This window comes from Phoenix dactylifera, chromosome 4, assembly GCF_009389715.1.
Source record: "Phoenix dactylifera cultivar Barhee BC4 chromosome 4, palm_55x_up_171113_PBpolish2nd_filt_p, whole genome shotgun sequence".
Classification (NCBI taxonomy): domain Eukaryota; kingdom Viridiplantae; phylum Streptophyta; class Magnoliopsida; order Arecales; family Arecaceae; genus Phoenix; species Phoenix dactylifera.
In genome coordinates this window covers 11,381,011-11,502,906 of record NC_052395.1, presented here as the reverse complement: position 1 = coordinate 11,502,906, position 121,896 = coordinate 11,381,011, and the positions used below count along the sequence as shown (strand labels likewise).

The following is a 121,896-nucleotide window of genomic DNA, read 5'->3' as shown; positions in this document are numbered from 1 at the left end:
ATATCCGAAGGCATGCTCTAGATGCGATCTGTATTTACTTCGAAGAAGACTCGATCACGGTGATCGAGTAGGTTCGAGGCCGGCACGAAGCAGATGGACAATCATGCGTGCATTTGTTGTTGGGTAGGACGGGTGGTGTTGGAGATGTGGTACGGAGATATATGGGATGGTGTTTGTTAGTTAATGATGATGATGCCTACTATGTCCTATGTTCTTAAGTGTCGCATCTTTTCTCTGATGATGCTTTTTCGTTACAAGGCGGGAGCATCGCAACGGGAAAAAAAAAGTGGGACGTGCAAGGTGATTCAATGACGTTATCTTAGCAATAAAAAAAGGTCGATGTGGTCTCCAGGCACTGTAGTTTTTCACGTTTGCGTTTGTTTTGCGCATCCATTCTCCTTTTTATTCGGGACAGCGGGAGCATCCAATCAGTTCACATGTGGAATCACTGCCAGGTGGTCAGTAAATAAAGCATGAATAATGTTTAGGCAAGAAACAAGTATTTCAGCCAAATCTTCTACGGTGATGCATTACTATTTCAAAGAAAAGCTATTATACTTCATCTTAGAATAAGATCATCAATTCATCATTTATGTTTGTCTCCCTTCAAGTTTTAACGGTCGAATTACTTTAAATCTAGAGTCATTTCAGAAAAACTTGCGATCATTTTCTTTTCTATTTCACTTTTTATTATTTCCAAACCAAATGCAGTCCAAGATATACTACGGTATAGCAAAATATTCAGCGTTGTCAGAGCTGCAACCATTGATGGATCTTTATATTCTTGAGTTATTTTATTCTGAATAAACTCCGGCTGGCATAATAGGTATCTCTTAGCTAGGACCATCAAGCCTCCAAATAAGCCATAAAAAGCCTTCCCATCCTATTTTTTATGGTGTCAAACCTAATTAGGAAAACCTGCGGTTCCCAAACCATACATGGGTAAAAAGAGCGTACTCAGTCTGCAGCATGAATAGAAACTCTAGAACCCATAGAAAGAATTGGTGTACTACAGTCGGACCTAACAACCGTTTGTTTACATTAAAACACATGATCTAACTACTGCAGTTGTTGCTGTCTCTACGCCAAAAGACACGATGACACTCCTCGCCTACCAAAGCCATTATGAGAATTTTGTATTGGAAGCATAAGTAGTTGTAACTTGAGGAAAGAAAGCAGGTGCTAAGAAAGACATTATTTTACCAGGAGTGCAGAATGAAATTTTTGAGCCATGATAAACTTATGCAATTTATGGTCACCTGGCTTATGCTAATAGCTAGGTTTGCCCTTTATTTCCTTACAGTTACAACATTGCTGAAAAAAATGTTGAATGTGCTAAGATTGATTATTTTTACAAATGTCGCAATTTATATCAATAATCTGAGAATCAAGAATGATAAACCTGACATGGAATTATGGTGCACACTTTAGGTCCTAAGGAAAGTTTTTCTTTAAAAAAAACGCAGACATTGACTTAGTTTTTTTTATTTTTTTAATAACTTACAAGATATGAGAATGGAAGACTAAGGACACGTAATGATTAATCAAAGAGCTCAAATTTGTGCCAGGGCACAGAATAATGGTGCTGATAACCTAAAAAAGGCCTGATGGTACTTCTAACTGGTATTAACAATCAATTCTCATTGAGCTAAAGGCAAGCAGAACCCAGAAGCCACGCCATCATCCCCAAGAGGGCCACAATTGGTTCAGCCACAGCAATCAAATGAAAGATGGGAATATAAGCAGGCACAATAATCATTTTTTTTACCATTCATGAAGCAGATTTGGCAGGGATGAATTGACCTCACAAGTATTAAAACAGATACCTCAAATGATCTGAAATATGCCAGGTTTCACCATATTAGCTCAGATCCGCACCCTCATTATCATGCAAACCAATTTATATGAGAGCACCATCTGTCATTGCCCATCTGAAGTCTGCATGATGCCCAATAGTTCCTAGCCGTTATCAAGCCAAGCGTCCAAGTTATCAAACCTGTTACCACCAAATACTACAGGGTTTGTCAACCGCCTCAATCACAACTAGTGTGGAGCAAACCAGTGACCTAAATACCAGTCCACTCGACCGATGATCTCCCATTCCACTACACAAGCAAGTTACATGAACAACCCAAGATGAGCATAAATTGTTATCCCCCGCTGAAACATAATTACAGTTTACAGACCCTCACTAAAAGTTGGCCAGCGGACCAATTTAACCAGATAATAACAGCATGCATTTTAATCTCTGAAAGAGCATCTGACACGTATCCAAGAGCACATAATGACACAACCCACCAATTTAAGCTTATTAATCAATTATATTTAGACATCACTGTCTCCAACTACCCATTCTGCACTACTTTAGTTTCTCTATGCTTTCAATAAATAATAGAATAAAAATGCCCGGATGGAAAAGTATAGCTATTGAAACTTAATGGAGCACAGTTATAAATTAAATTTGTTGAGATTGACCAACAAATATAGTTCAAATGACTTCAAAAGCAAATTGTTGAGGTCACAAGCATCCTTCTCTGGCAAAGGCATGATCACTTTCGAGCTTCGGTCCTCTTCTGTTCTTTGGCTGGCAGCATAAGATATTGATCAGTTTCAGTACACAATTGATGTAATTGGGGTGCTTTTTCTTTTAAACCGTGAGTGTGCATGCATACTTGCATATGCTGTTAAGCAAGACTAAAATCTAGCAATGATGATCGTGCACATAGGATGCATTGCGGAGATAAAATATCAATGTGAGGGAAAGAGCAGAAGTTAGAATTATAGTGGTGTACGGTAGGGAAAACCAAGTCTTGCACTAGGGCATGTGACAAAGGAACAGTTAGTTTTGGTCAAGGTCATAGGCAGTGTTTAGAAGGCCTGCAGGATATGGGTGGCCCCGCAGCGCGCACCGGGGGGGGGGGGGGGGGGGGTGGTGTCAAGATAGTCCAAAACTAACAAAGTACAAATGAAAATAAATAAAAGGAGAGACCTAAAAATATAGTAAACGAATATATAGTAAGTCAATGGAAAGTATTGACTTGGAACCATTCAATACTAATTTATCAATCCTTTTCATCCTGCATACTTTGATAGGACAGGTGGCTAGACAAGACACCCAGATGGACCATTTGGGGGGGCAAGGCAGCCATCTTTTAAAACATGGCCATGAAAGAACTTAGAACTGCAAGGATGTCTGAAAGAAAAGCAATAGATCTGAAACACAGGACTGCATGAAGGATATAGAAAAAGCCTTACTTTTTTTTTTGGGGGGTACAAAAAAAAGCCTTAGTTCATGGACGATGGTTTTTGAAGAATTAAAGGCCTTTGAAGCCAGTCGTGAATAGATGAGAAGCAGCTTATTGTTAATGATCATAAATCATGATTATGATTTTAGTAATGAATTTAAAGTTGCAATGTAACAGCCTTTATTTTATCTTTTCAAGGTCAGACTGTATTTATGCTGTAACCCAAGGATCACGTTCCAATGGTTACAGCGCGCCCCTCTAGTACAGTACCATTGGGACAACAGCACAATGCTCTGGACACCAACTCTGTTGCCCAGATAGACAACCCAAGAGGGGGGGGTGAATTGGGTTTTAAAATAATCTTACAATTTAAAACGATGTGGATGACTAATTAAAGCTATTGCAAGTTGTTTGATTAATTGCTATGTGCTGTGAATGATATGGGAGTAAGAGAAAGAGAGACAATCAATCACAAACACCAAGTTTTATAGTGGTTCGGAGCTAACCCTTGCTCCTACGTCCACTCCCCAAGTCTCACTTGGGAATTCACTATAACCCCTTGGATTACAGCCGGTTGTTTTCCAAGCTCACAACCAAACTTGTTGTTTTACGAGCTCACAACGAACTCGGTCGGTTTTCCCAGGCTCACCGACTAGAACCAACCCCGATTGTTTTCCCGGGATCACAATCGAACCCTTACACGTTGGTTTTACACTCGGCTCACCAACCAACCTCTATACCCTTGATTCAATCCCCCGATTGAACCAAGCAAAGACAATGTGTAGATGAAAAGAACAAACAGAAAAATACAGCTTCTCAAAAGCAGATAAATGGCAATATGAACAATAACGAAGTTAAGAGCCCTCAAACGCTTTTAAGTTGGAGAAGAGGAAGGGCTTCTTGAACTTCGGGTCTCCTCTTGAATGTGTAGTCGACTTGAATGCAGGAGGAGGCTCTTTCAATGTTGGGAAGAAGTAGGTGGATGCAGTTAATGCTGCTCTTCCCTCTTTTTCGTTGAAGAACAAGTTGCAGAGATTGAAAGCTTGATTACTTGGAGTGGAATGGTTGTTCTCTGCTTTGCTACAGTCCTCTGTGGCTATTTAAACCAACCCCCACGGAAACTAGCCGTTAGAGAGCTTTTTCTGCCCGTTCTGCACACTCTGTACACCCTGACAATGTGTCCGTTGGTGGGATGGAGTCGACTCGCGCGATCAGGAGTCGACTCGGCTGTAGCGGAAGTCGACTCATGCTTTTCTGGAGTCGACTCGGCAACTGTTTCGGATTTGAATTAAAGTAGCCTCTTAGGCTGGGAGTCGACTCGTCTTGACCTGGAGTCGACTCGCCAACTTCTGGAGCTGACTTGGCTTTCTCGGAGTCGGCTCATCCCATGGAGTCCGTGGATCTATTTTTGAATTTGGTCCACTCGAGTCGACTCGACAATCCTGGGAGTCGACTCGGCGCTCAGAGCCCGAACTCCCTATCTTCTGTCTTTTGCCTCGTCCAGTCTTGGAGTCGACTCGAACTTCCCCGGAGTCGACTCGGCTCTCAGTTTCCGAAACACTGTCTTCTGTCTTTTTGATGTAGAGCTGCCTTGGAGTCGACTCTAGCTGTCTGGGAGTCGACTCGAATCTCAGAGACAGTAAATTGATCTTCTGTCTTCTTTGTGGTTGCGGAGTCTCGCGTATTGCGGGAGTCGACTCGAATCTCAGAGTTCGAAAAACGTTCTCTGACTTTTTCCTTGTGTTCCTCTGAGAGTCGACTCTCACTTTCTTTGAAGTCGACTTGCCAACCATCGGAGTCGACTCGCGTTCCACGGGAGTCGACTCGAATCTCAGACCCGAAAACTGCTCTCTGACTTTTCTGCCTGTGGCTCCTTGGAGTCGACTCTTGCTACCCTGGAGTCGACTCGGTGAACATCGGAGTCGACTCGCGCACTTCAGGAGTCGACTCGCTGACAGGTTTTGAGTTGATGCTTTCTGTTCGTCTGTCTATTCTAAGTCGGAGTCGACTCGTACTTATCCGGAGTCGACTCGAGCCCGTGCCAGTGAACTTGATACGCTTGGAGTCGACTCGTGATACTCTGGAGTCGACTCGAGTCTCAGACTTTGGTTCAGGCTGACTTCTTAACTTATCCAAAATATTATGAACCAAGTCTAGAGACACTTAGACAAGATTTTCACTGAAACACTTAATTGAATTCATTAGTAAGCAAGAGATATACTCAAATGCTTTGAGCTCATCAAAATCAAATAGGGTTTTAATCAATCACTCCACAATCTCCCCCTTTTTGATGATGACAAAACATTGAGTATATGTAAAGTGAATTACTCAATAAACAATGAAATAAAATCCATAATTGAATTCAAATGTCTGGTAATTCAATTTATCCAAGCTTGAAAGGAGTGAAACAATAAATTTCGGAGTTAAAGCTCCCCCTTTCATTTGGAATTATATAAGCCTTCATATTATACAATCAATTGTTTGGCTTATATATCTTTAATGATTTAGCTCGATTAATATTCAGATTCTCCCCCTCAACATATGCATTCTACTATGTTTTGATTCTCTGAATTTTCTTTTAATGCTTTGAAGTTTTTGAACTGAATTTTTTGTTTTTAGAGGGAAAATCTGTCAATTTGTTCTTGAGTAGGATTCAGCTAATCTCCGAATATCCCTTGAATAGATTCTGGAGATTACTCCATTAGAAGCCCCAAAAGAGAGATAATGAGCCTCGAGGTACCAAATCCACTTAGAACAAATTTTGTGTGTTTTAACAATTTTTTTGATTTTCATTGATTCCTTTTACATATTTTATACATATTTCTTCCCCTTTTTGGCATCGTATCAAAAAGAAGGTAAGCACACACAATCAATGGCACAACCAATCAATCATCAAATGGCACAGAATTGAAGAAAATATGGCTACTCATTGTATTGATTTGCATGTAAATACATTTGAGAGTACAAAAAAAAAAAAAAAATAAGGCAAAACAATACAGTCAAAACAAAACACAAAAAGTAGCTATGGTCTCCTCGAGGATGTAGCTCCTCCTCTCGAAGATGTATCTCCTCCTCTCGAGGACGTGGCTCCTCCTCTCGAGGATGTAGCTCCTCCTCTCAATCTGCTCTGCTCCATGAGGAGGGTGACTGCATCTGTAACATGCCCGAGCTGAGTGATAATGGACGAAGTGGCTCTGCTATGTGTAGTAGAGAGCTCAGTCACCGACGTCTGAAGTGCGTCCAGCTTGTCGATGAGCACATTCGACAAGCGCTCGGCCCCCTCGGTAGTGGTGTGCATGTCACGACCGATGTCCTCCCTCATCTGTCGAGTGGTGCTCGTGACCTCACTCATGCTATGAAACTGGGCCTGGAGCAAAGTCCTCATGTTGTAGATCTCTTCCCGCACATGAGCCGTCATGTCAGTCACGGCCGTCAGGGAAGGGACCAACGCTGAAGATGGAGCGGGAGAGGGAGCAGGCACCGAACCTCGGAGCTCCCGAAGCAACTCATCCCTCAGATCTCGGACTATCTCCTGCCGCAGCTCCCGGAGCTGCTCAGGAGCGATGCGGACCTCCATGGATGGTGGAGCCGAGGAGGAGGGTCCGGCGGAGGTGGTAGGAGCAGAAGTGGATGGAAAGTCTGGTAAGTCGGGAAGGTCAGAGTCTGGCTCAGGACTGGGGGAAGGTCTGGTGGTCTGTGTGGTGATGGAAGACTTCCTAACCCATGTCCCCTCTCTCTTCCGAAACCCCATCCTGTGTAGGGTCCCTGCACGCGTGCGATCAGTCCATCGCAATGCGCGAAAGGGTTCCCCCTCAGGGATAGGAATCTCGTACTCCCTAAATAACAAGGTGAAGACCATACCGTAGGGCAAAGTGAGCCTAGGTCTGTCTAGTGGCTCACACATGTATCGATATATGAGTTTGGGGAAGTTGATTGTGGTGTCATGAAGCATGTAGAACATGAGAGCTAGGTCTCTCTCAGATACAAAGTCAAATCTCCCGGTCTTAGGGAAGATGGACCTAGACAATATACTTAGGAGGATCCGCATCTCAATCGGAAGTGAGCTAGCGGATACCTCGTCTAAGGGAGACTGGGGTGGATGCCCTAGAACGGCCGTAAGGGCCTCAACCCTGTCCTCGGGATGTGTGGGAGCCACCCCTACTAGTGGAAGGTGGAGGATGTGGGCAATAAGATCCTCCGTAATGAACAGAGGGACACCGGCTACCGTGCCCTCGATACCCCCATCTCCCCGATGGACGGTACCGTAAAACTCTCTAATGAGCCCTGGATATGTGGGGAGATCTAAGGTGAGGAAGTACTCTAAGCCCTGGGCCCTAAGTCTATCACTTATAGTGAACCCTTCCCGGGAGAGATAGTCGAAGTCGACATATCTCCCGGTGGTGACGGCCTTCCCGGCTAATGGCCTCGCGGGAACCGCCCTTGGCGGGGAACGAGCCGGAGGTTGTGGCCTCGCGGGATCGTGCCGAGCCTTGGAGCGCCTCTCGGGACCGGCCTCGGGTCGGGACCTCTTCCGGACTACGGTTTTACGCGGCATAATGACCTAGAACGGGATGAAAACCTAAAGGATGGTGAAAGGTCGACGGAGAAGGCTTGGGAACGACCGGGGACGACCTAGGAGTCGGCTCTAGGGCTTGTGAACAGTGGCGGCTGAGAAAGAAGTGTTTTCGAAACGACAAAGTTAGGGTTAAAAAGTCGGATCCCGACTGCGAGTCGACTCCACTGAGTCGCGAGTCGACTCGACCTCGAGTCGACTCCAGAATATGCTCGAGTCGACTCTCCTTATGCGCCTGTAGACCTCGAGTCGACTCCCGACTATATGAGAGTCGACTCCCCCTCTGCTGCCATCTTTGCGAGTCGACTCCCGCAAATGCGCGAGTCGACTCCCCCTTAGGAGCCGACTCTGAAACTTACTCGAGTCGTCTCTAACTTTGGCACGCACCTAAAAATCACGTTATGTTCGTGCCGAATGAGGGAAAATCACTAAATTATGATCTGATTTGATGATCATTGAAAAGAAACTCTATTTTAACCACAATCTAATCATCAAAATCAACGAATCTAGTGGAAACTACCACTAGGATGGATCAATCACTCCTAATCCCCTCCTAAGCACACTAAACCTCTCTTCACTTAGGGGTTTTGTAAAAATGTCTGCTAATTGATCATCAGTACAAACAAATTGTAGTGTCACATCACCATTCAGTACATGATCTCTTATGAAGTGATGTCTTATCTCAATGTGTTTAGTTCTTGAATGCTGAATTGGATTTTTAGTTAGATTAATGGCACTTGTATTATCACAGTTAATAGGTATTTTATCTTGTTTAATGCCATAATCTTCTAATTGTTGTTTGATCCACAAGATTTGAGCACAACAACTCCCGGCTGCAACATATTCAGCTTCAGCAGTAGATAATGCAACCGAGTTTTGTTTCTTGCTAAACCATGAGATTAGGTTTTCTCCTAGAAATTGACAAGACCCGCTGGTACTTTTTCTATCAAGCTTACATCCAGCGAAGTCTGAATCTGTGTATCCTATTAAGTTTAGGCTAGATTCTTTAGAGTACCATAACCCTATATTCTTAGTTCCTATTAAGTATTTAAAAATTCTCTTAACTGCAACTAGATGTGATTCCTTAGGATTAGCCTGATATCTAGCACACATGCAGACACTAAACATAATATCAGGTCTACTTGCAGTAAGATACAATAAAGATCCTATCATACCTCTATACAGTTTCTGATCTACAGATTTACCTGATTCATCTTGGTCTAATTTGCATGATGAGCTCATGGGGGTGCTGATTGACTTGTTTCCCTCCATATCAAACTTCTTGAGCATCTCCTTGATATATTTGGCTTGATTGATGAAGATGCCTCCTTCAGACTGTTTGATTTGAAGCCCGAGGAAGTAGTTCAGCTCTCCCATCATGCTCATCTCAAATTCACTCTGCATCAAATCAGCAAATTCTTCGTAGAGGCGATTGTTAGTAGCACCGAAAATGATATCATCAACATAAATCTGTACTAGTAGCATATCTTGGTTTTTCTTTTTCAGAAATAGTGTTGTATCTACATTACCCCTAGAGAACTCATGTTCTAGTAGGAATTTGCTAAGCCTCTCATACCATGCTCTAGGTGCTTGTTTTAAACCATAAAGTGCTTTGTTCAGTTTATATACATGATTAGGGTATTGATGATTTTCAAAACCAGGAGGTTGTTCTACATATACCTCCTCATTTATATACCCATTTAAAAATGCACTTTTTACATCCATTTGAAATAGTTTGAAGTCCTTAGAGCATGCATATGCTAATAATAATCTAATAGCCTCAAGTCTAGCTACAGGAGCAAAGGTTTCATCAAAATCTATACCTTCTTCTTGATTATAACCCTTTGCTACTAGTCTAGCCTTATTCCTTATAACAATTCCATTTTCATCAAGTTTATTTTTATAAATCCATTTAGTACCTATAATCGGATATTCAGAAGGTCTCTCTACTAGATTCCATACCTTGTTTCTAGTAAATTGGTTTAATTCTTCTTGCATTGCATTTATCCAATTTACATCATTTTCGGCTTCTTCTATATGTTTGGGCTCAAAGTGTGAGACGAAAGCTAGATGGTTATTTAAATTCCTAAGAGATGCTCTAGTCCTAACCGGTTGAGATGGATCATCTAGAATTAGTTCCTTAGGATGCCCGTGAGCATACCTCCAAGCTTTAGTTAGCCCATGATTCACAATATCCTCTTGGCTTGATGATGCTCCTTCAATCAATTTTTGATTATCATCTTGTAATGTCATCTCATCTATCTTTTCTTCAAGAATTTCAGCATCATCATCAAAGTTGACTTTCTTACTAGAGGAGATGTCACTAGAATCATCAAATACAACATGTATAGATTCTTCTATAACTAAGGTTCTTTTATTAAAGACTCTATAGGCTTTACTAGTTGTAGAGTAACCTAAGAATATTTCCTCATCAGATTTAGAGTCAAATTTACCTAGATTATCTTTCCCATTATTATGAACAAAACACCTACATCCAAAAACATGAAAGTAATTAACTTTTGGTTTTCTGTTTTTCCAAAGTTCATAAGGTGTTTTCTTTATGATGGGTCTCAATAGAACTCTATTTAATATATGACAAGAAGTATTAATGGCTTCTCCCCAAAAGTACTTAGGGAGGTTACTTTCACATAACATAGTTCTAGCCATTTCCTCTAGAGTTCTATTTTTCCTCTCCACAACTCCATTTTGTTGTGGTGTCCTAGGTGCAGAAAAATTATGGGTTATCCCCTTTTTACTATAAAACTCATCAAATGACTGATTTTCGAATTCGGTACCATGGTCACTTCTAATGGCTATTACTGAAGTATCTCTAGCATTGGTTACTTCCTTATGAAACTTTTTAAATACTGAAAAAGCTTGATCTTTATGTGCTAAGAACATAACCCAAGTGTATCTAGAATAGTCATCTACAATAACTAGACCATATTTATTTCCACCTAGGCTAGTGGTTCTAGTTGGTCCGAATAGGTCCATGTGTAATAATTCTAGAGGTCTAGATGTAGAGACACATTTTATGGATTTAAATGAGTTCCTAGATTGTTTGCCAAATTGACATGCTTCACATATTTTGTTCTTCTCAAATTTTAATTTTGGCAAACCTATCACGGAATCTCTTTTAACTAGTTTAGTTATTGTGTCCATGCTTGCATGACCTAACTTACGGTGCCATAACCAGCTAGCATCATTATCCTTAGTTTCATTAACAACTAGACATTGGTTATGTTTGGCAAGATCTTCAAGGTCTACAACATACACATTCCCACGTCTAATTCCTTTAAAAACTAAACTATTGTCATTAGGGTTTGTTATAATGCATAGTGATGGTTTAAACATAACATCATACCCTTTATCACATAATTGACTAATGCTTAATAAGTTATGCTTAAGACCATCAACATATCTAACATTATCAATAAAAGTAGAAGGGGTAATTTGAACTTTACCAATACCAATGATGTGACCTTGGTTGTTGTCTCCAAAAGTCACAGCACCTCCCTTCTTAGCTTCAAGGGTGAAAAATTGATCCTTGTCACCCGTCATGTGTCTTGAGCAGCCACTATCCAAATACCAGCAGTTTTTGTTGACATTGGCTGCAAGACACTCCTACACAAGCAAATCATATCATCTTAGGTACCCAAGTTTTCTTGGGTCCTTCATGGTTAGTCAAGTTGGTTCCTTTTGGAACCCATACCCTTTTAATTTTCCTTTTTATTTTACCTTTCCTAAAATTACACACATTTGCTTTATGACCTATAGTTCCACAACAAAAGCAGGTTATTTTCTTAGTTTTACTTTCTCCAGCTTTAACAAAGAAGTTACTAAGAAGTTTTTGTTTATTTCTTGGTTTATATCCTAAACCCGCTTTATTAAATACTGCTCGTTGACTATTTAGTATCATATTTAACTTTTCAGAACTATATGTAAATTTTTCAACCAAAGGTTTGTATTTGTTAAGTTCTTTAGTTAGTGTTTGATTTTCTGCTTTTAGATCATTTAGTTCTTTTGTGAGATCCTTGTTTAAGATTTGTTTATGGTTTTTAAGTTCTGAAAATTCCTTAGTTAGTTCTTCGTTATCTTTACTTAAGGTGTTAGTTTTCTTAATTAAGAGTTGGTTGCTTGTCTTAAGTTCTAGATTTTCTTTGGTGATACAGTCCTTATCCTTAATTAGTTTATCGCATTTAAGTATGTATGATTGATTAGCTATTTTTAGTTCTTTATTCTTAAGATTTATGGCCTTATATTCTATCATTAATTCATTAAATGCATCATAAAGTTCATCAAAAGAAAAATCGAGATGTGATTCAGATGTTACCTCATTTTCATTGGCCATGAAGCACAAATTGGCCTTTTCTTCTTGTTCTTCATCCGATGATGAAGATGATGCGTCGGAGTCCGATAAGGTGGTGACGAGGGCTTTCTTCTTCTTGTACTTGTTGCCCTTCTTTAGTAAGGGACACTCAGCTCTGATGTGTCCCGGTTTTTTACACTCATAGCAGCCAATCCCCTCATTTTCCCTTTCCTTACCTTTGTCCTTGCGGTAGGAATTTGAGGGGCCTCTCCTTTGATGATAGGACTTCTTGTGGTTGATGAATTTTCTGAATTTGCGCACAAGAAGAGCCTCACCATCATCTTCCTCATGTTCTTCTTCTTCACTGCTGCTACTGCAAGACAAGTCCTTGTTAGATGAAGTAGATTTAAGAGCTATTACATTTTTCTTATGGGAGGACTCTTCCTCGTTGTGTTGCTTCATGGTTAGCTCGTGCGTCATTAGGGATCCAAGAAGCTCCTCAAGTGGTAACTTGTTCAAGTCCTTGGCTTCTTGGATTGCCGTCACTTTAGCTTCCCATGACCTTGGTAGACAACGAAGGATTTTCCTGACAAGCTCACTGTTAGTATAGTTCTTGCCAAGGCTTTTTAGGCCATTGACAATGTCAGTAAACCTAGTGAACATGCATGTGATTGTTTTATTAGAATCCATTTTAAATAGTTCATACTTATGAACCAAAATATTTATTTTGGATTCTTTGACTTGATTCGTGCCCTCATGGGTCACTTCAAGTCTGTCCCAAATCTCTTTTGCAGAATTGCAAGTTGAGACCCTATTGAATTCATTTCTATCTAAGGCACAATAAAGCACATTCATAGCTTTAGAGTTTAGTTGTGCCTTTCTCATGTCATGTTCATCCCAATCCTTTTCTAGTTTGGGTACCGTGACACCCTCTACATATATGGATGGGATGTATGGCCCATTTACTACAATGGTCCACATCTCATAGTCTTGGGCTTGGATGAATATTCTCATCCTAGCCTTCCAATATGAGTAGTCGGATCCATTAAAGAATGGGGGTCTTTGGGTGGACTGACCCTCAATGTGGGAAGATCCAAATGGGGTTGTCATTTCGATCTTTTACTCTTGGGTGGAAGAGTTTAGGCTCTGATACCACTTGTTGTCCAGATAGACAACCCAAGAGGGGGGGTGAATTGGGTTTTAAAATAATCTTACAATTTAAAACAATGTGGATGACTAATTAAAGCTATTGCAAGTTGTTCGATTAATTGCTATGTGCTGTGAGTGATATGAGAGTAAGAGAAAGAGAGACAATCAATCACAAACACCAAGTTTTATAGTGGTTCGGAGCTAACCCTTGCTCCTACGTCCACTCCCCAAGTCTCACTTGGGAATTCACTATAACCCCTTGGATTACAGCCGGTTGTTTTCCAAGCTCACAACCAAACTTGTTGTTTTACGAGCTCACAACGAACTCGGTCGGTTTTCCCAGGCTCACCGACTAGAACCAACCCCGATTGTTTTTCCGGGATCACAATCGAACCCTTACACGTTGGTTTTACACTCGGCTCACCAACCAACCTCTATACCCTTGATTCAATCCCCCGATTGAACCAAGCAAAGACAATGTGTAGATGAAAAGAACAAACAGAAAAATACAGCTTCTCAAAAGCAGATAAATAGCAATATGAACAATAACGAAGTTAAGAGCCCTCAAACGCTTTTAAGTTGGAGAAGAGGAAGGGCTTCTTGAACTTCGGGTCTCCTCTTGAATGTGTAGTCGACTTGAATGCAGGAGGAGGCTCTTTCAATGTTGGGAAGAAGTAGGTGGATGCAGTTAATGCTGCTCTTCCCTCTTTTTCGTTGAAGAACAAGTTGCAGAGATTGAAAGCTTGATTACTTGGAGTGGAATGGTTGTTCTCTGCTTTGCTACAGTCCTCTGTGGCTATTTAAACCAACCCCCACGGAAACTAGCTGTTAGAGAGCTTTTTCTGCCCGTTCTGCACACTCTGTACACCCTGACAATGTGTCCGTTGGTGGGATGGAGTCGACTCGCGCGATCAGGAGTCGACTCGGCTGTAGCGGGAGTCGACTCATGCTTTTCTGGAGTCGACTCGGCAACTGTTTCGGATTTGAATTAAAGTAGCCTCTTAGGCTGGGAGTCGACTCGTCTTGACCTGGAGTCGACTCGCCAACTTCTGGAGCTGACTTGGCTTTCTCGGAGTCGGCTCATCCCATAGAGTCCGTGGATCTATTTTTGAATTTGGTCCACTCGAGTCGACTCGACAATCCTGGGAGTCGACTCGGCGCTCAGAGCCCGAACTCCCTATCTTCTGTCTTTTGCCTCGTCCAGTCTTGGAGTCGACTCGAACTTCCCCGGAGTCGACTCGGCTCTCAGTTTCCGAAACACTGTCTTCTGTCTTTTTGATGTAGAGCTGCCTTGGAGTCGACTCTAGCTGTCTGGGAGTCGACTCGAATCTCAGAGACAGTAAATTGGTCTTCTGTCTTCTTTGTGGTTGCGGAGTCTCGGAGTCGACTCGCGTATTGCGGGAGTCGACTCGAATCTCAGAGTTCGAAAAACGTTCTCTGACTTTTTTCTTGTGTTCCTCTGAGAGTCGACTCTCACTTTCTTTGAAGTCGACTTGCCAACCATCGGAGTCGACTCGCGTTCCACGGGAGTCGACTCGAATCTCAGACCCGAAAACTGCTCTCTGACTTTTCTGCCTGTGGCTCCTTGGAGTCGACTCTTGCTACCCTGAAGTCGACTCGCGCACTTCAGGAGTCGACTCGCTGACAGGTTTTGAGTTGATGCTTTCTGTTCGTCTGTCTGTTCTAAGTCGGAGTCGACTCGTACTTATCCGGAGTCGACTCGAGCCCGTGCCAGTGAACTTGATACGCTTGGAGTCGACTCGTGATACTCTGGAGTCGACTCGAGTCTCAGACTTTGGTTCAGGCTGACTTCTTAACTTATCCAAAATATTATGAACCAAGTCTAGAGACACTTAGACAAGATTTTTACTGAAACACTTAATTGAATTCATTAGTAAGCAAGAGATATACTCAAATGCTTTGAGCTCATCAAAATCAAATAGGGTTTTAATCAATCACTCCACAAACTCTCTCATGGTCTGGGATGTCCTGACCATCCAGTAGGTACCAGTTTGGGACAGACCAGGATGATTTCATCTGAGAACTTGGGATGCTCTGGCATCCAGGAACACATTTTTTTAGAAATAAACTTGCTCCTCTTCATTCTTGTTCTTAGTCGTCATTTATGTCCATCCCAGTCCATCCCAACCCATCCCAATACTGTACCAACTAGCACTAGACCAAGATGGTTACCGGTATTGGGGTTTTAAGTCTTGGATGCAACCAAAGCAAAAACCACATTCCTGTATTACGTTGCAATAAGGCTATTGATGGAACAAAGAACATCATACCAGCTTTTTCCTCTTCTCGCTTCTTTGCAGCTTCTGCTCTTTGTTTTCGTACTAAGGCCAGACGCTCTGCAAAAGATCAAACTTGATCAGAGCCTTATGATGTAATGTATCATATGTCAAGTAATCTAGTTACTTAAGAGGAGAAACTAGCGTTGTTTGCATAGAAATATGACACTCTAAACTGCAAGATTGTGCTAAGGGTGCTCTGGATGGAATGAATGCTTTACAGTTTACACCAAGCACATGCGTGCAGGTCCATAAAAGCAAGCTGCATGAAAGCAAATATGCATGGTGCACTTTTAATACTATTTGTTGCATAACTAGCATAATAGTTTAACGGTGCCAGAATGCAGGCCATGACATCTGTAACATGATTCATGCAACTGATCATAATCTACAAAATCCGTGATACGTGAAAACCAAGATGTATTTAAGGCTCAGCATAAAGTGGTCACAAATAATGCTAGGCTATAGGACAGAATAACAAATGGTAATGATTTGTTTCATTAGTTCAAAATAACAAAACCATCTGAAGTACTCTGAAATCCCTTGCCTTTTTCTCCACAAGGAAAATGCAGAAAACTAACAATAGATCAACACCAAAGTTTGCACATCAAGATACTGTTATGACGATGCAAAGACATCAAAACAATTGTCATGAAGAATAATGTAGTAAATCCAAATCTCAACTAGTTTACTGCAGTAAATCCACCACAATATTGATTTTATCCAATAAGCAGATATCTAGCAGAAGTTGTTGGCAGATTTCCATAACTAAAGTTACAATGATGCTTCCTCATAAACTGTAATTGGACCATATTCTAATTCCTCCCAATACTTGTCAATTATGTTCTTTCTTCATATCTAAAACACACAGATTTTAGAGACAAGCCAAGAGACCAATCCTCATTTCCTCCATTGATCCTTCTTTCTTTTCTATTTTGCTATTTGCTGTAAACTCCAATGGCTAAAGAGAGTATTTGGTGGAATAAAGCTTTCAACTCTGCATACATTCTCTCATCAGCTGCCAAGAGAACCCAACATTTGCCAACTAACCTGCTTCCAATTCACTTTCTCAAAGTAAGCAAAAAAACCTAAAATTTAACAAGATTTTGCATTAACTAGCACTTCCTAGAAGGTCTGATCATACCCTTTTGCCTAGGAACCGGAGGTTTTGGGTTCAAAGCTTGGGTAGTGTATCACCAAGTGTTGGGACTTAGGTAAATGTGGTGCAGCTGGGCCTCCTCCCTTTCAAAAACTCATATATCCAGATCCCTGCCACCAATTTCCATAGCCTTTTAGAGCCTTTACCATGATACTCAATAACACAACAACAAAACCTCCATTCTCAAAATATTCACATTTTTTACAGATTGTCACACTACTGTCCGCCTCAAGTCCAATACGTCTTAACAAAAGCCAACAAAACCTTATCATACTAAAAGATATGTCTAGTCTTCCTCAGGGCTAAACATAACAACAAACTCTATCTTGAGTGCCCGACAGTTGAGCCTGAGATAGAAAATTAACTCGATTTTAAGTCAAGTAATTTTAAGTCAAGTAAGCATATAGTTGATGACCCAAGCAACCCAATCAAAACCAATCCAGATATTTGTAACTGGGGTGCCAACCTAACCCACCTAAACCTAACCCCACATTCTAGAGTAAGACTGCCAAACTAGAGTGGGCTCAAATTAAATTCCTATCACATCTAATACACACACACACACATATACACACTAAATGGAGGCTCTGCTTGTGCAGAGCTCTCTATTCCCCACGTAGATGCCCATTTAATAACGTTATTAATAAAATTCTTTATTTTGGATAATAAATAGGGCTCTTTTTTAATACGGAGCTTTATCAAAATATAGCAATATAATATCATTAATAAGAAGTTTATTAGCTTATTGAACTAATATTAAATAAAGAACTTTTCATTAGTACTACTAAACTAATACAAAATTAATCATATTATTAATAACCATATTTGCTTGATGTATGTTGATATTAATGAAAAACACTTTTCATTAGTATTGCACCCTGGCCATATCCCATGCGGCTCTTTAGATTAAACTAATGTTTTATAATTTTCATTTCACTATTATGATCGTGATCTTACTTAAAAGTGAAAATACAACCACTAATGGCCCAGCTATATTGTATTTAAATATCCTTACTTTTCTATTTCTCATTATATGTAGGTTGGAGTTGGATCACGATCCTATTATTTAGAATAATGTACTATTTTACTATATCAATAAATATACATTTATTGTTAGAAATTTTGTATAGTGATAGTATATCATAATGTTAAATTTTAATTTATTTCAAAAAATAATTAGGCTCTTATATATATTCTATTATGTTCTATTCTATTATCTATTATCTATTCTATTATATCTATTCTACATTCATTTCAGGAAAAGTTGGAAAAAGAAAAAAAAATGGCACTCCTCGCACAAAATGCTAGTTATAACCTAAACCCAATAAAAACCAAACTACCCTAACCCAAGTTGTACTTGAGTTGACAATTATGGAACTAGCTTGAGTTTAAGTTTGGGCTGTTCAAGTGGATTGTCCTGGTCGGTTAGCGTAGTGTGTTGGTAAAGCTGGGTTTGGCCCTTGATCAAACCCAGACAGCACAAGCCACACCCCTAGTTATTCCCCAACTTCAGCATATAATTTGTGCCTGAAAAATGAATGCAAACCCTTACAAACTTATAGCTTCTACTCTCCATGCTCAAACTTGTTTAAAGTCTATGAAACTAGAAAGTTGCTCCTTAATGCATGGGCATAATTTCTGTAATCAACGTCAGATGTTTGCTAGGGCAAGATTCCTTCCCATGAAATACCACCAAATAGGAATATAAAATTGTGAGCATGCACAGAAATGTCACTTCAAGCACATGAGTAACTATTAGCTCTCTAGCAATTATATGATGCATACATCTTTTATAAGCACCAATGCTCGTATATAGAGGAGGAATAACGTAAGGAGGAGTTTCTACTTAAAAGCACTCTAGATGCACATTTATAATATCTTGAAAAAGTGAATCTACATGTATGTTCTGTTCATCACAGGATGTGAATGTTTCTTCTTGAAAACCCTCAAGATGCACATTTATAAGATCTTGAAAAGGTAAATTTGCATGTTCGTGCTGTTCATCACATGAATTTATTTTGAAACATAATATAACTAAATACCTATTTGAGATCCAATTATGCATCCTATGAACTCATGGCATGCCAGAATCATAACACAACCTTATGAAAGGCAGCTTGTTTATAACCTTTTCAAACTAGTGACTCTTCTTTCTTCATGGAAACTAAAAATCAGGGTGACAGGTGAGATCAAACCTAGGTCTCTTGCATCTACACCAACAGGCTTTGCCAAAATGAACCAGTTGGCACCCTCAGTCACTTTGATATATATGACAACAAAAAGCTTTACAATTCCATTTAGAGCTCCTAGTCAAATTTGTAGACAAACAAAATAGGAAAACAAAATTTGCCAGGTTTTTCTTAATTTTACCTAAATCTTTTCTAGCTTGTTCTGTTTTTCCTTGCTCCTGCAGCCTCATGTATCGCTCATGGGCTTTTTGTTTCTCTATCTCCTCCCTATAAGCATCAAACATAATTCAATAAACCAATATGAAAGAAACAAAACAAAACTCCAGAGCAAAACAAATGCTAGAACCCCACTAATAAACTAGGCAGATTTATGTAAAAGAATTCATGCGAGGAACGGTCCTAAAGAGGATACACAAGTAGCACGCATAACACACCTTTCACGCCTTGAGAGTTCAGTTGTTCTCTCCAGCTGCATTTAAGTTTGAAAATATGAATATATATCAGATTTATATAGAACTGATAATCGGTACCAAAATTTGCATATCTTTACATATAGGCAACAATAAAAACAAAGTGCCATATTTGAATAGCACTGTAGACATAGAACCGTAGATAATATGATGGGAATTTAATTCTGTTCACATAAGCAACCATTGTTTTACAAAAATAAAATAAAATAATGTCCTAGAATTGAGATGAGGGATCTGATTCAGACATACCAACCTACCTGAAATAAATGGCTTCAGATAAGGGCTTTCTGCTTTTTTCTATTATCTACGAATCAATATAAAATTATGTTCGTATGTGGAATTCAGGAGAGGGATCTGATACAAACATACCAAGCTTCCAGAATATAAATGGGTTTGGGTAAGGATTTTCTCCTTTTTTTCTATTATGATAAAAGAATTGGGTTGGAATAACATAACGTTCCAATTATAAACGGTTCAGATTCAATTTCAGCCCCAAGACTCCATGGTCACCATGGGATGGACAGACCCTTGAAACCCGACCCTAGGCCCTAGGTTAGTAGTAACAGTTCAGCAGGCAACAGGCTAGTCAATATTAATATTTGGCCCAGATTATTAGGAAGATCACATAGTTAATGGATAAGAAAAGGAACAAATACTGAACAGAAAGTTAAGAGGCAACATTTTCAGCATTCATAATGATTCCATTTCTAAAATAATCTCATTTTATTTTGACACAAAACTAATATCCCTCTTCCTGACCCTTTTCCCTTTTCATTTTTTACGTATATAACTGACAAATAAAGTCCTCACGGTGTTGGCATCTCAGGTCCATATAAGATCAATGGGTTTGGTATGGCTTTGGTCTTTTCAACTTGATTATAAATGGGCTGGCCATGGGTTAAAGGTTGTCTAACAAACCCAAACCCAAATAGATCCAACAAAGGTTTCAGCTGAGATAAACCAAAAGTGAACCACAATCTCAGGTTTCAGCCAATTTCAGCCGAAACAAGCTACAAGTTTTTTAAAGTAATATTTTGGTATTTACAATCATATTGGATTAGTTCTTCATTTATTTAAGCAATTTCTTTATTTATTTTTACATATGCTATATAATGTTAAATAAAAATTATGATTTTTTTTCTTTTTAAAAGAAGAGATGGATAATGAACAAAACCTTTGACGGACCAAGGCCTCTAAAAAGGCCTTTATTCCAGCACATTACAAAGAGCACTATGAACTAAATAAATGGCATTTCAAAAAAATAACATCTTTCTATATAAAATAAATATAATATTTTATAACTTCATGTGACTGATTGAATAACCATTGAACCTCCAAAAAAAGATAATTAAACATATTTGTGAGTTTTACTGGAAAATAAAGAAAATATTTTTAATTCATTCGGCAGATTTCTAATATTTGTATATAAGAAAAATTGATTACTGCTGGCATTTGTTAATATGAGTATATATTGTCACACCTCATCTCAACTCAATGAGGGCAAAGAGTGCCTATGTAGATTGCTAAGATAAAATGTCTTCAAAATATGGGATTTACATTAACTTGCACTTGGTCATTGATTGTTGCTACAAAATTACAACTCTATAAAATAAAACTTGTTTTGTAGTGCATATAGACCAAGCCTCGAGAACTTCAGCCAGTGCACAGAGAGCACAAAAAAGTAGCCAATGACATCCAAAAAAAATTTGCAAAATATCACATGCCATAGAGAAGCATTGCATAAGAAATTAAAACATGGAAAAAAAACTGTGCAACTTACATCAGCTTGTCCAGCTTTCATAGTCTTTGGTTTTACCAAGTTTGGATTCTCTATCTGAATAATGCCCTGGATGCCTTTCCTTCTCTGTCAACATTATAAAGCAATTGAAAACAAGTATTATAATTCAAATAGGTTAAATATTTCAAATGTAATCATATGATGGATATTCAGCATGGCAGATGAAGCACCACAGTAGCAACAAACATGAGGATCAAGAGAGGTTACTACCTCAGTCTCTTCTTCAGAATCCTCTTCAGATTCCTCTTCGATTTCCTCCCCTTCTTTGTGCTCAACCTCCACCTGTTGGACTTACAAGGATAAGTTCCTTTTGATGAAAACTAGCTCAAGTGAAACATCAAATGAGTATTGAACAAATTATTTGCACTTGAATGTACAGAATCCAACACCCAGATGATAGAAACAATTTAGCATTTATAACCACTAAATGCAATTTATATAAAAAAAATCATAAAAATTGACATTGGCACACAAGTGTAGCAACTAAAAATGAAACCAAGAAAATCATATTTACCAAGAGATTATCAAGCATATGATTGCTTATCTTATAAGCTCACCCTTCTAAAGATTACTCCTAGGCTTAACACTCTTAACTTGGATGACAGAGCCTTTCACATACACTGCCAAACACCTCATAAATCATAACATCTTGCAACTACCTAGCACAAAAATCTGCACCATCCCCTTCATCAGTCATATACTCTCATTACTCTTTACTACAATCAGACTAACTACATACTTTCAAAGGTTATCAACCTTTAGAATTTAGAAGCATCAAAATCTCACACCAAATCAAATTTTGTTGTATAATCAACCAAACATGTATTGCATCACCATTGGCAAAGAACTACACAGACCATTAATGTTGGCAATGCACACAAAAGTGACTCATGGAAGATGGGAGTACGTGACAAAAATTGATAAGGGCCACAAACCATACAGCTGCATTTGCTTAGATAGGAATACATTTGGGATGGATGGCATCTCCTTTGTGTAAAGGTGCAATTGCATGTTGGCTTTAGTTTAAGGTGGGAAGAAGAGAGAGCAAAATTTTCATAGAATATATGAAAAAGCAATGTTCTTCAGATTTTCTTGTCATTGACATTTATTTTCTTTGGTGCATACAAGCAGTTGACTCAAATTTGCTACAGGATGAGAGGGGATGTGACGGTGTAATAATTCAGCAGGGGCAAAGATTCAGCACTCTAAAAAATAATAAAGTGCGATTTTTCAGATTTTTAAACAATTCAGATAATTATAAATCGGTAAAAAAAAACATGAAAACAAAGAATTCAAGATCGTTGACATATTCATACATTTACCGACAGTTATAGAAAAGATGTGTACAATGAACCATGGTAAAAAAATCACCACTAGCAGATATTTTCTAATCTGCATGTTTCTTGGATAAATCATGAATAATGCAAGAAAAGTCACAAATTCAAGAATAATTGAATGTTCCTGCTTAATTGGATAACCCTGGAACAATTTGGAGAATCATTTATCCAACAATAACTTCAAGGGCAATTCAACAAATCTTTGATAATTTGGAGAATATCGTTACAATGTTTTAAAGAAGACGTAAAGTAGGGGGGGAAAGCAATTTAGGGCATTATTTAACCATATCTCGCCTTGACATTGTCTGCAGTTTTGCAGCTGAAAAGAACTTCAAAGTCTTTCCAGGTTATTTATGCAAGGAAAACCTTCACGTAAAATGGATATTAAAAAGGCGATGGATGGATTATGTGATTGTGAAATTGAGAGTCAATTCCCAGTTATATCTTTCATTCTTGATAATGGGTTCCTTTCTCCACAGTTTGCAAGACATGCAAAGATGCCTTTCACCTGTTGGTCTTCTTCCTCTTCAATGTGAATTTTGGCAAAGGAAAGAAAAGGAGGATATATTGGGCGAGAACAATAGGTGGTCTGACTTCTTGGCTTCAATTTCAGATGAGGATTTTTCATTCCTACATGCTGGATTTCTCCGTACCAACTAGAATGACACCATAATAGCAACTTTCAACCATAAGATAGTATCAAAACAAAATTATAGGGAAAATATCCTACAAGCATGTTTAGATCGATATGTCAAAATTGTATTGATACATCACTGTTAATTTTATAATGTGATTATCAGAAAGATAAAAGAGCAAAATATGTAGAACATCAAACAAAATAATAAAATGTGTTTAAGAGGGCGACAGAATCTATTGTGCCCATGCAATACAAGATCCGGACGCTAAAAAAGCTAGTCTGCAATTCTTTTAGGAAGGAAAAATGCAGGAGTTAAGAGTTCACAAATAAGGAGTGTATCGAACTAGAGGAAATAGCTTCAAGACAAATAACTGAGGTGATTTGCTAAAATGATGGCAATATAAATACTAGATAAAGAGGAAAATGAGTTATAAAATGTGATTCAAGCAAAATGAAGCAAAATGCAGGACAACTCGGAAGAATTTTTTACTAGCCACACTAATTGACTTATAACTTTCTAATCAAGACTAGTAAAGCAGGAAATTAAATGCAATCAGCAACCAAAGAGAGAAAGTAGTTCATCTATACAGATTAAAATGATATTGATGGTGACAAAGTTCTTTGATAGGTTTTTAACATAAGCTTGCAGTTCTAATGCCAAATAGGGAGAAGATTTGCTTAAAAGAAAAGGAAAAATTAAGTCTGTACAGCAAAGCACCGCATTTGTTGCCGATGCCAAAACAAAACAGCCACCAAAACTATTGGTATATGCCTTTTCACACAGAAGTATTTACAAGATAATGCAATTCTTTTTTTCTATGAAAACATTAAAGTGCTAACCTGCTTAAATCTGCGAGGGCGAGATGAGGTACCAGCAACTGCAATAGATTCGAAACCAAATTAGAAGAGAGTACAATGTCTTACCACAATCATGACAAACACGCAAAATTTTAAAGTGTGGACATAAGGACTTGTTGTTTCAACTTTATCTACAATATATTAATTGAATATCTTCATGGACTTATATAACATTACTTTAGTTCTTATAGAGCACCTATATGATTGACGTCCAATGCGCAAGTATATTGATCATCTCTTATACAGCAGTGGTGTTTGTCTTGCATTATAAGGCCGAAGCATGGGAGATCTCAGAAAAACCACACCCAGTAAGGTTGGTTCAACTCTACATAGATGTATCATATCGACTCCTCCAACCAACGTCAATCTCTCAGGAATAGGGAGTTGTCACAGGTTTCGGGACTTTTAGCCCCTATCACATAAAGCCCAGCTCCTGGACTAGACCGCAAATGGAAGGGCTTTGAATGCCAATTCCCACATACATGCATCTCGATTTTTATACAGCCGGTCGGTCGTTACTATTATACATCTGAGGCATGAGGAAATATCGGAAAAGTAGCCAGTCGTCTAACTTCACCAGTAGTATCCTGATCCCCATCCACTATTTGATCGAGCATGCATTTAAGCCTATTCCCCGCAGCCTTATTGTAGAAAAGGCTCGATGACTAATTGCTTCATTCTTTAGCCAAGTCCCAATAATTCTGGGTAAACCTAATGTTGATACGTGAATGAGAGCAGGATGACCAACTATATTGTTTTAGAAGTAATGCTTGACTAGCCTGACTAGGGCTCAGACCCTAACCTATTCTTCAACTTCAAGGTGGCGCTCCATCCTATCCATGCAAAGCTCAAAAACAACCCTATTTCTCTTTCATTGCCTAGCTAACCAATTCTGCTTTTCTGTCCCATTGACAATCATCCATAAGTCCAGTTGCTCAAACAAGAATTCCATCCTTCCACTGTACATGGCACCCAGACTTAACACAAGAACTAGTATAAAACAAATGCACTAGCAAGATCCACGATCCATGGCCAATAAGTTACAATCATTACTCTTAGAAGCCAAAAAAGGTCACAAAGTGATTTGACATCGTGATCATCTCACACACCATATCCTATTAATAAGAAAATACTTGCTATAGGCGCATCATTGGAAATTAACAAAAAAGAAAAAAAAAACACCTATTCACAGAAAATGGGCGACAGGGAGAGGAAGAGAAAGGGTGGGAGAGAGACAAGGTACCATGACAAGAAGCAAAAACAAAGAAATACCATAAACACATGCCCATTCTGCAGGGATGTGCAAAATTAAAAATCTAAAACATGAAAATAGGCAAGTTATGATGAAAGCACTTTAAGAACCTTACAAGTGTCCTTTTAAAGCAATTTCAAGTCCAAAAAAGCTGTTAGATGTTAAAGAACAGCATATTCAGAGACATACCATTTGCGGGATTGCTATCTTCACAAACCAAATAAGTACATAGCCACAACAGACATCTTTAAGCTGTAAAGAATGCATCCACAACTTAATTGCAACAGCCATCAGAATCACAAAGAGGACAACTGTTCAAGACTGTCAGAGAACTCATATAGCACCTACTTTGGAAAACTAAATATTTTTATATTGAAACCAATGTCATACAGGTCAGCACAATTAAACCTTTCAACAATATCATTATTAAGAGAAAAAAACTGTTTACAGGTCAGTCACACTAACCAGAATTTCTGTGAATCTATTACATTTTTTATGGATTCGTGGTATTAGTTTCCGTGCTAGATGTATTTAAGCACTTAAGAAGTTCAACTAACATCATCCCACACTTTGTTAGAAGGTCAAACTAGAGTAGATATTAATTATCATAACAGCCACATTATGATGGAAAACAAGGCTGATAAAATCTGATTTCTTTACTAACTCCTATGGAAAGCAGATTGGAACATTTCAGAGTAGAAATTTGCACAGGTTTACTAAGATGTTTATGTTGAAGGGGTTGGGTCAGATTGGTTTCAGGTCTGGTTAGGTTCCAGCATTAAAATTATTTAGAAAAATCAACCCACGCCCAACCCATTTGAAATCAAGTTGGACAATGTAAATTCATACCAAACCAATCTATTCTAAATAAAACCACCAACCATTCAAGTTTTCGCTCATCAAGCATATATATAACTAAAAAAATAAAACAAAACAAGGAATGCAAAGATCACAAACACCAAGATCCAATTTAACTTCAAATGTATCATCTTAATCATAATACAGTGAATTAATTTATGACAATCATAAACTAATGAAAAGATATAACTAGATAAATTTTAATCCCAAATCCCAAAATCTCATGTTCCACTCTGTCCTTTTTCTAAGTGAACTAAACCACATAGAAACAATTAAAGAATTATCAACTATATTACATCTAGGAGCCAGCTGGCTCCCCGTCGAACCATTCTGAGTGACCCAAGTCAAGGGGTTAAACCCAAACCCATTCATTTAAAATCCAGTTGATTTCAAGTTGGCCAAAAACTGATCCAACATTAAAGAAATCCCACCCAAACCCATTTATTCCGAGAAGGTCCTTGCAGGTTCGCAATTAAAGGTCAGAATTTGCCACCTCTAATTGAAGATGAACAAGCCCATAGGAGTTTACCCAAAGAAAAAAGTCCAGTAAGAAATTCTACTTTTTTTCTTCCATTTATGAGACTGTTTTCCCAACTGCACGTTCCTTTATATCCACAAGTTCATGTTGTTCAGAGTACGTTTATCTCCACGAGTCTCTTGTTTGCAGTACCAGTTAAGCCATTTACACTCCACTTAAATCATTTTCAGAAAAAACAAAACATATGCGTCTTAAGTGTTACATCAAAAGATCTAAATGCTCATCACCATAAGGTACTTGATGATGGAATACAAGCATAAGGAATGACGCAAGTGAAGGAAAAAAAGCGATGTGGCACCTAAAACTATGCCGATCATCATAATAGCAATGACAACTCTAGAAAAGCATCCTTAAGAAGTTTATTGATTAGCAGATCTATTTTCACAAAGAAAGAAGAATGAAAGAGAAATAGTGGAAGGAAAAGAAACCACAGAATCATGTTAGGAGAGTATACCACAATGGCATTCTTGCAACGACAATGCTAATCAAATTTTAAAAGAACCACATTTTCTGCTCCATCTTATTTCTTATTTGGGCCATAAAATATTTGCAGTTGGATCGCAATTACACCTCTTATAAGAATCGATAATGAAGAACAAAGTTCTAAGCCAGAAAATCAAGAAATTAGTTGGACACAGATGTGACAGTCTCTCTTGTTTATTAAATTCAGAAAACATAGCAGAAATTACACGCAGAATATTGAAAAGCCCCGGGATAGGATTGTCCCATGAGAAATAACTAATTATAACTCATCAGCAAGCACGGCCCTATTCCACAATCACATGATGAAACTATTTATAGTTCGACAACAAGATCCTTTGCTCCTAGTCCCCAACCAGCTCATAAGAATACGATGCTTACGGCACGGTTCCCTCCTAAAATCTTTTTAAAAAACCAATTCAGCAGCCAAAACCCAAAATTTCAGCGGAGTGCCGACCTCGATCAACAATTAGCTATAACAGGGCATCATACGGCTATATCCCGCCCTGCATCCTAAAATACGGGGTAAGTGCTCAATTTAGGTTTGCAAAAACACTGTTCTACAATCGGACCAAGCTGCGAATACTTCGAGCAAATTCAAACAATACCTAGCACGCAAGATTGCCAGCTGGGATATGGATGCAAGAAAAGAACAAATCAACAAAACCCTGGCAAGAAAAGATCTACGAAACCGATTTATGTGCAAAGAACAGGAAAGAGGAAAGGGCTTACTCATCTCTTCCAGGGTGGAGAAGTTCCTGCGCCCCGTGGGCTTGCCCTTAAACTTCCCCTTTCCCATGATCAAGACGCACGGATTGAGGACGAGGAGGACGATGAAGTAATAGTTCGCTCGCTCCGGCTCGGCCTCCCAAACCCCACACCCCTCCCGCCGCCTCGCCTTTTATTCTTTTTATCTTTCCTCGCGCGGATTGCCGAATCTAATCGAACTGCGATTCCTTCACCTGGTTGGAATATTCATTTGCAAATAAAAAAGTGATGGTGACGCGAATCTCGAAGCGCAATGGGCGGGCTTCGTTGGCTGAAGCGGACGATGGGCCGGCCCGAGAATCGGGAATCCACTGAGGACATCATGGGTGCATCTGATTCGTCGGGAATATATGAATGCTAGTGGATGGAGAACGAATTCTATTCCCCCCACGCGGCCACGACGGAAAGAAGAGGTCGGAGAGTTTTTCCTTCGTTTTTTTTTGTTACAATCGGAGGTTATATATATATATATATATATATATATATATATGACCCCAAGAATAAAGAAAAAGATACTACTGCCTAATACAATGAGTACCGCATCATCTAGAGGAACAAGAATCCTCATATGTTAGGCTAAGAGAGAGCTGAAGAAAGTAAAGTCCAAATTAGCAAGTAGGCTCGCAAAATGATCTGCTGGTTGTTATGATTATAACAAACGAATAAAAATTAAGATTTAGATTTCTTTTGAAGGTAGATGCTAGAATACTGAACGTGTATTAGTATTTTCGACATAACTTTTTATTGAAATATAATATTAATGCAATTCTTATTGATCTAGAAAGAAGATTTATTTATCTAAAACTTTTATATTCAATATATTTTCAAATTTAAATGTTAGCTATTAGTAATAGGGTCTGCAATATATCTATCTATAGCTATAATTCAGACTGACATATGTTTACTTTTTTAGCTGTAACTTTTCAACCAAATATCCTTTTGAGATGATTCTTATCAGGTTGGAAAGATAACTTAAAGCGTTACAACTTTGTCTCTAGCCATTAAGTCAAATTCAGCCTTTTGATTTGTCAAAAATGTGTTGCAATGCAGGAAATCAAATTTGATCCTAATCTGCCTACATTAAATGCGTTGAAAAAGGGTTTCCAAAGCTTCAAATTGTTTCAAACGAAAAAATGGCTTTTCAAGCCTATAAAACGAGGTTCATACCTCATATTGTAGCAAGGGAGAGAGTTCCATAAAGCATTGAAGAGAAATCAAGAGAGTATTATGCTTACAAGTAAAAAGCCTTTCTTGTTGAGAAATTGAGTGTAGTGCTTTCATCCTTATTATTTTGATTAAGTATTGTAAAAGAGTTGTTGAGCTCTTGTTAGCTTAAGTGATAGAGAGGATTGCTTGAGAGGATCGTACTCTAGATAAACAAGAGAGTGTTTGAGGGAGTAGATCAACCAAGAGTTAGCTCGGATATCACCAAGTGTAAAGATTGTTTGTACCCGGAAGTCAAGCGGTTTGTAAAACTTTGGATAAGCATATTAGATTAAATTTCGGAAAGGAGTCACAGAGAGTGGATGTAGGCTCACAAGAAGACCGAAACACTATAAATCGTCGCGTATTATTTTTCTTCCCTTCACTCTTTATTTTTTCATACTTAATTGGTATATTTGTGATTATTACTTGCTATACTTGTTGCATCTAATTATTTCATTAGATTTAAAAAATTAAGAAGATTTGATTTTATTTCCGTAAAATTTTATAAACCCTCCTCTTTTGGGTTGCCTAGTTGGGCTAACAATACAAAATCGGGGGTGATATAGGCGAAGATGATGAGATTACTATGTTTGGTTGCTCTATGGTGATTTTACATGATAGTAATCCTAAAGCACTCCCACTTCTTAAAATTACCATCCAACTTAGTGATGGAATATTCATTCTTGAGTTCGGAAATCCAAAATATCACCTTTATGCCGTGATATTGGGCTGAAATTTAACACCAACAATATTCCTCATTTCAACGAAAAAATTTAATATATCAATATACTGTTAATATATTATATTAATATAATATATATGATATTATATATTTTATATTTATAATATGTATTATATTATACTATATTATTAATTACATTACTATCATACTATTATTCAATAATAATTTTAAATTATAGTAGAAATATTTTATTAGACTTTATATTTATATAATAAAATTATTTAGCATATTACTTTTATTTTTTTATTTTTCTAATCAAAATATATAATCTTTACGAAATATATTAATAATTAATATATTAATAAATATATTAATATTTTATATGATTAATAAATATATTTATATGATTAATAAATATATTTTTATGGAATATATTATAGATAGTTTTGGCATTATATCTTCAATGATCTTAGATTTTCATACGCTATAGAATAAGTTATTCATGGACATATGAAAATTATTAATTATAAAAATAGTATACTAAATGAGATGATCTTAGATCATCGGGATCAAATTATTCAAAAATAAAATCACTTAGTGATGCTATTTAGGTAACCAAACGCTGCCTTAGGTTGAACAATTGTGAGTTGAATAGAATAGAGGTTTTAGTGAACAAAAGGTCCTCACCAGCTTTTCTATTTTTTTAAAATTCTTTTTTAACATTTTTTTGAAAAAGAATAAATTTAATCCAAATATATTTCAGCTCGTTCATAAACCAAACAGGTTCTATGTGTACCCAAGTCTTCCAATCAATACAGGCATTACATTAAAACGGCCGTGAATCGTACTGCACGGCCATTCCCGTAGGTCGGAGAGGAGCCGCCGCGAATAGCAACTGGAAGTCCAGAAGGACCAAATGGGCGGCGGAGCAGCAGCGGCGACGCCAAAACCTAACCCTAATCCTAAGCTCTTATCCCTAAACCCTAATTGGGCACAGCTCCAACAAAGGCTCCAAGCCGGCCGCCCCAATAAACCCTCCCCTGCGATCGACGCCGATGCCAAAACCCTAACGGAATCCGTGCTAGGAAAGCGCAAGGAGCGCCCGGTCTCGGAGCCTGAGGCCTCTCCGCCGTACGCCCTGACGCCGACTTCCTCCGATATGAGGTGCCCCCTCCTCCTCCTCATCGAGATAATCGTTACGAGGTTATCGTGAAGCTTCTCTTGCGGTTCTTCTGTGATTTCTTCTCATATTTTCTCTTTTCTGGGCGCAGCTTGACAAATGTGCTGGCCATGGACTGCGAGATGGTAGGGGTGAGCTCTCAGGGGAGCAAGAACGCTCTTGGAAGGGTCACACTGGTGCTTAAGCCTCGACACTCTTCACTTCTCCTTTTATTTCTATCTCACTTCTTGTAGAAGCTTTGTTTTTTTTAAAAAAAAAACTTGTTTGGACTAGAAATGTCGTGATAAAAGCTCGAGCCACTGGTAGTTAGAATGAGGTAAAAAGGAGCTACGAAATTCGATGCATGATAAGGGAGTGACCCATATAAAAGAAAGATTTGATTTTGAACCTTCAACTTAAGAAGAAGGAGCCACTGACTTCTAAGAGTGATAAGGGAATGAATGTTATAAACAACATAAACAAGATTTGACTTTGAACCGTCAACTTGGGGAAAAAAAGAGGAGATGCAAACCCTAAAGCACGATATGAAAAATATTGATATAAGAAAGAAAATTTCATTTTGCAACATCAACATGTGAGCAAGATTTCATTCAAGAAAGATGATGTCCAGAATGTATATATTGTTAACATAAGTTATAGGTCAGCTTGATGGATGCTACGTTGCGGCATCTTTATATTGTTTCCTTTCAAATAATGAATGACAGACCCTAATTGTCCTGTAAGACTTAATTTGGAGAGGAATGTTGTGTCTTGCATTGTTACAAGTTGTGATAACCTGCAAAATCTGTAATGGAAAAGGAATATGATTGTTGACTTTTGATTTAGAAGGTTGTGTGTGGATGTGGCATTTTGGGTAGATTCTAGATCCTGTTTTCTCTTATGCTGGACGATACCATAAAGATCCCATCAAGGTGTACTGTATCGATTGGTACCGTACTAGGCATACCGTACCATACCAGTGCCAAACATGTATACAGTCTCATACCTTACCGACACTCAATTTGCCTCACCGTCTTTAAAAATTGATAGCTCCGCATGGTTTTCTTACTCTAGGCATAAAATTTCTAATACCAAATACAATAAATTATTACATGAAAGCGCCACAATGGCCATGTTGAGGATTATCTATCAGTACTTGAATATATCTTATTGCGTCTAAAACAAGAAGACACCATAGAAAATCTTGGGGAAGTTGCGAGAAGGGATTTGAAGACAACGGTCAAATATTCTAAACTTGAAAAACAGTCCTCTCAATGCCATCTTATGAAAATGGGGTAAGGCTCATTGGTAATTGAGGTAAAAGGAAAATTTAAAAACTAGAAGTTATGCAGCTTGAGTTCTATGAGATTGCACCTTATTTGTGGCATAGCAAATTTGAGCTCTGGTGAAATTAAGATTTTTAATCCTGATTTTTTTTTTATTAAAATGGAATAGCAGTCTCATCTAAAGCCCAACTAGAAGTCCAAACCGGGAAACATTGAACGTCATCTTATGATAGAAGTGTACCTTGTATCTCCTTATCTTTGCAATCTCATGGTGCTCATATCATGCTTATGGGTTAGGATGGTCACCTTCAGATGAGATTACCTTTATATAATAAAGTTCACGGTCTTGAATCATATCCAACTCAATCGACTGTTGGGTCACTGTTACCTGACCAGTATGTGCATTTTGTTTCTGACTGTGGCAAATCGGGTCACCTTGCGGCATGTGGTGTCAGAGGAGTCCAAAAGCGATGAGTCTAGATCAAGGATGGTTATGTCTCTAATCTAGACTTCGAAGTTTTATCTGGATTTTGCTATTTTATAGACCACAGAAAGTGGCGTGCCAGACATTAGTGCTGTTCTTAGCCTCTTCTCAATAAACATTGTTATTATCTACCATTTTGTTCGTATTCAGATGGTGACTCTATTATATTGTAGGTGAACTCATGGGGGAATGTTGTATATGATGAGTATGTTCGCCCAGTAGAGCATATTGTTGACTTCCGTACAAAAATCAGTGGGATCCGGCCAAAAAACATGAAGAAAGGTTTCACTAGAACTGAATTTTTTCCTCTTTTCTTTAACTAAAGAAATATATTCAATATTCAGTTTGTATAAAGCTATTACCTTTCTTGATTTTGTTGAAACAACTGCAGCAAAGGAGTTTTGGGCTGTTCAGAAGGAAGTGGCTGAGTTGATCAAAGGAAGGATCCTTGTAGGTCATGCTTTGCACAATGATCTCAAGGTTGTAAATATTATTTGTGTATCGTTGTCCCAACAGGTATCATGTTTTTGTGGTTAATCACTCATAGATCTATTTAAATTTTTAGGTATTATTATTAGGTCATCCAAAGAGGGACATGAGGGACACCTCAGATTATGAGCCCTTCCTAAGGTTAGCTTTTCTTACCTTTGATATTATGATCAACATATTGGGTGTTTAGAATTTTCTATGGCTGGCAATCTCTTCTATTGACATGTACAGTTAATGCATTAGGGAAGGGCGGAGGAGAGCTTTAAAGGATCTTGCAGCTCAAATTCTTGGTGTCAAGATCCAACAAAACGAACACTGTCCAGTATGTCAAATCCTATATCTAATATTATACAGAGCTTAATATCTGAATGTTTAGTTGCTAGCATATGGGTGCAAATTCATTATAGTAGTTATACATGCATGGATTTCACAAATATCATAGTCCACAATGTTGTCTGCCCATCATATTGCTTTAATTTATTCACGATTGCTACTTCTGATGTCTAGTTCATCGCCATCATCACTTCTCCCATCAACCATATTGCTTGCTATTTTCTGCTAAGTTGCGTTGCTTGGTTGAGTGTTCATTTGCTTTCTTAACATAATGACTGTGGCTTGTTGGAATCATTTTATTCCTACTCTGTCAGAATGCCAATTTTTTTCAATAATTTGCATTACAACTTGAAATCAAATTCAGTGGAACTTAAACACTACCAACCAGCAGTTCATGTATAATGCAAGTAACTTTTTGTGCTATTATTGGGTCATCATATGTACCAAGTTATTACATCCTTACTGCTGTCTTAACTCATCAGATGTTGTTTTGGTTCTCATAAGATAATATGCAAGAGGTACAGGTCATATCATTGCATTACCAATTTATCTTTAACTTAAAATGTTGAAATTAGGAAAAAGTAATCAGGAAGATTACCTTTTCATGTTTTTTTCCTGGTACAGAAGGGTTAATCCATGAGCGTGGGGTTTATATTTTAGCTTACATAAGCTGTGGCATGTGCATACTTGAAACCAAGAAATCCAAAATGCTCTCTCTCTCTCTCTCTCTCTCTTTCTTAATGGGTGTCTGTTCATGCCTGTGGTTTCGTTTAGGTTGAGGATGCCCGAGCTGCAATGTTTATATACAACAGATACAAAAAGGAATGGGAAAAGTGCATAAAGAAAAGGTTCAAGTTGAAAGAGAAGCTCAAGAACAGGCGCAAGAAGAAATCTGAAGCAGCCTCAAAACCAGATGCTCCAAACGATCTTTCATAGCGATGGAAAATGATTTTCCGGTAGTTGGAGGACTAAAGGACATGGTAGAGCTGGCATGGGTGCTGAGATGTATGTTCAGAGTACCAGCATTTCACTTTTCTCTTAGATTTTTGCGCTGGTATAATCCTAAACCCATGTTTTTGTATCTTGATTGTGTCCGGCTCCACCCGTTGAAAAGAAGAATGAGATGTTTTAGCTCCTGCTGCATGACTGCTGGAACTTAATGTGTACGTTAATGCTTTCCTACTGTTCTATACTAATTTTGTATTTTTTTTAATTAAAAAAAACAGCAGCGGTGTATCTTTTCTTTTGATATGATCAACAACATTACACCGTAATCCTTATTATTTGATGCTTTATTATAACGTTTTCATCTGGTTATTGTGGTTGGTGCTTTATGCTAGATATGAATGCTTTATTACAACGTTTTCATCCGGTTATCGTGGTTGATGCTTTATGCTAGATATGAATCTCATAGGCTATTCTAACTTGGGGTCGATGCATTGTGGAATCACATTTTGCGTCAATTTATCAAGCATTGGAGTAGGATTGAGTTGGGTCGAAGACCCTCAACCAAGAGCCCATCCATTCATAACTGGATCTAGACACAACCTGCACAAGCTATGTCTTGAAATAAAGTAGTGGATGGAAGAGAGGAAATTGTAGTGGAGAACATGATAAATCCTGTTCATGCTTTTTTTTTTTCTCTATTATATTACTCTACATTTTTTTACCTCTTTTAATTATGAATTACACACATTCGTAATCATGTGAACCTCAATCCTGGACTAAGAGGTCCCAGCTGGATTCCAAGGGCTGCAAATCTCATGCGGGCCTCGGAGCCAAATCAAAACCTCAACTAATTATAAGCCAAATTCAATCCGATTATTAGAAAACGTGCATCCAAGTTGGTTCATTTTTGCGGCAGTTAAAAACCGGTGGGTAAATTATCACTCCTTTTAAGCGGATGTGCAAAAACGGAAGCGGATCACACGTTGACTCTGCTGTTCGTTTGAAACCGATGCAAGGAAAAGGTCCTGCACCTCAATGCTGACACCGCATCCAGCCAGCCTGAATAGGGGTAAACCTTCCCGAAAACAGTAGATCTGGAATGTGAGTGAGTGCTACAAGCCAACTCGATTATATTAAAGGGTGACTCAGCCACCGTGATTAGTTGAATTCAGGATGGCCCGAGCGATGGTGGAGGGGGACACCTCCTATTTCGGGATGATAATGACGAGAGATGGAATGGCCTTTTCAGGCTTAGCATGTATTTAGAGAGGCTAACAGGACTACAGACTGGATTGCTTTTTATGTGGTCTGCTACTCTAAAGATCTTCTGTAGACTAGGGAGAAGGAGTTGTGTAGGGCACTCCGAGATTTGTTGCTTTCTAATTTTGTTGGATCTATCCGTACTCATAATTTATGAAACGTTCATTTTAGCGCAAAAAAAAAAAAAAAAATCAGAAAGTACTTTACACTTGAGGCTAACATGGGCCTTACGTGCACAGCTACATCTGCTTAATTCAAATAACAAAGAAATAAGCATCTCTACGGTAGCAATACGTTTTGGGCTTATGTATTCACTACCATCATCATCTCTAGACGAAATGCTATCTGGACCAGTACAAAATATCTTAGAACACGAGACTTGAAAGACAATGCCTGCCCATGCTCTCCATAATGACGCGTTCGAGCATGAATTTTTTTTAAACAAATGTCTAACCAGATTCAGTCCCATCCATTGATGAGCTAGTTTGCGGACACCTACTCTAAGATCAATTCACGGTTTCGATATAAAATAGCATGTAGCATGTGAAATTGCAATAATAAAATGGCGAAACCAAGGACTTAAAATTTGTTAACCTTTAGTATCCAATGCAACCAAATACCTCAACTAATGAAATACGGATATACCGAAGTAGCTTATCATCTAATTTATCTGGCATAAATTTCTCATAGCAGCAAACTGCATATGGAACAATAGCCAAGAATCACATAAAAGCAACAAACCACTAAAAAGCATTAGCAGGTGGAAATAGCAAGGAAAATTTTTTGTTGAAAAGAAGCTGCTTGTAATGCTCATCAGACCAAGTTACCCAAAAAAGAAAGCTCGGACTAAAACTCTCCAACACTTTTCAGCGATGTCTTTCTGATTAGCTTTTGTTCTACTCTTGGCAGTTTCCTTGTTATCCACAGAATTCTCTGCATTGAGCCTTCCCATCTGCTGCTGCAGATCAATGAGTGAATTACTCGTCAACTTTACTCTGGCATCAACAAGCTTGAATTCTAGCCTATATAAAGCGAGATCATCACAGTTGCTGATCTCATACTCATATAGATGCCACTCAAAGTGGTTAGCGGTTGTGGATCCATGTAGTAGGACCTTGTAAAACCTCCAAAATCCTTCATAACCTGCTTCCTAGATTCATGCCAACCACAGCCACTGTAATCTGGCAATGACCTCTGCTTTCGATTCCCGCTCTCGAAAGCCCTTCTTGGCCTGTCAAAAAAAGAGCAATTCTCTAATTGATTCGCCCTCAAGAACAGACAGATCAAAAAGCTCTGCAACATCATGTGAAATCCAAGCAATCAGATACAACTAATTTTATTGAAAAAAATCCTAATCCTTAAACATAGCATTATAGTAGCAGTAATAGCTTTTTGCAACAGTCTGGAATATAATAGCCTAATGAAAAACATTCTATGCACATTTAAAAGTATAGTGTAGACATACTTGGAGCATTCCACAGAGATTTTCCAGTTGCAGCTCCTTCACATACAGGGATACCAACATTTTTCCCTTGTGTCTTTGCACAGAGAACTGCAAAAAGTGGACCATCTTCTAGATCGATACTGCGAGGACGTAGCACAGGTGCCATGCCAGGACCTTCATTCAGTGTCAATGTAGCATGGAAGCTGCTGCAATAGTCTTGATACTACTCTGATCCATGAGCAGGTCGAGGACAGTCCTAGAGTGCACATTTTGGCCCTAAAAACGCAGATGGTGGAGGGCATATTGTTGGCAGAAGTCTGACGTATGGGGTAACACATCCCCACCATTTTGCTCGCTAGTATTGATATTAAGATACAGATTATGGTGCAGTTCTTGATGCAGACTGAACTGTTGGTAATCCAAATGAGCAGTCCTGTCCAAGCAATTTATGATGGCATGGTCTGTTCCAGCATGAAGGTTGCTTTTGTACTGTTCGCCATAAAGAAATTCATGTTCTGTTAGTTCCTGATTCACATAATAATCCTTCAAGTAAAACAAATTTAACAATTTACGACACTTGTAATCCCACTAAGATTGTGAATGAATCAATATGTAAACTAAACTTAACCCACCACATAATAGCAAAGGATAACAACAATCATTTCTAGATTGATTTCAGAAAAAGTTTTCATTGAAAGGATATCTATTGAGCTCGAAACTTATGAAAATCCACAATACTTCTATTAGAAGAGCTCGAACCTCTTTTCTGGAGGGTGAAACATATAAATGTGCGATCGCCCCCCAAAAGCCAAGATATGCCCCATAACCAAGACTTGTCCCACCTGTTTTGGGATAGCGAGAAAGAAACGCCTCGTACAACTCTATAATTAACCACCTCGCGCCATAAAATTTCTTCGTTCATGAAGTTTTATGCTTGCAAGTTTGTCTTAAAAGCAAGCTAAAACAAATGCCTCTCTCCAGCAAAACTAGAATGCTTGTAAGTTCTACGCACTGTTATTGCAGCCCATCATAACACTAAAGAACTCCCACTTCCTCGGTCAAGATCAGCCAGCCCTAGGGAAATTTCATAGATCACACCTAACTATATTTATGATCTCCCCACTTTAGCAACAGATTGAATGAAAATTTCCAACCATTTTTTTTTTGGTGAAACCGGCTTCTCAGTACACACAATAATGAAAGAGCCCAGAGCAATCACAAGACAAAACACGATCTAATGCCTGCGGCACACGATTAGAAGTATCCCAAAATACAAACTTTGAATGGTGGGCTGCATAGAAGGCGATTTAGTCCGCAGCACTGTTTGCTTCTCGAAACACATGCGAGATCCGAAATAAATCTACCTCCTCCCCCATGCTCCAAATGTCTTGGAGTAGCGGGTGCAGGTTTGGCCTAACCTGCCGGCACCGGATCCAGCCGACCACCATGGATGAGTCTTCCTTTAGAAGTATCCGCCGAGTACCCAGGTTTACTCCAGTAAATGCAAGACCCTCCCATGCCGCGTGCTGCCCCGCCACAGGAATGGATCCGTCAAAAGTGCGCCGACCACCGGCCATAATCAATCTGGAGTTATGGTCTCTGATCACAAAAACCATGCCACATCAGTCTCGAGGTCGGCTTGACGGGTGCTAAGGCTAGCCTAGCATTCCGAGTTCCGAGGTGTGCTCGGCAAAGCGCCTTGAGCTCAAGGGTCGGGGCGTATTATTGAGAGGGCGCTTCAAGCTCGGTCGGAGCGCATCGGCGAATAAGACGCTCCGAACTTGGTTGGGGCGGATCGGCGATCGTTGAAGGCATCTCGAGACTGGTCGGGGCAAGTCGGCGAATATCCCTATGGTCGAAGGAGCTTTTAGTGGAATCCGAGGTCGGGCTGGTTCTAGGCCGGACCGAGATTCCATCTGATTGGCATTGGTGTCTATTGGGCCGAAATTGAGTGGTCCCATACCCACCCCCCGCGGCTACTAGTCCAAGGTTCAAATTTAGCTGGTTAGCAAAGAAAATATAGGCACGAAAATATAAGATGTAGTGATTACACCTGAAGTCCCTCGATTTAAACGGCGCAGATTGCTGTACCGTTCCACGGGAAAATAGTTCGCGTGGCTCGGGCCGCGACCAGTCTTCAAGCTTCCCTCCTTTCCCGCGTGCGCTGCGCCCTTCCTCCCTCGATCCCTTCTCCACCAGGTTCTAGGCGTCGCACCTCTCAGGGCTTAAGGCGTCGCCGACTTCCAGGAGATCGCCGGCGATGTGGAGGCTCACGGGACGGTGGCGGCGGAGATTGCGGCCCGCGCTCGGTTTCAGGGACGCGTCCACGGCGGCGATGGCCTGCCGAGCCGTGGTGCTGCCACGGTTCGGCGGGCCGGAGGTCCTCGAGATGCGCCCGGCCGTCGGAGTCCCCGATCTCAAGCCGCGGGATGTTCTCGTCCGCGCCCGCGCCGTCTCCATCAATCCTTTAGACTTGAGAGTGAGCTCTCGGTTGCATTGGCTCCTTAAAATCTTTCCATTTTTTCCTGAATCATTTTTTTGCTCCATTTTGGAGTCTGTTTTGAAGAGAATTTGATATGTCTCGAGGCATTTAGACTTAGAAATCATGTCTTACTTTATGCGAGAAGGTACTGAAGAATGTTTTATTGGTTCAGTGATGGAGATGGTAGAGTTGAAAGTATTGAGATACTATAGGAAATATAAAAGGGGATCTAGTAGAGGTCAACGTGTCAATTTGCAGCGAGGAGTTGAGATGGCCATTTTTAGAAATGTATTTAGAGGTGGATTGAAAAAAATAGAAAGGGTTTTCGGAAGAGCATGAGTGAACTGGAAGGATGTGGAAGAATTAGTGCAAACAACTCGAGGTCAATCACCATGATAGGATATGCGATGAAGTGATTGTTTCCTTGGAAATTTAATGCCAGCACTGGCGATATAGCTGATAAATGGTGATCAGGGTAGATGGACCAACTTGGGCAAGGAAGGTGGTATACTGGTATATGGCTAGTGAAAAGTGATTTACATCTAGCATGGACAATTAGAACATAAGGTACTATACCAGTATACAGTATAGATTGATCATCAAGAAAGGTTTGATATCGCTATATCAAGTAGCTTGAGCATCATTATCTCAGCATGAATAGATGAAATTGGCAGGGCCTGAGCTAAACTACTATGCTTTCAGTAACTTGAGCCTTGTGGTGAATTGGATGAAGTAATAAGAGAATGCAAATGATATTTAATATTCTAGTGCTTCTCAAAGTAACTTTATCTCAATTTATAGGCTGAGACAAAGGCTTGTTTGACACATTCAAATAGATGAGACCATGTATATTTGAAGGTTTAATGTTCATGGAGAATGTGACAATATCATCTGAATTGTTTATAATACCTTAATGAGATTGTTTAAGTGTCCGAGATACTGTAGCACATGAATTGATAGCTGCTGCTCCGGAGAACAGAAAAGACCGAGATCAATCATTTGGAAATACTTTTCTTTAAAAAACTCCCAAAACTAATTTTTATAATCATGACAGTTCCAAGCTTTCAACAAAAGAGGGGCGGGGGGGATGAGAAATGTCAAAGGATAACTGACCATAATATTAAAGGCATGTGTTTTCATAAACAAGTGGAAAGGTCATGATCAAATTATATTCAACCCCTGCAACAACCGCGGTCTGAAGCAAATAATGGGATATAAAGATATGCGATCAGTCTAAACAAAATAAAGTGACCTATGACATGAAACTCAAAAACCATAACCATGACCATCAAGCCTTTTCTTAATTTTTGAGCGACAGCTTTATGGACCTCAATTGCCAAGCATTCCTATTTTGGGCCATCATAGTTTGATATGCTATATTAAGACTGCTTGCTGACCTAATGTGAATCCTCCACCTTTCACTAGGCTTCGAATCTTTCAAACATGCCACTTAAATTTTATATTAAATACTACAGACTACTCTTAAATGTCTACTCATAGCCTAGGTCATCATCAGTCATCACCATTCAATAAATAATACTGACCATTTGTGACTGTATTTTGTGGCATATGCAAGAGAAAATGTAATTGTATCCATGCAATTCATTCACATTTTTAATCTTCAGATGCGATCTGGTTATGGACGATCCATTTTTGAACCACTTCTGCCACTAATTTTGGGTCGTGATATTAGTGGTGAAGTCGCAGCGGTTGGTTCTTCAGTTTCATCCCTTACCGTTGGGCAGGAAGTTTTCGGTGCACTGCATCCAACAGCCGTGAGAGGCACTTATGCTGATTATGCTATTCTCTCTGAAGATGAACTAACAATGAAACCACCTTCAGTGACACATGTGGTAAGTAAGCCTTGCTGGTGATTGTCTTTTTTTCCCCTGCCTCTTTTAAAGTTCTTGCTATGCTCTGTTGATCTTGAAATGGGTAATCCATGTCATTATATATGTTTTACGAACTTTGACATTTTTAAAAGCTTTAAAAATCATAAACTAGTGCAAGCAGTAATTATTTTATGTAATATTTGTCATAATATTAAACATCTTCTTGTGCATGCAATAGTCTATCTATATCAATTGCAATACCTTTCATACAGGGGTGCTAACATTTTTGTTCAATGTATAGGAATAGGAGCTATTGCTTGTGCAGTTTTTCTTCATCATCCTTGTACATTATCCAGTAAATTGTAGATATATTATATTTTAAATGATGTTCTAATTAGTCTTATGCACTCAAAATATTGTTTGTTTATGAGATCTTAACAATGCGATGACTTCTGCTTTATCACTTTTTCTCTACTCTGGCATGATTTATGCTGATGCTACCGCTAAAAGTTTTATATAAATTTAAGAACCTATGCTTTCTGACAGAATCCACAAGTAACTGCATGGTAGAAAAAATTTGTGACCTCGAATTTGACTTTAAGGAAATCAGATTAGTAATATTGTATAAATACCATAGTTATTTATTCTTAAATCTCAAACATAAAGGACTCAAGTTTTCAATTCTCAAGGTATGGCAGTACGAGTCCCTGGTTGGCATGGCACTGGTACATATTGAATTGTGTACTATATTATTCTAACACTGTGTATTAGATGGGATGGCTTGGGCCAGTTAACACTTTGTTTGGCCTGTTTAATCTTTTATTGTTTGAATGTTAGGTTTATACAAAATTTGGTAAACCTATCAATTTAATGCTTGAATTCTTCTATTCTATGTGTTTTGAAGCTTTTTTTCCCCTATTTGACATGTATTTTATTGTACACTGCATAATTTGACAACTTTTCATAAAAAAATACACTGAACAATGCTATTCATGCGTCAACAATTCAAATATAATTATTTTCATACTTAAGATATTTTTGGTGAAAGGCTGTGGCGTTCGACCCAAAATCCCATATTTCTTTGATTTTGGTCCTGGATTTATGCCCCATGCCCTAGGGCATGAATCCAGTGTTCATACATCAAGGAATGAACATATAACGTGATCCTTACTCAACAATCACAAATCCCCTTGATTTGGGATTAGTTTATTGCAAAAACTAAAAAATTGACGAGGTGAAGCATTATCTAGCTAGAAACAATGCTTTAAACTTTCCTTGTTAATTTTCTGACAAGCTGAGCTCCAAGGCTGCAAATCTTCAAGTGCAGAAGCCTCGTGCTGCCTCTCACTTCCTCTCCCACCTTGAGATGGTAGAGAAATCAAAATAAAAGCCTTTTTGAAGTGTCCTACTCAGTATTGATCAGCACCATGCAGGTCACACTTGTGACATGTATGGTTGCGGTCCAGTTCCCCAAAATGCACTGCACTAAGGTCCCCCCCACACTGGTTCCTAGCTGGTATAATACATACTGGTCATCATGTGGTTGGTACACCCCTAAGTCCTTTCTCCTAATACAACTAAGATTAGATAGTGTGCCACCAAATAACTCAAATTCCTTCTTGCTGCAGCAAATTCGTACTTAAATATGATGTCTGATTTTTATGTCTGTGGAAACATGCATCAAACACAAAGCAGATTTAAGAGTTCTTTCTAGATCAACTTTGTCTTGGTGCACCATTTACATTGTGGGCAGTGAAATAAATAGTGCCTCCTTGTCACATTCTATCAGTTAGCAATACGTAGTGGAGCTAGAACTCGAATTTGATCAGCCACAAATAGGTTTAAGATAGGCATGACTGGAGGAACAACTGCTTGAATCTGCAATTTTTTTAATATGCCTAATGTTTTTTAGGTACTATCTATAATTCTATATTATCCTAGATAAAATCTTATTGACTATTAACAAGGTTCTCTCAAAATTTCAGGTTGGTTCTAAGATAGGTATATGATTTCACACTTCTAGCTATTGTTATTCCGTTAAACCTTTTTTTTTTTGCTGACAGTTTGTTATTAGTCAGTCAGTTTTCTTGGTTTTAGAAATTCTTTACCTACAATTTGTTTTCTTGAGGAGCTTATTTTGTGGTTGCAGGAGGCAAGTGCCATTCCTTTTGCTGCTTTGACTGCATGGCGTGCTTTAAAAAGTACCGCTAGAATCACTAAAGGGTATGCCCAATGACATGAATATGACCTTATAGAGGAAACTTTATGGAATTGGTGGGGTCATGCCCAACGTTTACTTGGATATTGCTGTTCTTAATTTCTGTTGTAGATATTATTTTCACCAGCATGTTCATGAATATAATGGTTAGTTTTGTGAGACTACTTTAAAAGCATGCATTAAGGCTCTATTTGGAGGAGCTATTAGTAGTAGAGCTTTTGGAAGTAGAGCTATTGGAAGTAGAGCTGTCTGAAGCAGAGCGTTTATAAAAAGCTGTTTGCTGTTTGGTAAATACATTTCTAAAGTGCTGTGGCACTTTAACATGTGTTTGGTAAACAAACTGAGAAAGTACTTTTGTATGACAAAATGACCATAAAGGATATTACCAGTATTATACAACAGAGCATAATAAAATATAATATATATTAATACATAAATATATGATATAGTATAATATTAATATAATGTAATATAATATTATTATAATATAGTACTATAACATTATGTATTATAGAATAATAATTTAATATAATATTAAATTATTTAACATAACATATCAATGTATTATGATATAATGTAATATAATATTATATTTATAGTATAATACAATAATAAATATATAAATATTATAATTATTAGTGTAAATTAATTTTTCATCCTTCTAATGACCATTTATCTCTCTAACAAATTTTCTGGCTAGGTGATAAAATTGGTTAAATAATTACAAATATTTTTATTTATTTATTTATTTATTTTATTTGGTTATTTATTTATTTATTATTTTATTTCATTGAAATATAGAGGGGTCGCCGGCCATGGATGGTGGCCGGCATGGTGGCTGCCACCGTGGGCAACCATGAGCTCCCAAAACAAAAAAAAAGAAAAAAAAAAAGAAGAGGAAGAAGGAACAGAGGCGGCGGCGTTGAGAGGAAGAAGAGATAGAGAGGGAGAGGGAGAGGGAGGGGATGGGTGAGAGAGGGAGAGGGAGGGGAGAGGCGAGATGAGGGTTTTGGAAAAAAAAAGTGAGATTTAAATGGGGATATTTTGGTCCAAAAAACAGCTTCCCGATAAAGCTAAAAACAGCGTTTTCGAAAAGCTCCAAATTGGAGCTTTTCTCCAAAAGCTGTTTTCAGCTTCCCGCAAAAGCTGAAACAACTTTTCGAAAATTTTACCAAACACCATTTTTTATCTAAAAGTACTTTTGGAGGGCCAGAAAGTGCTTTTTGGCCCTCCCAAAGCTCCCCCAAACAGGGCTTAAGTACTCGTCGTGGAGGGAGAAAAGTGAGTAGCAGCAGCACATTGCCATAAACTCGAGAATGGGCTTTGCTTATTGGAAGTGACTTATGTAGCTTGAATGTCAAGGATGATAGGTTATTTCTTGACTTGGAGGGACTCAAGCTGTATATGATTATAACCAGTGATAATAACGAGTATCAAGTACGCATTTTGCCTTTGATAGCACAAACGGTGAAGGTTCGTGGAACTTACCCTTATAAATGGGACTAACATGAGAAGTTTTTTTATTATTAGTTTTTATATGAACCTAATATTTCTTGTTGCTTTCTTTTTATGGGGAAAAAAACCAAAAGATTTGGAGCTCATGAAATAGGTTGGCTTATGAAAAACCTTACGAATTAGTATTATGAAACAGCCTATTTAATTGATTTGTCCCCAGAAATCACATGTGAGTTTTGCGGTAAGAGGCATAAGTGCAATTAATGTCCAAACCAAATTGGGAATGACAGACAGATCCGGTCCCAAGTAGAAAAAGAAGCATATAAGAACAGATTGGTTGTGAGGTAGTCAATTACCTATTTAGCTTATTGAAGTTAACCTAGTTGAATAATGCGCAAAAAACTTATTAGATCTAATGTTAATGTTGAACAAACTTTTGCAGTCAAGGGCCCATGATGCCTTTCCAACTGCAGGTTTCTTGGGAAGCTTGGATCAAACAACCACCATAGAGAAGATTATTTTGTTTTCGAGCAATTAAAGGAAAAGTCCAGCTGAATCCAGATTGATCATTGTTGCATTCTCCTGTTAATGTGGATACGTGCTTGTTACCGTAACTAAATCTATAAAAAAAAGCCTAATTGACTTCGTCAACATTTCATTAAAATTACCGAAAGAAAACATTGCAAATTTATTTTACTACACATTGCAAGAAATCAGTACAAGAAACTCGACCAGATCTTCAATTCCGTTACCGTTAGGAGCTAGAAGGAACTGTAAATACATTTACATTGTGTGTGAAGTTTCTTTTGATAGCTTTTCCTTGTTTTCATTCTCTCTCATTTTAGAGCATTCATGAATGTTGCAAGCCGAAAACTGATGATAGTTAAAGAAAGTAACTTTATGAATATATCTAATTTGTACTTGCTCCTTGTAGTTTCTTTTCAACTAGCTGGTGGTGGAGTCATTTATATGATATTTAATGTTGCTTTCTTCTTGAGAACATGATTTTGAATTAAATATTCTGGCAGAACTTTTCCTGCCCGTCTAGCTACTATCTCTGCTTTAACATCTCAAATTGCTCAATTTTCCAAAAACCTTCAGGTGCTCTACTAGGTCCTGTACATAAAAATGGCTTGTCATATACAAGCGTCTGGCAGGTTTTCTTTATGATGTTATGTATGCTGATTCAGGACATTTTTTACTTGATTTTTTTGGCAGACAGAGACTGTTAGTTCTTGGTGGAGGAGGAGCAGTTGGATTAGCTGCAATTCAGCTTTCAGTAGCTGCAGGGTGCAGCGTGTCAACCACATGTGGAAGTAAGAGCATTGACCGAGTGCTGGAAGTCGGTGCCGAGCAAGCTGTTGATTATACTGCTGAGGTAGCAAGAACCATTGCTGCCCCTCTAATTAGCTAACAAATAAGATGAACATCTAATACTAAAGCAATTCCTCCTTGGAACTCAAAAATTTCTGTGGCCATGTATCTCAATGTGAGTTGGATGTGACCACTAGGACTTCACATGTATCTGCCCCTAAATGATTAAATGTGACTAACCAACTTCTTGGAGAACAATTTGACCTTACTAATATAACAGCATCATATTTAGCTAATTAAAACTGGAAAGCAATGGACAAGGGAACAGTAGTTCAACTGAATGGTTTGAGATGCATTCGATTCCATTACACAATGTTTCTTGTAACTTGTTCATTTAATTCTAAGGTTTTAGTATATAAAATGGTCTGTACCTATAAGGAGCATCTGCTTTCCCACTCATGCACATCTCATTCAGCATAGATTTACATGGACGTGCAGAACTATGGTTTCACCTACATAACTGAAGTGTCTAATTTTTGATCCTATGCAACTTATGATAAATTAGATGTTTCAGTCTCTTACAGATAAATTAGCTGTTATCGTGTACTTGGGTGAAAAACAAAGCTACTGCTTGACTCTGCCTAGCAGTTTTGTTTTACTATTTCATTATTAATTTCCCCCATAACCTTCCATTTTGTTATGTCCTGTTTTGCTGCACTACCCTTACAACTCAAATCTTTAGCTCTGAACTAGGTTCCTGTAAGGGCCATCTCTTTTTGGAGATTGAAGGTTGTAAACAATAATAAAACAACGATTTTAAATGAAGTTCGCTTCCCAAGGATATGCTCAATGATCATTGTAACAATCTAAAACTTTGTTATACACAACAATGGACCAATAGATTGATGTATGTGTTTCCATTAAATTAAAGTGAATTGATGAAATAGAGAATTAGTGGCGTGTCTCCGGAGTGATACGTGTGGTAATTTTTTTTTAAAACCTTGTTTCTTTAAATCTACACATAAAAATATGACCTACATTATCTTTCTCATTTGATCTTTCTTAAGTACTAGGCAGAACAGATGCCAGAGATAGGAGTTCATGGGTTTATAACTCTATTATGCATGTCTGCTCCAATGCTATCTCTTTTAGTTTGTCCAAATTAATATTTTTGTATATGCCTCCTCCTACTTATTTTAGACCTATCATCTTGCATGCCTTCCCCTGCAAGGGTGTTAATATGGTTGGACTGCTCTTGCTTTACATCACGAATCAAAGTTAAGTGGTAACTAGCTTTTTTTTCTCCAATAATTATTTGCGTGAATATGAGAGGAAGAAAAGGAGCTCGTGGTCCATGTAAATGTATGCCACACCTCTGACAATTTCAGTTCATGGCGAGCCTTTTGATAATTCTAATTGGAAAAGCACAGGTTTTTCTATCATATTCATTATGCATCTAATTTATGCATGTTATAGTAATACCAAAGTCAAGCAAAGCAAACCAACCCCTCCCTCAAACCCAAAAAAAGAGGAACCCTGTACGCCGTCCATTAATTTCCAATGAGTTTCTTATTTTTAAACTTTAAGGTGTATGATCCTACATCTGATTGTTTAAGGAAAAAATTAACAGATTTCTAATTCTTATAAATTTGTCTATTGTATTACCTTGGGTCCCCTCTATGAAAATTTGCTTATTCAACTATGCCAGATATCTTATTCAAGAAGGTACTATAAGCTCCTCTAGCCTGCCAAATCTTAGCATTCTAGAAGTGCTTACAATTTCTTGCTGGAAACAGGGCATATTGAGAATGAAGCTATCTTATTTAAGTTTGAACATTTAGGTGAGCAAATATTTCTTTCTTAAGTAAATACGCTATGCTGTACTGCATCTTACAGGATACTGAATCAGCAATCAAAGAGCAATTTGATGTTGTTCTAGACACAATAGGAATCCCTGAAACTGAAAGAATTGGGATTAATCTTCTGAAGAAAGGCGGACACTATATGACACTGCAGGTAGCTGAACAGGCCCTCTATTTCTTGAATCAGTAGCCTTTTGAAATATTTTTCATGTGACCTTTATTTCGACCATTGAATATTTGAGCTTATTTCCATATTGTAGGGAGAAGCAGCATCCTTAGCTGATAGGTATGGGTTGGCTATTGGTCTTCCTGCTGCTACTGCTATTTTACTAAAGAAGCAAATGCAATATCGCTATTCTCATGGAATAGGTATGAAAACCTTCTTTCTCTTTCTGAATGTGATGTTTTCGTGATAACCTAAGAATGAGCCTTGTAAATACCAAAGATCTCTTTGGAGCTACAGCTGCAGTGGTATGGGAATAACTTTCTGATACCTTCCCCCACCCCCCAGAAAAAAACTGTGATGTGTGAGGCTTGGTAAATGAGACTGCTCATTACCATTTTAGGCAGAATTGATGATGTACTGTTCCTTCAGTCTATTTCACTAGTGTCCATGCTCTCACAGAAGATGCTGTTGTTATCTAATCACTGAATTGTGAGCACTCTACTTATTCCACATCTTTGACTTTGCTAAGAAAATCTTAAGTTAAGGAAAATATGGTAACTTTTGTGGTCACCTGCCAGCATTTATAAAATATAAAATCGATACAGTCAAAATAAGGTACAATAAGTAATTGCTTTGTCAGTTAGAGGTTAGCATGCCCAAAGACTGAAAATAGTGCTAGAATCTCCTAGAAAATCTGACCATCCCTTCTGTGGGCACTGGGCAGAATACATGTCTCTGCATGAATTTTCATCAGTACTTGAGCTTCACAGTAAATGAGACTAAGAGGATTGTAGAAACATGCATGTTGTGCTAAATTCTATCTACAACTTGATTTCCTTTCAAGACTAACATGATTCTTCTTTTTTTCTGAAATTTATATGAATACAACATATACATTTTACATAATACTGATCCAGCAAAATAGAATGAGCTGAAAAAAAAATCGTACCTCCCAAGCCTTGGAGTAATGCATTACAACAATGTTTTTTTTAGCTCTTGTGATAATGCATTTGCACCCTTCATGATGCAGCAACATGATGAACATTTCACTTGATTGACATGTGGAGCCATGATGCACACTGTCATCATTTATATGTACTTGACTTAGTGTTTGATTGATTTTGTGGGACTTGTTCATTTTTTTGACCTCAATATGCTTGAGATACTTCCTAAAATGGGTATTAATATATGTCATTTGTACATGTTGTTTGACTATTTCGAAAATGTTTCTATTGACATTATAATTTTTCAATCCATGCTGAGTCCAAAATCACATCTTTTAATTTTCTCACTCTAGTTACACCATTTTCATGAGAATGCATCTCCATCCAAGGGAGGAAAGTATAGTATAATTCAACTCAATAGCCATACGTTACCATGAGGTTTGCGATACATAAGCCACTAAGTTCTTTGGTACTGACCTGTACCAGCTAGTATGGGTTGTACCATACCAACCTGGTACCTTGCCTGTGATATGGATGCTTAATACAGCACTATACCTACACATGATACTGTTGTTCTGCCAACTTTGTTAGTGTACCATGTGTTGGTAAGGGGGTGTACTATAACAACTAGGTCCATACTGTAAGATGTCGGTAATGGGGTCGATACTGAGACTGAAAATCTCGTAAGCCGCTTTCATGCACATGTGGATCTTTGGCTTTGTTCCATCGCTGACACGGTAGGATTGGTTATTTTGTGGTTCAGTTTTGGCTTTGTTTGGCTTACGTAGTTGGCCTTTTATCACTTTTTGCATTGTGTTCTGACTGTAGTCTGATCCACACTTGCGACTTAGGTTTTACAAGCACTGTATACCATATAATTGTCTGAACTGAAGTTTCTAGCCCGTATTAGTTGCATATGTCTAGCAATTTCACCATCTCCGGTTGTGTTTTCAGACTCAAGACCCCAAAAATTCGCGTATCTTTATTTCTTCTATGCATTATGATTTGCTCATCACACCCATAGTACTTCTGCTGTCCATAATTTTGTCATATTTCCATTTACCAATGGTTCAGAAGAGTCTCTTGTTCCTCCAACAGCATAATTGCCACCTCAGAGAGACCTGAATATCATTTAGTCAGGTGTACAGAAAAACAGAAACATCTTATGCAGATGTTAGATAACTGCTAGTATTGTCTAATGGTTGTGGCTTCGAAAATTAATATGATTTTCAAAAATGAACAAACCTTTTTTTTAAAAAAAAGGAGGATACTTCTTTTGCAGATCCAGAGATTGGTTCTGATGTTCTACATTTTAGTGAGTGCCGTCTTGGTTCTCATTGTAATCTATCATTTTGCTAAAACTGCTTGGTCGGACGACGAAAAGTAGCAACCAATTATCCATATGCCTGCTTCTCTTTATCAGTGAATTTGAGTTCATTGTTCATAAGCTGTAAAATAACTTCATCATGGAATTCTGATTCTGTAATTAAAAGGGATGAAGGATGTGCTAACCTTACCTTTTTCTTTCCCTGGAATGGCAGTGATTTAAAACTTACTGCAGTGATGGCAAACATCAGCCTATTCTTGTATTTCTTATCATTCAGGAGGGTTTGCTCTATGAGCATTATAGTTCTGTGACAACTTGCTATATATATGTCGAATATAGTGCTTTCTTTCTTGCTAATCTTGCTCATCGTACTGGTTGCGAGTGGAACTTTCCTATAGGATATCTACTAGGAGCTGATGTATCAAGCTTGGCAAGCAGGCATTTGTGTGTTTAGTTTGATCTCATTCTTAGTTTATTATGTTTTTTGAAGAATGTATCTTGTCTTCTTTCCTGAGGAGACTTAACGACAGAATTGTTCATCTAGTTGAGTTTGTCTTCTCATTTATTATTCCTGGTCTATACATGCGGAGATTGTTATTTTTATACCCAGAGATTTTTCATAATTGCATCTCATTAATAAAGCCTCCGACCTCAATTGCTTATGCTGCATCTTTTTTTTTTCTGTTTTTGAGTCTGCCATCTCCGCTTTCATTAAAGCATTCGAGATCCATTTTATCTTCCCATATATGCCTTATGTAGTCTTTTTTTTCCCCTCTGGTACATGCTTTGATTTCCAATTTAAGAAATAATCTTCTTGATGCTTGGTTGTTTGAAGGTGATTCACCATCATCATTAATATAATAACTCCAGTCTATTATTTGGTGCTAGAGTATTGGTGGACATACATGAGGGCTGATGCTGAAGGTCTAGATGAGATCGGCAGACTATCAGAAGCTGGAAAGCTGAAGATACCAGTGGAGAAAACATTTCCAATCACCCAAGTTAGAGAAGCTCATGAGGTAAAAGATAAAAGGCTTGTTCCTGGTAAGGTGGTTCTGGAAGTTGACTGAAATCCAGGAACACTTATATTTGGAGTAAATGCAGAAAAATGGATTTGTAGATATAAATAATTTCCCAGCTTTCTCCCCTTACCACGACAGCAACCTTCCTATGGAATCTGAGAATCCAAGGTGTTCAAAAAATAGAACAATCCCAACAGGTCAGCTATCAATAAAGAATATCAATTCATTTGAAGCACAGTCAATTGTTAATTCAGAACTTACGTCCTTGTTCTCTGCATTACTTTGATTGTACATAGAGTTTATAATTTTTTATTGATTTGCATTTGAGTTGTGTTGGTGCTACAGTGGTTGAGAAGTGGAGTTAACTCTGATGTTGTTGTCTGCTAATGCAACAAAGATTTCACAGTTCAATGATCATAAAAAATGATGAAGAATCGTGAGAGTAACATGAACAGAAGTTTAATAACTTTTGCAAGCAAGTCATGACAGAGGATGTAGCTGATGAAAAATTCATTAAGCAGACTCAAGCTCATGTAAGGATAGTCGACCAAAACTTTAATTTTTAGCACATCTACACCACCATGGTCTGATGCTTTAGATGAAACATATTCCAGAGGCCTGTCGCAGCATATACGATGGCCTAACCTCAATAACCCTGACATGCAGATCTGCAAGAACTGATGACTCCCAGTAGTTCCTGAATTGCAGCAGTAATTATTACCCTACTCCTTCCAGATTATAACTGGTTAAAAGGCAATGCCTTGCACATGTTTTCTGATCCAAAGAAGAGACCTATATTTGTTCCTACCATCAAAAAGAAAACTTTGGGTCCTTAAACTTTTGGATTAGATAGCAAATATCAATATTTTTGCCAAAGGAAAGAAAAAGAATCACTTTTAAGATACAATGTGTAATCCAAGACAATCATGACACTCAATAGATCCTGGCAGTCAGAAACCAAAGATCTTTATACAAAACCTGCCTCTGGCCTTTCTTTTTTTTTTGATGGTCTATACTATGAAGACCAGCTTCCCTTTACACGTACAAGGACGATGAAACTACATGCCAAGAAATTTAACCACATTCCTTCACTAGCTCGAATCACCGGCATTATCACATGGAAATGCTGTAAAAGCAAAGAACGATGGCAAGATAGGAAGATTGTAATGTGAATAAAGCACTAGCACCTACTTAGCAGACAACTAATTGAAATTTTAAGTCGCCCAAATCTACTAAGCAGCAGCCATTGGCTTAGTGCTTTCAGGTGCGTGGCGAGATCTGAAGTTGGGAATAGTAAAAGGACCTCGTCCTTGTGCAAGATGCTCTAGCTCATTGAACTTCTGCTTCAGTAGCTCTATCTCTCTTGCTAAATTCCCCTCCTTTTGCTTCAAAGCCTAACCACCAAATAAACAAATAAATTCGAACAAAAACTAATCAAACGAACAAATAAATCAGGAATTAACATAAAATAGTAGATAAGCATTAACTTATTTGCAACCTGGGAACTAAACATGCGACTTATCAAATAGAATTACAAGGCGGGGGATCAAGCATATTGTTGAAAGTGGGCATCCATCTATTCCATGCTGAAAATTGTGAGCCAACCTAAAATATTCAGCACCTGGTGCCTGCTGCTTTCAGCTCACGATGAAGACCCCTATTAGATTGGTTCTCTATCAAAAGGCAGAAACTGGAATTTCCCATTTATTTTCAAGCAAAACTTGCTCAGGCTTTCAACAAGCTGATATTATCTAGATTCTAGAGGTTAAAAAGTCTTAGACAAAAAGCAAAAAAAAAGAGGATAAAGGTCAAAAATTCAACTAATGCTTTAGTTGAACAACCCAACCAAGTACTTGAATCACTATTACTTGACATTCTATAACATCATCCAGATCACTGGCACAATGATACTGATATAAGAAAATGACAGCCATCAAATGTTTGTAGAATGGTATAATTTATGCCACCACCCTGTGGATCATCACTTGCAAAAATGTAATAAGAGGACTTAGAATTGAAGTATTTTTTCCCTGTATCTCAAACAAGTTAGATTGCTTCATTGTGGCAAAGATGCAGGAAAACTGATGGAGGAACATGGGAAGAACTCATCCTTGTTCCACATTAGTGAACTTCTCAATAATGACCAGAGACCAATTTGGAAACCAAAAGCATTGAGCTTTCTATATTGTTATGCAAGCTCAATATTAAAGAACCAAACATCTGTACTAGCATGGGCCCAAAATACTCTTGAGTTTACAGATATTGCAGGACAATCTAATGCGTATTTTTCTTATTTCATATCCCAACAACATGTTATACAACTAGCCCAATGCAGTCCACCATAATCTCATAGTTTCCCCAATTATTAGCAATTCTGCATGAAAATATTAATCCACAATTTGTATGTTTTCTTTATTAAATTTTCTAAAACCTGATTCTGATCGGATTAACGGGAGGCCTCTTAAATATGACATATTTTTGGGATTTATAAAAAAAGCCTAAGATTTTGCTGTGAAACCATTTTTGAGAATTATAATCCAATTAACCCCTTCAAAATTCTGGATGGCAGATCAATGAAAGTTAGCAGCACTGGAATGTCATTATGGTGAGGGAAAAGAGGAGATAAAAGTCGAATAAACAATTCATAACAGAGAGAACCTTCATCCTCACACAGTACCTCAAGTTCCTGTTTACGCGATTCCTCTTTTCTAGCTTCTGATCTAGCACTTCTTTGGACCTCAAAGATTATAGCAGCTCCAGCAACCTGGCACATCAAAGAGGCAAGTAAGTACCGAGAGCTGTATATAAAGACCCATACAAAACTGAAAAGACACAGCTAATGACAAGAAGCCATGAAATCCAACACTAAGCAGTAAGCACTATCTTCTGCTTATAATTCACAGGCATGCAGGCAGATGAAGTGCATGTCTGCATAGTAAATGACGATTGGTCGACAGCTGCTGATCTGAACCACACATACGACATAAACTACAGCTAAACATAGCAAATCTTAATTCTCATGTTCGCTAGCTTTTTTATGAACAAATAACAGTGCATAGATGATATCAATGACATGTAGAAAAATTGAAATTAACACCAGATGATAGGGAGAAAAGATGGAATAGAGAAAACCGAAAAGATCAAGAGTTCCCCAAAAAGATCAGCAGCAGCTTGAACAGCTTTCTCTTCATTCAAAGGATGAATCGCGGTGTCAGTTGAATGGTTATACAGGCGCCTCTGCATGGTTGTGGTGAAGCGATGATTCACCTAATTGCAAAAACATTAAAAAACAAACATCAGGAAAAAGAGAACCCGATAAGAATCAGACGGGAGCACATTCTCAGCAAGTACAGTTTTTTTATCTCAACATGCCAGGCAGAACTCCAAATGCATAATTCTATATTCATAGCATGCTTGCAGAAGACATGCTACCAAACAAAGGAAAAATAATAGGAGCAAACTGTTCAAGTCTACTCATTCTGTGTATAACAAAGAACTTCCTAAAGAGAATTTCATCTTCAATTTTTCCTGGCAACAAAGCATCCCTAAAGCAGTTCTGTTTTAGAGCTGTGTACTAGAAAGGTAAGAGAACATTGGTTCTGTGTAGTCCCATTGGACTGTATGCTGAAATAAAATCCAAACAAAAACTTAAAGTCTAAAGACGCATAAATCATTGTTAACCACCTTTCTTCATCAAATAGGGATAGGAAATGACCCGGTGCTTTAGCATATCCCTCAACTACAAGATTCATTTCAAGCAAATTTCTTTCTTGAGATAGCCACAACGAGCTCCTGGTTTCTACTTAGGATAAGGACTCTGAACTCTATGGACATAATATCATTCTGGATGCCTTATTGTTTTTTTTATATAATTGTGTTTAGTACTTTCAAAAAAGATATTTGTGTTTGGCTAATCAAGTATTGACTATACTGGATTCCTTCATATAAGCTTTCTTTTGTATTTACCATTTAGTTTCTTTCAAGTTTTTTAATGTAACAAGTTTTCTCTTCCTTTTTTTTTATGATGTAGGAAAATAAGAATATGTGGGGGGGAAAAAATATTGTGGAGAACTTTTTCTAGCTACCTCGTGAGGTAGTCATTATGTATATTTATAGTTAAAAATATATAAGAAATTACAACTAGGATGCTACAAAGATAGAAAAATTAATAAATAGATAGGATCAATCCTAAATTTATGCTATCTGAAATTCAGAATTCAAAATTCAATTTATCCTAGGATCCTTGAAGATACTACCAATATATGATAAAGGAGGGAGGTCAAAAGATCACCCAAGTTTTATCAGCTTTCTCACATAATTCACGAGAAAAATCTACCTTTTTTAATCGAATTCTCTGAATATAATGTCAAATAATCATGTTAACTTCATAGATATCTTATAATTTAACTGGCATAACGCTAAGAGCATCAATATCCATACACAAAACGAAAACCGATGCCATGGAACCGTAACCACCAACACTTATGTTTCAAGATTTAATTGACAGGTTATAAAAAGAATAACCTTCCAGGAATTCTACTCAACTGCATTTGGAGGAAACGAAACCATGGCCTCTAAAAACAAGAAGAGAAGTCAAAAGAAGAGCATCCTGGGATCTTAAATATCCGACCTTTCGGCCAGAAGCCCCCACCAAGAAAGCCCAAACCTTAAGGCACAGGTATAAAGGAAGAGGAGAACGAGAGAGAGAGAGAGAGAGAGAGAGAGAGATGAAGGAAGAGGAGAACGAGAGCGAGATGTGGGACCTGGGCGAGGTTTATGATGAACTGGCGGAACCTTGGGTGGAAGCCGGCTTGTTGCTTGAGCCTGGAGGCAATTGGCTTGCTGAGGGTTCTCAGAGCGAGAGATCCCAACTTCACCACGGGCAGTACCATCCTCACTCTCTCTCACCGCCTACCCAAAGATCGTTTGCTGTTTCCTCGCACGGCCAAGGGCGGTCTTAAACTCAGAGTTCCTTGGAGAAGACGAAAGGCGGGGAAGCCGGAATGGGGCGAGGCATTTGACCAAGAAAAGACAGCGCGATGCGACGCGGCGGCCGAACCGCGGTCTTCTCTTATATAACGGTTCCTTAGGGTCCGTTACGTTGGTATGTAACGGGCTCTTCACAGCGATCCCGTTATTTCGCCGTTATTCCGTTGTAAGGGCCGGCCGTTATATTGTCTTCCACGTTGACAGAATAGTAATTTGCACGAATGTTCGTGTTGCTGCTGCTGCTGCTGTTTTTTTTTTTTTTTTCCTTTTTGATAAAACGGCTACTTATTTCATATAACTCTAACGTGAGTACAACCTGCTAAATCGCGGAAAAGTAAAAGATATAAATAAAGGTGAACGTCAGAGACAGACGTCCAAGTAAAATCCTCAGAATGCCGAGCAACATAAGAGGCGACCCATTCTGCAGCCCTGTTCGCCTCCCTGAACACGTGTCCTATCTAAACATCGCCCAACAACTGCACCACCCTACGGGTCTTCCGGATGAGGGGGTGACCATCCCCAAACTGATCTGCCCCTCGAAGCCTGTCGATAACCACAGATGAATCTCCCTCAAGGCAGACCCGCTCCACACCAAGTACCTGCCACGCATAGGATATACCCTCCCAGGCAGCCTGCAGCTCTGCCCCAACCATTGTGAGTCCTGGCGTGCGCCGCCCTTCTGCTGCTATCAACCTGCCAAGGTGGTCCCTAATCACAAATCCAACCCCTCCAGCCACACCATTCACTGACCGACTGCCGTCGAAATTTACTTTGAGATAGCCAAGGGGTGGGGGTACCCAAGAAACAAGGGCAAACTGGGGTGCTGAAGCAGCGTGGAGAGTACCCCAAGTGTCCCTAACTATCCCAGAAGAAAATCGAACAGTAACCGCTAGGACCTCCCTCGCATATAGCGTCGCTCTATCCACCACCCTCCTTGGGGACAACCTCCTCCCCTCAAATAGGCCGGTATTCCTGTCCAACCAAATGTGGTAGGACAAGTATGCCATCAAAATTCCTACCTCTGTGGATCGGGGACTCTGCGTGGAAGCTCTCAGCATCTGAATCATATCCTGCGCAGAGACTATCGAGTCGGGTAGAAGGACCGGTGACCTCCTCCATATCTCTCTGGCTCTGGGGTACTGCAGAAGGACATGCGCAGTCGTCTCCTCAATATCTGCACACTCCTCACAGTATTGAGAGATCGCTATGCCACGCCGGGCTAACAAGCTCCTCGTAGGAAGGCAGCCCCAGGCCACCTTTCAGATGAATAACGCCACTCGCGGGTGAATCTGCAACCTCGATATCCAACCACCCTCAATAACCCCCACTTGCTTTTAGCTATATCATCTTTGCGCCGAAACGTAGTTTTGGGAGGAGTTTTATAATAAAATTTTTACATAAATATTTTTTTAAATATTAAATTTTATATAAATATTTTTTCAAAATTAATATTTACATATATATCCTCATCAAATATTTATTTTACTATTCTACCTTTTTTTTTTCTTATTTTTGCATATATATCCATACCATCTAATGCAGTTAAAAAATTAACGATTTTGAATTAAATTGACCAAAATATCCATAATGGGTAGATATGCAAAAAAAAAAAATTATAAGATGATCGCGATGGAGGACAAAAGAATAACTTCAAAATTCTATTTTATTTTTAATTAAAATAAATATGGTTTTTATTAATGGTGCTAGAAAAATCGTTATGTTAGAGATATTTGTGTAAAATAGTATTTTATAAGGTACAGAAATAAATATAAATTTTTAAAAAATATTTAGATAAATTTAATTTTGTTTTTCAAAAGAGTATTAAAAAAAAAAAAACCTTATTTTACAATCTGGATTCTGGAGGGGTGGAGAGATTTGGAAGACCCCGATCCGAGGCACGGAACATGTACAAATCGTGGCCGTAGATCCGTCTTAAATCGACGGCTAAAGTTTGCTCATAGGCCTTCGCGCGGATCAGAATAGGATGGTTGACGCGAAGCCGCGAACCCAGCCCTCTCGCTAATTGAAGCTGGTTGGGTTCGTGCCAGCCGAGATGAGGCCCGACTCGAGGTGTTCAACCTCCGCCCAAAAGTCCTCGCGAGAGGCGATGCAAATACTACTGCAGCACACATAAGAGCCACAAACTGATCCATCCCAGTGAGTAGATGTGAAGGTCCCACCATGGACACTTGCATTTTCAGGAAATAACAAAATATTTTATCTTTTTCTTTTTCTTCATATTTTTAATCATCTAGGACCGTAATCTTTTTAATTCCAATATTCTCTTGCTAATTTCAAATTCAGATGATATAGGAATTGTATATCTTCCTTCCATGAAATTATGTTCTCCAACTATACTATTTAATATTATTTTATTTTTTATTCTAAGCAAACTTTGCATATTTCTAGGTTCTTATTTTCCAACATATTCAGTTGGCATGTAGGAAATATATCTCAACTATAAAAATATTAGTTTGTTTAGTTTGATAGGTTGTTAGTTGTTGCCTTCTGTTACTTCCACTAATATTTTACTTTGTGAGAAAATCTCTATTTTCAATGATGGTGCAAGTTTCATTATGTGGGACTACAATCCGCATGTCATTGCAGCAAGGGAGAATGTATCTATTATTCTAATAATGAAGTTTTGAGCGCTGGATTATGGAGAATCTAATAACATGGGGCTTAAAAAGTCCTAGCGTGCAAGATTCTCTACATAAGAGGGAAGTAAAATTTTTGGGTTGTTTAGAAACGTGGAAGGGAGGATTTGGTTGGAGAATGTGAGAAAAAAAGAGAGTTATAGGATCTCCAAAATCAAAGTTATTTACAAATTAAATGATATAAAGACTGTATAAAAGTTGGATAGTTATTAAACTTTAATACCAATTATCTATGTTAATTTTCTTTTGTCAATGATCAAACTAAATTTTTCTCCTTTGTAATTTATAAATTCTAATTCAAGAAAATATTTTTAATTTTTAAAATATATTTTCTAATCCTACTCTTACCAAACAAGCAAAATATCCCATGATGCAAAAATATAAAAATAAGATATACAATATTAAAAATAAATAATTTAAATTTTGTATAAAAGATATATATTATTATCAAAATATGTGATGTGTAGAATAGGTTTTAGTATTTGTGAGAAGAAGACTTAATTAACTTTAATAAGCTAGAAATTGATTGCATGCAAGTAACACAAAATTTGAAGTTTATGAATAAAGCTAATCGAATTCACATGCATCAAGATGGCTTCCAATGGTATATTTCACTCCAAAATAAAATCTCTATGCTATATACTCTATATTCTAATCCTCACTTGAAGAAGAAATGCCACGGTTTCTAAGACCTAAATTCATGGTTATCTAGATTTTTAATTTTTTTAAAAAGAGTATTTGTTAATATCTTTAAAACTAAAAACCATAATACACCCTTCCAAGTTTGGGCCATTTACACTTAGACCTCAATAGTTAAAAAATATCAATTAACCACTAAAACTTCAAATTCTTTGTAATGTGGCCCATCAGTCTATTTTCGTTATAAAATACTATCACGTGACGATCACCTCATAACTAAACTTTGTAAAATTTCAAAACTATCCTTCCCACTAATTTACCAAGGAATTTTTGTTTTGGTGTGAATGTAAAGGGTGTGCTTTGAGATTTGTGCAGATAAATATATAAATGATGAAGCACTTTGAGATTGTGCAAGCAGACAAATGATTGAGGATGGAGTGCTTTGAGATTTGTGCAGATGGATGACTAAAAGAGGATGGAGCGCTTTGAGATGTATGCAAATGTGACAAATGATAAAGGATAAAACACTTTGAGATCCATGCAAACAAAAAGATGATAGAAGACATAGTGTTTTGAGATTTGTACAGATGAATGGATGAGAGAGAACGAAACACTCTGAGATCTACGCAAGCAGATGGGTGATATAGGATAACTTGGAGATCTGTGCAAGTAGATGGGTGATATAGGATAACTTTGAGATCTGTGCAAGCAGATGGGTGATATAGGATAAAGTGCTTTGAAATTTATATAGGTAGATGGATGATAGATGATCGAGAGCTTTGAGATCTGTGTTGGTGGGTAGATGACAAAGGATAGAGCACTTTGAGATCTATGTGGCCAGATGGATGATAGCATACATAGTGCTTTGAGATCTCTACAAATAGATAGATGACAAAGTATAGAACGCTTTAAGATTTATGCAGGCGGATGAATGACATAGGATGGAGTACTTTAGAATATATGCAAGTGACTGGATGGTAAAGAATGAATTGCTTTGAGATTTATGCAGATGAATAGATCACAAGTGGAGCGCTTTGAGATTTATGTAAGTGGCTGAGTTATAGAGAACAAAGTACTTTAAGATCTGTACAGATGGATGGATAATAGAAGATTGAGTGCTTTGAGATCTATGCAGGTGGATGCATAATAGAGGATGGAATGCTTTAAGATCTGTATAAATAGATAAATTATAAAGGATGAAGGGCTTGAGACCACGTAAAAGCCACGATCCAGCCTCTTTGGATCAAGAATATTTTGGTCCTTTTCATCAGTCCGTTAACGATGTTATGATCCATGTTGATTGTCGAGCCAGATTGTAATGAAAATGAAGTTTTGGAAGCTAATTGAAATGTTTAAACTTTAGGATAATTTTTCTTTAAAACTATTAAAATGGTTGTTGAAAAAATATTATATTGAAGTATAAGCCTTGAAATTGCTAATTTGATCAATGGGCCCGTGCAAATATGATACTTATAAAATTCTTAGTTTGAGCCTCGAGCAAAGAATATATACAGAAATCCTAAATTGTACAATATAAAGCTACCAGGTATCTTTAGCTCAGTGAGAATATAAAACCTAATATCCATGTCACATTTTTCTCTTTCTCCAAAGAAAAGAAGCCTAAAGTATATCATGTTTAGGACTCGATTAATGAAAAAAATAATAATATCAAAACAAAAATGCTAGAAACAATATCAAAACACAAAAAAAGCTAAATCATAATGATGATGAGTTCATTTAATGACAAAGTAGAAGTTTTTTTCCTGATAAAGATTAAAAAGTAAATGTTGGTAGAGAACACGAAACCTAACATCCATGCCAGGATTTTCTCCAAAAGATTTCTATCCTGGAATTTTCTCTAAAAAGTTCAACTTGCAATTTTCTCTGAAAAAATTCATGTGGGACGATGGAGATGGGTTAGGTATGTGGGTGCAAGGAGAGATGGGAGAGTCAAGGGGGGTTAGATGGTAGGTGGCATGGAAGTGAGTAAAGTTTGATAAATTTCTAGAGTGGGTAGAATCTTCTCTCTCCAATCTATTCCATGGCTAGTACAAAGATTACAGAGAAGAACTTGGGTTCTTTAATAGATAGCAAGTCTCCAGTTAAGTATGTTAATCTATATCAAATGGACAACCGATCAGTACTCTCCTCTCCATTACCGTTGGAAGTCATCTTCCTCCCCCCGCCTGATACGGTGGTCCGACGTTGATTCAACGGTCGGCCAGCTAATCGAGAAAGCAACGCTTCGACTAGCGCTGTATTAGAAAACGTCAGGACACCGAGAACCTCCCGAGGCTGTACTGAGTTAAGCCCATCCGTTTTGGAGTTCCAATTAGGCTCTCCGAACCATCAAATCCGAGCAAAACCCATGAGTGGATTGAGCAGCGACATGAACCCCTCCTCCCCTGAAAGATCGATTGGAAGTAGAGAAAGAGAGCCCATGGTTGACCTCAAAGCAAAATTTACACGGATTTGTAATTAAAGATTTTAATTTGGTTTACATTGCTGGCAAACAATACAATAGCATTAGATGTTCCATTGTCTGGTCTTCACTTAGTAAAGTCAGATGAATACATGAAATGCAAAGGTAATGGTACTGATGCTGAAGTCTTAAGTTGAAAATACAGCCGCTGTTATATATAGATGCATATGTATGCATGCATTAATAGTCGTTGTTATATATTTCATCCGGTTGGGATTAATGTCTTATCCTAGTCCTATCCAGCTTACAGTCTAGGCCTAGCCTATTTGGACACCTAATGATCCTCAGTTCAATGTGTTCTTCAAGTTAACTCGCCACAAGACTCCAAAACTACAGCCCTGCATGCGGTCCAGACCATGCACATGAAGGCATAAATGAGTCAAGAATGACTTTGAGATAAGAATGATGAGTGAAGAAGAACTTAATGGGAAGGGAGTCGAGGAAGAAAAAATTATGAAAATAAAGAGAAAAACCAAAAACTTAAGCTCTATGGAAAAGGATCAACAATGTATATGAAACCTTTAACACTTTCTTACGGCTACTTACTTCTAAAAGTATGTTGGAAATTTGTGTCACTTGAAGAACCAATTAGCGCAATCAAGGCAACAAGCAATCCTTATTCTTTAGGAATAATTAATTTCTTTTCCAATATAATTTATCTTATTTCTAACAGAGGGATTAGCTGTTGCCCAACTGTCTCGATCCTACTTTCATCAAATGTTTAAAACTAAATCACCAAAAAAATCTTATGGGTTTGATAAAAAATTCAGCATCTAAATAGGCTTTAAGATGATCTATATTTTGTTCATGCAGGGGGTATATATGTTTCAAAATTTGCATCTATCAACAATTATTTAAGCTAACCAAAATATCACCCCCAACCTCCTTTTCTCACTACCCCTTCCCCTCTCCCTACATGCCTGCGAATGCAAAGAAATCTCACAGAGGTTTGGCAGACTCTTACTTCCCATTCTTGAGAAATCAATTTTTTCCAGAATTAGAATGTATAGATCATACTTCTATGAGAATACAAAATGACTGAAATAATCGCACAAATCACCAAACCAAATGGGCACCAACTATTTACACTCCCAAAACCCATAGAGCAACCTTTCCTGTTTACGATTTACATTAGACAAAAGATGATCATACGTGTACTTGTATCCCACGAGAAAAGTTATCGGGATAGTTTCTCATCATTTATCTACCACTTTCACATGAGACAAAAGGTATGTTTGGTTTGGGAGAGTTGGACTCTAAAATAAAAATGGGATTAAGTGACTCCTATTCCAGCAGTTTGGTTGGGGGGAGTCCCAATCCCATTCCAATTCTAGGGGGGATGGGAATATCTCAATTCCCCAAAACCCAATCCCTCCTCTTCCATAGTTTTCGATTCTAATTCCAATTCTGTTTATGAACCAAACGTATCAGGAGACATGATCATATTCCGATTCCCATTCCAATCCATTCGGATTCCGATTCTTAGTCACGAATCAAACGCCCCCAAAATGGAATGAATCTCAAAACTGAAAATTTTCAAAGTTTCTCATCATTTGTCTACCACTTTCACATGAGACAAAATGGAATAGAGGTTTGAAACTAAAAACCCCCTTGATTTCTGAAATGTACTTTAATCTCTTGCACATCTTCACTTAACAGCTACACTCACATGTCCTATTCTTGGGCGTATTTCTCCCCAAATCCCTAAAATCACAAAAAATAAAGTTGTGATACCCAGCTCTTAAACTTGCATCAAATCATTCAACTTCAAAATCCACGTATAATTAATTATCAAGCCAGCTAAAAACCTTATATCTGGTATATTCCAATTTTCATATGATGATAGAAGAATTGCTCAACAATCTATTATAATATGCCACTAGAAGAGCACCACAATTTAGTTCTCAAGATCTGTAGTTAAATCAAAGCCACCATGACTAGTAGATATTGTCCAACATGCCCCAAATGCCCAAAACTCTCCTTTTAACCTGATCCACCAATTAAATTATCATCATCCCACACAAACAACTAATTCTTAAAGGATATGCATTATCTATCGATCTCTACCAAACAAACAGTGCCGGCGATTTCTAGTCCTTCAAGCTATCTCTGCTATCAAATAGGTGAACTGTTAAATCCTATATTATTATATGATAGGTATACCACCATCAAGCTAAATCCTTTGACTAAATCTAACCCTACTAGACTGCTTTCAGAGGTATACATAATTCTGCTTCCTTATGAGGGGGAAAAGGAGGACAATTTTAAGACAGTTAAAGCTACATAAGAACAAGGAAAATCTTTAATACCCACTACTTCCCAAATTCTAACTACATAAATTCTATATTCTAACCTTCTTAGAGAAGAGCCAGATGCTTTCCTGCCCTTTGTCAGATGTCTAATAAACGAGGAATGGACGCATGGACTAAAACTAATGGAAGATGATGAGGAAGCACTCCTAGAGATCATTTTTAGCATCTGATATCTAACATCTGACTTCTTTTTCTAACTTCATTTTTCCAACATCATGGAAACATATCTCTCATGCACCAGGTTTAGCCAATAAGAACTTATTTTTTTTCATCTTAGAGATCACAAGAATTTGGGAATATGTCTAGTGCCTCAGAACTTTGAAATAACAAATAAGGATACATTCTCTGGTAAGTTTTCAGACTTGGAAATAGTTACTACAGGACTATTCTCCAAAATCCCTTACTGTCAAGTGGGAACTAGAATACCACTCCACATACCCCCATCATTGCTTATACCCCTAACATTCCTTTCCTACTCTTTTCCTAAGCTGTATAAACTCTAATGATATAATATCATGAGCAATCTCAGTGTGCCTACTGAACATGGGCTTCATTCTCATCATTTGACAGAAGAGCCTGTGTTACTGCGCTATCATCATTTCTTATTATCAGCAAAATCATTACTTTGAAGCTCATTTGATCGAGAGGGAGTTGGGGGGGGGGGGGGGGGGGGGGGGGGGGGTGGGGGGCGCAAAATCATTAAGCTTTTCATAGAATCAAAATCCAATAATAGTTCACAAATATATGGCTAGTTACCAGGCAAAGTCATCAAAATTATTATTCGAAAAGAAAAGAAAAAAAAAACAACAGAAATGTATATTATTTGTGTTTGATAATTCCATCCTTTTCCTCACATCAAAAGAAATCATGGTATAATTAAAGTAAAAAAAAAAAAGAGCAGAGACTTCACCGTGGCATATAATCGAGTACCTGGTGAACTGCGTCAACCCAATCTCACTTCCTCTTCCTGAGGAGATACACATCGGTCTCCTCGTAGGCATAATCCGGGTGAAGATCCTCGCGGGGGACCTTCTCTATAACCGGAAACACCTGCCGACATCGCTCCCAGAACACTTGGTGAGCTTCGGGAGACCGGAGCTGGTATCCCAGAAAAACCACGCCGTCGGGCGCGAGGAGGGCGTCCATGGCAGTGACGAGGTGGGCTGCGGAGTCCTCCATGTAGACGACGTCGGCGGCGACGATGAGATCGAACGGGGGCTTAAGGGATTCGATCTGGGCGGCGTTGTTCCAGTAGAGCTGCGCGACCTTGGGGGTTTTGGGGAGGGCGGGGCGGTTGCGCTTGAGGTTGCGGCGGAGGGCGGGGAGGACGGGGGCGATGTCGGTGAGGACGACATCGAGGCCGAGGGCAACGAGGCCGAGGCCGGCGGGCCCGCACCCGGAGCCGAGCTCAACGGCGCGCTTTCCGGCGAAGTGGAGGAGATGCGCGTAGGGGTTGGGGGCGGAGTCGGTGGTGGAAGAGGGGAGACGGGGGAGCCAGCGGTCGACGAATTTAACGAGGACGAGAGAGCAGGGCCAGACGGAGGTGCCGACGTGGATGGATCCGTTGTCCTGCTGGAAGGAGAGGGCGCCGCCGCCCACGGCGAGCTCGATCACCGGCGAGTCGGTAAACTTCATCGTTTATTCGTCGCCGGCCACACCGGAGGTCCTACCTCGATCCTTAGTTGTTCTTTATCTCAGCTCTCGCCTGCGTTGCACGTGCGCTTATAAATGGGTCTTAGATGCCGCAGAGGGCAGCCCACTAGCCCATCTCTTATATCAACTGGGCTGACCAAACCGGCCATTTGATCTATAATTTTAACTCATGTCATCAAATTGGTTATGGTTTGATGTTCTGGTATATTCATCTTGATAATTAGCAATGCCCAAATTAATATTTATAGAAAGAGAAGAAACAACACTGTGAGGCTGAGAAATGACCCTCCCATGGACTGTGCTAGTGTATAACTTTAATGACAACATAGCAAATTTGAGCATTATTCTACAATGTTGATATCATTTTTACAAAAATGAAGAAAAAGTTTAGGCGCAGCAATCAGCAGGGGGACGGAGATCCACTGCTCAGTGACATTCATGAGATAGTGAGAGATTGTGGTTCCTTTTAGGCCATGCATGTGTACTAGGATGTGAATATGGCTGTGGACTGGGTCACCTTTTTTACTGCTCAATACTTGGAAAAGGCCTTTTGGACATGTTTTAATGCTACCTCTCCACCCCTACGTCACATCCTCACTTTAGACACTTTTGGCTATACTCATGCTAGAGCTGTGTGTATCAAAAAAAAAAATGCTTTGATAATATCTAGTACATGTGGGTAGTAGTTATCAATTGCACAATCATGTTGTATGCTGATCAGTGTGAGTTTAGAACCCTGACAACAACAGATTTAGCTTGCTAATAATGCTTATGAATGCTAACCACATTGCTAGCGCAGAGTTTCAGAAAACTGCACAAATGTCATTTTAGTACATGTTGAAGCAGAAAAGTTTTCCCCAATAGTTGAGGACTTCAAAACTATAATATTCAGATCCTTCTGGGGGTAAATTAGTACGAGTAAAGAAATTTATACTTGTGATGTAGTTGCATGAAGATTAAAAAGAAAGAATCTAAGATGCTGTTCTACACCACCAATGAGGACAGACACATTGGATCCGATGCATAGTGCAAACTTTCCCTTTTTCCTTTTGCTAATTTCATTACGGAGATTAGATTGATCCGCAGTGTGTTTAAAGATAGTCTTAAAGCCCAATGTATGTGCCATACTTGGCTCAAAAATAAAAGCTTTAGACAGTCGACAAAGTTATAAAACATGCGCCCTTCCATGAAAATGCCTGCAATTACCTTTATGATGGACACTCCATATAACACTGAGCTTAAGTAAGCCTAGTAAAGCATAGAACCGAAGGGTATGGTTTTATTGAAACAAAAGCAGCAGCTTTTTAATCACCACTTTAAAATACTAAACTTCAATTTGAACAGATAACAAGATTGCCATGAAACAAAGCTAAAAAGGAGGGTACTTCACTTTGCTTCCCCCTAGCACCACCCTTTCTTCTTTTCTCCAAAAACAAAAGGAGCATCTTAAAAGGAGTGCCTTTCGGGGTTCATAAGAATACGCAAGGATCGATCTCTTGACAGTGCTGATGATCAAACTTAGTGCTGAATAAAACTGGGCTCTCCAAGCACGTCTTCTCAACTCCTTCAAGCACTCATGCCACTTTTTCTTCCCTGCAAAGTTTGCTCACAATATAATCTCTCCACTTCTCCACTTCCAATGGATAAGTACGTGAGTTGTTGTAAACGCTGATAGGCTCAAATCCATCCATGAATCGACGATGGGCAGACGGTTTGGACCCCAACGCCCAAGAAATCCCTAGTAGCTCCTCCTCCTCGACCATCTTTTTGAGCCATCTGATGCCTTGTGGAGTACATATCACTGTATGGATTGGCAGTGTTCTCTAGACTACTTGCCATCTTAGCGGCTATGCTCGGATGGCTTGGATCGAGCAATCCATCGTATTCTCTACCATCTTGGACTTGAGTGCTGCGGCACTTCATCTCTACGCCGCCAAAAAATGATGGAGTAGAGGAAGTCACGCCAATTTGAGCAGCTTCTTGCAGCAATGCAGTTGCGGACATGGCTGATGCAGGCATGGAGTGCTGATGATGCCGAGTGCTATACCAGGAAGGAACGCTCATAAGGTCTGCTTCCTTCAAACTAGTGGGTAGCAAGGTGCTTGTTAGCTCTCCAGAGCTTGAGCAGGCCAGATTGTTACTATATATCCAACTCAATTGGCAGTCGAGTTGCTGGTTACTCGAGCATGAAGCGAAGGGATCACTGTGCAGGTTTTCAATATTCACTGGTCCAATTTGATGCATACTGGAGAGACTACTATCTGTGCTCAAGGTCTCGCCATGGCGCATCCAGAGAGGAAGTCCAGGCATAGCATGATCGCCCGCTTGACCTTCGGCGGCCGTCGCAGGATTAAATACAGCAGGGAAATGCTGCACCATGTTGGATCTCATTAAACGCCCGGTGAATTCATAATTGGCATTGGTGCTCGATGTCAAGCTACTGATGTTTGATGCTGCAGAAACTCGTGCGGTCTCTTCAGCCAAGGCATCACAGAAGGCCCAGTGGGTTATGAAGCTGTCCCTCCTGCATGTTTTTAGTGAATTAATCACGAACACTTCATTAGAATGTAACAAATAGGAAGACAAAGAAAGAGAAGATATATACATAGACGACGGATATCAATTATCGCAATAACATTGCTACAAATGTTACTTACTTTGTGGATCAAATGATTCTGTCCTATCCTTAATTCCCTTGTAAAGCTAAAAGACTGATGAAAGAGAGATATAGAAGGAGATGTTGATGGATTTAATTTATCAGAAGTTAGCCTATAACAAGTTACTGTCAGCATACACTATCACATCCAATGGTTTAAGAGAGAAATTAATTTTATTGATCAGTTAATCCTTACGCTTTTGCCTCTTGGGTCATTATGACAAGTTAGCTACCAAAAGCATGCATCACCACATATATATATATATATATACCTTCCTTCAGTGGTTTCCTAGCTAGTTTGATGGCCATCCTTGCAATTAAAGTAATCTTGAGAGCAAGGTGTTTGATCAGTTGATTAACAAACCTAGAGAAGATGGTGCCACAGTCGCAACGGTACTCCCTCGTGCCACAAGCCTTGGAGTGGGCCTTCCAGTCGGACTGCACCGCATACCGCTTCGAGCACTTCTCGCACTTCCACTTCTTCTCGCCGTGCTTGCGGCAGAAGTGCTTCTTTATGCCAGTGAGGTCGCCGAGTGCCCTTGACGGATGGTGGTGGATGCAGGTCTTCTCTGGGCACACGTACACCCTCTTCCTTGGCTCTTTGCTGCTTCTCTGCCTCAGCTTCCATGGAAGGTTGTGGCCCCGGCGGTGGAGCTGGAGATTTTGATCTCTCTGGAAGCCTTTGCCACATATCTCACACACGAACCGGTTTGTGGCCAAGAGGCTCTTTGGAGACAAGGCAATGACTTCTGCTTCAGGATCTGGTCATGAACACGAAAAGCAACCGATAAGAGCTGCAGATAGAAGAGAGGGGAAGCTGTGAAGGAAACTATGAGAATTAAGGAACAATTTCATTGCCTGGATTTCCTGGTTGGTTTCTCTTCTTCTTGATGATCGGAGGGTTGGATTCCTGAGTTGGGTTTTGTGGAAAGGACCTTGAGATTGCTTCTCCTGCCATTTTTCTCTCTTTCCTCCTTCCTTCACAATAGAAACACACCAACTTTTCTATGTAAGGTTATCAACCCACTAGGAAATCTATGATGATATTCTATCATTTAAAATCACGGGTGAAGTTTACCCCCACATGCATGAAATAATTAGTGAAAAGTACATGGATTGATGTAGATAATTGATTACTGGACCCATAAATTTAATTAATGACTTAAGCTTTTAAGTTGGACGGATTCCAACTTATATGTCAAGATCTTCTTCGGGTTTGCTTCAAACTCCACGTTTCTTTCCCAGCATTTATAATCCAAGAAAAGAAAAGAAACAGGATGAATACAATAGCATTAGTTGTAAGGAGAGGCAGGTGAAAAGTGCAGGCCAACTGAAAATTTCAGTTTTATTAGCTAGAAGGAAATTAAGAAAAAAAATTTAGCTCTCTCTCTCTCTCTCTAACTCTATCTCCATTATCTTTCTTTCTCTACGGGGGTCTCAAGGAAAGGCTTCTGGGATGAATAGAATAATAGTACTAGTTGTAAGGAAAGGTGGTGAAAAGTGAAGGCCAGCTGAAGATCTTAGTTTTATTAGCTAGAGGGAAAGGGGTGGAAACAAAGGTGCATGATGACACATATGATGAGGTCGAGAGCAAAAGCGTGCCTTGGTGCCTTTCCCATTTGGAATGATGATCCCATAATTTGTTTTGTTGGCCTTTTGTGTAACCTTGATTTGTTGATCCAACCCAAGCTTCAAAATTCAGAGAGTTGTTTCATATGCTAAGTTGCCAACAAAAGTCCTCTCAAAGACTGCTGTGGGAAATGGGAGTAAGATGTAGGGAATATTTTGAGCCTAAGGCCATCCAAAAAATTAAAAAAAAAATGGCATTCCGTAAGGAGCAATGCCCCCTGTGAACCAATGACAACCAATTAGAGTGGAAAATGTTGGTTTCCATCGAGAATGGTGTTATAACCAGTGCCTCACTTCATCTTTTCATGACATTTTTTTTCCTCTCTTTTTGAAACTCGTCCAATCTACCATTCCCCATATATTTGCTTTGAAGAAACCTATAGATTTATTGATATCATCATTTCCTGACATCACCGTCACTTCCCCACCAAAAAAAAAGAAAAGAGAACCACGCTTCTGTTTTATCTCCCTTGCATTATCTTTTACTGTCTGACTCTTTGAGCTGTACTTATGCCTATTATGTGTGAATTGCTAATGTACCAAAATATATATATATATATATTTCAAACTCATAGAAATGGTATTCTTCTTCGAGCTAATTAACAAATCATCACTAAGAGAAATGTCTTCCTCTGAAAACATTAAAAACATGTGAGTTGGTATTCATTTATTAGAGTGCTGATTAGCTAGATGAGTTCTCTGCATCTCACCAAGGATAAGGATTCCCAAAAGCATATCGTTTTTCATGGGAGGCTGCTAGTTGTTGATTGTTTGTATAATTCAAAGTGGTACGTACCATAATAAAATTCACATGGGTCTCACTTATGGCTCAACCAAACCTATAAATATAAATAAGACTTTCTTCCTCCTTCAATGCCCTAAGTTGCTCTAGCATTAAAAACTATAAAAATGATTTGCATGCCTCATCGGATTTCATGACTATTAACATTTTGTCTATCAACTTATTACTGCAACGCTATCAGAGAAATTATACTCTACACCTCATGCACCAATGTGGCTGTGCGTCATGCCAATCAGTTTGCTTTTTTTCTGCAGGCCAATCATCGAGATGAGTGTTTGATGAATAGAGCCCACAGAAAGAAGAGATGATTGGTGAGATACATGGCCACGCAGTGCGTGCGGTATAGGGTGTAATTCGCTTGGTTGTTGGATGAATAAATGCATTTCCAGCATCGGACTGCGGCGGCTATCACTTAATCATGGCCCACATGGCTAAAACCTTTACCAACACTTAGAGATTAGGTGCAGTGATATGTTTTAAAATGACATGAGAATCCTTGAAAACCTCTCATTAACTCAAAACCCAATATTGGGAGACCCAAGGCATGGGACTAAGGGACAAATGGCAAAAAAAATTAGTTTAAGACCAGAGAGGAGATCTACGAATCCATCAATCTCCTAACTTCTGTTTTTTTTCCCCTCCTAGTGGCATTATTAGTTTTCAATTAAGCCACACCTATGCTCCTTGCGGCAAATGGAGACTTATTAAGCTATATAGCTTGGCCACCCAAGTCTCTCTGTAAATAAAATATTCCCAAGAGCATACCAACCTTGTAAGAATACGGTGAGAACCTAAGTACGTTGGCTATGGAGGCTATTCCCAAGTCCTATAGAACTTTTCTTAGCTCTAATTTCTTGGTTACGAAATCGTTATGAATGCTGAAGAACATTGATTTGAAACTTCTTTTATACATTTCAATGCATACCAAAAAATTCATGCAGAACAAATTTACCTGGTTGGCATCCCTCTCCATTTTAAAGAGATCTAGAGCTGAGTATTAGTGTATATTGAGACAATGCTAGTTCTCATATAATCATGGGCTATTTATATCCGAACTTGAGTTTTAGAGTTGGATTTTAACATGGTATCCACTCTCTACTTACTACACATTGAGATGTAATCCGTTCCTTTGGCTCAATATAGTAACAGAAGTATCTTATATAATTTTTTTATTTTATTTTCATTAATTATTCATTATGAAAATAGTTGTCAATTTAATTGAAGGTGTGAATTTCTTAATTTATGTGTTTAAAATTTTTAATTTACTAGAATATTCTAAAAAATAAACATAGTGTCACTCGATAAAACTTACACTCCCTCCCCCTCCTGCCCTCTCTCTCTCTCTCTCAAAAAAAAAAGTGAGGATAAACTACTAAATCAAAACTTCAATGGATGCCACAAAGGAGTAAAGCTAGCTTAAGTTTTGAAAAATCTCTATATTTATTGTGAACCCAATATATGTTAGATCTGGTTGCGTGTATTAGCTCTTGCTGCTGATGTTGCGGAGATGAGGAGTTGCAATCCATGTTATCCAAAAGCTTAAGTTGTTGAATTTGAAACCCAGGTAGTATATCAACCATTTTATTTTTCTTTTACCATCTAATGTGAAAAAATATTTTCACATTTGGATTCCCAATTGTTGACATCTAAATATTTTGGATGATTATATGTTGGATTTTGCTACTTTTGCTTTTATATATTTTTCTATAGAAACAATGGGATGATCCTAGCTGTTCCACTTTAAGGCACACCGGAATCTAAAGTGGCAACCGGTTTGGATGTTCCTTTTTATATGTTATTTATTTATTTATTTATTTTTTTTTATGAAGAGAAAGGCAAAGCCATCTAGTTTTTATTAGAAAAATAGAGTTTACAGAAATTATTTATAAAAAATTTGCAAGAAAAATAAATAAATAAAAATAAAGAAGCAATAAATTATTTTTTACAAAAAGTAGTAATAGGTAAGTAGATCTATTAAACTATTCAATTAGCTGAACAATCTCATAAGTAATTTGAAGGATGTCTGTATATTCAATGTGCAACTATATAAGCTCTGCATTCTGATTTGAGTGAGTTTTTTTCTAAAAAGATAGATCAACGTCTCTCAACGTGCGGCACTAATATTGTGAGGTTATTCTCAAGTTTGAGATTTTTTTTATATGTAACTCTTAGACTCTATAATCTCTTATAAAGTTTTAATAAGTAATAAATAAACAAGCAAATAAAAAAAATAAAGGAGTTCGAGACCTGATGGTTACCAAGTATTTTTCCTCTCCAAACTTTTTCTCTCCCTCTGTCTCTCTCTCTCTCTCTCTCTTTTGAGAAATCGGTTTGGATGTTCCTTTTTATATGCAACTCTTGGACTCTGTTATCTCTTATAAAGTTTTAATAAGTAACAAATAAATATAGGAGTTAGAACTTAGAGACCTGATGGTTACCACATACTTTTCCTCTCCAACTTTTTCTCTCTCTCTCTGTCTCTTTTTTTTTTTTCTTTTGCGAAATCCTTTCCTTTCCAACTCTGTTTGTGGATTTACTTTGCTTCGGGAGCCCTTTAATTACACGTGTGTGTTTTTTTGGATCGTAGCTATTCAACATTGTTAGCCCCTAGAATATTCCCTCCTCCCCCAAGGCCACAAGCTCCAATACCCACATCTTTCCCGACACCAGATTCCTTTTCAAACTCCCAGAGTTACTGCTCATCATGCAAGGTCCAATGTTCCCGAATCTTTGTCTCAAGGGAGTCAGAGAGTGGACAAGACTCAAAACATGAGGGCTTGGGAAAAAGAGAACCTTTGTCACCAGTAGTATGCTTCTTTTCACTTTTTTTGGGTTGGGAGGTGGGGCAGATGTTGGCTATTTAAACTGTTTAACTTTGGGCAGAGAACCGAGAGGAGAGGAGCCCCAAAAGATTTCTTTAATCTTTTTAAAAAACAGACGAACATAGCTGTAGATTGGATCGCCTTCTTTGCCACCTATTATTCTGAAGATTTTTTCTAAACCTGCCTTGTATCTATTCTCCTACTTCTGGATTACATCCTTTCTTTTGACTCCAATAACAGTGCTCATGCGAGATTTGTATGAGCAACCAATGTACCAATTTTTTTTTTTTTTTTTTTTGAAAGGGCACTTTTCTAATGAAACCCTTTATTCCCTTTGTTGCTCCTTTAGTGGGGTTGAGCATGTGGCTAAGGGTCCAAGACCCAACTGAAAAAAAAAGGCATGGGTTCCATGCTATCAAGATTGTAGATGTTACTTTGATTTTTTGTATGTAAAAGAGTCAATAATGTTAGTCTTTAATTTAGGGGATATGTCTCACCCATTATTCATTGAAGTCAGCTCAGTTCAAAGTGAGTACCATAAGCATCATGATGGTGCAACAATGCAGATCTAATGTTCATAATTTGTCAAAAAAGCTCGAGAAATGATCAAGCAAAAGAGCTAGTTTAATTGTCTTGCATCGATTCGGTCCACTGGATTTTCTTTAAACGATCACCATTGCAGGTCATTTGTGGATTAAGACTACCCTTAAATCCTTTCATTAAACTGTATAAGTAAAAGCTTACCGAAAAACTACATGAGTAAAAGCAGCTCAATTTTCGAATTTTTAACTCCTGAAAATAACCCTAATCAGATTGCTCCCTTACAGATTTAAAATATTCTATTATAACTCTCATTAGAATTCTTTCTTAAAAAATCTGAAGATACACTAGGTCCCTATAAAAGAATGAATTCTGATGTTGCCAGATATTGAGAATAATAATAATAACTTTAGTTACTTTTTTTTTCAAAAAGATTTAAATTATGCTAGATTTCTTCGATTTCCTGGTATTCCTAACAAAGGGGCTACGCGGTTGTTCGAAATGCGAATCATAGTATTCATTCTTATGGGAATGGGAATGAAAAACAAGAGAGACTTTTTCTAGAAATATGGACTGACAGCCATGTTCGAGACCAACAAGACAAAACAGAACGGAAATCATCGTAAAGGTGGAGTCTTTTAGAGTTTTTTTTTTAATAATACCAAAATGCTCTGTCGTAAGCCATAACTGCATGCATCCGGATCTTACAAACATTCATAAGCTTATAGGATGAGGTAGATTTATTTATATATTTTTATATTTTTTTACACTCTTCCTTACATGTGGGCCGGACTTTTCTTTTAATAGGTGAGCCCAACATGTGAAATTTTTAATAATGGGGTTAAAGAGTGTGGAGACAGGGTTCAAACTCAAGATCTCTGCTCTGATACCATGTTGAAATCACCACTTATCCTAAAATCTTAAGCTTATAGGATAAGGTAGACTTATTTGTCCACTATCCGTAGCGGACAAATTATAATGAGTTACGCCAATAAATTTATACCATGTGGCAAGAGGAATTTTTTGCTTGGCTAAACAGGGACATGGCCGAGATTAGTTCAGGGATTTTGTGGAATAAGCCCACTTTTACCTTTGTACTCTGCCTCCTTCCAAGGAGTCATTTGAGCAGCCAGGTTAACTAAATTCTTCATGTTTTCTCCTTATATCCTACCTTCTCTACTTTCACGTAGGACTATTTTGCTTTGTTGTAAAGGAGGATTTTTTTTAGTTCTTGATATCATCCTGCAATTTGCTCCACTGATCTAACTAGCTTGGCCCTAATATTCTCAAATCAAATGCACCCTAAGATTTCCCATTTGATATATTGTGCCCAAGATATCAGTTTTGGATCCAAATATAGCTGAAATTAATAAGGTGACATGGGGTCATCTCAAGTAGACTTTCATACAATAAGATTTTAGTTTAGTTTCTGCAAGTACCCATGTAAACGTGTGTTTAGTCTCACATCAGTTATTCGCCAGAGAGATTTTAAATGCTTATACAGATTTAAAAAATTCAAAAAAATATCTTTCGATTAGCCATTTTGGATCAGATTATTGATTATAACAAATGTTATTAGAGTGGCCCCTATCCATAGCCTATGTGGATTAGGGGACACTGTAGCATGGGCTCATTGAAGCTAACCACAAGCCAACCGTGGTGTTTTTGATTAGATTTGAATAGATTTAGACCTATGCAAGTATGTTTAGTCCTACATTAGTTATTTACCGGGGAGATCTTGGGTATCTATACAAAACTAAGAAATCCAAAAAAAAATCTTCCGGCTAGCCATTTCGGTGAGGTGCTAGACTGTATCAGTTTCTTTGACCTATATTTAGAGCTTATGTCAGGTGAAAGAATATATGTCGATTAATTAGATTATTGGCCTCGACATCCATTGCCAATAGTTTTCATAACTAAAATATGTTTGTGCTGATTATTTTATGGCCTTATCTCTACGACTCCACCACTAACATATGCATGCATATATATAAATATAATAATATGGTGCACCCTTTTCCTGTCATAAATTTGCTTTTCTACGAAAATCCTGTCACATGAATACAATTTAATACTCAAGTGATTATCCGGCATGAGATATCAAATCTGCGAAACCTTGAGACAAAGATAAGCACAGCATATCCTATGATACCTGCATTCTTTGTTATAGCATGAACCTCCTAAGTGATAACATATGGGAAATTTAAAAATGTTGAGAATTAGGATATTATCCCCTTGTGTATAAAATTGGAATCATTTAGAATATTTCAGTCTTCAATGATTGCTAGGTTGAACACTAGGGCTTATAAAAACAAAACTATAGAAGTAATTAAATAGGACTGCTCTCAAACTCTGGACCAATCTATTACAGACAATTCCTACATTTCTAAAACGGTGGCTAACTAAATAACTATTTCAAGTTCAAAGCATGAAAAAATGGACTGGTGAATATGTCACAATGTTTGCTAAAAGAAGAAGAGAGGGAATGGAAAAGGAAACGCAGGATGAGAAATAAAGAAAGAAGAAGAAAAACTAGGAATCTTCTTTTTTTTTTTTTTTTTTTTTTTGGGGGGGGGGGGGGGGGGGGGCGGGGGGGATTGTCTTGCTCAGGACAAGGGATCATCCTATTTTGACCAGCAAACTTTCGCACCAACCAGGTCAGACCTTGGTCCTGCTAAGAGCCAGTCCGATCTCGGACTTCGCCAAAGGCTCATTCGACTTCGGCCGGATCTCTCCGCTGCTACGATCTGCAACAACCTCTTCTAATGCTTATAATGATGCCCCGACCCTCGAGCTCGGGGCGCCCGGCTACGTCGGCTGCGGACCAAAGAGCTCCTTCGACCGTAGAACCATACGACGACGCGTCTCGACCAAGCTCAGAGCGCCCTTATATTCAGGAAAAGAGGATTTGCGAAGATATGCAGATTAGAAGCTAGTATCTCCAGCTTTATGAGAAAGAAGACGAAGAATCGGCGAGCATCCTAGCCAAATGGGACTTCCGATTGGAGAAACTTCGGAACAAACAACTCTCCCCGAGGGGGACGAGGCCGGAGGCCGAAGGGGGTATAATACCATAACATTGAATCTATAGATTGAGGATATTTTTAAAAAAGGAGGGGGTAAAGCCCGGTCCGAGCAAGATCGTCGAGACGTCTACGCGTGGAAAAAACCTTGCATTCCAAACAATTGCAATTGTGGAAATTTTTGAAATAGAGTGGAGTGGGGCTTAGCCCCAAGTTTGGATTGTGCCCTAGTAGTCGCGCTCTTACCCAGGTGCTGCCATTTGTTTGCCTTGTTCGGAGGAGAGGAAGCGGTCCGCTCGTGCTTCTATTCTAGCAAGCAAGTGAAATCGCTCACACAAGGTAAGGTTCGCTGTTTAGGGTGGCATTCCTGGTGATTAAGCCGAGACCTTAGAGCCGGATCACATGATTTTGGTCGTGAAGCACATTATTTATTAAGTTCCTGCATGCCGACAAGCTTAATTAAAGATCGGAATGGCTAGCCAAGCAAGGACAGCATGGAAGCAGGTTTCTGTTGCCTTTGTCGCGAAGTTTGAAGTTTGTTCCTTATCTAGAGCTGATCTTTCCCGAAGGAATTGAGAATAAGGTATTCTATAATTATAGTAGATTGATACCAAATCTATACAAGAAGCAATTGCTTCTTAATCGTAAAATACTTGCGCAAATATCTATAGAATATAGGGCGGCAGAGAACCCACTCAAATTAAAGAAAAAACTACTCCTCTAACCTCGCTCGGGAAAACCTCGTTCGGGACTACAAACAAACCGGTATCGAATACCATCCCCGCACCCGGAGATGGCCGAGGAGTACGAGGATGATGACGATCGTGAATTCTTCAAAAGATTGTTGGAGCAAAAGAACTGGCAGATCGATCAGCTTGTAGCTAAGAAAGATCCCAAATCAGTGCTTTCTTTGTCATCTTCAGAATCATGGGTTCTTGCCATCTCGAAAAGTCCTTCTGATTCCTGCTATTCCTACGCTCTCAAGTCTGGAAAGCACTACTCGAAAGCCGGGAAAGACAAGCCAACAGTGGATATAGCAACTTTTTTAGAAGCGACAACCTTTACCAAGTCCGAACGATTGTCGACCACCAGATCCGTTGGTCCGCTATATTCACCCCAGCCCACAAGCACAAATCTTCGGCGCGGAATATAATCCAAAAGTACCCCAAAGACTCAAATATAGTCAATCAAGAAGGTGGTAAGACCCTTGTAGTAAAGGTAATGGAAGTCGAGTAAGGAAATCCCTCCAAAAGGAAAAGTCTTATAAGAAAATCCCTCCTAAGGGAATAAGGGAAGTAGGTCATTTTCTTATTGTTCAATGGGTGAGGTATACAATCATAGAGCCCCTCCCAGGACCCGACTTAACACTTACTTAATGTTCTCCGCTCAATCCTCTCAAAGGGCGAGGGCACTTCAGCTCTAGTCTCAGCAATGCATGTGCAACTACCGATTATTAGGGGCCAGTCTCCTCCTCTTTATTAGTTTCATTCACCACTCCGTAGGCTGCAATTTATGGATGCTAAGGAAGCCTATCGAGGGAAAGACCCTATTTGATCGCTCGAACCGAGCTTGATTACGGATGATAAGCCAATTAAGTTATCGGCGAGGGAACAAGTGCAACGTTTCTAATCTTCGGCTTCGGGAAAAGAAACCCTCCGGGTTTCTTATCCCTCGTCCCTTATAACACTCCTACGTGAAAGTGGTAACTCCGTTACCTCTTTACCAGCAGCAATCATTAAATCTTTTGAACCTTCAGTTCTTCTTGCCCCAGTTTCACTATCTCTTTCAGTGCCTTCTTCGATTCCCCGAGGGAACCTTCTCTTTATCTTTCAGTTCTTTCATTGGAAACGAAATCAATCAATGAAGAGAGGGAACTTTCAAGAGGAAGAAGAAAAGAAGTACGAGCCTATCTGTCGACAATAGAACACACCCTGATCCAAACTCGGGGCGCCTTTATATTCGCCGATACGCCCCGACCCAAGCTCAGGGTACCCCAAATTTGGCCGGGGCGCCTTATACTTGCCGACGCTCGGGGCACCCTTGATATTCGACGACATGACCCGACCAAGTTTGGAGCGCCCTATCCAACAACATGCCCCGACCCTCGAGCTTAAAGCACCCTACCGAGCAAACCCCAGAATCGAGGAGGCTAGGCCGACCTCAGCACCTGCCAAACCGACCTCACTAAACATATGCGCGGCCCCTGAGCGAGCCTGACCTCAACGCCCACTGGGCCGACCTCACCGAGTATATGATGCAACCTCTAATTGAGCTCAACCTCGCTCACGACCGCAACCACATACGCGCTCATGCCTGCATACGTGGCTGTACATTACAACTTCATCGTATCGTGCTTTGCTTGTTGGCCAACGACAACTAAGGACGATGCCATGCTGCTCCAGCCATACCCTGCCATACCTACCGTTCACAAGAACGGCCTACACCATGCGCCTCAAGCAAGCTCTAGCTGTGCGCCATCTGGGTAAAAGCTATCTCCTTCCATGATGTGGATGGGCTGTACCTCTACCACCTGGGCACCTTTATGGGGATTATAAATAGCCCCATTAGGTAACACTTGAAGAATTTTTGGACCAACTAAGACCACTCTAACTTGAGCATCAGAGGGTCCTCATCGGAACCACCAGTGAGGCTTTGTACAGATACGCCGTCACATGGGAGGTGGCTCTCCTTTCTCCGCTTCGGCCGGCAGCTCCCTCGACTCCCCCGACGTGGTCGCCCTCGGGCCAAATTCGAACCACAACATTCTTAAAGTTCGTTGTGGAAGGATGGATCATACGGATGCTTCACTCACCAACATTAGGTGTGAAAGGTTCAATCTTGTGACTTGAGCCATCATCACAAGAAATCCAGCCATAAGCTAAAATTGGACGCATCGATCGACGTCTGAATTGGAAGTGGTTCTAATCTCCATCAACCATATACTGGCATCAACTTATTCTGCAACCTAGATGCAAATCAAGCTTGCACCAACCAATACATTATTTCTCATGATAGAGAATGCGACTTTGAGACGTAGAATCAAGTTCCATGCCCAGTCCATGATTTGAAATAATTATATATCATGATGAATCATGGTAGCTACATTAAGAACAACGTTTGCTTTTTTTTTTTTTTTTTACTAAAATGGATGTGTTATACATTATGGATATAGATACAACCAAAAAAATTGAAAAATAATAGGTTCCGGAGCGCACCAGATAACCCCTTCTCCCCCATCCAAAGCGTATTCCCAAAGTGATTGGCCGCATATGAAGCCACTCAATCTGTTGTCCCGTTGGCCTCTCTATATGCATGCTTTGCCTGCAAGGTCATTCGACCAACCGCGTTCGCTTTTGGGTCAGATTTCAACAATGCCCGCTCTATGAAAATATGATATGTTATTATAGTGAAAATGACAATAATTATCTAACATTCCATCAGCAAAAGATAATAATTATTTACCTTGAAATTAAAGAATGGCTGTCACAGTAGTTGGAGTTATCCAGAATAACAAAAATAATTTACAAGAACAACAAAAACAAGTGCATTAGTTGATTATGTCATTATTAGCCAAAATAAAAAAGTACTCTTTTCTAGCCTGGATAGATAGTGAACTGGAAAGAATAAATTTCCAGAACTGCGCTACGAGACATACTATTATTTATGACAGCCGTTGTTTTAAAAACTGCTTGGATTTGCAACTCATTTTCTCTTAGTTCCTGTTTAGGGACACTAGGCCGACTTTATTCTGGCTGGGCTAAAGCGAATACGAGCCAGATTCCCCTTTTCGGCCTATCTACAAGCTAATCTTGGGCTTATAGTTGGGCCAACTCTTGAAGTCTTGACAGTTTATCAGGAAGTTTTCTGTTTTTTAAAAGAAGAGAAGAACCAAAAAATACACAAGTGAAATAAATTAGTTAAAAATAAATTACGAGAACTCTCCCTTAATGTTAGAAGTAATTTATATTTATATTTAATAATTTAAAAAAGAATTTTTTTGTATGAATAATCTCATAAATATCAACTTTTGTATGAATACCCTTTCAAAATTAATATTTGTATGTAAACCCTGGTAAAATACTTATTTTGCTATTCTACCCTTTTTTATTCTTATTTTTAGATGTACACCCATGCCATTTAACGCCGTTAAAAAATTAACAGTTTCAAATTAAAATGATTAAAATACTCTTATTGGGTAGATGTGCAAAAGCAAACATTTATAAGACAATCGTGATGGTAGACAAAAAAGTAATTTCAAAATTATATTTTATTTTTAATTAAAATAAATATAATCTTTATTAACGGTGTTAGAAAAATCGTTATGTTAGAGGCATTTGTGCAAAAACAATATTTATGAGGGTAGAAAAATAAATATAAATTTTAAGAGGGTATTCACGCAAATTTAAATTTTTAGAAAGATATTTATGAAAAAAACTCTTTAAAAAATCTATACTTATTTTAAAATTTATTTTTATGCAATATTTTAATACATAACTTAACAAAATGTTCGTCAAATCGTTAATTTTAAATAGAACCTAAATGCCATATCAGATAAACTTCAAAATAATGAAAATAATTTTAAATGATATAATAGTCAGCCAAGAATATAGAAAAAGATATATATTCTTCTGTTTATCTTAAGATAATTTTGATTTTAATTGATATTATTAACTTAATTGGTTATAAATATAGGTTTTATAAATTATTAGAGGTAAGTATAAGAAGCGTAGAGTTTTTTAAGATTTTTTTGGTTGTACGTGTAGGTTTTTGTAAATTATGCGAGTTGAATCGATCATTCACGGCCATCCCATCCACACTCTCGATCAGGTGAAATGCACCTGAGTCCATGCAAAGCCCACAGGTTTTGCCGACTTCAAGTAAAGTCGGCAGAATTCGCTTCCTGAATAAAGATGCGCCCCTCGACCTTTCCCGGGGAAACCCTAATCGATTTCAATCCCCGTGAAATAAAAATCCAGCATGTTTCTTTTCTTCGCGAAAGTAATGACGGTCTGAAGAAGAAGAAAAGGAGAGGGGAACAAAATTTTTGATCCAAAGAAAGAGAGGAAAGAAAGAAGAAATCAAATCGAAAATGGATCCAAAAACCTTGGCCAAGTCGAAGCGAAAGCACACCCAGCAGGGCCGGAAGAACCACCCGCCGCCTGCCGCCGCGAGCGCCCAGAAGAAGAAGCCCGCCCCGGCCGCGGCCGCCGCCGCTGCCGCCGGAGCAGGAGAAGTGGCGAAGCCCCGACGAGCCCATGCCCGCGCCCGCGATCTCCCCTCCAACTGGGATCGCTACGACGACGGCGACGACAGCGGTGATGGAGCCGAGAGCTCTGCCGGAACTAAACTGGTCGACGGCGAGATTAGACCTAAGAGTAAGGGCGCGGACTTCCAGTACTTGGTCGATCAAGCTCGGTCCCAACAGGATTATCGCGATCTTGGGACGTCCGAGTCCGCCTTTTCGTTGGACGATCTTCCGTCGGGTAACCATCTTTCTCGCTGTTTGGCTGTTTATTTATCTTAATTTCTGATGGAGATTTTATGGCATACCGAAGGAAAAGAATTTGGTATAGAAAATGAAGTCTTGGCAATCTGAGGGTTGTGCCTCGGCAATAAACATATTTTAAAGTCTTCACATTTCTGCTTCTGATTTCCAAACTGTTGATTCATGAACTTGAGATGTGTATGTTAAGATATGTCTCATTTATTTAAATGCTTATAAATCTTGCCAATAACAAGCCTAAAAAATTCTAATTGCAATCAAATTTGAAACCAAGAATTGGGAAGGTATCATTCTCTTCACATCTAAGTTGGAATCTTTTGGTTGTGCGTGTCATTCCTCTTGTAATTAAAACAAAAGTGAATAGGTTTGATGCCAGATTGTAAATATGAAATGAAAGGGAAGCTTGTCCATAATGTTCGATTATAATGTTCTTTCTTTTTGGCGGGCCTGGATAGATAGTTGGGAAGGATTTTGGAAACTTGTCTGCATAGTGAAAGAAATAATCAAGATCTCTTTGCATGCTCCTCTTGATCAAAATGTTTACGCTGGATATCAAATTGAAGAGATGGAAAGGCGGTTAATTCTTTCCATTATGTCTTCTATGAGTTTCCTCACCTTGGTTGGATCGGAATTAGACAGCATAAGGAAATTTATGGTTCTAAGCTGCCACACTATTTGGCCATATGTCTAGAAGATCTTATTAGGAGGGTCCTATTTTTGAAAGGTAGGTTTTGATTGCCAAAAGATTTAACTTTTTTTTCTTCTGCTATTATTTAAGGACGATTTCACTGGGCCTTTTTGGACATTTTGGCATTCATGGCTATTTCACCCGGTCATGACTTCTTTAAGGCTCTTACTCCTTTCAGGCCCTCAATAGGTACTAGCTATCTAAAAGTATAAGAACGTACAGACAGGGACCCATCTATAAGGTCAAAAATGTGGAATGAGTTCAAAATAGAGTGTTTCAGAAGAAGGCCTTATCATAGACCCACGTCGGGTTGGTTATTGCCTTTTTCTTCATTTGCATTGTCAGGATGCTTCTACCTTTTGTTTGGAGAGTGACTGTTGTAAAAAGAGTTTCTTTTGGCCCCTTTACGTTCACATTTTCTTCTCTACCAAATTGTTATCTGGTTGTTGAGTAGTTGGGTTGAGCTTCATGCATCAAACATTCTTCTTTGTGCTCTGTAGATCTTTCACTTCTTTCCTAGATCTCTTTTTTGAGAAGAATTGAAAACCAATTCAGGTAAGATTTGTATGGTGTGGATTGTGTTAGTAACTTCCCACTGGGCGGACATATAAATGAGTTTGACTTTCTTCATTTTTCTGTTGTTGAAATTGAAACTCCTTTTCAAATTCTATTATATGTGGCTAAGAAATCAAATCAATTCTGCTTAGGTTTAATGATTACAAATGCCAAGTAAACCTTGTCAAACTGGATCCCTGCAAGACTCAACTTTCCTGTGCAACTCATGGTGCACTGGAAAATATCGGACTTGGTTAAATCCCAGGTATCTACACATCCTCGCATTACTCTGTTTGAGCCTCTAACTTTCCTATTACAACATCCATGGATAGCTTATTGTTCAATAAGACCCAATTTATTTCAGTTATCACAGCTGTACATCTAACACAACTTTCCACCAAGGTTCATACGGATGGTTATTGTGGATGATCATCTTCCCTGATACTCAAACTAGCTAATTTGGGAAGAGGTGTAGTTTAAGAAAGGAAAGATATCAAAAGAGACACAAGTCACACAACCCAATGTGTATTTTTGGTCTTAACTTGATGTCATAATTCCAGCCTGAGTTGTTATATTTAATGATAATAATAGTTCTAACATAAAGGGAATGCTTTAATTAAAAGATTATATAAATGCATCAGTCATTTGAAATAAGCAGTTTTAAACTGCAGTCTACATAGTTGAATACATGGATGCAATCCCTTAACCACACTCCATTCCCTATATGCTATTGCTATATGTGGCCAGGCTACATATGAGCCAAAAAGATTATCAACAATAGCAATGTGCAGCCCGATATGTGTCTAGTTTCGCATTGTGCAGCCACAGGCCTGCTTTAGCATTGTGCAGCCGCATATGTAGCCCGCTTAGTATTATGTGGCCACATATACAACCAACTCTTATTTAGTTTCTTGCAAATATGTAGGTTCAAATTGACGGTTAGGTTGGATATGGGTTTCGAGCTGGCTGGATACATGTATCATTGGTAATGTTAATATGTTATTATTACTGGTATTCGGTATTAAGTACTATGTAGCAAGGACTAATTGTTGGTTGTGGTTTATCAGTATTGTATTTGTCTATCAAATAATATTACCGTTCTTATTATTGTTTTTATTGTATTTTATTATCTTTTAAATATATAAAAATACTAAATGCGGCATGTATACTGCAAATGACTATGCAATCCCTTGGTCACGCATTTGCTAGAGCATTCTTTAAAAACATTGGCAAAAAGAAAAAAAAAAATTATGAAGTTCTGTGAGTTGTGAGAGTAGTAGATTAGTTTACAGTTTAGGTGGGTTATTTATGGAATTGTGATTGAAAATGTAGAAAAAGGTTTTTGAAGATGTGAATTTGAAGTTATTCATTGTACAATCTGCTAAAGCCGGGTTCGACTAGACAATGAATATTTTAGTCTGAAGGGCGATATAGATTAGCTAAGTTAGAAAAATTCTGAACTAGAAATTGAGTTTGGAGTTCTTGAAAACCTTCTGTCTAGACACTGATGGTTGGTCAGAAACTTAGTATTAAACAATTCTTTTGGTGATTGATGTTGAGGACCAACGATATTATGATGACAAATTTGACAAAAATGCTATATGGAAATGCAGTCCTTCACAAGCCAATCTCTTCCAACAGGATAACTTCCAAAGGATGAGCCATTCTTTCATAATATCCGAAGTTTATTATTCTGAGATTGAGAACACCAAATAGTGATTTAATGTTTCATAAATGAATCAACATGAGGGAATTGTCACAAAGATTATACTTGGAATGATCAATGGCTCCGTCTATTTGATGTTCTCAAGTTTGCTTGTATACTTTATTAGGGGAGAAAGGAAATGTGAAGATTTTAGTAGGAAGTGCTTACCTTCTGATTATCCCATATAATATTAATCCCTTAAATCTCCTTGCCTCTTTGTTGCCCAACCTTTCCAATCACCATCTTTCATTGCCCAGACCAACCTCTTGTCATATCGCTATAGATTTCTTATGGTAATTAGTTTATACCCTTTATCACTTACTATCTAGAACCACTTTTTTTTGGATATTCTTCAAGCTTCTTGTGTTTCGATTTTGATTTTCATACATGATCAAAGTTGCCTGACTAATCTTTTTGAACTTTCTATGAATGAAATGTTGGATAAAAGCCTTCCATTAGCATTTTCTACTTTGCTTTAGACCACTAAAGTCCCATTGTTCCAAAAAATAATCATCATGATTATCAACTATGAATTTCAACTTCGACCTAAAAGTCCTCAACATCTTCTTAACTTAGAATCCCTCCACGATAATAAAGAGAGAAAAGGAAAAGCATTACTAAACCATTACAAAAGGCATGACTCTACAAGTTTTAACTTCTAACCAACAGCAACATCTTGAGTCCTGTTGCTGAAGAAGAAAGCAGAAGGATAGCCAGCACAAATGATTGTAGCAAAAAATATGTCGTGGGAAGAAGAAAACCAGTGAATAATGTGTCTTAGGATAAGATTGTTCTGTGGCTCTTATATGCCAAGGAAATTCCTCAGCTTCAAGACTAGAAGATGGTTGCATTAAGCTCCAAATTGTGGCCTCATTGGAGTTGGAACTGAACACTCGGGAACAAGGTTAGTTGAACTGCTACTGGGATCCGTACCAGTCAACTATCGCTTCAGCACGATACTGCTTCGGTACGGGGTGAATCGGGTAGTTCACCCCGGTTGGGCAGACCATAAATTCAAGCTTTTTGAGATATTGAAGGAGAGGCGGCCGGGTGGGGGGGGGGAACCAAGTGGTTCGAACTGGTGCGGAGCGGTTTGGAGCTTTTTTCAAAAAAAATGGGCCAAATTGTGCTGATGTTGCGTCGGTTTAGTTCGGTACAGGGTGAACTGTGCAGTTCGGCCTAGTTCGGCATACCATGCATGAGAATCTCTTTTTAGTGTAGGCAGAAGTCAAGACATCATATACAAACACCAGATACCTACCCTCCAGAAATGGTGGCAAGAACCTTCCCCAACATCATATCAGCAAAAAGAAGCTATAGAATAAGAGACTTGCTCCAAGCTTTGCTTCTACAAAGCCAATTTAATAGATAAGAAGAGGGTGGTTAGCGCATGCTTGGGCATATTCTTGGCACATTTCCATTAGGATATAAAAGGGATTTGCTAATAGCACTACTTGGTCACTTAAATTAGAGTTTTGGATAAAACCCCAATTAGACTAAGTTAAGCTTCTTATCACATGGAAATATGGGAATCACCAAACTTGATTTTTTCTATAAAGAAAAATGAGAAGAAAAAAGAAATAGAATAAACTTGAACCATATAGGCACCATTAGGTGCAGACATTCGGACATTGTCTCCACTAAGAAGATTCGGTGTATCCCCGTCCCTGCCATTTATTAATTAAATTTGATTTATTAATCAGTGGTGCACAAAAAAGCATAGTTTCTGTATGTAAATAGTCTTTCTAAGAAAGCCATGCTTGCTGCTTGTTTACAGCCATTTGTTTTGGAACTTTGGCATAATCTCAATTTGAGTGCAAGAGAATTTGCACTTATTTTGGTATTGGACTTTCATGGAAACTTGGCAGATCACAGTTTGCTATCTGCCAAATAACCATATACATATAAATTATATCAAGTGGTCAAAAAATTGGACAATATAAATAAAATAAAACTATCTTTGTTTTTTGATCGCTTGATGCGTAGTCTAGGGGTCTCCAAATTATATATTTTTGGTGTGTAAGCAATGTAGAGGTAATAGATCACATCCAGTAGCTCGGATCATTTATTTAGGACCTTCATTTTATAGATCTGACTGGATCTAAGTGGAAATCCATATGAGCGTAACCAAGTCCAGCTATATGTGTGTGTATGTATCCATGTATATACGTATACATAGATATATGTGTGTGTATGTATACACATAATGTGGGCTGAACATTACATTTTAATTCAAATGAGCATAGCTGAATCTATTAATCAATTCATGTCAACCTCCTTAAACAGAGCTCTGACATCCTGAACAAGATTATAATTTATACTTGGGCAGTTGGCTGTCTGGCATTTTGCTGCACATAACTGTATCCATGGTGGGTCTTTTGCAATTGTGTTAGTCATCTGTTTCTTAGCTCCTAATAAAAAATTAATACTATGATATTTTCTAATATCTGCTTATTTCAAGTTTTTTTTTGTCAATCCAATAGTGGATGTTGACTTTTGTTTTCTCTAGATTTTATACAGGGAATAAGCTCTATGCTTTCTGTCAGGGGAGAGAGCCTCTTATCTTGGTGTGCAGATGACAATTTTATTGTCGATGATGACCCCACATCAAGTTGCGAGGTATTAGTATATCGATGGCATGTATTTATAACTAGTTACTCACAAGATGCCTATGAAGTGTTAAGAGTTAAGACTTTTAGCTTTTACATCATATGCTCTTCATTTATTCTATTATCTACAGAAAAACATTAGAAAGGTTGATTATACCATTGCCTGTCTGAAAATAATCTTTTAGTTTTTGATTTAATAAAGCATTTCCCACATGCACTTAACTGATTCTTCCATAACCATAACTGGATCTTTTTTTTTCTCTATACATACACGATCTGCCTAGGGCTCTCTTCTTTGCTATATATTCATACCATGTGTTAATTCATCCATCAAAAAACAGTTGAAAGTTCTACTATCTTCTCCCTCACAACATCCTGAAATCTTTTTTGTAGCTTTTCTGCTATCAAATACCAATGAGCTTTTTACATACCGTTTCTTCCAATTATTGTGGCACATGACTAAAGGATGCCAATGTTACTGTTAATCCTGGATGAAGAAAGTAGGGTGTTCATGTTGCAGAATCATGATTTACCTTTCTGTTGCAAGCGGCGGGAAAAGTGCATCCTTTAGGGGAGGGGGTGAGTGTGGTGCAATGGCAGTAACCTCCATAAGAAAAAAAAAAAAGGAATTGAGAATATCTTATGTAAGTAGCACTATTCCTCCCTCTCCTTACAGCGATGCATGGTCCATGGCATCCCACTTTCAATCTGAGCTATCAAGATCTCAGTATGTGTTTGGCCTCTCTTAGAATTAATGCATGCGAGATAAGAATCTAGATATCTATGGTCCTAATAAAATTAATGAGTCCGAGATTTTTAGAGTTTTTTCTAGGGTTAATTTTCATATGTTGCATACTACTATCAACTCAAATTTTAAATTAATTTTACCTACCAATATACTAAACCTTGTGGCCATCATTTTCTATTCACGCACAACCCCTTCCTTCGCCCATCCATTAGCCATAAGTCCGTAACTTTTTTCCCAATGAAAGGAAGGAGAAAACCATTTATACTATTAGAAACCTTTTGCAATTGGGACTGTACCTCAGCTACCTATTCAGGCCTTTCACATACTTTGAAAACTCATAGGGAGAAAGGTGTTCCAATATCATAGAGAGACAAAAGAAATCAAGGTGCTACCATCATTTATGTCATAACTTCTGACTTGGAAGCCAACCCCGCCTAGGTCTCATTAACAATTGTTATATTATTATTATTATATACGAGATCCCCTAAGAATATACTATTACATATGAGATTGCCTTATTTTGACTAGAGATTAAGGATGGCAATAGGGTGGGTATGGGCCAGGTATGTCATTACCCACACTAGCCATACAATGGGGGAATGACATACCTGTTCTTGACCTATACCTGCCTTCGCGGGGGGGGGGGGGGGGGGGGGGGGGGGGACAGGTTGGGACGAGTAAAACTGCAAAATCATCTTTTTTCATCATACAAATCAAACAACGAAAAAGAATGTAAAATTAAACTAATACCTCACATATACTAAACAAACTAAGATTCTAAGACAGAACATAACAAACCAAATTTGAACAATAATACAAACAATAAATAGAAATATTATTCTTTAGAGAATAAAATGTAACCTTAAACTAAGAAAAGCAAACAATTAAAAAAAGGTATTTTAGTAAATACCTTGGGTCAGGTTTGGGATTGGTATTCCATTACCTGTCTCCTCCTGAACCCATTACGGGTTTTACTTTAAATACACACTCACGATTCTAAATGGGTCAGGTAAGACCTATCCTGTCAAGGTTGGATACCCAACAGGCGGTGATTATTGCCACTCCTACTGGAGAGAAGGTCATCCTCTACCTCAAAGTTCTGATTGGTGAACACAATATTACTGCAACATGGTGATCTTTAAATATTTTACCATTATGTTGGTTATAATCTGAATCATATACATACATACATACATACATACAGATAAGGTCATCCTCTACTTCAAAGTTCTGTTTGGCGAACACAAGATTACTGCAACATGGTGATCTTTTAATATTTTACCATTATTTGGTTATAATCTGAATCATATACATATATACATACATATATATATTTTATACAACTGCATAGTTTTGGGCAAGTAGTGTTCATAGATGCAAGTATTTGTTTTACTTCAACCAGTGTGCTTCTTTTTCTAACTCTGAAATGTATATGCCCAATAGGGTCAATATGCATAGGTATGCAATTAATCACTTACATTGTATTATTAACCGTTCTTATCATGGATTGAATTAATTTACAATGTTTATATTAATTTTGGACCTAAAATCTTTTGATATTTTGGAATTATATCTAATCATCAAATAATATCAGTTCTTGATGATCATTATATGGTTTAACCTATAAGTAGTTCATTATAAATATTGATTGAATTCAAGTATATTAATTTCAACCTCCCAGCAAAATATCAGTGCAAATCTAAACTCAGTGCCAATCTCAAATTCAAATGAATGTGATGCTCGAATTAACTTTGGGTTTGGTATGGAAGTTGATACTGATCACAAATTCAATTTGTATGCAACTATACATTTTTTCTATCTGTGAAAAACTTGGAATAATTATACTATTCAATAGATGTTATGTTTATGATGTATTTGTTGGCTTCCTGAAGGAAAATCCTGGATCCACTCCTCATTGCAATTGATTTCTGTTTTGCCTTTGAGTTCTGTCTTTTAAATATATGTGATGTGATATTGTCAGGCGAATTTTCTCTCCATGGATTTGCATGCACTTGCTGCACAATTATCAAAACTAAAGCTTTCGCAGAGGCTATTTATTGAAGAAGATTTATTACCTGAAGAGCTGGTATGCATAATTGTCAATTTAGTAGGCTTTTTGCTATCAATTTTAGTTTCAAGCCTTAACATTGTATATATTCTGCATTATGCATCTGTTTTTAAGTTGTTTATTTGTAACCTAACCTTTCCAGGCTGGTAGTGCATGTGGATTAATCATTCATGATTTTTCATGTTTGTGGTTCTGTGTAACTATTCACTATGGAGCAATAATGCCCTTCTCATCATTTAGATGACTGGTTTTAGGAACCTTTAAAAAGGCAGCCTATAAAAGAGAAGCTGGATTCAACCCAACACTAATATTGCAGTTGTCCATAGTGCATTATCCATGTAGAGCTGATTGCACCCAAATATTGGTGACTTTTGTTGCATCAACTTGCCTGAGGAATCCTGAAAACAAAGGTGGTAGTGAGTGTTGCTATAGATGCGTGAACTGTATTTTCCTTGATCGTGAAGTGAATGTTGACAATGGGGTTCACAATAAAAGATTTTGCATTTAGTTTCTTGAAATGAGGACCTGAGTTGTGTCATAAAAGATACAGACATCATATGTCAAGTTGGAGCTTGAAGATCTGTTGGATGTGCATGTAAGTATGAATCTGGCTATTCCCAAGAGCTCAAGCAAGTTATAAAAATTATAAAGATTTTGTAAATTGCAAAAGGCATGCAGAATGTATTCTCTAAGTAATTGCTGAATTATTATCTCAATTTAAAGTTGATTAATCACTTTATTTCGTTAATATAATAATTAATAGGCATTGTTGCTTCAAACAAATAAATAAGGTACTTTCCAATAAACATGATTAATTCATCAGTTTTCTTTTATATAGGGTAACATTTCAATCTAATAAACAGTATGTGCTGTTTTTTCTTGGATGGTTGAAGGCTATGATGAGTACCCCTTATGGAAAGCACGTAAATTACATGGCAACACTTGGGACAAGGCAGTTTAACCATGACCATTTCTGTTTGAAGTGTGTTGGTGATTAGTTTTGTCATTTCAGAAACCCAATTTTTTCAACATTAGCATGCTAGTTATATTTTGTAGATACCAGATTAAAAGCAGGTCGCAACCATATATCTAATCAGAGTGATTTGTCAGATGCTGAGATGTGTAATATGCATGTTTTGCAATATTGATTGGCATCATTTTGTTTATAGTATTCATGCTTTGGTAAGTAGGAAATGGTTGAGTTACTGATGTTGTTATGCTGCTGGTCATCTTAGTCAGTTAGCTGATATAGGTCGACTTATCAATAAATGATGTGTATGCACTGGTGCACTCTTATGGGAGCTGCATCATACCAGAGACCTAACATGGTAGACTGATATTAAGCTGTGATTTGCAGCAACTAAAATTCTTAAACACCAGTTTTTCACCAATGCTTTCCAATGGCCCAAAACGGACAAATATCAGTGGCAGGATATATGGTTTCAATTGGTTTATGGTTTGGTATTACTGGAAGCATCTGTCATTAGTGACTGCATATGTAATATGTCCTTTTTTTTGCCTTTCCAGAAAAATGATTGTTTTAAGTCATGCTTTGTGATACTCTTATCGTTTGTTGCTGCAGCATATTAATGAGTTGAAAGCGAACCAGATATATGAGCAATCAGAAGCATCAACAATGAGTGAACATAAGTACAGTTTGTCTCTGGGAGGATTTGATGGTAATACGGGGTTAGAAAAGTCTGCAGATGGCCAAATTGATCATTGGAACTCTTGTAATGTTCATGGAATCACACGTGAAGCAGTGGTGGAGAAATGTCAAACCCAATCCTCTACAGAACAGGCTACCAAGTTTGATCCAATTAATGATTCAACACCTGTGGAGCTGTCTGGCAGGCGAGAAGTTCAGGGATCCATACTGCAGCTTAGCAAGCATACTGTTCCAGACTTGAAACAGAACAGAACTTCCAGGTTTGAAGCTGCAGCAGCGGCAGAAGAGCTTGACATGCTTCTCAACTCATTGAGTGAAACCAGTCTTTCTAGCTCCCATTCAGATGGAATCACCAAGGATGCATCAACTTCTCATGATGCAACATTTAATTCGTCAGTCCATATGAGTCCACTATCTGTTGGTCAAGATCCTAATTCCTCAGGCAATGCTGGTACATCTCTTGCTGATGCAATCGATGATTTGCTTGCGGAAACCTCCCTGTCTCTGAAAGACCAGAAGTATACAGTTTGCCCACCAAATGAGGGAGCACTGTCCCCAACAAACCTTTCTTTTCAGTCACTTTTGGGTTCAGAACCCCCAGGCAACTCCAATTCCTCGAGCCAAGTGGCTAGAGATGCAACTCTTGATGATGCAATCGATGATTTGCTTGCAGAAACCTCCTTTTCCCTTAAGGAACAGAAGCACATGGCTTGCCCAGAAAAGCAGGGAACAACATCATCGATGCATGCTCCTTCTCATTCTCCCTCAGGCTCAAAACCTGTAGATGACTTTGATTCATGGTTTGACAAACTTTAAGAATCATTTGGAATCTGAAGAACAGGATGTTATCAAATCAGCATGCTATCTTTGTTATGGTTGCTGTTCTCTGCTTCGAAGTGATCAAGGTAGAACGGACCCAATGCAAATATGATACTCGTGAATCGTGATCCTCCAGCAGTATGGTGCCTAGACAGCTGAACTAGTGAACCCGAAAGATAAGGGGATGCGGCAATCTTCATATCTGATGTTGTTTTTATAATCCTGCTCAGCTGCTTTCCTCAGGTAATTGGTGGTTCTTGTGCTCTCCAAAATGTTCTGGCATGGGGTGTCAGTCTGTTGCGAGTGTATGGGTCTTGATGGATTTTTGGCTCATCTTTAGGGGAATTGCAACATGGCGGCTTCTGTGGTCTCTTGAACAATGAGGATAGAGTTTTTGCATATTGTTCATAAAAGTTTTTGGGATTTCTCAAGCTAAGATAAATCTGAATCTGTTTACCTCAGGACTCCAGATTCCTTGCCATGGAGAGATCCGAGGTGGCCATTCCATCGTCAAAATGCTGTCCCAGTCCTACCCTTGCTTGTGATCATCATGGCATCATCCGGCAGGCATTCGTCAGGCCTTTGATATCTGAAATTATTCTAAATACCTTTTGAGGAAATTCTAAAAGAAATTTAGAGATGTCTAAAAGGATTCTAATTCTGCGGGTTCCCTTTTTGCTACCTCTTGTTTAGTTGCTTGGTTTGTAGATGGTGGTGTCATTTTAATTTCCGATTCCCATTTTTTATCATAATAACTGTATGTCCACAAGCTATCGCCAGCTGACCACAGCATGTTGAAGTTAATGTCTTCTGTGTCGACCTTGCTGGTGTTTTTCCTTGTCTAGAATTTTTAGATCAAATTTCCAGATGTCTTTGTTTATGATCTCATGTTTGGACTTCCAAGATGAACCAGCCCTCTCCTAGAACTTTCCATTTCTCCTTTTTTTCTCTCCCTACTGTCTTACGATCTCATGTTCGTCGACAGCCAGGTTTAGCCATTTATCCGCTACGTGGTCGTCCTAGAAGTCTAAGTCAACCACATATTTGTCTATATAGCTTGGTCAACATAACTTGGATCCGATCCTCTTGGAGAAGGTTTCAAAATTAAATTTCAAACAGGAACCAATAACCTTTCAGCAAAAAAAAAACAGGAACCAATAACCTTTCAGCAAAAAAAAACAGGAACCAACAGCCACGCTCTCATCTCTCAGCAGCTCCAAGATTGGTCAACAAGCTTTTATTAATATTTTTTTTTATCTTTTAGCTTCGGTGATAACGTGTCTTCGCTGTCCCGTTTTGATCAAGTGTCGGTGTGAACCGTTCCACTTTCTTCATGCCTCGTGGCTCTCGTTTAACGCGTTTTTCCTTCGAACCAATGCCTGTGTCCGGTGTGATAATTGTGGTTGACGCGAGCCCGTCGCCGTTTGTTCCCGGGTTTGTCCTTCCAACGCAAATTTCAATTTCGGTGCCAAACGTTCTCTTAGAGACAAATGAGCTTTTGGATTTTGGTGCTTTGTTTTCAAGGGGATTGACAACTATATGCATTTGCTAAACAAGGTATTTGTTTTTGCTCAAAAAGAACCGTCCATTTTTTTTTGTTTAGAATTACAGTATAGACAGGTGACATTTTGGACCAAAAATGTCACGTTCTGATTTCTGATATTTTCCTTTCGGGGTTTTTTCCCCTTCAAAGTAATCAAGTCTTCAGGGTTGAATGCAAAGACCCACTGTCTCTCCTAGGTTCAAGGTCCTATGGCACAAAGCTCAACTTAAGTTAGTCTCATGTGCATCACTAGCACCTCTAATGGCTTAATTAGATCAAGTAATCATAGAAACCATCACTTCCCCTCCTGTAGAAAGGGGAGTGTAGCAACCATTAAAGTTAAGCACTGGTCAGTAGTATTCAAGTAAGGTTCCGTTCTTCGTTCTTGCTTTGGCTTCCCATTTTGCTCTGGTTTGTTAAATACAGGTAGTAGAGCAAATGGGGACTTTGGTTGCTGCTAGTTCAATCAAAGCAGTAGCAACTTTGGGTAGTTGCATGGTATTTGATCCATCTAGGTTAGAGCTGCTAGCCAAATCTATCAAGATTACTTCACTTGGTCAAAGTACTTTGGAAATAAAACCATCAAAATTTGAACCTAGAACTTCCTCACATAAACATAGTCTAATCATTCGACTGTAGCCATATCTGCAACATGAGCAACCCACAACTCATCGGTGAACATGTTTCTCTTAATTAGAAGCTCCAACCCATACTAAGTAATCAACAACGTACACCTCTTCTTCTTCTCTAATAAATCAAACTTTTTCTATGTATCATTGCATTAGAGAAGAGGGTGCCAACTAGCTCAGTTGGTAAAGCTATGGAGAGTGGGTTTGAGTTCCACCTTTATTCATGCTTGGAGAAAAATCTCAGTTTTTACAAAAGAATAATATTTTTGACTTTGTAGTGCTCTTTTTATTTTAAAATAGTAATACATAATATTAGATGAAACTCATGAACTGACTCTTTTATTTTTGGAATAAACAATTACACTTTCCGGTGAAAAATCCATCTATATACAGGAGGTTTGCCGCAACACTCGGCATGTTTCATGATCTTCATCTTGGTTGACATTCCATCCAAGTATTAATATATATACAATAAAATTTAGTTATTCACAAATACAATATTTTAAATTATTAATATACCAAACTGATACTTCTCAACCTTTTTAGTTACTAGATATTAAACTATAATTAATGCACAAATTGGTAACTTATCTCTATTGACATTTTGATTTTTCTGTAAATTAGGCAGTAGACCGTGTAATTGCATCCCTTTTAGATTTAGAGGAGGTACTGAAATAGTATCTTGACAGTATGTTTTCTCAATATTTAGTTCGAGTAATTTACATAAATGAGTTATTTCCTCTCTTGTAAGAAGATATTGTTATATTTGAGTCATTATATTTTGACTATACGTACGAACCATGACCCTATATTGGAACACTTCATAAAATGAGAATTTATAGAGCCAATTCTAAATAGTTGAAAAAGACACTAGATATATGGCTATGATTTTGGTAATGGTAGTACCTATCACAATATATTTTTTTTCTTGTATGTAAAAAGGTTGAGGTACATTGCTAGATTGGTTGTCATTTTACATATACTCCTTGTCAAGTAGGAACTTTAATTCTTGATCTTGATTTTGATGGTTATTTTATGTTTAGTCCCTAGCCTTTTTATAAAACAAACATTGCTGCATTAAAACCAGCCCAGTTATGCGTAGAAAAGTAAATATTAAATGGTTAACTTTGTTAGGAATAATTATCAAAATAAAAAAAACTTCAAGCCCAACTCTGGCACCAGAAAACAAAGCTCCATTGCATGTTTGCCGTGATTGATGCTTCACATCATAACATCATCATGCATATTGCACAGTTCCACCAGCTGCGCCAAACCCCACATCAATATGGACCTTCTTGTCATATTTAATGATTTCTATATTATTGTGGATAAACTTGTTATAATAGTGACCTTATTCATCAAAAGGCCATGGATTGGGTGTTGAAATTACCTTTTTTTTTTCTTTCTTTTTTATTTTTTTTACCTTTTCGCATTCATCTCATATGATGTATGCGCATGTTTAGTTGGAGAAAGTTCAGCTATGAATTAGGTATACGAAAGAGTACCTCCCATTTTAGCTGTTTGGTTGGAGAAACAAAAATATTCCAATTCTTCACAACTCAAATTTAATTCTCTCTTTTAGTATTCAAATCTCATTCCGATTTTGATTCTAATCTTCATCGTGAACCAAACATATTAAAGAATATGGCTGTTTCAATTCTTATTCTGATATTTTTTGATTTCAATTCCAGTGCATAAGTAGTAGACTTGTGAACTAGACCGATGTGGTTGGTTGCTTGGCATTGCACCCCAGGCTTAAGCTAGGAACAAGGGCCCGCGTCATGGAGGTGTCACAGTTGACAAGCATTGGTCCACTCCTGCAACCGGACCGCTCCACGTGCACCAGAAACGCGGTTTCATTACTTTTTCCAGCAGCATGGCTGTCCTTAGATGTCGGGCTCATTTTAAGAATTTTTTTTTTCCATAGCACTTGTGCAAGAAGAAGTATAATTCATAATTCATAAATTTATTATCCCTTATTATTTTGCACATAATATTTGGTAATTCACAAAAAGCCCCTTCCTGCAATATTACCGTAGCCTGTAAGTCTGATATATCTTGATTTTTTCCCCCCCTCTCAGATTAAGTTTCGTACATCTTACGGGTTAACGATCGTGATATCGAAGCTCAGATTTGCCAAAGATCCTCTCCACCAACTTACCTATTCAAGCTTTTGGTTGTGTCCTTCCCAACCAACCCTACCATCCACTCGTCAAATCATTGTAAATATATATATTTTTTAATGAAAAAACCATAGTAAAGATAGAAGCATACTGATCCACTCCAAAACTGAAACCAAAAACGAAATTGAAAGAAAAAAGATAAAATGAAGTACTACGGAAGGCAGAGATTTTAGAGCCAGAGAGCTCCCGCTTCCTTTAAGATTGGCACGAGGTCGCCGGAGATATGGACGGCCATGAGGCGATCAAGCCCTCCTACCAGCCTCCCACCGATGAACACCGCTGGAAAAAGCACCGGTTGTTGAACCCCACCACCAGCTCCGCCGCTGCCGCGGCCGCAGCCGGCGATCTCCGCCAGTTCCTCTACCAGAGCCGGCTCGGCGTCCTCCGCCACCTCGCAAACCGCCGGGTTGACTCCCAGCCCGAGCAGCAGCTTCTTCACCACGTGACACAAGCAGCAACCCTGCCGCCCCACCACCAGCACCGGGTTCTCCGCCACCAGCCTCCTCATCCCCCTGCCGCCGCCGTCCGACGACGACGACGACGTCGACGGCCCGTCGAGGGACGGGCGGTCTTTGTCCGTCACGTGGACGATGCCGTTGCTCGCCGCCGTCGGAGCAAACCACGTCCGGCCGCTGCTGTACGGGACCGCTTGTTGCATTTAGAAAGAGAATGGCGAGACCGAGAGAGAGAGAGAGAGAGAGAGAGAGCAGGTGGTTGGGATTGGGGAGAGGAAGCGCATATATAGCTGTTAAATTACCGCATAGGTGACTTCATGCGGCCCCGAGCACGACGTCAACGGCAGTTTCCGCCGAACCGTCGCACTCTCTCTAACTATGCGGACATCGCCGTCGACAGGCAATGACGTGGGAGCGCGTCAGCCTCTTGGTGGCGCAGAAGCCGTCCGCCTCGGTACGAACACCAATAGAACCGGATGACGTGTCGTGTTTTTGGTCCATCGCACGCGTTTGGGACCCATAGATTTTTTATGATTTAAGAGGCACGATCCTGTTAGCTGCTAAACCACCAAATTTTTTTGTTCCATTTTGACCAATTTTTTTTCCGTAAGAGTGCCATTTTGACCAACATTTCACTAATGAAAATATCCCTGAATAATTGACCCTTCCCAAACTGTTATCTGCCGTTGTAATGAACATAATGGCAACTATTTGTGATTATAACGGACACTAATAGATATGTAATACTATTATTTTTTATTGTTATTTCAATTTAGATAACATATAACATATGATGAGGGGCCGCTAATATTGATAAGATAACCATTGGAATATTGGATTTGGACAGAAAGCATAGGAATCAAGTACTGCAAGTGATCTTCTCATGACATTTAAGATGAGTTTTCATGTTTAATAAAGTTGTACTAGCTATGATAGCCTAAGCGAGTATTGATAATATTCCAGATTTTACAGCCTCATCACAACCATTTGTGCTTTGTATATCTTTATGTAGTTAATTGTTAAAATTTCAATCAAGTATAAGAAGTATAAACTACATTTGAGTTCGAATAATGATAAGGTGCCGCTAAATGATACATATACTTAGATCACATGAAAACTAAAGGTTTATTCATGTCAAAGGCTTGGCAAGCCCTAAACTTATTTAATGTTCTTTTCCGTATGAAGATTAGCAAAACAATTTTTTCGCATTATGTGTTGTCATAACAGTGTTCTCCAATAGTTTAAGAACTTCTTTTGTTTAGTGTTTGCATTGTAAAACAAGCACCCCCACCCTCTCACCACAAAAAAAAAAGAGTTCCAATAGTATTTAGAAAATTGCTTCTGATGAGGTCATGAATATATACATATTATTATTCATATTTAGTTAAAAATATATAATTTGAAATATACATATTATTATTTATTTTTACATATGATGGGAGGCAAAAGGGATCGTGTGGAACCATCCAATTCCTGCCGAGCAAACCTCAGGGTTGAGCAGGCCTCGGTTCCGTTAAGAGTCAAGCCGACCTCGAACCCCGCCAAAGGCCGAGCCGACCTCGGCCAGAGGCCAGGCCGACCTCAGCCCCTGCCGAAGGCTGAGTTGACCTCGCCAAACACATGTCACGACCTCCAAGCCTGCTTGACCTCGCCCACAGCCGCACCCGTACCGTGCCCACGCTCGCACATGTGACCGAACATTCCAGCCTAGCCAGCCCCTTCCCATAAACCATGCTGCAGCTAGGGCCTGCAGCAACATCACCGCGCCGTCCTTTGCTTGCTGGCTACGCTATGACATATCAACTAAGAACCATATCTTGCTGCCCTAGCCATGCTTGTTACTAAGAGCCATACCCTGCCACACTCGCGAACACCATGCCGTGCACAAGGATTGCCCAAACCGTTTGTCTCAAGCAAGCCTTGGTCACACGCCACTTGGCCAAGACCATCTCCTCCCATGATGAGGATGGACCATACATCCGCTACCTAAGCACCTTCATGAGGACTATAAAAGAGGCCATAAAAAGATACTCAGTGGACTTTGGGAGCCACAAACTCTGAATCAACTCTAACTTAGCCATTGGAAGACTTTTGCCGGAATCTCCGGCCAAAATTTTGTACAAGTACCGTGGAGCGCAGAAAGTGGCCCTCTTTCTCTGTCTCGGTCGGCATCTTCTCGGCTTCCTCCAACATGGTCACCCTCAGACCAAATTTCAAACCCAACAACATGTTAACCATTGTAATGGTGGTCATATGCTTACAAATTAAATCTTCTTGAAAAATTGCAAGGCTATGAAATGGGATCATGGCATATACATCTCCATGGATATCGCGGTATCTCAAAATCAATTTGAGCTCTATCAAGGTATGCTAAATGCTTTAATATTTCATGTTTGTTTTTATTAGTCCATGAAAATAGAAAAAAACAATACTTTGCTGCACTACTACTCCATCCCTCATTCTAGCCCCTCCAGCTGTGCGATGATTGATGGAATGGTATATGAGCGGTGCTGGAAACCTTCACTTATGAAGATAAACCCTTCATCTCTTGGAAGTGCTTGACGGCAAAATGGCGGATGAGGCGGCGCTCGCTGGTCATGGAGTTGGACCGTGGAAATAGCATGCCACGCCACGAGAGAAGACCCGGGTCGGCCGGTCAACCCCCCGGGTTCGCCCAATTCCTTCTAGAGCCGGCTAGTCAACACACCCACGTCAGCTCATGCGCGCATCCGCGTTGAACCCGCTTCGTCGTCGCGTCACCACCCGTGACCCACCATCCATCCCAGTCCGTACGTGTGGGGCCACATCGAACCACCCAGATCTTGCCACGAATCTCAACGGAGCCATGTTTCTTAAATTCGCGGGAGGACGTCACGGATCATCCAAGGTGATCAGGTCGGCGTGGCTGCGCCTTGCCGACATCGACGGCCGTCCAACCAGCTTGATGGATGGCTGCTGATGGTGATGACGGCCGTGATTATTCCTATGAATTGAGGGTGGCATCAGGATGGCGGTATGGTGTCGTAATAGGGGCATGGCATCACCGAATGTGGAGGGTGGAATAAGGAGGGTAATTTGCTTGATTCTATCAAGCAACTCAACCCAACCCAACCCAATCCAGTCGAACGAGGCAGATTTTATATATCCAAGTCGTATTGCATCCGGAGCAAATATGAATAATAGTAAAAGCCATCTCAAGCTTAACTCTGATAATATATAATTTTTTATAATTTTTTACAAAAAAAAATTAATTTGTATGTTCAAAAAGGTACATAATTTTTGTAGCTTTATCGAACTCGATGTGTGAGTCACCGACCCTACGGGGCAAATTATATCGGACATCATGTACACCAACGGATGGTTGCGCATCATGCTAATTATCTTATCTTTTTCTTGTGGGCCCTATTTATCGGGCCTTTGTCTCTGTAGTTGGCAGACAAAAAAGACGTATTGATTGGCATGGTGCACGACTATTCGTTGGTGCACATAGCGTCCAGTGTAATTTGCTTGGTCTGGTGGGCGACTCACATCCATTTTAGAACATTGTTAAGAGTATGGCGTCAGCGATTCGGTAATTAGCTGGGGCGAGCAACAAAGATTTGATAACTCCCGCCTACCCATAGCTCGTTTATGCAATGACTTCATTTCAATTCAAGAGAGGACAAAATAGATGGAGGGACCCAAGATGCTTTCCAACTAAAAGATTAGGCAAGGTTTTCTTATGGCTTCAGCTGAAGTCAGGCCAGGACAAAATTAAAGGCCAGAAAACTGGGGGACATCAAAGGCCGGAGAATTGGACCCGAGTTCTATCCTTTGCGTGGAAGAATGCTTCATCTTTTTCACTACATCTCAAAATATTATGAACTCTATTTTTTATCTATCTACATAGATCTTGTAGCGGCTATTGCACGATCCAATGATGCACATCACGAAGATGAATCATTCTTTCGCGTAAAAGATACAACCCGAACTCAGGAGAATGTGGAGCCGGGTCCATCGCTAATTGGCATAAAGCTCACTTAGGCTTGACATGTGGTGGGCCAACTCCAAATTGATTCAGTCGGATCTTTTATTGGGGGACAGCAGTCTTGGAGGCACCTCTCACTATGGATTTCCCTTGCTTTGATTTCAATTGTTTCGTGTGGCTGGGGGAATTGGTTGGTATGCTGTCTCCATCGACTAAGTGTCCTCAGAAGAAAAGTTGGCACGTCGTTATATTCATGGATTTTCTTGTTAGCATAATGGCAGATTTCACTAGCTTTTGCCAACACTCGAACCCCCAAGTTTTCAATTGGTTGCACGTAAGAAGGAACCTTCTCCTACTATCACTCCAAGCAATGCCATTGGGTGTTTTGGGGAAGTGGGGGTGTCAAGTATTAATTCTTCTTCCTTCTGAAGCAATTGCGTCACTTGGAAGGATAAAACTTCAATATCACGAGCTCTGTAATGATTCTATGATGTTAAAACTAAGTCACATTGTCAACTTGAACAAGACATAAAAAATATTGTGTCCCCAATCAAATTTTTCATTTGAGATTATCGACTTAGGCTACTGGAGATAGTTTTCAGGTGACACTTGTTGGGGGGAAAAATGGACCACCCCACAAATACAATTAAAGCATCCAAATTCGACAGTAAGGCCGAGCTCATGCAGGCTGCCGAGCTCAGAAGGCTGTCGAGCTCATTCAGGTCGAGCTCAGAAGGCTGCCAAGCTCAGAAGGCTGAGCTCATGCAGGCTGCCGAGCTCATGCAGGTTGCTGAGCTCAGAAGGTCGAGCACAGAAGGCCGAGCACAGAAGGCCGAGAGCAGAAGGCCGAGCACAGAAGAATGCCGAGCTCAGAAGATTGCCGAGTTCAGAAGGCTGTCGAGCTCATGCAGGCTGTCGAGCTCAGAAGGCCAAGCTCAGAAGGCTGAGCACAGAAGGCTGCCGAGCTCAGAAGGCTGTCGAGCTCATAAAGCCAAGCACAGAAGGCCGAGACCAGAAGGCCGAGCACAGAAGAATGCCGAGCTCAGAAGGCTGCCGAGCTCCGAAGGCCGAGCTCATGCAGGCTAACGAGCTCAGAAGGCTGTCGAGCTCATTCAGGCCGAGCTAATGCAGGCTGCCGAGCTCAGAAGGCCGAGCTGACCTCCGAAGGCCGACTTCGTCGTCCACATGCTGCGGCCATGCCCTGCAGCAGCCTCACCGCACCATGCTTTACTTGCCGGCCATGCCACGACATAGCAACCAGGGACCATACCCTGCTACGACTGTCAACGCCTCACCATTCCTAAGAATGGACTGCACTGCGCACCACAAGCAAGCTCTGGCTGCACGCCATCTCCTCCCATGATGGGAACGGGCCATCCACGGCAACTCATTACTTCCACGCCCACGTCGAATCGTGACAATAACCCATTAATTCGCCCAATCACATCACAGGTAACCCTAGCACTCCCCTTATAAAAGAAGAGCTTCTCCCTCTAAAAGGGGGCTTCTTCCTCCCAAGGGAGGCTTCGGACTTTTACATACAGTCCATCTCCTTCTCCAAAATTAAGCTCCCCTCTGACTTAAGCATCGGAGGGCCGGCACCGGAAACCCCGGCCACCGGCATTTTGCAGGTCCGCCGGAGGATCCAGCCCGCCGACGGACCGCCGCCCGCCAGTGTTCGCTGGAGCTCCTCCTCCTCGGTCCGCGGCCGCCCCTGGGTCCAATTTTCAGCAACAACACTGATGACTTGGTACCTTGCAAATCTGATTTTGATTAAATTATTTCCTGAACCTGGACGTCCTCAATAACAACCACAACCTAGCATGTTATCAAACAGTCTTGCACATTGTTTTTGGTAAGAAGCTATTCTTTTTCAGTGGCTCCTACGTACGAACCAAACTCTTATGAAGACCTGCAGATGGGTCTGGTCCCAAAAAATAAAAACAAACTGATTTGTGCAACGGATCGACAACCAGTCCTGATGCGCTCTTTGGCAGCCTGTTTGAGACAAAATGCGAGCCCTACTTCAAGTTTACTAGGTCATAGTCATGTTCCAATTTCAATAGGAAATTGAACAGTGATATGAGTGGCTGCATTAATCTCTGCGATGACCCAGTTGAACCCACTGACCGTATACTTCTTTCTTGCCAATTTAGTAAGAATTTTTGGGAAGTAGTGGTGCAAGCTGTTGGTACTAGAGCATTCCCTTTTTTTTTTTTTTTTTTTTCCTGAACGGATGAATTAATTATTTAAATACATCCATAAAAATTAAAAAATAAAATATTTTAAAGAAGTTGCAGAAGATATATAGAAAAATTTTATAATATAAATTCACTATGATTAGTGTTGCTGGTGGTCCAAACCGAGAACGATTGACACAGCGGTGTAAACGGGGTTCCGTCTGAGTTGTCTTGGTTGGTGTTGGTTACGCTCCACCTTCCACCGGAAAACCTGCAAGCAAGCCTCGCACCACCACTGGGGTAGTGGGGGCCCTCCGACGATCAAGTCAGAGGAGATTGGAGGAGGAGGAGAGATGATAATAGCAAGCAAGAGAATGCTCTGGAAGATATTGCTTACCCCCCCTTCTCCCCCCAGCCGCATATATACCTGGCTGGGGGGTCTCTCAGGGGGGTTTGTCATCGTGGGGCGCGATGGAGTGGCCACTGACATGGCCGTTACAGGGCGTCGTGGAGCAGCGCTGGGTACGGCCATGACAGGGCGTAGTGGAGTTCCGCTTTGTACGGCTGATACAGGAGATCGTGGAACAGCATCGGATACAGCCGTTGCAGGGAGTAGTGGGGCAGGAGGCCTCGGCGTGCCTCTGGGAAGCAGCCTGTCGTTATCAAGAGATCTCCGACTCGGGGTCGGAGTGCTGGATCAGGGGGCAGCCGACTCGGGGTCGGGCTGCGTTGCTGAGGATATCCGACTTGGGGTCGGATTGCTAGATTAAGGGGCAGTCGACTCGGGGTCGGGCTGCGTTGCTGAGGATATCCGAATTGGGGTCGGATTGCTAGATTAAGGGGCAGCCGACTCGGGGTCGGGCTGCGTTGCTGAGGATGTCCGACTCGGGGCCGGACTGCTGGATCGAAGGGGCAGCCGACTCGAGGTCGGGTTGTGGAGCCGAAGATGTCCGACTCGGGGCCGGACTGCTGGATCGAAGGGCAGCCGACTCGAGGTCGGGCTGTGGAGCCGAAGATGTCCGACTCGGGATCGGATTGCTGGATCAAAGGACAGCCGTAGTCTTCATGGGCGCGCGTGCCGGTCACGTGGAGCATGGCGGCTTAGTTCCCCCGTAACAGTAGCCCCCCACTTCCGAGCCTGGAACCAGAAGGGGAACGGGTGAAGGGAGTGATGCTTCGAGATTGCCGCCATCCCTCGGAGAGGCGCGCGCGCTTCGAGCTCCTCGCCTTCTTTATGGCGTATGGCGGTTGTTGCTGACCTGGCAGTCTGAGGATTTCGGCGGACATCCTTCCTTAATGGTGTCGATTCGCCTTTGGGGCGCGAGCGACCCTTCGGCGGCCAGGTGTCCTCTTTTTTTTGTATGTCGGCGTTTTGCCAAATTGTATGGGCCTTGGCCCTGAAACAATGAAAATTAATGCAAGTCGAATGTTTCTTCATCTCGCTTTCGTCCTCCTCTTTTTTTTCTTTTTAACTCTTGGCAACTCCTGACTCTCGAAGTTCTTCCGGCCCTAAGCCAGGCATCCGAGGGTTAGGCCTCAGGAAATTCTTCCGGCGCTAAGCCAGGCGTCCGAGGGTTAGGCCTCAGGAAATTCTTCCGGCGCTAAGCCAGGCATCCGAGGGTTAGGCCTCAGGAAATTCTTCCGGCGCTAAGCCAGGCATCCGAGGGTTAGGCCTCAGGAAATTCTTCCGGCGCTAAGCCAGGCATCCGAGGGTTAGGCCTCAGGAAATTCTTCCGGCACTAAGCCAGGCATCCGAGGGTTAGGCCTCAGGAAATTCTTCCGGCGCTAAGCCAGGCATCCGAGGGTTAGGCCTCAGGAAATTCTTCCGGCGCTAAGCCAGGCATCCGAGGGTTAGGCCTCAGGAAATTCTTCCGGCGCTAAGCCAGGCATCCGAGGGTTAGGCCTCAGGAAATTCTTCCGGCACTAAGCCAGGCATCCGAGGGTTAGGCCTCAGGAAATTCTTCCGGCACTAAGCCAGGCATCCGAGGGTTAGGCCTCAGAAAATTCTTCCGGCGCTAAGCCAGGCATCCGAGGGTTAGGCCTCAGGAAATTCTTCCGGCGCTAAGCCAGGCATCCGAGGGTTAGGCCTCAGGAAATTCTTCCGGCACTAAGCCAGGCATCCGAGGGTTAGGCCTCAGGAAATTCTTCCGGCACTAAGCCAGGCATCCGAGGGTTAGGCCTCAGGAAATTTTTCCGGCGCTAAGCCAGGCATCCGAGGGTTAGGCCTCAGGAAATTCTTCCGGCGCTAAGCCAGGCATCCGAGGGTTAGGCCTCAGAAAATTCTTCCGGCCCTAAGCCAGGCATCCGAGGGTTAGGCCTCAGGAAATTCTTCCGGCACTAAGCCAGGCATCCGAGGGTTAGGCCTCAGGAAATTCTTCCGGCGCTAAGCCAGGCATCCGAGGGTTAGGCCTCAGGAAATTCTTCCGGCGCTAAGCCAGGCATCCGAGGGTTAGGCCTCAGGAAATTCTTCCGGCACTAAGCCAGGCATCCGAGGGTTAGGCCTCAGGAAATTCCGCTCGTTGGTCGGCCAAGGCTGGCGCAAGCCGAGGCGACCGGTCGGGGCTTCAGGCTAGTCTGCTCCCGGGATGATCATCGGGTTAGCCTGGCATCCGAGGGCCGAGCCTCGGGAGATTCCGCTCGTTGGTCGGCCAAGGCTGGCGCAAGCCAAGGCGACCGGTCGGGGCTTCAGGCTAGTCTGCTCCCGGGATGATCATCGGGTTAGCCTGGCATCCGAGGGCCGAGCCTCGGGAGATTCCGCTCGTTGGTCGGCCAAGGCTGGCGCAAGCAAGGCGACCGGTCGGGGCTTCAGGCTAGTCTGCTCCCGGGATGATCATCGGGTTAGCCTGGCATCCGAGGGCCGAGCCTCGGGAGATTCCGCTTGTTGGTCGGCCAAGGCTGGCGCAAGCCAAGGCGACCGGTCGGGGCTTCAGGCTAGTCTGCTCCCGGGATGATCATCGGGTTAGCCTGGCATCCGAGGGCCGAGCCTCGGAAGATTCCGCTCGTTGGTCGACCAAGGCTGGCGCAAGCCAAGGCGACCGGTCGGGGCTTCAGGCTAGTCTGCTCCCGGGATGATCATCGGGTTAGCCTGGCATCCGAGGGCCGAGCCTCGGGAGGTTCCGCTCGTTGGTCGGCCAAGGCTGGCGCAAGCCAAGGCGACCGGTCGGGGCTTCAGGCTAGTCTGCTCTCGGGATGATCATCGGGTTAGCCTGGCATCCGAGAGCCGTGCCTCGGGAAATTCCGCTCGTTGGCCATGCGCCTGTCGCTTGCAGCCCGACGGAGTTTCTCCGTGGCCAGCTGCGATCGTGTTTCTCCTCTTCTCCAAGCGTTGCCTGGGGAACACCAGAAGGGCATTAAACGCTAATTGATGCGTTACCTGGGAAATCGGATCGCCAGTTGCTGCTTGCGAGGAGTGTCAGTTAAGCGGCCGCGATGCGCGCGTTCTTCGAGGCGGATGCGGCCTGGGCGCGAGCGGAGATATGTGGTCCTAGGGGTACGTGCCATCCGGAGTGTCCTGCACAAAGAATGCGGTTAAGGAGAATGACGCTTAGGAAATCGCGGGAAAATACGCCTCGGGAGCCAGAACGGCTCCGGATTCAATGCGTCCGCATTTATGGGAGCCACCCGCATCGGAACGACCGGGGGGCTGCAGTTTGGCTATAAATACAGGTGCAGGTGCGATGGAGTTTGCCAAGCCGGAGCTGTTCAAGTTGCCATGGATCGTGGACCTTCTCTCTGGCGCATGGCTGAGAGACTCCTGCCGAAGGAACGGGAGGCGCGCCCCTCGCGACTTCAGCCAACTAGCCGTTTCATCTGGGATCAGCAAGGAGGGTCTCCCCGGCGGAACTCCGCTCTAGGCGTTTCATCCGGGATCACATCTCCCCTCCTTGAAGTTCAGCCTCCCGATTGAGCTCTGCACCAGACGCCTGATCCGGGACCGCGCCTCCATATGCTCTTCCCCCTTGTATTCCTTCTCTCCCCTAACACTGTGGAGGACCGGAATATCCCTTGGAGGTGGCGTTCCTCTGGAGGCAGCGGGAGCTTCGTCGGCGGCGGCTCCTCATCCTCTTCGTGGGGCGTGGATGGCGCCTCCGGTTGGAGGCAGTGTGGACTTCTCCTTCGTCCACTTCTTCTTCATCCGCGCCGGCCCTTCGTCTCTTTCGTGAGACGCCGATGGCGCCTCCGGTTGGAAGCACCCACTTCCGACGGGATTGCAACCGCTTCAGATGGAGGTTTCGGGATCCCAGATCTTCAGCTCCTCGGAGTCTCCACCTCTTCTTTACTTTCTTTACACCCTAATTCCCCTCTGGGAATTCCTTGTAATCACACGAGCACGCCGTTGTAACCAGAAATTATTGAAATGCAAAATGTCATACATTTTTGAACTGTCTTTCTGGCATCGTCGTTCTACTGGTAATACATCCGCAGGTTAGCGGAATTCCAGCTCCTTAGAATTTCTCGACCATCTAGGGCCTCCAACTGGTAGGAGCCAGGTCGGTTTACCCAGCGAACCTTATATGGGCCTTCCCAATTTGGCGCTAGCTTCCCACCTTCTGCAGGTCGAGATGCTTTAGCTCGCCTTAGCACCAGATCTCCGATTCTGAAAAGCTTCGGTCGGACCTTGGAGTTGTAATATCGGCCACCCTCCGCTGATACATCGCCATCCGAACCTGCGCCATTTCCCTCGCTTCTTCCAAGAGATCCAGGTTCCCTCGGAGTTGTTCCGAATTGGCCTCGGGTCGGTGCGCGGCCACCCGAGGTGAGGGGAGTCCGAGCTCCACGGGGACAACGGCTTCCGTGCCATAGGTTAGGCTGAAAGGCGTCTCCCCGGTAGGGGTCCGATGCGTGGTCCGATACGCCCAAAGGACATTCTCGAGTTCTTCGACCCAAGCTTGCCCCGTCCGACCGATTCGCGCTTTGATTCCTTGGAGGATTGTCCGATTTGTGACCTCGGCCTCGCCGTTGGTTTGGGGATGCGACACAGATGTGAACCGATGCTCGATCCCGAACTCCTCGCAGAAGTCACGGAAATGCTTGTTGTCGAACTGTCGCCCATTATCCGAGATGAGGACCCGAGGTACCCCAAATCGGACAATGATGTTCTTCTTCACGAACTTCCGGACTTGCACCTCCGTGATAGTGGCCAGCGGCTCTGCCTCCACCCACTTGGTGAAGTAGTCGATTGCAACAATCAAAAATTTCCGCTGAGCTGAAGCGACGGGGAATGGTCCGAGGATATCCATTCCCCACTGGGCGAAGGGCCAGGGTGCAGTGATTGGTGCCAAGGGGACAGAAGGGACTCTCTGGACGTTGGCGTGGCGCTGGCAGGCGTCGCATTTCCGCACATGATCCTTTGAGTCCTCCAACAAGGTAGGCCAATAATAGCCTTGCCTCATGATCTTATGCGCCAAGGACCTAGCCCCCAGGTGCGATCCGCAGATGCCTTCGTGGACTTCGCTGAGGGCGTAGGCCGCTTCCGAAGGGCGGAGGCACCTTAAGAGGGGGGCGGTGAACGAGGTCCGATACAGCCTCCCTTCATAGAGTACGTAGTGGGCGGACTTCATGACGAGTCGCCGAGCTTGATCTTCGTCCTCTGGGAGGATCCCTTCGGCGAGGTAGGCGACGAGCGGGTCCATCCAAGATGGCTCCGGATCAATCGCCATCACCGCTCCGGCCTCGCCGATGCTCGGGGCATCCAGGGTCTTCAGGTAGATCGCCCTCGACAAGTTGTGCGCGTCTGCGCCCACCAAGCGGGACAGCCTGTCGGCCCTGGCATTTTCGCTTCTTGGGACCTGCTGAATGTCAACACTGCCGAGGTCGGGAATGAGTGCTTGCACCTTCCAGACATAGCTCTGCATGGTCGGGCTCCGAGCCTCGAACTCCCCTCGGACCTGCCCGACCACCAGCTGGGAGTCGGTGAAGACCTTCAAACGCCGGATGCCGAGCTCCTTGGTGAGTTTGAGTCCTGTGACTAGGGCCTCGTATTCCGCCTCGTTGTTGGTCACTGAAAATCCGAACCTCAAGGCATACTCGGCTATCACTCCACCGGGACTGGTAAGGACCAGCCCGGCCCCTCCACCTTCGGGGTTCGACGACCCATCAATGTGAAGCGTCCAGATTGGGAGGTCGAGGCTGGGTGTTTCCGGCGGCCTAGGTTCTGCCTCCTGCATAGTGCACTCAGCGAGGAAGTCCGCGAGCACCTGGGCCTTGATGGCGGGTCGGGGCTGGTAGCGGATGTCGAACTCACCAAGTTCTACTGCCCACTTCACCAGCCGTCCCGCATTCTCAGGATTGCTGAGGATCTGCCGCAGTGGTTGATCGGTCAAGAGGGTGACAGGATGAGCCTGGAAATAGGGGCGAAGCCTCCTGGCCGCGGTGAGCAGCGCGAAGGCGATCTTTTTCGCCTTCGTATACCGCGTCTCGGCATCCCGCAGGACCCGGCTGATGTAGTACACAGGCTTCTGGAGCTTTGCCTCTTCCCGGACCAGTACTGCGCTGACTGCGGTTGGGGAGACCGCCAGATAGAGGTAGAGCATCTCCCCCTCTTGCGGCTTGGACAGCAGGGGAGGAGACGCCAAGTACTCCTTGAGTTGGTCGAATGCCACTTGACATTCGGCCGTCCAAAGGAAGTCTTTCGGGCGCTTCAACACCTTGAAGAACGGTTGGCAGCGTTCGGCCGATTTTGCCACAAATCGTCCGAGCGCGGCGACCCTTCCAGCGAGCTCCTGAACCTCCTTCACTTTGGTCGGAGGGGACATATCTTGGATGGCCTTGATTTTGTCCGGGTTGGCCTCGATCCCCCGCTGGTTGACAATGAAACCGAGGAACCTCCCGGCCGAAGCGCCAAAGGCGCACTTCGCTGGGTTCAGCTTCATGCAAAACTTCCGCAGGGTGGCAAAAGTCTCCTCCAGATCCGCGATGTGCTGGTCTGCATGGCGGCTCTTCACCAGCATATCGTCCACGTACACCTCCATGTTCCGGCCGATTTGCCCTTTGAAGATTTTGTTGACGAGGCGCTGGTAAGTGGCGCCAGCATTCTTCAGACCGAAGGGCATTACCTTGTAACAGTACAGCCCCCGGTCTGTTATAAAGGCAGTTTTCTCCTCGTCCTGTGGAGCCATCATTATCTGGTTGTAGCCGGAGAAGGCGTCCATGAAAGACAGCAGCTGATATCCGGAAGTCGCGTCGACCAGTTGGTCTATCCGCGGAAGCGGAAAGCTATCCTTGGGGCATGCCTTGTTCAGGTCGGTGTAGTCGACGCACATCCTCCACTTTCCGCTCGCCTTCCGGACAAGTACGACATTTGCCAGCCATTCGGGGTAGCTGACCTCCCTTATGAATCCTGCCTCCAAGAGCTTGTCTACCTCCTGGTCGACCACCCGGATCCGATCCGGGGCACAGTGTCTCTTCTTCTGCTTTACTGGTCGGTGGGTCGGGTCGACGTTGAGGGCGTGAGAAATGACCTCCGGGTCGATCCCAGGTACATCGGCCGCCGACCAGGCGAATACATCAGCATTGGCTCAGAGGAATTCCACTAACCTGAGCCGAGCTTCCGAGTCGAGGTTGGCACCGACCCGGACCGTACGGTCCGGGCGACCCTCTTCAAGGGGAACTTCGATCACACCCTCGGCCGGCTCCCCGTGCCGCAAAGCCACCTCGTCCCTGGCGTCAAGGGACTCGACGCTTAGGGCCTCCACGGGCTTCTTCCCTTTGAGAGTTGCTAGGAAACATTGCCGTGCGGTCGGTTGGTCACCTCGGACCTCTCCAATCCCGGCCGCCGTGGGGAACCGCATTAGCAAATGGTATGTAGAGACTACCGCGCGAAGGACGTTCAGTCCGGGTCGTCCGAGGATAGCGTTGTAGGCCGAGGGAACACGGACGACCAAGAACCCGAGCCGCACCGTGGCTTCTGCGGGTGCAACGCCCGCAGTCACAGGCAGCTCAACGACACCTTCGGCCGAGATAGCGTCTCCAGTGAATCCTATGAGGGGGGTGGATGTTTTGTGCAACACTTGTCGGGACAAGCTCATCTTTTGGAAGGCCTCGTAAAACAAAATATCAGCTGAGCTTCCACTATCCACAAGAACACGCCTTACATCATAGTTCGCCATAGTGAGGGAGATCACCATGGCATCATCATGGGGGGTCTGAACCCCCTTTACATCCTCATCACAAAAGGTGATTACATTTCCGACCCGCTGCCTCTTCGCGACGGCCACCCCTGATGCTTCCACCGAGCCCCCTGCGTTCCTCACGGGCCGAGAGCAGCCCCCAGTGATGGTGTGGATCACGCCCGCGACGGGTCGATTCTGCTCCCGAGGCTCCTGAGGGGCCGGGTCGGCCGGACGCGGGTCTGCGGGGGGACGTCGGTCGTTTACATATCGACCGAGACGCCCTCGGCGGATGAGAGCCTCGATCTCGTCCCGAAGCTGGAAGCAGTCTTCGGTGTCGTGGCCGTGGTCTCGGTGGTACTCACAGTACGCTCGAGAGGGCCTCCTCCCAGGGATTTTCTTCATCTGCCTCGGGACCGGGAGGTTCTCCCGCCCCTTGACCTCCATAAGGATCTGGGCCCGGGGGGCCAGGAGTGGGGTGTACCGATTGAAGCGTCGGTGCGGAGAACGAGGGTGTGGGGCGCCGTGGTTCCTCGCCGGTGACGGGCTTCTGCGCCGATGTTGAGGCGTCGGGCTCCTCCTCTGGGGTGCCTCTTTTCGCCTTTTCTTCCCGAGCTTTAGAGGGGCCTCGGCGGCCTCCTTGTTCCGGTGGGCGGCTGCCTCCTCGGCGTCTGCATACTGGTTCGCCCGAGACAACAGCTCCGGGAAGCTCCGCGGCAGGCATTTGTCCAGGGAGAAGGTGAGTTTGCCCTTCCGGAAGCCACGCTTCAGGGCTGAGAGAGCCACCTCCTGGCTCAGGTTCCGGACCTCCAATGTAGCCTTGTTGAAGCGGGTAAGGTAATCCCGCAGGCTTTCTCCCTCGTTTTGCCGGACATCAAAGAGGGAGTCGGAAACCAATCGCCGTCGGCTACTGACGGCGAAATGGCTGATGAAGAGGCGAGTGAACTGGTCAAAGGACTGGATAGAGTCGGCCTCCAGGCCGGCGAACCACGCCCTGGCTGGGCCACGGAGGGTCGCCGGGAAGGCCTTGCAGAGGAGAGGATCTGATGCTCCATGGAGGAGCATAAGAGTCCTGAAACTCTCCACGTGATCCCGCGGGTCCGCCGCCCCGTCATAGGGCTCGATCGCCGGCATTTTGAATCCCGGCGGATTTGGAGTCCGCAGGATCCTCGAGGCAAGCGCCGGTTGGGAGGAGATCTCCAAGTCGGCGAAGGGATCTTTAGAGTGGCCCTTCAGGATCTGGAGTTGTCGGTGGAGATCGTCCACCCGCCGGTCCAGGGAGCGCGACCGATGGGTGGGAGACAAGGAGCACCGAGAGGGGGACCGACTGGAGCGCGGGTTCCTTGAGGACTGGGGGGTCTGGGAACGCGCCCGGGCCCGCCTCTTGTACCCCGCGCAGCTTCGATGGGACGGTCCCGGCAGAATGGACCGTGCTCGAGAATCTTCCTCGCGCCGGCGCTCCTCCCCATGGGAGAGGAAGGAGCGCGGGTTAAGGAGGACAGGTGAGCGCTCAGGGAGCAGCGGCTCCTGGGCCCGCTGCGGCGCCCGAGACATCACACCCTGCAGGTTCTGCACCGCCTCCACGAGGGTGCGGACCTGCTGGGCTAACTGGTCGAACTGAGCGGCTTCGACCATCTGAATCGGGGGTGGAACGGTGGAGTGTTGCTGAGAATGTGTTGGAGACGCAGCGGCCTCCCGGCCGGAGGCACGAGAGGCCCCGCGACCGGAGGCATTGGAAGCTCCACGACCACCTCGCCGTGCCATTACGATCGCTCTAAGATTCGGACCCTTCCTCTAGCGCCAACTATTGCTGGTGGTCCAAACCGAGAACGATTGACACAGCGGTGTGAACGGGGTTCCGTCTGAGTTGTCTTGGTTGGTGTTGGTTACGCTCCACCTTCCACCGGAAAACCTGCAAGCAAGCCTCGCACCACCACTGGGGTAGTGGGGGCCCTCCGACGATCAAGTCAGAGGAGATTGGAGGAGGAGGAGAGATGATAATAGCAAGCAAGAGAATGCTCTGGAAGATATTGCTTACCCCCCCTTCTCCCCCCAGCCGCATATATACCTGGCTGGGGGGTCTCTCAGGGGGGTTTGTCATCGTGGGGCGCGATGGAGTGGCCACTGACATGGCCGTTACAGGGCGTCGTGGAGCAGCGCTGGGTACGGCCATGACAGGGCGTAGTGGAGTTCCGCTTTGTACGGCTGATACAGGAGATCGTGGAACAGCATCGGATACAGCCGTTGCAGGGAGTAGTGGGGCAGGAGGCCTCGGCGTGCCTCTGGGAAGCAGCCTGTCGTTATCAAGAGATCTCCGACTCGGGGTCGGAGTGCTGGATCAGGGGGCAGCCGACTCGGGGTCGGGCTGCGTTGCTGAGGATATCCGACTTGGGGTCGGATTGCTAGATTAAGGGGCAGCCGACTCGGGGTCGGGCTGCGTTGCTGAGGATATCCGACTTGGGGTCGGATTGCTAGATTAAGGGGCAGCCGACTCGGGGTCGGGCTGCGTTGCTGAGGATGTCCGACTCGGGGCCGGACTGCTGGATCGAAGGGGCAGCCGACTCGAGGTCGGGCTGTGGAGCCGAAGATGTCCGACTCGGGGCCGGACTGCTGGATCGAAGGGCAGCCGACTCGAGGTCGGGCTGTGGAGCCGAAGATGTCCGACTCGGGATCGGATTGCTGGATCAAAGGACAGCCGTAGTCTTCATGGGCGCGCGTGCCGGTCACGTGGAGCATGGCGGCTTAGTTCCCCCGTAACAATTAGTTACATAGCTCGTCATCTAATCTACAATAATGTCTGCTTCTCTATAAACATGAGAAATATTAGTCGAAAGCATTCCTCCTTTCATCTCCTCTCTTTCGATTAGGTCACAGAGATCGACTACCATGAAAAGGAATATGTTTGAAGAAAAGGAATGTTAGGGTATTTCTTTACAAGGCCTCCTCTGAAAACATCTGCTTTTATTCTCTTCAAGGGCTGGTCCTTTATGGGAGATCGCAAGAGTATATTAATCTCCATAACTATATGGAGTCGTGACAATTCTGTATCCATTTAGAGGGTTTGACAATTTTGCACTTCTTATTTCTCTTTCAATAACAGCGGCTGGGCGAAACCTCCATTTACATCAAAGATGACAAAAACAAAATCTGTGGATGAGCAACAGTAGTCCGAGAGAGAACACAGCCATGGGGCTTGGTGTCCTCCATGAAAAAGCTTTGGAGAGGAATAGCAGAGTAGTGTGGCGCTTTGCATGTCTCGAGGAATCATTTATTCCCACCAGCACCACTCCTAAAGCCAGTGATTTCTTTCACCATCTTTGGCAGTATATCATCACTTGTTAACTTTGTGGTATGGCCTCAAAGGCAAAGGTTTGCTTTCGTTTGTTTAGCCTCTCCCTTTCTCTTTGATTCCCTGGGAGGACTGTTTGGTGAAATTTAAATTTTGGGAAAGCACTCACACAAACTAATGTTGGTGGTGCAAAAAGCCTCAAGCGAGTCCCTTATCATATGAAGAGAGTTTTCTAGACGAGAACTTCCACTAGCTCAAGGTGGATTTTCTCTCCTAATCAACCAAGAAAAATGAAGTAATAGGATTATTGAGATTTTTTTAATTCAAAAAAAATTAAAAATTCTCCCCTCATGTTGATGAGAAAATAGTACCTATCTACCATAGTTTTGTGCATAAGAAAGTGATCCTCATGCTATGAAAAATATTCACAGTATATTTAATCCTGGGTTTTAGGACAACCAAAACATAAAAAATATTTATATACGATGAAGCATCCTTGCTTTCTTCACTTAACTTGTTTCTAACAACTCTGGAGGGCAAAACACTACAACAATGTAGAATGGTATGCTAAGCAGAGTATTTACTGTGCCAGCCCAAGATTTAGAACAAATATCAAACAAAAAACAGAAAATAGATGTTGGAAGAAAACTAATTAGGGAAGAGAAAAAAATTTGATTATAAAAATTGAGCCCAACAAAAAGCTCTCTCTCACTCTTCACCAAGAAGGGCAACTCACTCTCTCTCTTTTTGTCTCACTTCTTATGCCACACTAAAGGAGACACCAAAACTCCTTTTAAATAGAGCATGATTCCTACTCAAATTCAAAAACCAATATTTACTAAAAGATAAGATTTGTTAACTACTAAATAATAAGGATAGCTACTATAAGGAATAACTAAATAGAAACTTAATAGGATTAGAACTTGATAATGAATCTCAACAAACAGAACAAAATAAAAAGTTATATATTCTTAGGTCTATTTAGGTTATTGTGAGTTCTTGCCTTATTAATTTTGATAATTTGTTAGTCTTTAGCCCTTAATCAAAATAAAAAAAAAGTGCAAGAAATTTAATTTCAAATGGAGAATTAAGCATGATAGTTTTTCTAAAACTACTATTTCAAAAAATTGTGATAACCTGTGCGGGCGTTTGTTTAATCCCACATCGGTGTTTTGCCGAAGAGATCTTAAATACTTATACAGGACTAAGAAATCCAAAAAATATCTTTCGACGAGTCTTTTTCGGGTGATGTCTTGAGTTGTTACATATGGTATTAAAGAGGACTTAATCTATAGCTTATGTGGACTAAGGAACACTAGAGCACGCGCTTATTAAGGCTGACTATGGGCCAATCATGGTACTTGTGATTATATTTCATTGGATTTGGACTTTTAGCCTGACAAGGATATGTGCGGGTATATATTTAGTCTTACATCGGTTATTCATCAGTGGGTAGTTATATATATAGGACTAAAAAACTTCAAAAATATCTTCCGGTTAGATTTTTTGGGTGTGATGTTAGATTATTACAGGAATTGAAAAGATTGTTGGCTGCCACCAAGGTGGGAGCCTGGTGGTAAGAGGGCTTGAACACCACCTGAGTTGTCCGGGTTCGAAATGCATGGGCGTCAATTAAATTAGGAGATTGGATGCCCCATGCCCGGATGACCCTGTGTGGATATGTTTTTCTTCCATCTGTACCGATGTGGCGCTGGGGTGACGTACTCACACGTGGGTGTTGATCCCAGTGGGGGGAGCCCACGAGTCGGGGAAGGCACGCGAAATCTAGCGACCTGCATCGAACATTCCCTGGTGGAAGGGAGCCTAGTGGGGGTTGCTATGCAGGTGGGCTGGTCTCTCCCCCTCCCCTCCTATTCTTTTACCAAAAAAAAAAAAAAAAAAAAAAAGAAGATTGTTGGCTAATGTGGTGCCTTGGAAATTGGGTTTGGTTGATAGAATCCAACAGTTGCAGCCATAGAATCAATCACGGTCCTCTTTCATTACAAATTCAACCAACAAGTGATGCATCATCCTGCACACGCGAATGAGCATAACAATGCAAAATGGAATGGGAATCAAGAGCAAATTCCAAAGGTCTACAACAGAGAAGGGCCCAAGAAGCCAGACCGAACAATGCTAAAATTAGGTCAGTGAGTTTGTATATCTGATGCACACAGCTCGGAAGTGATCTCTCTTTGGCCAACTAGACTTGGCGTTATTTGGTGCGCGGTACTCCTCTCTTTCTGCTAGAGGTGTCACAGCAGCTCAGTTTCTGGTTGGATTTGATTGTATCCATATATACCCAGGGCTAATTTATATCCTCCACCCATTTCCAACAGTAAACCGAAAAAAAAAAAAATGGATCTTGGTCAGATTTCAGATTCTTGATAGATATTTGCTATCTTATTGAGGATGTGAGATGAAAGGGCAAGGGCCTAAGGATATACCGGCACGGAGACAAGGAAAGAGTTATCACTAAGTTGGTTAGCCTCTTATTTGTCATCTAGATGCTCATCAGAATCCTTTTAAGAAGAAAGAACAAAAATTGATTTTCAATTGATATTTGGAAATCAAGATACAAATAATAAATATGTTTTGCACATATGATGGGATAGTGTCGAGTTTCTTTCCAAACCAAATCTCATACAATTTCAAATCTAATTTCAGAATTTAAACCGAATCCAATAACTTGTTTAACCTAAATATTCATATTTATGTTATAGCTTTAAATTAGTTTAGAAAACAATATACGGATGAGAGTAGGTAGCTTGCAAGTTGCAGTAAGTGCATTTTGATCGACGAAATATGTATGTGTATATAAAAAAAAACATTCTCTAACTTCTACTGATGTGTTAATATTAGTGTTGCTGGAAATTGGACCCAGGGGTGACCGCGGACCGAGGAGGAGCTCTAGCTGTAGTGTGGTGGCGGGTGGCTGTCTCCGGCAGACCTACAAAAAACCTTTGGCCGGGGGTTCCGGCGAAGGCCCTCCGATACTCAAGTCAGAGAGGGATTTGGAAGTATTTAATGGAGATAATGAAGAGATATTTTTTTAGCTAGGGAAGAAGATCCCCCCTAGAGCTTCCCCCCTCTTCTTATAGGAGGGGGTGTAGCGGTTACCTGCAATCAGGTGTGATTGTGCAAATAAATGAGTTACTGTAAACGGCCCAAGATTTCAGGCTAGCTGGCGATCGGTTGAGATTGCGTGAATTCCAATGTTGACAGCCGTTGAGGCGGAGATTGTAGGATTTGACCCCGGATACAGAGGACTTGATTTTCGGTGGAGTGGGGGTCAGTTTCTCCCCTTGACTGGGTCTTTCTCGTCCTTGAGGTCAATCGAACTTAACTCAGCCGAGACCATGTTTGCCGAGGTCATGCCTTCCGAGGACAGGCCAGTCGAGGTCGTGACTGTCGAGGTCCTGCGCCCTGGGGTCGTTCTTGCCGAGGTCGAGCGTGCTGAGGTCGGGCGCACTGAGGTCGGGCGCGCTAAGGTCATGACTGCCGAGAGCATACTTGCCGTCATCACGCTCGCCACCGGGTTCGGTATCTTGACCATGTGCTCCAGGTGATCCACTTTTTCTCCCAACACTACCCCCCGACTTCCGAGTTTGAGCCGTCTCCGAGCTCGGGCGAAGGAAGTAGCCATTTCTATCATGCTGATGAGATTAGGCGGCTTCAAATTATTTTGTCGTTTCGAAAGGAGGAAAAATGACGTTTTTAGGGCATTTTTAGTGAGAACACGAGGCGTCAGCTTTTTGCTTTTCGAGGCGATTTTGAGCCGTGGGTTCATGATGAAACTCCAGTATTCGAAGAGATGGCTACTTCGATTCTGCTCTTAAGGCAACGATCCAGATTGATACGCTGGTTCGGTTTCCGAGGACGATACGTGGTGTGATCTAGACGGGAGGCGCGGCCTGCTCTCGTTGATCCGGTCCGTTGGAGGAGTCTATATAAGGTCCAAGCCAGCCCTAAGAACCTTCATTTGGCTGCCATAGCCCTTGTCTTCTTCTTCTTTCATTTTCTCCTTCTCCCGATTGTTATTTGGTCTTCCTTGGAGGTGCTCCGAGGTGTTTTTTGGCGATCTTTCTTGATTCTTCATTTTTGACTGTTAGCCTTTCCAGCGAGAACCATGGTAGGTTTTCTTCTCACGTTCGCTCGGAGGGCTACTTTTCTTTCTTCTTTGCTCCTCCATTCTTCTTCTTCTCTTCTTCTTTTTAATACTGTGAGTGATACAATGTCGGGCGACGCTTCTCCCTCTGCTGGGGCTTCTTCTTCGCATGGGATGGAGCTCAGGCCAGAGGTGAGCCGTGGTCCAGATGGGGTCAGGTCAAACCTGACCGAAGAAGAATTGGGTGTGATTCGAACCCAGTTCTCCTTCCCATGTGAGTTCGTCTTTGAGTTCGCGGGGCTGTGGGACTGAGCTACGAGGCCCCCTCCAGGTCGGGTTGGAGTGTATGTGGAAACACTTTGGGCCGGCCTGAGATGCCCCCTGCACAGGTTCATGAATGAGCTCCTGGAGAGGTATCGCCTCGTTACAGCGCAGCTCGCTTCGAACTCGTAGAGGATAATCATTGGCTTCTTGTCTCTTTGCCTCGTTCATAGGATACCGACCTCGGTAAACGTCTTCCGCACGTGTTACATGTTGAAATCTAATCCCAAAGATGGAGGGTGGATGAACTTTGCCCTTTGGGGAGGTAGGCCGCTATTTCGAGGTGCTCCTACCTCCATCTGTGGATGAAAGGAGCAATTCTTCTTTCTCTCCTCCAAGCGTCTGTGGGGGTTCAACCCATCGTGGGGCCTACCAATACTTAAGGCCAACTATAAGACCCCTAAACTAACCGTGAGCGAGCAGAAGATCCTTGCGGCTCTTCGCGGTCTAAAGGGGGATATCCTTTTAAACGACCTCCTGAGTGAGGAGACCTTGATAAACGTCGGCCTGAGCTCGGCGCGCCCTCGGGGTAAGGGCGGTTGTACTGCTCCTCCCTTATTTCATCATTTTTTATTTTATTTATTCCTTCTTATTCTTTTTTTCTCCTCCCCTTCTTTTTGTAAACGAGGTCGACCATTGAAGCCATGGTGCGGCAAAGTGGGTCGGCCTCAGAGCCAAAATTTTGTACTTAGCCTTAGGGCTCTTTATTAATGAA

General features: G+C 40.9%; 8 protein-coding genes and 1 pseudogene across 13 annotated transcripts; 3 read left to right on the top strand and 6 right to left on the bottom strand.

The window, feature by feature from the left end:
- Positions 1-1,739: 1,739 nt before the first annotated feature.
- Positions 1,740-28,208, bottom strand: LOC103713154 (28 kDa heat- and acid-stable phosphoprotein-like). Of its 4 annotated transcripts, none has more exons than XM_039125544.1 (8): positions 27,882-28,208; positions 24,004-24,041; positions 21,400-21,471; positions 21,172-21,255; positions 19,356-19,390; positions 19,103-19,188; positions 15,568-15,633; positions 1,740-1,996 (listed from the first exon to the last, which is right to left on the bottom strand). In XM_039125544.1, exons 1-8 carry the CDS (start codon positions 27,946-27,948, stop codon positions 1,887-1,889), a joined length of 558 nt encoding a protein of 185 aa, XP_038981472.1. In that variant the 5' UTR covers positions 27,949-28,208; the 3' UTR covers positions 1,740-1,886. The 4 variants fall into 4 exon arrangements, with proteins under 4 accessions (XP_038981472.1, XP_038981475.1, XP_038981473.1 ...); XM_039125546.1 differs by lacking the exon at positions 1,740-1,996 and adding an exon at positions 2,269-2,584 and having other exon boundaries at positions 27,882-28,207; XM_039125547.1 differs by lacking the exon at positions 19,103-19,188.
- A 2,386-nt stretch (positions 28,209-30,594) lies between these two features.
- LOC103713155 (RNA exonuclease 4) lies at positions 30,595-34,863 on the top strand. The gene is made up of 7 exons (XM_008799978.4): positions 30,595-30,969; positions 31,077-31,161; positions 32,908-33,016; positions 33,126-33,214; positions 33,300-33,364; positions 33,467-33,545; positions 34,331-34,863. The coding sequence occupies exons 1-7, from the start codon at positions 30,722-30,724 to the stop codon at positions 34,490-34,492; spliced, it is 837 nt and encodes a 278-aa protein (XP_008798200.1). The 5' UTR covers positions 30,595-30,721; the 3' UTR covers positions 34,493-34,863.
- Positions 34,864-36,360: 1,497 nt separating this feature from the next.
- LOC103713181 lies at positions 36,361-38,824 on the bottom strand (annotated as a pseudogene).
- Positions 38,825-39,282: 458 nt separating this feature from the next.
- LOC103713156 (reticulon-4-interacting protein 1, mitochondrial) lies at positions 39,283-52,161 on the top strand. Its single transcript, XM_008799979.4, has 7 exons — positions 39,283-39,687; positions 41,316-41,543; positions 43,672-43,745; positions 46,414-46,573; positions 48,406-48,525; positions 48,632-48,740; positions 51,697-52,161. Exons 1-7 carry the CDS (start codon positions 39,469-39,471, stop codon positions 51,876-51,878), a joined length of 1,092 nt encoding a protein of 363 aa, XP_008798201.1. The 5' UTR covers positions 39,283-39,468; the 3' UTR covers positions 51,879-52,161.
- A 164-nt stretch (positions 52,162-52,325) lies between these two features.
- LOC103713157 (OPA3-like protein) lies at positions 52,326-56,866 on the bottom strand. Of its 2 annotated transcripts, XM_026806975.2 has the most exons (5): positions 56,594-56,866; positions 54,963-55,097; positions 54,508-54,594; positions 53,134-53,224; positions 52,326-52,956 (listed from the first exon to the last, which is right to left on the bottom strand). In XM_026806975.2, the coding sequence occupies exons 1-5, from the start codon at positions 56,720-56,722 to the stop codon at positions 52,922-52,924; spliced, it is 477 nt and encodes a 158-aa protein (XP_026662776.1). In that variant the 5' UTR covers positions 56,723-56,866; the 3' UTR covers positions 52,326-52,921. The 2 variants fall into 2 exon arrangements, with proteins under 2 accessions (XP_026662776.1, XP_008798203.1); XM_008799981.4 differs by having other exon boundaries at positions 52,326-53,224.
- Positions 56,867-65,661: 8,795 nt separating this feature from the next.
- On the bottom strand, positions 65,662-66,608 carry LOC103713158 (protein-lysine methyltransferase METTL21D). The gene has a single exon (XM_008799982.4). It carries the CDS (start codon positions 66,542-66,544, stop codon positions 65,864-65,866), a length of 681 nt encoding a protein of 226 aa, XP_008798204.1. The 5' UTR covers positions 66,545-66,608; the 3' UTR covers positions 65,662-65,863.
- Positions 66,609-67,823: 1,215 nt separating this feature from the next.
- Positions 67,824-70,176, bottom strand: LOC103713182 (zinc finger protein MAGPIE). The gene is made up of 3 exons (XM_039126196.1): positions 70,077-70,176; positions 69,583-69,979; positions 67,824-69,086 (listed from the first exon to the last, which is right to left on the bottom strand). Exons 1-3 carry the CDS (start codon positions 70,174-70,176, stop codon positions 68,240-68,242), a joined length of 1,344 nt encoding a protein of 447 aa, XP_038982124.1. The 3' UTR covers positions 67,824-68,239.
- Positions 70,177-82,908: 12,732 nt separating this feature from the next.
- On the top strand, positions 82,909-95,177 carry LOC103713159. Of its 2 annotated transcripts, XR_005511484.1 has the most exons (5): positions 82,909-83,517; positions 88,995-89,104; positions 91,824-91,928; positions 93,493-94,641; positions 94,861-95,177. XR_005511484.1 is itself a non-coding variant. In XM_039125542.1 (4 exons), the coding sequence occupies exons 1-4, from the start codon at positions 83,124-83,126 to the stop codon at positions 94,393-94,395; spliced, it is 1,512 nt and encodes a 503-aa protein (XP_038981470.1). In that variant the 5' UTR covers positions 82,909-83,123; the 3' UTR covers positions 94,396-95,177. The 2 variants fall into 2 exon arrangements, 1 of the variants encoding a protein (XP_038981470.1); XM_039125542.1 differs by having other exon boundaries at positions 93,493-95,177.
- Positions 95,178-98,524: 3,347 nt separating this feature from the next.
- Positions 98,525-99,454, bottom strand: LOC103713160 (monothiol glutaredoxin-S9-like). The gene has a single exon (XM_008799984.3). It carries the CDS (start codon positions 99,409-99,411, stop codon positions 98,923-98,925), a length of 489 nt encoding a protein of 162 aa, XP_008798206.1. The 5' UTR covers positions 99,412-99,454; the 3' UTR covers positions 98,525-98,922.
- Between the last annotated feature and the right edge of the window lie 22,442 nt (positions 99,455-121,896).

Excerpts from the sequence above, each read along its gene's own strand:
- LOC103713154 (XM_039125544.1), bottom strand. The coding sequence starts at position 27,948 with ATGGGAAAGGGGAAGTTTAAGGGCAAGCCCACGGGGCGCAGGAACTTC. Across the intron at positions 21,256-21,399 it reads ATTCTGAAGAAGAGACTGAG|AGAAGGAAAGGCATCCAGGG; the intron begins GTAGTAACCTCT and ends TAATGTTGACAG. Across the intron at positions 1,997-15,567 it reads GCGAGAAGAGGAAAAAGCTG|GTTTGATAACTTGGACGCTT; the intron begins GTATGATGTTCT and ends TGGTGGTAACAG.
- LOC103713155 (XM_008799978.4), top strand. The coding sequence starts at position 30,722 with ATGGGCGGCGGAGCAGCAGCGGCGACGCCAAAACCTAACCCTAATCCT. Across the intron at positions 31,162-32,907 it reads CTCTTGGAAGGGTCACACTG|GTGAACTCATGGGGGAATGT; the intron begins GTGCTTAAGCCT and ends ATTATATTGTAG. Across the intron at positions 33,365-33,466 it reads GATTATGAGCCCTTCCTAAG|GGAAGGGCGGAGGAGAGCTT; the intron begins GTTAGCTTTTCT and ends TTAATGCATTAG.
- LOC103713156 (XM_008799979.4), top strand. The coding sequence starts at position 39,469 with ATGTGGAGGCTCACGGGACGGTGGCGGCGGAGATTGCGGCCCGCGCTC. Across the intron at positions 48,526-48,631 it reads GACACTATATGACACTGCAG|GGAGAAGCAGCATCCTTAGC; the intron begins GTAGCTGAACAG and ends TCCATATTGTAG. Across the intron at positions 48,741-51,696 it reads TCGCTATTCTCATGGAATAG|AGTATTGGTGGACATACATG; the intron begins GTATGAAAACCT and ends ATTTGGTGCTAG.
- LOC103713157 (XM_008799981.4), bottom strand. The coding sequence starts at position 56,722 with ATGGTACTGCCCGTGGTGAAGTTGGGATCTCTCGCTCTGAGAACCCTC. Across the intron at positions 55,098-56,593 it reads TCATCATAAACCTCGCCCAG|GTGAATCATCGCTTCACCAC; the intron begins GTCCCACATCTC and ends TTTTGCAATTAG. Across the intron at positions 53,225-54,507 it reads CGCGTAAACAGGAACTTGAG|GCTTTGAAGCAAAAGGAGGG; the intron begins GTACTGTGTGAG and ends TTTGGTGGTTAG.
- LOC103713158 (XM_008799982.4), bottom strand. The coding sequence starts at position 66,544 with ATGAAGTTTACCGACTCGCCGGTGATCGAGCTCGCCGTGGGCGGCGGC.
- LOC103713182 (XM_039126196.1), bottom strand. The coding sequence starts at position 70,176 with ATGGCAGGAGAAGCAATCTCAAGGTCCTTTCCACAAAACCCAACTCAG. Across the intron at positions 69,980-70,076 it reads AAACCAACCAGGAAATCCAG|ATCCTGAAGCAGAAGTCATT; the intron begins GCAATGAAATTG and ends GTTCATGACCAG. Across the intron at positions 69,087-69,582 it reads TGTGGCACCATCTTCTCTAG|GAGGGACAGCTTCATAACCC; the intron begins GTTTGTTAATCA and ends AAAAACATGCAG.
- LOC103713159 (XM_039125542.1), top strand. The coding sequence starts at position 83,124 with ATGGATCCAAAAACCTTGGCCAAGTCGAAGCGAAAGCACACCCAGCAG. Across the intron at positions 83,518-88,994 it reads GTTGGACGATCTTCCGTCGG|ATTTTATACAGGGAATAAGC; the intron begins GTAACCATCTTT and ends TGTTTTCTCTAG. Across the intron at positions 89,105-91,823 it reads ACCCCACATCAAGTTGCGAG|GCGAATTTTCTCTCCATGGA; the intron begins GTATTAGTATAT and ends TGATATTGTCAG.
- LOC103713160 (XM_008799984.3), bottom strand. The coding sequence starts at position 99,411 with ATGCAACAAGCGGTCCCGTACAGCAGCGGCCGGACGTGGTTTGCTCCG.